At 39.7% G+C, this 127,675-nt stretch overlaps 1 protein-coding gene and 1 long non-coding RNA gene across 2 annotated transcripts; both read right to left on the bottom strand.

Annotated features, from left to right (window-relative positions):
* Positions 1-11,993: 11,993 nt before the first annotated feature.
* LOC135232614 (uncharacterized) lies at positions 11,994-65,638 on the bottom strand. The gene is made up of 2 exons (XR_010323183.1): positions 61,986-65,638; positions 11,994-21,826 (listed from the first exon to the last, which is right to left on the bottom strand). It is a non-coding gene; the product is annotated as an uncharacterized LOC135232614 (long non-coding RNA).
* A 28,899-nt stretch (positions 65,639-94,537) lies between these two features.
* LOC104845421 (cytochrome c oxidase assembly protein COX16 homolog, mitochondrial) lies at positions 94,538-125,189 on the bottom strand. Its single transcript, XM_010588708.3, has 4 exons — positions 124,959-125,189; positions 111,520-111,591; positions 98,760-98,822; positions 94,538-94,888 (listed from the first exon to the last, which is right to left on the bottom strand). The coding sequence occupies exons 1-4, from the start codon at positions 125,025-125,027 to the stop codon at positions 94,772-94,774; spliced, it is 321 nt and encodes a 106-aa protein (XP_010587010.1). The 5' UTR covers positions 125,028-125,189; the 3' UTR covers positions 94,538-94,771.
* Positions 125,190-127,675: the final 2,486 nt, after the last annotated feature.

Below are 127,675 nucleotides of genomic sequence, written 5' to 3' on the forward strand. Positions count from 1 at the left end.
GTATGAGTGGTGAAAAAGCCATCCTTGTCTAGTTCCTGTTCTCAAGGGGAATGCTTTCAGACTCTCTCCATTGAGGATGATGTTGGCTGTTGGCTTTGTATGAATGCCCTTTATCAGGCCAAGGAATTTCCCTTCTATTCCTATTTTGTTGAGTTTTTATCAGGAATGGGTGTTGAACTTTGTCAAATGCCTTTTGTGCATTGAGATAAGGTCATGTGGTTCTTATTTTTTCTTTATGTGATTGATTACATTGTTTTCTAATGTTGAACCCTCCCTGCATACCTGGTATGAATTCCATTTGGTTATATGAATTGTTTTTTTGATATGTTGTTGAATTCTATTGGCTAGAATTTTGTTGAGGATTTTTGTGTCTGTGTTCATGACGGATATTGGACTATAATTTTCTTTTTTTGTGGTGTCTTTACCTGGTTTTGGTATCAGGGTTATGATGGCTTCATACAATGTGTTTGGGAGTATTCCATCCTTTTCTATGCTCTGAAATACTTTTAGTAGTACTGGGGTTAACACTTCTCTGAAAGTTTGATAGAGTTCTCCAGTGAAGCCGTCAGGGCCAGGGCTTTTTTTTTTTTTTTAATTGGCAGGTTTTTAATTACTTCTTCAATGTCTTCTTTTGTTATAGGTTTATTCAGTTTTTTTGTTTGTTTTTACCTCTGCTTGTGTTAGGTTAGGCAGGCAGTATGTTTCTAGAAATTTGTCTATTTCCTCTAGATTTCCAAATTTGTTGGAGTACAATTTTTCATAATATTGTTATGATTCTTTTCATTTCAGTTGGGTCTGTTGTGATATCGTCCATTTCATTTCTTATTTGGGTTATTCGTTTCCTCTCCTGGTTTTCTTTTGTCAGTTTGGCCAATGGTTTATTAATGTCAATCTTTTCGAAGAACCAACTTTTGGTTTTGTTGACTCTTTGTTTTTTCTATTCTCTATTTCATTTATTTCTGCTCTAAATTTTATTATTTCCTTTCCCCTGGTGCCTGAGTGCTTCTTTTGCTGCTCTCTTTTTATTTGTTAAAGTTGTAGGGTTAATGCCTTGATTTTGGCCCTTTTTTCCTTTCAGATGTGTGCATTTATTGCTATAAACTGACCTCTAAGCACTGCTTTTGCTGTGTCCCAAAGGTTCTGGTAAGATGTGTTTTCACTCTTATCTGATTCTATGAGTTTCTTTATTCCATTCTTGATTTCTTCTGTAACCCAGTGGTTTTTGAGAAAGGTGTTGATCAGTTTCCATGTGTTTGATTTTTTTTCCCTTGCTTTTTCTGTTATTGATTTCTACTTTTACGGCTTTACAGTCAGAAAAGATGCTTTGAAATATTTCAGTGTTTTGCATTTTGTTAAGGCTTGTTTTGTGGCCTAATATGTGGTCTATTCTGTAGAATGTTCCATGTGCTTTGGAAAAGAAAGCATACTTGGCTGCTGTTGGGTGGAGTGTTCTGTATATGTCTCTGAAGTCAACTTGGTTGATTGTGGCCTTTAGATCTTCTGTGTCTTTATTTAGCTTCTTTCTAGATGTTCTGTCCTTCACCAAAAGTGGTGTGTTGAAGTCTCCTACTATTATTGTGGAACTATTTCTCTTTTCAATGCTGTTTATGTATTTCGGAGGCCCGTCATTGGGTGCATTTATATTTATTATGGTTATGTCCTCCTGGTGTAGTGTCCTTCCTTATCCTTTGTAGTGGATTTTACTTTGAAGTCTATTTTGCCAGAAATTAATATTGCCATTCCTGTTTTTTGGTTGTTGTTTGCTTGATTTTTTTTTTTTCCATCATTTGAGTTTTACTTTGTCTGTGTCTTTGAATCAAAGGTGTGCTCTTATAGGCAGCGTAGAGACAGATTGTGGGGTTTTTAAAAAATCTATTCTGCCACTCTGTCTCTTTTTGGTGCATTTAGTCCATTTACATTCAGTGTAATTATTGATAAGTATGAGTTTAGTGCTGTCTTTTTGATTAGTTTTTTTTTTTTTTTTTTTTTGGTGTTGGCAGTTTCTTTGTTCCACTTAATTTTCTTTGCTGAGTTGTTTTTCTTTATGTATTTTCTTTTCATATTTTTCATTGTTGTTGATTTTGTATTTGCTAAGTCTTTATGTTTTTCATCTTTTTTATTTTGATATGTAGATTTATTAGTTTCCTTTATGGTTACCTTAAAATTTACCTCTATTTTTTAAGTTTAAACCAACCTTTTATTTCTTGATATCGCCTTAACTTCCTCTCCATATGAAAGTTCTGTGACTACACTATTTGGTCCATTTTTTGGTTTTAATGTTGTCATCTTTTACACATTGATGTCTATGTTTCCCTATTCTCAGTGTTTTAGGTTTGACTTATTTTTGTGACTTCCCTATCTGGATTGATATCTGGTTGTTCTGTCCTATGTTCTTTTCTTGGGTTTTTATCTGATGTTATCGATTCTCTAGCAGAGGACTCTCTTTAGTATTTCTTCTAATTTTTGTTTGATTTTTACAAATTCTCTTAACTTCTGTTTATCTGGAAGTGCCCTAATTTTTCTTTCATATTTGAGGGACAGTTTTGCTGAATATATAATTCTTGATTGGCAATTTTTTTCCTTCAAAGCTTTATGTATGTCATCCCATTGCCTTCTTGACTACATAGTTTCTGTTGAGTAGTCAGAGTTTAGTCTTATTGACTCTCCTTTCTACATGACTTTTCATTTCTCCCTAACCAAAAAAACCAAACCCAAACCGTTTCTCCCTAGCTGCTCTTAAAATTCTCTCTTTATCTCTGGTTTTGGCATATTTGATTATAATATGTCTCGGTGACTTTCTTTTGGGATCTACCCTGTGTGGGGTTTGATGAGCTTCTTGGATAGATATCTTTTCATCTTTCACAGTATCAGGGAAGTTTTCTGCCAGCAAATCTTCAACAATTCTCTATTTTCTGTTATCCCCCCTGTTCCAGTACTCCAATTACTCATAGGTTATTTCTCTTGATAGAGTCCCACATAATTCTTAGGGTTTTTTCATTTTTTAAAATTCTTTTCTCTGATTTCTCCTCAGATAAATTGGTGTCAAGTACCTTATCTTCAATCTCACTAATTCTGACTTCCATTGCCTCATTTCTGCTCCTATGACTTTCTATTGAGTTGTCTAATTCTGAAATTTTATTGTTAATCTTTTGGATTTCTATTTAATGCCTATCTACGGATTCTAGCAGCCTATTAAATTTATCACTTTGTTCTTGTATAGCTTTCCTAAATTCCTCTATTGCTTTGTCTGTATATTCCTTGGCTTGGTCTGAGTTTTGCCTGATCTCCTTCCTGATCTTTTGAAGAGCACTGTAAATTAATGTTTTGAATTCTACCTCTGGTAATCCCAAAGCATCTTCCTCCAGGAGGTTTCCTGGATTTTTGCTTTGGTTGCTTGCTGGAGCCATCATGGTCTGTCTCTTTATTTGATTTGATACTGACTATCATCTCTGAGTCATCAATAGGTTATTATATTTATTTATTGTATGTTTGCTTACTGTGTCCTAGCTTCTTGTTTTGTTTTGATATGCCCAAATAGGCTGGGTGTGTGAGCTACTTTGATTATTGCCATTTTTGAAGCTCTCACGTCCTGTCACCAGGTAGTTAGAGCTGCTACTAGTATGTTACTTTTCAGCTCAGCTGACCAGGTTGTTGGTCACTGAGTGTGTGGTGCAGGGTCTCACCTATAGTCCTAGACAACCAGGGCTATGTAGAGGTGACTGAAACAGGCACAGGTATCTGGCTGCAGTAGGAGGTTATGTGCTGAGCAAGACAGGGGGCTGACGGCTGCCCCTGAGTCCCTACATAGAGGTGTGTCCCTGTCCCCTATAGTGTGCAGGTCGGTGGGTTTTGCAGCTGGACTTTGGGCACCAAGTGCTGTTGGCTGTAAGGACTGGGAGGCATCACTTATTCTCAGACCCATGTCTCAGGTGGCTAGGTGGGATGGGTGAAGTTAACAGTCATGAATCTGCCACTCCCCTTTAGCTGTTGCAGTTGAAAATAGGCTTCAGCTATATACCCTGTCGTACCACGTTAATGAGGGTGTATGCTCTTGAATGGGCCCACACAGGTCTAGGCATGGGTGAAAGGCATTTGACGTCTGTGGACCCCTTATGCCTGTCCCTAGGCAAAGGGCAGCGACTGCCATAAGTTCTGGCTAAGAGGACATGGTGATTTTTTAAAGCCATGAGACTGGTTTGGGCGTGGCCAATCCCAAACTCTCAGTTTAGGGGAGCTGGAGGTTTCTTTTGTTGTTCATTTGTTTATTTGTCCCCCCCCCCCCAACACACACAAAGCCAGGAGACTGGCTTGGGCACGATGGGTCCCACTTCCAGCCTAGGGGGCACGGCAACTGCTGAACACTGCCAGATTGACAATGGAGCAGATTGGGCAAGTAAGGGGAAGAGAGGCACTGTTACAGAAGTCCCAAAGGGGAAAGGGTCATTCTGATCCCACACAGCAGGTTAGATGCTTACACTTAATTTTCGTAGATCCAGCACCACCTCCCCCTGGCTCTGGAGGCTTGTGCAGACTCCCCACCGCTTGGTTTCTCCCAACATGGCAAAACGCGTCCCAAGCACTACCATTTGCCTCAGCCCACATGCGCAGAATGATCCAGCCTGTGGTGCTGGCTAGGTCAGATCTGGCACTTCTTCACTGCTTCTGAACTGTCTTTCCCTCCCCCTGCTGCTCAGCCCAACCCCTCAACTTTGTCTTTGATGTTCAGGGCTCCTACATTGTTATATATAATCGATTCACTTGTTTTATCAGGTCTTTGTTGTAAGAGGGACTGCAGGAAGCTTCTGACTATTCCGTCATCTCGTCCCGCCTCCTCAATGAGTTTTAGTATATTTAGAGTTGTATAACCATCACCACAAACTAATTTTAGAACATTTTCATCACCCTGAAAAGAAACCTCATGTTTATTCAGAGTCCACTCCCATACCTATCCCCAGAACTAAAAACCGAAAACCCATTGCTGTTGAGTTGATTCCAACTCATAGCAACCCTAAAGGACAGAGTAGAACTGCCCCATAGGGTTTCCAGTGAGCGCTTGGTGGATTCGAACTGCTGACATTTTGCTTAGCAGCTGTAGCTCTTAACCCCAGACCTAGACAACCATTAATTTACTTTCTGTCTCTGTATATTTACGTTGTTTTTTTTGTTTTTCTTTTTTTACGTTAATATAAATGGGTTCATATGTGTCCTTTTGTGACTGGCTTCTTGGTTTTGAGGTTCATCCATGTTGCAGCATGTATCATTACTTCACTTCTTTTTACTGCCTAATAATATTCCATTGTATGTATATACCACATTTTGTTTATCCACTTACCAACTGATAGACATTTAGGTTGCTTCTACTTTTGGCTATTGTGAATAATGCTACTATGAACATTTGTGTTCAAGTGTTTGTGTGGTCATGTTTTAATTTTTCTAGTGATCTTGGGGAAATTGGATTTAGACACCTCAAGGAAAGGAAGCCTCCAGTCCAATGTGAAGCTGGGTTCAGGCTTAGCCCTTCCTGCTAGGGTAAAGGAAAGGCAGTGTTCTCAGTCCCCACTAGTTCATAATTAGACAAACAAGGAGCACTCCCAGGATCACCTTCAGCCAGTATCGGGCATCTACAAGAAGTCTACACTTAACTTCATAGTTAATGGCAAAAACCTCTTTTACAATCAGGAGCAAGACATTTCTGTACAACATTGTATTAAAGGTTCTAGCCAGTACAGTAAAAGGCAAGAAGAACAATGAAAAGTTACAAGTAGTAGAAAAGAATCAGAACTCATTATTCAGATACAGAGAAAACTAAAATATAACTTATAGATAAATTATTAGAATCTATTAGAGTGTTGCAAGGTTACTATATTTGGAATCAAAACCTAGATATAAAATCTGTTTCATTTCTATACACTGTCAACATGCAAAAAATTTTTTTCCTTTTTTAATTATTGTACTTTAGATGAAGGTTTACAGAACAAATTAGCTTCTCATTAAACAATTAGTACACGTATTGTTTTGTGACATTGGTTACCAACCCCACAACATGTCAAAACTCTCCCTTCTTGATCTTGGGTTCCCACTCAACTGGCTTTCCTGTTCCCTCCTGCCTTCTAGTCCTTGTCCCTGGGCTGGTGTACCCCTTTTGTCTCATTTTGTTTTACAGATCTGTCTAATCTTTGGCTGAAGTGTGAACCTCAGGAATGGCTTCATTACTGAGCTAAAAGGGTTGCCGAAGGCCACACTCAAGGTTTCTCCAGTCTCTGTCAGGCCAGTAAGTCTGGTCTTTTTTTGTGTGTTAGAATTTTGTTCTACATTTTTCTCCAGCTCTGTCCAGGACCCTCCAACAACGTATGACAAATTTTAAATATAAAACTTAGTTTAGAAAAAAGTGTTGCATTTACAAGTGCATGTAAAAATAAGGTTAACCAGGAATAAATCTATTAAAACATGTGCAAACCCTTCCTTGAAAACTATAATACTTTACTGAAGGGCATTGAAGAAGACTTCTATGAATGGGGAGTTATACCATATTTATACATAACCAGTTGCTGTCAAGTCAATTCTGACTCATGGCAACCGCATGTGTGTCACAGTAGAACTGTGCTACATAGAGCTTTCAGTGGCTGATTTTATTTTGGAAGTAGATCGCCAAGCCTTTCTTCTGAGGCATGTCAGGGTGGACTTCAATCACCAACTTTTCGGTTAGTAGCCAAGTGTGTTAGCTCTTTGCACCACCCAGGAACTCCTATGATTATATCAAGGTGTACTCGATACTGCAAAGAAGTCAATTATCCTTAAATTGATCTACAGATTCCATTCAATCCCAATCAAAAGGCTAACAAGTTTTTTTGCATGTGTGGGTGGTTCAAGAAGTTATTTCTAAAATTTCCAAAATTTCTGTGGAAGAACAAAGGGCCAAGAATAACTAGGATGCTCCTGAAGAAAAAGAGTAAAGTGGAGTTTTGCTCTATTAGCTATCAGGGATTATAGCTGTATTATGTTCATAAGCCAGCATGATACTGGTACAGAGACAGATAAAAACAGACTGATAAATAGATCCAAATAGAGAACTCAGAAGTAGATCATGTGTGTATGCAAACTTGATGTATGATAGAGGTGCCACTGAAGATCAGTGGATCATGCACCTTTCAAGAAACGGTGCTAATTGTTTATCCAAATGCTTAGATATGAAACTGGAATATAAATTTTTACAGCCTCTTTGGAAACGAATTTGTCATCATCAGAGTTAAAACCGCGCATATGGTATATGATCCAGCAATTCCACTCCTCAGCACATATACTGGAGAAACCCTTGTGTATTTTCACCAGAGCTCATGTACAAGAATGTTTGTAGCAATATTATATGTAAGATCAAAAGACAGAAGACATTCATATACAATATGTTCATACAACATATAATAGTGAAGAAATAAATGAATGCAGCTACATGAATCAATATGAATAAAAGTTTCAAACATAAAGTTAATAAAAAGTCCCCAAATAGCAAATACTATATGATTTCATTTATACTGAGTTTATAAATATGCAAAACAACATATTATCTAGGACTACTTAAAACTGTGGTTAAATTATTTTAAAAAAAATAAGGGGCATGATAAACAAGAAATTAAAAATCCAAGGTAGTAATATCCCTGATAAGTTGAGGCAGGGAATTGTTTTAAGAGAGTAGAGCATAAAAGTAAGGAGAAGCACTTCAAATGTATCAGTAATGTTTTATTTCCTAGGCTAGGTGATGTGGTTGTTGTTAGGTGCCATCAAGTCAGTTCCGATTTATAGAGACCCTATGTACAACAGAATGAAACACTGCCCATTCCTGCATCATCCTCACAATCATTATACTTGAGCCCATTGTTGCAGTCACTCTGTCAATCCATCTCATTGAGGGTCTTCCTCTTTCTCACTGACTCCCTACCAAGTATGATGCCCTTCTCCAGGGACTGATCCCTCCTGACAACATGTCCAAAGTATGTGAGATGAAGTCTCTTCATCCTTGCTTCTAAGGAGCAGTCTAGTTGTACTTCTTCCAAAACAGATTTGTTTCTTTTGGCTGTCCATGGTATATTCAATATTCTCCACCAATGCCATAATTCAAAGACAGCAATTCTTCTTCAGTCTTCATTATTTATTGTCCAGCTTTCACATGCATATGAGGTGACTGAAAACACCATGGCTTGGGTCAGGCACACCTTAGTCTTCAAGGTGACATATTTGCTAGGTAATAGGTCTTTTTTTTTTTTAGGTCTAGAGTTGTTGTTGTTGTTTTTGCTTATTTTATAGTTTAAACATATTTATAAATATTCCTTTGCATGCATTAAATATTTAATAAAATTATTGTAGTAACAGGATGGACTTCCACCCCCAATTTGGTATAGAAGTCCAGACTGATGACACCGTACTCACACACATACACACACACGCACCAGGAAGGTATGAAATATTTATTACTCACATAATCAGGTTTTCTAGGGAGAGCAGGGCAGCTCCCATGCAGGCCAGAAAATGGCTTGAGAGAGCAAGGAAAGAAGATCGGCTTGGGGTTTTTATGGTGGTTAGAATGGGATAAACATTCCTGCATGTGGTTTGAACTTCCTGCGGGCATCAAAGAAGAATACACCCAGACTTTCTTATCAGCTTGCCTGTATGTGGGGCAGAAAGGCAAGAGGAAGAGGTGAGGTTTAAAAGGTGTCACAGTCAAACATCAAAAAGATAGAATCAGGCTCTTTATTACGAATGTATTTTAAACAAATGTATAGGAAACAAAGGGGACATCTGCCATTTTGGAAACAGAATGCCTGCAGAGAAAAAAAGTGTCACCTCTCCCTTTCAAAAACTTCTTCCATTTTTTCTTTTCCCAGGAATACCACACTAAAGGAACAACTCTAGTTATTCTAGTCATCAAATTGCTAAATTCGGTGGGAAATTGAAATTATTTACTACTTCACAGAAGAAAAAGAATGTCAGGGGGATTATTATAATAACGTAAAGTTAGATATTAAGACCTGTGGAGTGAAAAGAATGAGAATTACTTGTGATGTTTAAGAGTTCCTGAGTTCATGGGTGGAAGAGACATTATTCGGGACACTTTGGTATTTGCTTCACCACCCCCATAGTGAAGGAATTCTGCAACTTTGTGCCCACTAACTGCAAATGAATGCCAGGCTCAAAGGCTTCTCCCAGGAGAAGGTATCTGATTCCTGTTGAAAAGATACAGACAATGAATTACAAGTACACATCAATTTTTGAGCCACCTACTGAGTATTGTGGGGGATATAAAGATGAAAAACATTCAACACCTGCTCTTTAGGGATTCCCAGTCTCTTGTACTACTTTTGCAGCTTGAGGTGTGAAAATATGGGTTTACAAAAGCACTGCAGCCAGACTGATGGCTCAAATGACAAAATAATACATCAGATTGCTTTCAACATATTTCACTGTTAAAGAATTCCTGAGAATCATTAGGAACTGTGTCTACTGCATGATATATGATTATAGAAGGGAATATCTGTGCTTAAGAGAATTCTTAATAGATAGATTATGTGGGTGTTTATGAAACCCCAAGGGCATAAGTCAGTGGAACTAAAGGTGAAGAAAGAGATATCTAAATTACTCTATATTCAGGAAGATTAGAATGTGGGATGATTGGAGAGAAGGCGAAAACAGTGAAGTTCAAATTGGAAATCTCTTAGGGACTTTTAGGAACAGAATAACATGCTCTGAAGTTCTAAGTTGTTGTCACAACTGAAATGCTAATTCCTCCATCTTCCCAATTTTTTGTCTTCTACATACACACACACACAACGCCTTTTGTGAATGGGGCTATTTTGGGTGGAAAGAAGAAAACAGGCTGAACTCATCACCTGGTCTGATGCACAATAATCAGGACAGCATAATAATAATAATGTAAAAACACTTATCATGTGACAGGTAGTGCTCTAAGCTCTTTACACACACTAACGTATTTAAGTGCTTTACAGTCATTCATTGTTAGGTGCTGTTGTTCCTGTTAGGTGCTGTTGAGTCGGTTCCAACCCTATATACCACAGAATGAAACACTGCCTGGGCCTGTGCCATGCTCATAATCGTTATGCTTGAGCCCATTGTTGCAACCACTGTGTCAATCCACCTCTTTGAGGGTCTTCCTCTTTTTGGCTGACCTCGTACTTTACCAAGCTTTATGTCCTTCTCCAGGGAGTGATCCCCCCGACACATCCAAAGTATGTAAGACACAGTCTTGCCATACTCGGTTCTAAGGAGCATTCTGGCTGTACTCCTTCCAAGACAGGTTTGTTCGTTCTTTTGGCAGTCCATATAGTCAATATTCTTCACCAACACCACAATTCAAAGACGTCAATTCTTCAGTCTTCCTTATTCATTGTCCAGCTTTCCCATGCATATGAAGAGATTGAAAATACCATGGCTCCAGTCAGGCGAACCTTAGTCTTCAAGGTGACATCTTTGCTTTTCAACACTTTAAAGAGGTCCTTTCCAGCAGATTTGCCCAATGCAATGCATTGATTTGTTGATTGCTGGTTCCATGGGTGTTGATTGTGGATCAAAGTAAAATGACACCCTTGACAACTTCAACCTTTTCTCCATTTACATGATGTTGTTTATTCGTCCAGTTGTGAGGATTTTTTGCTTTTCTCTTTGTTGAGGTGTAATCCATACTGAAGGCTGTGGTCTTTGATCTTCATTAGTAAGTGCTTCAAGTTCACTTCCAGCAAGCAAGGTTGTGTCTTCTGCATAACACAGGTTGTTAATGAGTCTTCCTCCAATCCTGAGGCCCCGTTTTTCTTCATATAGTCCAGCTTCTCAGATTATTTGCTCAGCATACAGATTAACTAGGTATGGTGAAAGGATATAACCCTGACACACACCTTTCCCGACTTTAAACAACACAGTGTCTTCTTCTTCTGTCTGAACAACTGCCTCTTGATCTATGTACAGGTTCTTCATGAGCACAATTAAGTGTTTTGGAATTCTCATTCTTCTCAACATTATCTGTAATTTGTTATGATCCACCAGTTGAATGCCTTTGCATAGTCAATAAAACACAGGTAAAAATCTTTCTGGTATTCTCTGCTTTCAGTCAGGGTCCATCTGACATCAGCAGTGATAACCCTCGTTCCACATCCTCTTCTGAATCCGGCCTGAATTTCTGGCAGTTCCCTGTCCATGTACTGCTGCAATCGTTTTTGAATAATCTTCAGTAAAATTTTGCTTGTGTGTAATATTAATGATATTGTTTGATAATTTCTGCTTTCCATTGGATCACCTTTCTTGGGATTAGGCATAAATACGGATCTCTTCCAGTCAGTTGGCCAGGTAGATGCCTTCCAAATTTCTTGGCGTAGACAAGATGAGCACTTCCAGCGCTGCATCTGTTTGTTCAAGTATCTCAACTGATATTCCGTCAATTCCAAAGCCTTGTTTTTCACCAATGCCTTCAGTGCAACTTGGACTTCTTTCTTCAGTGCCATCAGTTCCTGATCATATGCTACTTCTTGAAAGGGTTGAACATAGACCAGTTCTTTTTGGTATAGTGACTCTGTGTATTCCCTCCATCTTCTTTTGATGCTTCCTGCATCATTTAATATTTTCCACTTAGAATCCTTCAGTATTGCAACTTGAGGATTGTATTTTTCTTCAGTTCTTTCAGAGTGAGAAATGCCAAGCGTGTTCTTCCTTTTTGGTTTTCTATCTCCAGCTCTTTCCACATGTCATGATAATACTTTACTCTGTTTTCTTGAGCCGCCCTTTGAAATCTGCTGTTCAGTTCCTTTACTGCATCATTTCTTCCTTTTGCTTTACCTGCTCTATGTTCAAGAGCAAGTTTCAAAGCCTCTTTTGCCATCTATTTTGGTCTTTTCTTTCTTTCCTGTCTTTTTAAAAATCTCTTGCTTTCTTCATGTATGATGTCCTTGGTGTCATTACACAACTTGTCTGATCTTCGGTCATTAGTGTTCAGTGCGTCAAATCTATTCTTTTTTTTTTTTTTTTATTGTGCTTTAAGTGAAAGTTTACAAATCAGGTCAGTGTCTCACACAAAAACTTGTATACACCTTGCCACATACCCCCAAATGCTCTCCCCCTAATGAGACAGCCCACTCCCTCCCTCCACTCTCTCTTTTCATGTCCATTTTGCCAGCTTCTAACCCCCTCTACCCTCTCATATGCCCTCCAGGGAGGAGATGCCAACATAGTCTCAAATGTCCACCTGATCCAAGAAGCTCACTCCTCACCAGCATCCCTCTCCAACCCACTGTCCAGTCCAATCCCTGTCTGAAGAGTTGGCCTTGGGAATGTTTCCTGTCCTGGGCCAACAGAAGGTCTAGGAGCTATGACCACTCGGGTCCTTCTAGTCTTAGGCCATTAAGTCTGGTCTTTTTACGAGAATTTGGGATCTGCATCCCACTGCTCTCCTGCTCCCTCAGGGGTTCTCTGTTGTGTTCCCTGTCAGGGCAGTCATTGGTTGTAGCCGGGCACCATCTAGCTCTTCTGGTCTCAGGATGATGTAATCTCTGGTTCACTTGGCCCTTTCTGTCTCTTGGGCTCATAATCGCCTTGTGTCCTTGGTGTTCTTCATTCTCCTTTGCTCCAGGTGGGTTGAGACCAATTATGAATCTTAGATGGCTGCTTGCTAGCGTTTAAGACCCCGGATGCTTCACTCCAAGGTGGGATGCAGGATGTTTTCTTAATAGATTTTATTACGCCAATTGACTTAGATGTCCCCTGAAACCACGGTCCCCAGACCCCTGTCCCTGCTACACTGGCCTTCAAAGCATTCAGTTTATTCCAGAAACGTCTGCTTTTAGTTTAGTCCAGTTGAGCTAACCTCCCCTGTATTGTGTGTTGTCTTTCCCTTCACCTGAAGTAGTTCTTATCTACTATCTAATTAGTGAATACTCCTCTCCCAACCTCCCTCCCCCCCCATAACCATCAAAGAATATTTTCTTCTCTGTTTAAACTATTTCTTGAGTTCTTATAATTGTGGTCTTATACAATATTTGTCCTTTTGCAACTAATTTCACTCAGCATAATGCCTTCCAGATTCCTCCATGTTATGAAATAATTCCCAGATTCATCAGAGTTCTTCACCAATGTGTAGTATTCCATTGTGTGAATATACCATTATTTATCCATTCATCCAGTGATGGGCACCTTGGTTGCTTCCATCTTTTTGCTATTGTAAACAGTGCTACAATGAACATGGGTGTGCATATATCTGTTCATGTAAAGGCTCTTATTTCTCTAGGATATATTCCAAGGAATGGGATTGCTGGATCATGTGGTAGTTCTGTTTCTAGCTTTTTAAGGAAGTGCCAAATCGATTTCCAAAGTGCTTGTACATTTTACATTCCCACCAGCAGTGTATAAGTGTTCCAATCTCTCCACAGCCACTGCAACATTTATTGTTTTATGTTTTTTTGGATTAATGCCAGCCTTGTTGGAGTGAGATGAAATCTTATTGTAGTTCTGATTTGCATTTCTCTAATGGCTAATGATCGTGAATATTTCCTCATGTATTCCTTAGCTACCTGAATGTCTTCTTTAGTGAAGTGTCTGTTCATACCTCTTGCCCATTTTTTAATTCGGTTATTTGTCTTTTTGCAGTTGAGTTTTTGCAGTATCATGTAGATTTTAGAGATCAGGTTCTGATTGGAAATGTCATAGCTAAAAACTTTTTCCCAGTCTGTACGTAAACTTGTGACTCTTTTGGTGAAGTCTTTGGATGAGCATAGGTGTTTGATTTTTAGGAGCTCCCAGTTATCTGGTTTGTCTTCTGCATCGTTAGTAATGTTTTGTATACTGTTTATGCCGTGTGTTAGGGCTCCTAACATTGTCTCTATTTTTTCTTCCATGATCTTTATCGTTTTAGATTTTATATTTAGCTCTTTGATCCATTATGAGCTCGTTTTTGTGCATGGAGTAAGGTATGGGTATTGTTTCATTTTTTGCAGATGGATTTCCAGTTATGCCAGCACCATTTATTAAAAAGACTGTCTTTTCCCCATTTAACTGTTTTGGGGCCTTTGTCAAATATCAAATGCTCATATGTGGATGGATTTATGTCTGGATTCTCAATTCTGTTCCATTGGTCTATGTAACTGTTGTTGTACCAGTATCAGGCTGTTTTGACTACTGTGGCAGTATAATACGTTCTAAAATCGGGTAAAGTAAGGCCTTCCACTTTGCTCTCCTTTTTCACTAATACTTTACTTATCCGGGGCCTCTTTCCCTTCCATATGAAGTTGGTCATTTATTTCTCCATCTCATTAAAGAATGTCCTTGGGACTTGGATCGGAATTGCATTAAATGTATAGATCGCTTTTGGTAGAAGAGACATTTTTATAATGTTAAGTCTTCCCATCCATGAGCAAGGAATGTTTTTCCACTTATGTAGGTCTCTTTTGCTTTCTTGCAGAAGTGTATTGCAGTTTTCTTTGTATAAGTCTTTTACATTTCTGCTAAGATTTATTCCTAAGTATTTTATCTTCTTGGGGGCTACTGTAAATGGCATTCATTTGGAAATTTCCTCTTCGATGTTCTTTTTGTTGGTGTAGAGGAATCCAACTGATTTGTGTATGTTTATCTTGTATCCCGATACTCTGCTAAACTCTTCTATTAGTTTCAGTATTTTTCTGGAGGATTCCTTAGGGTTTTCTGTGTAAAAGATCATGTCATCTGCAAATAGAGATACTTTTACTTCTTCTTTGCCAATCTGGATGCCCTTTTATTTCTTTATCTAGCCTAATTGCTCTGGCTAGGACCTCCAGCAGAATGTTGAATAAGAGTGGTGATAAAGGGCATACTTGACTGGTTCCCGATCTCAGTGGGAATGCTTTCAGGTTCTCTCCATTTAGGATGATGTTGGCTGTTGGCTTTACATAAATGCCCTTTATTATGTTGAGGAATTTTCCTTCTATTCCTATTTTGCTGAGAGTTTATATCATGAACACGTGTTGAACTTTGTCAAATGCCTTTTCTGCATCAATCGGTAAGATCACGTGATTCTTATCTTTTGTTTTATTTATGTGGTGGATTACATTAATTGTTTTTCTAATGTTGAACCATCCCTGCATACCTGGTTTGAATCCCACTTGGTCATGGCGAATTATTTTTTTGATACGTTGTTGAATTCTATTGGCTAGAATTTTGTTGAGGATTTTTGCATCTACGTTCATGAGGGGTCTATAATTTTCTTTATTTGTGGTGTCTTTACCTGGTTTTGGTATCAGGGATATGGTGGCTTCATAGAATGAGTTTGGCAGTATTCTGTCCTTTTCTATGCTCTGAAATACTTTTAGTAGTAGTGATGTTAACCCTTCTCTGAAAGTTTGGTAGAACTCTGCAGTGAAGCCGCATGAACCAGGGCTCTTTTTTTGTTGGGAGTTTTTTAACTACCTTTTCAATCTCTTCTTTTGTTGTGGGTCTATTTAGTTGTTCTGCCTCTGTTTGTGTTAGTTTAGGTAGGTAGTGTGTTTCTAGGAATTCATCCATTTCTTCTAGGTTTTCAAATTTGTTTGAGTACAATTTTTCATAGTAATCTGATATGATTCTGTTAATTTCAGTTGGGTCTGTTGTAATACCGTCCATCTAATTTCTTATTCGGGCTATTTGCTTCCTCTCCTGTTTTTCTTTTGTCAGTTTGGCCAGTGGTTTATCAATGTTGTTGATTTTTTCAAAGAGCCAGCTTTTGGTCTTGTTGATTCTTTCAATTGTTTTTCTGTTTTCTATTTCATTGAGTTCAGCTCTAATTTTTATTATTTGTTTTCTTCTGGTGCCTGTGGGTTTCTTTTGTTGCTCTCTTTCTATTTGTTCAAGTTGTAGGGACACTTCTTTGATTTTGGCCCTTTCTTCTTATTGGATGTATGCATTTATGGATGTAATCCAATCTTTTTTGAGCACAGGGTATTGTTCAGTTTCCAAGTGTTTGATTTCTTTTCCCTGCTTTTCCTGTTATTGATTTCCACTTTTATGGCCTTGCGGTCAGAGAAGATGCTTTGTAATATTTCAATGTTTTGGTTTCTGCTAAGGCTTGCTTTATGACCTAATATGTGGTCTATTCTAGAGAATGTTCCATGTGCACTAGAAAAGAAAGTATACTTGGTTGCTGTTGGGTGGAGTGTTCTGTATATGTCTACAAGGTCAAGTTGGTAGATTGTGGCATTTAGATCTTCCGTGTCTTTATTGAGCTTCTTTCTGGATGTCCAGTCCTTCACCGAAAGTGGTGTGTTGAAAAGTCTCCTACTATTATTGCGGAGCTGTCTATCTCACTTTTCAATGCTGATAGAGTTTGTTTTATGTATCTTGCAGCCCTGTCATTGGGTGCATAAATATCTAATATGGTTATATCTTCTTGGTGTATTGTCCCTTTAATCATTATATGGTGTCCTTCCTTATCGTTTCTGATGGATTTAACTTTAAAGTCTATTTTGTCAGAAATTAATATTGCCACTCCTGCTCTTTTTTGATTGTTGTTTGCTTGATCTATTTTTTTCCATCCTTTAGGTTTTAGTTTGTTTGTGTCTCTAAGTCCAAGGTGTATCTCTTGGTGGCAGCATATAGACTGATCTTGGCTTTTAATCCATTCTGCCACTCTCTGTCTCTTTATTGGTGCATTTAGTCCATTTACATTCAGGGTAATTATGGATAGGTATGAATTTAGTGCTATCATTTGGATGTCCTTTTTTGTGTGTTGTTGACAGTTTCTTTTTCCCACTTAATTTTATGTGCTGAGTAGATTTTCTTTATACATTGTCCTTTCCTCATATTTGTTGTTGTTGATTTTGTTTCTGCTGAGTCTCTATTTTTTTCTTGTATTTTATTTTGATGGGTAGGATAGTTCGTCTCCTTTCGGTAATCTTATTATTTACCACTATTTTTCTAAATTTAAAACTAACTTTTATTTCTTTGTATCGCCGTATTTTCCTCTCCATATGGAAGGTGTATGATTACATTTCTTAGTCCCTCTTTATTATTTTAATGTTGTCTTCTTTTATATAATAACATCACTGTTACCCTGTTTTGAGCTTTTTTATTATATATATATAATCTTGCTTTGTTTTTTTGGACTTCCCTGTCTGGGTTGACTTCTGGTTCCCTGCCCAATGTTCTAGTCTTGTGTTGATACCTGATATTATTGATTTTCTAACCAAAGAACTTCCTTTAGTATTTCTTGTAGTTTTGGTTTGGTTTTTACGAATTCCCTAAACTTCTGCTTATCTGGAAATGTCTTAATTTCACCTTCATATTTAAGAGACAGTTTTGCTGGATATATGATTCTTAGCAGGCATTTTTTTTCCTTCAATTCTTTAAATATGTTATCCCATTGCCTTCTTGCCTACATGGTTTCTGCCGAGTAGTCCGAGCTTATTCTCATTGGCTCTCCTTTTTAGTTGACGTTGCATTTATCCCTCTCTGCTCTTATAATTCTCTCTTTATCTTTGGTTTTGGCAAGTTAGATTGTAATACGTCTTGGTGCCTTTCTTTTAACATCTACCTTATGTGCAGTTCGACGAGCGTCTTGGATAGATATCTTCTCATCTTTCACCATATCAGGAAAATTTTCTGCCAATACATCTTCAACAATTTTCTCTGTATTTTCTGTTATCCCTCCCTGTTCTGATACTCCAATCACTCGTAGGTTATTTCTCTTGATAGAGTCCCACATGATTCTTTAGGTTTCTTCATTTTTTTCAATTCTTTTATCTGGTTTTTCTTCATATATATTAGTGCCAAGTGATTTATCTTCGAGTCCAGAAATTCTAGCTTCTTCTTACTCAATTCTGCTCCTCTGACTTCCTATTGATTTGTCTAATTCTGTAATTTTATTGTTAATCTTCTGAACTTCTGATTGCTGTCTGTCTATGGATTTTTCCAGCTTATTAAACTTTTCATTATGTTCCTGAATAATCTTTCTAATCTCTTCAATTTCTTTATCTGTGTATTCCTTGGCTTGTTTTGTATATTGCCTCATTTCCTTCCTGATGTCTTGAAGGGTTCTGTGTATTAAACTTTTGTATTCTGCTCTGTTAATCCCAGGAATGCACTTTCATCTAGAAGATCCCTGGATTCTCTGTTTCGAGAGCCTGTTGAGGTGATTATGGTCTGTTTCTTTACGTGACTTGATATTGACTGGTGTCTCCAAGCCATCTATAAGTTATTGTATTAGTTTATGCTTGCCTACTGTGTTGTAGCTTCTTGCTTTGGTTTTGTTTTGGTATACTCCTATGGGTTGCTTGAATGAGCTAGCTTGATTATTTTCCCCTTTGGAGCTCTGATGTCCTATCCCCAGCTTGCTAGAGGTTTTATCAGGTATATCAGTCTAGGAGCCCATTCACTTTTCTTGTATGAATTCAGCTCAGGTTTCCAGGTAGCTGATTATCAAGTGTGTGGTACAGGCTCTGTCCTACAGTCTTAGAGGGGCAGGGGTGATTGGTATATATACCAGTATCTGATTGCTGCAGAGGGACACGCTCTGAACAAGGCAGGGGCCTGAGAACCGACCCACAAGTGTCTCTGTGGAAAGCACGTCCCTGTTCCCTAGAGCATGCAGATGGGTGGGCTCTGCAGATGGATCATGGGCACCCAAAGTTTTTGATTGTAAGGACTGGGAGGTACCAGTTATCTTTGGACCCCTGTCATGGGTGGCTGGGTGGCCTGAGTGGAGCTACCAGTCCTTAGGTCCCTGATGTGGTTAGGTGGGGACCTTGTTTAATAGGCAAAGCAATGTCAAACGTCAAACACCCACCTCTCCACCACACAGCTGAAATGGTTGGAGTTTGCCAACAAGAGCCTATTCTCCCGAAATAGGCCCACACAGGTCCATGCAGAAGGGAAAGGTGCTCAAAGTCCAAGGACAGTTTATGCCTGGACAGGAGCTGCTTCTGTCCTGAGCTCCCCCAGTTAGTGGAGCTAGCAAATTATCTTTTCCCCCAAAAGCAAATTTTTTCCTTCCCCAAGGCAGGGAGGATGGCTCTAGGTACTCAACAGTGCCTATGTCAGGCCCAGGAAATTCAGCTGCTGAAGCCAGTTCGCAAGTGGGGGGACACGTTAAAATATACGCAAGTACTTAGCTTTTCCTAGAGCACTGTTCTCCTCGGGTTCCAGAGGTGTGAGTAGGCTGTGTGGCTGGCTGCTTCTCCCTGAGGAAACTGCAGCTGAACGCTAGTACCAGCCCACCGCCACCACTGCTCCAGGAATTTTGCCTGAGAGTTCCCTGCGATTCAGGTCCGGTAACTCCTCTCCACTTCTGAATGGTCTCTTCCTCCCCTTCCCCTCAGTTCTTTTTCTAAGCTTGCCTTTGAAGCTCAGGCTCCCAGCTTGTCAGGAATATACTCATTTCACTTGTTTTTTTGGGTCTGTGTTGTAAAGAGGGCTCGCCAGAAGCGTCTGTCTATTCCGCCATCTTGGCTCCGCCTCCTCTGAAATCTATTCTTGAGGTGCTCTCTAAATTCAGGTGGAAGATACTCAAGATCATACTTTGGCTTTCATGGACTTGCTCTAATTTTCTTCAGTTTCAACTTGAACTCACATGTGAGCAATTGGCAGTCTGTTGCACAGTCAGCCCCTCGCCTTGTTCTAACTGATGATATTGAGCTTTTCTGTTGTCTCTTTCCACAGATGTAGTTGGTTTCATTCCTGTGTACTCCATCTGGTTCGGTTCATGTGTACAGTCACGGTTTATGTTGGTGAATAAAGGTATTTGCAATGAAGAAATTGTTGGTCTTGCAAAATTCTATCATGAGATCTCTGGTATCATTTCTATCACCAAGGCCATATTTTCCAACTACCAATACTTCTTTTTTTCCATCTTTCACATTCCAATCACCAGTAATTATCAATGCATCCTGATTGCATGTTCAATCAATTTCAGACAGTAGAAGTTATTAAAAATCTTCAATTTCTTCATCTTTGGCCTTAGTGGCTGGTGTGTAAATTTGAATAGTAGTCATATCAACTGGTCTTCCTTGTAGGCTTATGGATATTACCCTACCATTGACAGCATTGCACTTCAGGATAGATCTTGAAATGTTCTTTTTTGACAATGAATGCAACACCATTTCTCTTCAATTTGTCATTCTTGACATAGTAGACCATATGATTGTCCATTCAAAATGGCCTATACCAGTCCATTTCAGCTCACTAATGCCTAGGATATTGATCTTTATGCATTCTATATCATTTTTGACAATTTTCAATTTTCCTGGATTCATACTTTCTACATTCCATGTTCCAATTATTAATGGATGTTTGCAGCTGTTTTTTCTCATTTTGAGTAGTGCCACATCAGCAAATGAAGGTCCCAAAAGCTTGACTCCATCCACATCATTAAGGTCGACTCTACTTTGAGGAGGCAGCTCTTCCCCAGTCATCTTTTGAGTGCCTTCCAACCTGGGGGCTCATCTTCTGGCAAGATATTAGACAATGTTCCACTGCTATTCATAAGGTTTTCAGTGGCTAATAATTTTCAGAAGTTGACTGCTGGGTCCTTCTTCCTAGTCTGTCTTAGACTGGAAGCTCAGATGAAACCTGTCTACCATGGGCGACCCTGCTGGTATCTGAATACCAGTGGAATAGCTTCCAGCATCACAGCAACATGCAAGTGCCCATAGCATGACAAAGTGACAGACATATATACACACGTACATACCTCCCATATCATCTTCACCAGATGAGAAAAATGAGACACATAGGGATTAAGTAACTGGCCAAAGGTAGTGGACAAAAATGTCAAGTTAGAGGAGACTTCCTTGACAAAGCGACCTTTCACTAACATTGAATGGATGATGATACTCAACACAGGCCTAACTACATTCTCAGCTTCAGGTGTAGCTCAGGGGCCTATGGGAGATAACTTTATTGGGGTTTATGCTTGGGATTGGGATATATCCATACATACTCAATTGTGCAGGAGACAAGTATAGAGAAAGTAGGTCCCTGTAAGTGATGAAGAAACTAGGCATTCTGTGTTGGAGTCTGCAGTGATTCCTGAGTGGCAGTGGCAGTGGCAGTGGCAGCTACAGTGGGTCATATGCCATGTGAGTCTGCCCTTGAACTTACCATCACCCAGCAACCTCCAACACTTTAATAAGCATCTATTGCCCAGGGGAAGTATGGGCTCTGGGAAACATTAAAGTGCTGTGCCACCAGGGCCTAAGCAACCTTCTTTCCAAAAGAACTCATTACAAAAGAGTTTCCTTATAAACAAAGAGTTGATTCAGTGCTGAATAGCTCCAGGTGGCAGCAATGGGGAAAGCAGGTACCCAAATCCTAGCCAGCATCAGAGGCTGACAGCAAGCCAGCACCACAACAAAGGCAGTCCAGGTAGAATGTCGGAAGAGTTAGCTGACCCAGGACTGTAGATGTGCAGAGGAGACAGTGACAGCTGACAGACTCAAGATGACCATAGAACAGAACTGCAGAGCAGAAGCCCCAGAAGCCCAGCAATCCAATCTGATGTCCTCCAGAGCAGAGGGCAGGTTCTGATACTGTGTAACTTGGCCCTGCCCCTTTGGGAAAGCCTAAGAGATAACAAAAAAAAACCAAACCCACTGCTTCAAGTGGATTCCGACTCATACAGTGGGGAAAGCCTAAATTCCTGCCATTTACCAGGTGGGGGTTGTTGAAGGTCAAGGAACAAACTGCTCGGATTATCTTATTGAAGATCCCAGTGTCCTTAGGCACACTTATGTTCTGAACACATGAATATATAAATTTACGCGTCTGCATTTAACATAATTTACTTCCACATAAGCATATGCTTTAACCTCTTTCTCCTTCAGTGACTCATTTTTCTTTTCTGTAAAACAAAGAGATTATACCGATTACTTTCAGCTCTATGGTTTTGACTCAAAGCAAGTGATTCTTAAATCCCCCACCCCCACCTACTTCACTGTAAGGGAAACAGAGTCCTTTCAAATACATGATTCACTGTAAAAAGAAGTTGAGAAGTTAGGCAGACTCAGAAGCCAGAGGGGAATGAATCCCTTAGGAAGTCTCTTATCTCTGCCTGGTACACTGATGTTCCCAGAGCAGCGCTAAAAGAGACCAAATCAAATTAATGGCGATACATAAAACAGCCTTAGAGCTGAAGGAGTTGCTTCTGGGTTTTGCTGTGAATAATGATACCCCATGGAATATTAATTTCACATTTACTGAATGATTACAAGCTGTTCCATTACATCTCAAAGTTAGAAGGAGGAAACTTTTTGACATTTGAGAACTGCCACTTCAGAATGTACACTCTCCTAAGAAGAAAGCTGATATGGAAGAGAAAACCTTTCAGCAAAGATCAGTACAGTATTTTTCTCTCATGGCCTTCATTTCTGTTTGTTAATTTCCAACCTGGTGGCCTCCACTCAGGTGCATACCGTTTGTCATGGATTGAACTGTGTTCCCCAAAAATATCTGTCAACTTGGCTAGGTCACAATTCCCAGTATTGTATGGTATTCTACCATTTTTCAATTTGATGTGATTTCCCTATGTGTTGTAAATGCTATCACTATGATGTAATGAGATGGATTAGTGTTTTTTTTTTATATTGATGAGATCTACAGGATTAGATAGCATCTTAAGCCAATCTTTTTTGAGATATAAAAGAGAGAAGCCAGCAGAGAGATATGGGGACCCTATGCTCTCAAGCAAGCAGCACATTCCTTTGAACCAGAGGTTACTGTGCTGAGATGCTCCCAGACCAAGGGAAGACTGATGACAAGGACCTTCCTCTAAAGCCGACAGAAAGCTTTCCCCTGGAGCCGGCTCCCTGATTTCAGACTTGTAGTGTACTACACTGTGAGAGAATAAACTTCTCTTTGTTAAAGCTATCCACTTGTGGTATTTCTGTTACAGCAGCACTAGATGACTAAGACACGCTTATTCCCTTATTCCTAGGCTACTGTTCTATCTGCTCATAGCTCTCTCAATTTCATCCTGTCCTTCAAGTTATTCGTGCCACATTCCTCTTTTCAGTGAATTTTCTGATTCTGAAATCTTCAAGGGTTCCCATTGCTGACATGAATAATTATAACTATGCTATAAAAAAAAAAATTTTTTTTTTATAACTCTAGCCAACTTAGTTTTCTCCCTCCCACTTCAACTCCATTTCCCTATATTTCTATTTTTCCTATTTTTTACTTTCCATTTTCTCTTCAGTATACTCCAATTAGGCTTTATCCCTACCCACTCCTCTGAAATGATTCTCGTAAAGGTCCCCGATAACCTCCATGATGCTAAACTTAATGATCAGTTCTCTATTCTCTTCTCATATAGAGGAGTGTTTATCATAGCAGGTCACTCGCCTTCTTGAAAAACTTTCTCCCTTAACTTGCATGTATGACGTGATTCCATGATTAAAAACCTGTTTGTGTGTTTTGTTTTATTTTTCTTTTTGATTTTATCCTTTTTAGGATTTCTGTTCCTGGATCTCTTTTGTATCATATACTCATTTGTCTTATATCTCCTTCAAATTGTCACCTTCTTAAGAATAGATATTGTATTGAATTTTTGCCTTATTTCTCAACGCAATCAGCTCTTTACTAATAAAAAAACCCAAAACCAACCCCAGTGCTGTCGAGTCGATAATAGACCCATGCAAATACCTAGGTCCCAGTAAAGTTTTTACCAACGTAACATTGTTTTGGACTCTGTAGCTTGGCCCATGCTGTTTCTTTTCCTGGGTATCTGCTCAACTGTCCTTCTAAAAAACAAAAACAATACACTACTCTTTTCAAAGACTGAATCCCAGGAAAACTAACCATATGCCATGTCTTTATGGATCTCAAAGTCCCACAGCCCTTCATTTCACTCATTGACTTATATATTTGCTTCTACCTGCAAAATTGCAAGTTAAAGGCTTGGAATGTGTCTGATTCTTTGTGGTTCTGACACCTGCCCCAATGCCCAGCACTTAGTAGCCATCCAATTAATGCATGGAAAATACAAAAGTGAAGGGTTGAATGAATCAGGCCAGGAGGAGCAATAAGAGAAGCTGACACTGGTTGCTGAAGGAGTCAACCATGGAATGGAAGAGGAATCAACCATGCAATGGAAGAGTTGGCCAGTGGGCATTCCCTGCTAACCACCCCACAGAGCCCCTCTCAGGAGTCAGGCTCTGGCTTGGCTACAGTGAACACAAACAAGCTTACTCTAGTGTTTTACTTTGAATCTCTGGCTGTTGCTAGTACCTCTGGGGTCGGAAATGTGCTCCTCTGAGGCCTCACACACATCACATCTCTTCACTTACCATGGGAATGTTTCTTTTTTTGTTTTCTCCTGTTTTTTTTTAATTGTCCTTTAAGTGAAACTTTACAGAACAAATGTTTTTCATTCAACAATTTGTACACAAATTGTTTTGTGACATTGGTTGCAATCCCTGCGATGTGTCCACACTGTCCCTCTACCATGGGCTCCCTGTTTCCATTTGTCCCATTTTCCTGTCCCTTCCTGACTTCTGTCTTTGTTTTGGGGCAGGAATTTCCCATTTGGTCTCATTTACATGATAGAACTAAAAAGCACTTTCCTCAAGTGTGTTACTGTTTGTTTTACAGACCTGTGTAATCTTTGGCTGAAGGGTGAACTTTGGGAATGACTTCAGTTCTAAGTTACACGAGTGTCCAGAGGCCATAGACCTGGGGTTCCTCCAGTCTCTGTCAGACCAGTAAGTCTGTTTTGTGTGTGTGTGTGTGTGTGCGCGCGTGTGAATTTGAATTTTGTTCTACAATTTTTTCCCACTCTGTCCAGAACCCTCTTTTGTGATCTTTGTCAGGGAGGTAGGTGGTGGTAGCCAGGCACCATCTAGTTGTTCTGGGTTTAGACTGGTGGAGGCTGTGGTACTTATGGTCCATTAGTCCTTTGGACTAGCATTTCCCTTGTGTCTTTGGTTTTCTTCATTCTCCTTTGCTCTGGATAAGATAGGATCAGTAGATGTATCTTAAATGGCTGCTTGCAAGATTTTAAGAACCCAGATGCTACTCACTAAAGTCGGATGTAGAACATTTTCTTTATGACAATTATGTCAATTGACCTAGACATCTCCCAAGCCATGGTCCCAGCCATCAGCCCAGCAACTCAGTCCCTCAGGGTGTTTGGATGTATCTATGAAGCTTTTATGACCTTGCCTTGGTCCATTGTGTTGACTTACCCTGTAATGTGTATTGTCTTTCTCTACACCAAAGTTACCACTTATCTACTATCTAGTTAGTGATTTCTCCTCCTTATCCCTCCCCTTCCTCGTAATCATCAACGATTGTTTCTTTCTGTGTGTAAACCTTTTCTTTAGTTTTTATAATAGTGGTCTCATGCAGTATTTGTCCTTTTGTGATTGACTTATTTCACTCAGCATAATGCCCTACAGATTCATCCCCATGTTGTGGGTGCTTCACAGATTCATTATTGTTCGTTATCATTTCATAGTACTACTTCTGTGTATGTACCATAATTTGTTTATCCATTCACCTGTTGGTGGGCACCTAGGTTGTTTCCACTTTTTTGCTATTTTTAATAATGCCGCAGTGAATCTGGGTGTGTATAGATCTATTTGTGTGACAGCTTTTATTTCTCTAGGATATATTCCTAGGAGTAGGATTGCTGGATCATATGGTATTTCCATTTCTAGCTTTTTAATGAAGCGCCATATCATTTTCCATTGTGGTTGTATCATTTTACATCCCCACCAGCAGTGCATAAGAGCTCCAATCTCCCCATATTTGTTTTCTTTTTTTTTTTTTGATTAGCGCCAGTATTGTCGGGGCGAGATGGTATCTCATTGTAGTTTTGGTTTGAATTTCTCTAATGGCTGCCAGCCAAAATGTCAGCAGATTGAATCCACCAGCAGCTCCCTGGAAACCCTATGGAGGCAGTTCTACTCTGTCCTATAGAGTCTCTATGAGCCAGAATTGACTTGATGGCAACAGGCAACCAGCAACAGCTAATGATCGTTAAGCATTTCCTCATGTGTCTGTTAGGTGCCTGAATGTCTTCTACAGTCAAGTGTCTGTTCATATTCTTTGCCCATTTTTTAAAAATTTTACTGTTGTGGTGTTACAGTATCGTACGGATTTTAGAGATCAGAACCTTGACATATAAAATATAGAGAGAAGTGCACAAATCAAAACTATAAAGCTTAATGAACAATCACAAAGAAAACGCTCATGCAACCAACACTCAGAGCAAAGGTTGGCAAATTTTTCTGTAAAGGGTCAGACAGTAAATGTTTTAAGCTTTGCACCCATATTGACTCTATCATAACCTCTTCACCTCTATCATAGCAAAAACAGTGATAGATAATAGTAAACAAAAGGGTGTGAATACATTTCAATTAAACTATATTGACAAAAACAGGGGGCAGGTCTGATCTGGCTTATGAGCTACATCAGTTCCCCCATGCCGCTATTCTGACACTAATGTTACGTAATTGCTACTTTATAATTTTACCATTTAAGCATGCATCCCCAAACACAGCAGTATAGTTTCCTATTTTTGATATTTATATAAATGGAACCATATGTATTCTTTGAATTTGGCTTCTTTCACTCAATATTACATTTGTGAGATTCATCTATGTTGTTGCATTATCTTCAGTTTGTTGATTTTCATCGTTGCATTTCATTGTATGAATTTATATTTTTCATTTTACTGCTAACAAACATTTTGGTTATTTTTAGTTTTTTTCACTACCATGAATTATGCTATTATGTTGCTATGAACAAACTTACAGTAGATGTGCATAGGTACAGGTTTCTCTTTCCAACCTGATTGTACCAATTTATACTCCCACTGACAGTATGTGAGAATTATAGTTGCTCCACATCCTTGTAAATTCCTGGGTTTTTTTTAGCCATTCTGCTGTATGTGTAGTGTCATCTCATTGTGGTTTTAATTTGCATTTCCTTTTCTAATGAATAAGTTTGAGTACGTTTTCACATGTGTATTGGCCATTTAGATATCCTCTTTTGTGAAAGTCTTCTATTAAGTTCATTTTTTTATTCTGGACACAAGCCCTTTACTGGGTTTATGTGTGACAAAAATTTTCTCCCAGTTTAAAGCTTCTTTTTTTTTTTTAACGGTATTTTTTGATGAACAAGAGCCTTGATGGTGCGGTGATTAAGAGCTACAGTTGCTAACCAAAAGGTCGGCAGTTCAAATCCACCAGCCGCTTCTTGGAAACCCTATGGGGCAATGGTACTCTGTCCCATAGGGTCGCTATGAGTTGGAATCAACTCATTGGCAATGGGCTTGTTCTGGGTTTTGGTTTTTGATGAACAGAAGTTCTTAATTTTAATATCATACAATTTAACAATACTTTCCTTTATAGTTAATAATTTTTATGTCCTGCATAAGAATTATTTTCCTGCTCTGAATTCAAAAACCTTTTCTCTTATGTCATTGTCTAAATAAATTTTATCTTTTACATGTCAATGTACAACCAATGGATTATAGATTCTTTTATGTGGAGTCGGATAGGAGTCAAGATTTTTATTTTGCTATATGACCGTTCATTTGTACCAGCTCCATATAGTAAATAGATTTTCCTTTACCTAGTACTCCATAACATCTCTTTTTAAAATCAGGTATCTGTGTGTATGAATCTCTTTTCTGGAATCTCTATTATTTTCAATTCTGAATATATGTCTATCCTTGCATGTATACCTTAATTACTGACTTGGAAAATCTTGGTCCTTTGAATTTCCAACGTAAATTTTAGAATCATCTTCTCACATTTTACAAAACACTTGTTGGGATTTTGTTACATTTATAGATCATTCTGTAGCAAAATGCTATCTTTATAATTTTGAATTCTCCAATTCTCGAATATGGCACATCATCATTTTTATTATACGTTATTTTTCTGTGAGGAGTTTTTAAATACATTTTATTCAAAATATATTTGATACTTTATGCTATTATGAATGGTATCTTTTCTAAAATTAACTTTCAATTTTCTTATACTGGTATATAAAAATACAATAGATTTTTGTCTATTGGCCTTGTATCTAGCAAGCTTGCTAAATATTCATCTGTGGAGCCTTTTATATTTTTCACATATACAATCATATTCAAATAATGAGCTTTTTAAAAAATAATTTTTATTGTGCTTTAAGTGAAAGTTTACAAATCAAGTCAGTCAATCACACAAAAACTTATATACACCTTGTTACATACTCTCAATTACTCTCCCCCTAATGAGACTCTCCCTCCACTCTCTCTTTTCATGTCCATTTCGCCAACTTCTAACCCTCTCTACACTCTCATCTCCCCTCCAGGGAGGAGATGCCAAGATAGTCTCAAGTGTCCACCTGATCCAAGAAGCTCACTCCTCACCAGCATCCCTCTCCAACCCATTGTCCAGACCAATCCATGTCTGAAGAGTTGGCTTCAGGAATGGTTCCTGTCCTGGGCCAACAGAAGGTCTGGGGGCCATGACCACCCGGGTCCTTCTAGTCTCAGTCAGACCATTAAGTCTGGTCTTTTCATGAGAATTTGGGGTCTGCGTCCCACTGCTCTCCTGCTCCATCAGGGGTTCTCTGTTGTGTTCCCTGTCAGGGCAGTCATCGGTTGTAGCCGGGCACCATCTAGTTCTTCTGGTCTCAGGATGATGTCATCTCTGGTTTATGCAGCCCTTTCTGTCTCTTGGGCTCATAATTACCTTGTGTCCCTGATGTTCTTCATTCTCCTTTGATCCACGTGGGTTGAGACCAATTGATGAATCTTAGATGGCCACTTGCCAGTGTTTAAGATCCCAGGCGCCACTCTCCAAAGTAGAATACAGAATGTTTTCTTAATAGATTTTATTATGCCAATTGACTTAGATGTCCCCTGAAACCACGGTCCCCAAATCCCTGCCCCTGCTATGCTTTGTTTCGAGCATTCAGTTTATTCAGGAAACTTCTTTCCTTTTGGTTTTGTCCAGTTTAACTGACCTCACCAGTATTGTGCATTGTCTTTCCCGTCACCTAAAGTAGTACTTATCTGCTATCTAATTAGTGAATTCCCCTCTTCCACCCTCCCTCCCTCCACCCTCTCATAACCATCAAAGAATATTTTCCTCTCTGTTTAAACTAATAAAGAGCTTTTTAACATTTTCATTCCAATCTTTTACCAATTCTTTTCTTTGTCTTGCCTTACTAGATTGGCTACAACTGCCAGGACATTGTTGAACAGAAATGATGAGAGTGGGAATCCTGTGGGAATCTTTGGGTCACACCTGATCTCAAAGGGAATTATTCTGACACTGCACCATGAAGGCTGATGTTTGTTGTTGTTTTTAATATATTAGTTTCCTGGGGGTGCCATAACAACATACCACAATGTGGGTGGCTTTGAAGAACAGAAATGTATTGTCTCATAGTTTTGGAGGCTGGGAGTTTGAGATCAGGGTGTTGTCTGTGTTGATTCCTTCTGAGGCTTTAAGGGGGCGTTCCATGTCTCTCTCCTAGCTTCTGGTGGTTCTTGGCATTCCTTGGCTTGAAGCTGCTGGGTTGCATGGTGTCCTTCCTCTGTCTCTTTGTCTCTGTCTTGTCACTTCTTTTATAAGGATACGAGTCAGAGAATTAGGACCTACCCGATTCTAATACGACCTCATGTTAATCCAACAAAGGTCTTATTTCCAAACATGGTAATACAGGAACAAGGGTTAGAAGTTCAAACTATCTTTTTTTTTTTTTTTGGAGGCGGATACAATTAAATACATAATAATAACAATAGTCTATATCAGAATAAGAAATTTCTACTTTTAGTACATTACACCACCTTATCCCCATAAGCCTGTTGGATTATTGTACTGTGGGGCCTTGCATGTTGCTGTGATGCTGAAAGCTATGTCACTGATATTCAAATACCAGCAGGGTCATCCATGGTGGACTGGCTTCAGCTGAGTTTCCAGACCAAGAAAGACTAGGAAGAAGGACCTGGCAATGTACTTCTGAAAAGAATCAGCCAGTGAAAACTTATGATTAGCAGCAGAACATTGTCTGCTTTAGTGTTGGAGGATGAGCCCCTCAGGTTGGAAGGCACTCAAAAGATGACTGGGGAAAAGCTGCCTCCTCAAATTAGAGTCATCCTTAACGACATGAATGGAGTCAAGCTTTTGGGACCTTCATTTGCTGATGTGGCCCAAATGAAAATAAAAAGAAACAGTTGCAAACATCCATGAATAACCTGAACGTGGAATATACGAAATATGAATCTAGGAAAATTGGAAAACATCAAAAATGAAATGAAATGCATAAATATCGACATGTTAGGCATTAGTGAGCTTAAATGGACTCGTACTGGCCATTTTGAATGAGACAATCGTATAGTCTACTATGCTGGAAATGACAAATTGAAGAGGAATGGTGTTGCATTCATCATCGAAAAGAACATTTCAAGATCTATCTTGAAGTATAATGCTGTCAGTGGTAGGATAATATCCATATGCCTACAAGGAAGACCAGTTAACACGACTCATTCAAATGTGCACACGAACCACTAAGGTAAAAATGAAGACACTGAAGATTTTAACCAACTTCTGCAGTCTGAAATTGATCACACATGCAATCAGGATGCATTGATAATTGCTGGTGATTGGAATGCCAAAATTGGAAACAAAGAAGAAAGATCAGTAGTTGGAAAATATGACCTTGGTGATAGAAACAATGCCAGACACCACATGATATAATTTTGCAAGACCAATGGCTTATGCATTGCAAATATCTTTTTCAACAACATAAACAGCGACTATACACGTGGACCTCACTAGATGGAATACACAGGAATCAAATCAACTACATTTGTGGAAACAAATGATGAAAAAGCCAATATCATCAGTCAGAACAAGGCCAGGGGCCAACTGTGGAACAGACCATCAGTTACTCATATGCAAGTTCAAGCTGAAACTGAAGAAAATTAGAACAAGTTTGGGAGAGCAAAAGTACGACCTTGAGTATATCCCACCCAAATTTAGAACAGATTTGATGCGTTGAACACTAATGACCAAAGATCAGACGAGCTGTGGAATGACATCAAGGACATCGTACATGAAGAAAGCAAGAGGTCATTAGAAAGACAGTAAAGAAAGAAAAGACCTAAATGGATGTCAGAAGAGACTCTGAAACTTGCTCTTGAAAGTCCAGTAGCTAAAGCAAATGGAAGAAATGATGAATTAAAAGAGCTGAATAGAAGATTTCAAAGGGCAGGTCCAGAAGACAAAGTATTATAATGACATGTTCAAAGACCTGGAGTCAGAAAAACCAAAAGGGAAGAACATGCTTGACATTTCTCAAGCTGAAAGAAGTGAAGAAAAAATTCAATCCTCGAGTTGCGATACTAAAGGATTCTATGGGAGGAATATTAAACGGCATAGGAAGCATCCAAAAAAGATGGAAGGAATACACAGTCACTATGCCAAAAAGAACTGGTCAGTGTTCAACTATTTCAGGAGGCAGCATATCATCAGGAAGCAATGATACTGAAGGAAGAGATCCAAGCTGCATGAAGGCACTGGTGAAAAACAAGGCTTCAGGAATTGATGGAATACCGATGGAGAGATTTCAACAAATGGCTGCAGCACTGGAAGGGTTCACCTAACTATGTCAAGAAATTTGGAAGACAGCTACCTGGCCAACCAACTGGAAGAGATCCATATTTGTCCCTATTCCAAAGAAAGGCAATCCAATAGAATGCGGAAATTATTGAACAATATCATTAATATCACGTGCAAGTAAGGTTTTGCTGAAGATCATCCAAAAGCAGCTGCAGCTGTACATCAACAGAGAACTGTCAGAAATTCAAGCCACAGAATTCAGAATAGGACGTAGAACAAGGGGTACATTGCTGATGTCAGATGGATCTTGGCTGAAAGCAGAGAATACCAGAAAGATGTTTACCTGTGTTTTATTGACCACGCAAAGGCATTCAGCTGTGTGGATCATAACCAATTATGGATAATATTGGGTAGAATAGGAATTCCAGACACTTTATTGTGCTCATGAGGAGCGTAAACATAGATCAAGAAGCAGTCGTTCAAACAGAACAAGGAAATAGTTTGTGGCTTAAAGTCAGGAAAGGTGTGTGTCAGTGTTGTATCCTTTCACCATACTTATACAACCTGTATGCTGAGCAAATAATATGAGAAGCTGGATTATATGAAAAAGAATGGGGCATCAAGATTGGAGGACGACTCATTAACAACCTGTGATATGCAGATGACACAACCTTGCTTCCTAAAAATGAAGAGGACTTGAAGAACTTACAGATGAAGATCAAAGACTACAGTCTTCAGTATGGATTATACCTCGACGTAAAGAACAATAAACATCCTCACGACTGGACCAACATGCAACATCATGATAAATGGAGAGCAGGTTGAAGTTGTCAAGGATTTCATTTTACTTGGATCCACAATCAATGTCTATGGAACTGCCAGTCAAGAAATCAAACAATGCAATGCATTGAGCAAATCTGCTGCAAAAGACCTCTTTAAAGTGTTAAAAAGCAAAGATGTCACCTTGAAGACTAATGTGCACCTGACCCAAGCCATGGTGTTTTCAATAGCTTCACCTGCATGCGAAAGCTGGACAATGAATAAGGAAGACCAAAGAATAGATGCCTGTGAATTATGATGTTGGAGAAGAATATCGAATATACCATAGACTCCTGAAAGAATGAACAATTTTGTTTTGGAAGAAGTACAGCCAGAATGCTCATTAGAAGCAAGGATGGCAAGACTTTGTCTTACATACTTTGGACATCTTATTAGGAGGGACCAGTCTCTAGAGGAGGCCATCATGCTTGGTAAAGTACAGGGTTGGTGAAAAAGAGGGAGACCCTCAATGACATGGATTGACACGGTGGCTGCAACAATAGGCTCAAGCATAATGATTGTGAGGATGGCGCAGGACTGGGCAGTGTTCCGTTCTATTGTACATAGGGTGGTAACTGACTCAATGTCACCTAACAACAGCAACAACAAGACCATCTAAAATTTTATTCCTGGCTACTTTTATGATTATTCCTCCATCTTTGGTTTTTAGCAACTTTTCTATAATGTTCATTTGTGGTTATTAAAATTATCGTTATTATCATGCATGTAGTTTGTAACACTTCTGGAGTTTGTAGCTTGATATCTTTCATGAGATTTGGCAAATTCTCAACCTTTTTTTTAAATGTTGTTTCTGTCACATTCATTCTGTACTTGCTTTCCAGAACTCCAATCATACATATGTATGTAGATCTTCTCACAGTATTCTATGTATTTTACCCTCTTGTTACTATTTTTCATCCTTTTGTGTTCCCATGTTTTATTCTGGGTATTTTCTTTGGACCTTTCCAGTCAGTCATTCTCTGTTCACACCTGCTTACTTTCCTATTAATCGTGTATGTTGAGTTTTGAACATAGATTATATTTTTCATATCAGAATCTCTTATTTGGTTCTTTTTCAGATTTTCTATGTCTTTTACAAGTTCCAGTTCTTTGCCAAAATTAATAATCTTGTCTTTCATTGCCTTAAACCTATTAGGCATAGTTATTCTAAATCTCTGCCTGACAACTCCAATTGCTAGAGACCCTGTGGATCTAGTATTTGTAGTTTCTGCTGATTCGTATTTATGTTGTCTCTTCTTGTGCGTGTTTTTTGTTAGTTTGTGTTTTAATTTTGGTTGGACACTGTATTCTCAAAATTATTTTGGGAAATTATGTGTGGCCTAAGATGATATTTTCATTCTCCAGGGAGAATTTCACTTTTTCTTTCTGCCAGTGCCTGAAGGCAACAGCAATCCAGAATCCTCTTGCTACAGATTCAGGAATTGAGATCATGGGATTTCTAAAAAACAGCTTTTTTGAGATATAATTTATACATAATAAAGTTCACCCATTTATCGAGTAAAATTCAAATGTTTAGTATATTTACAGAGTTGTGTAACACTTACCACAATCTAATTTTAGAACATTTTCATCATTCCAAAAGGAAACTCTATACCCATTAGTTGTCATTCTCCATTCTCCCACCTCACCCCCAGCCCTAGACAACCACTGATCTATTTACTGTCTCTTTATAGATTTGCCTTTTTTTGGATGTTTCATATAAATACAATCATACAATATGTGGTCTTTTATGACTAGATTCTTTCACTTAGCGTAATGTTTTCGGAGTTCATCCATGTTGTAGCATACTTCAGTACTTCACTCCTTTTTAATCTCCCAATATAATATTCCACTGTATGGATATTACAGTCACTATTACAGTCACTTCTCATTCCCCTACTCCCAGTCCTAGACAACCACTAATCTACTTTCTGTCTGTATAGATTTGCCTTTGCTGGACATTTAATATAAATGAAATCATACAATATGTGTTCTTTTGTGTGTTTTGTTTTGAGTTTCATTCTTGTAGCATGTATCAGTGCTCCGTTCCTTTTAATTGCTGGATGTTATTCCATTGTGTGGCTATATCACGTTTTGTTCATCCATTCACTAGGTGGACATTTTGGTTGTTTCCACTTTTTGCTTATTGTAATAATGCTGTTATGAACATTCACATACACGTCTTTGTGTGGGATAGGACATTTTTCAAAGTGCTTGCCTACTCCTTTCTTTAAAAATGTGTATTTAAATTTCCTTTCAGATGTATATTCTACCTTTTAGACTTTGATTTTCTCTTATTTTCAAATATATATGTGAGCCTCTTTTTAAATTTTTTTTGTTGATTTTATTATTTTTACTCCCTGTTTTCCAATTACATCTTTGAATCATTTCTCAAACATTGTCTAAGTTTTTTTGTTTTGCTTTTTTTTTTTACTTAGGGGTACAAGGATTTCTCTTTCTTGTGGAACCCAAAGCAATTTTAGGCTAGGGTGGGGAATCTTGGGTGGTACTTGTGTGTAAAAGGGTAACCATAAAACTGAGTTAACAACTGAGATGAAGTAATCACCTCACTTCTGGTTAATGGAAATTTCCTCATACCTAATTGTACATGCAGACTGTTTGCTAAATAGCAAAAGCCATATTAAAAAAAATCCTTAGGGACAAATGGCAAAATCAGATCATCCCAGGACTCTACAGAGTATCTCCTTAGTTTTGGAGTTGGTGCACTTGTGAGCAAGATGGTTAAAAATCAGATTATAGTTCATGGGGAGTCCCTTTGTCTTAGTTATCTAGTGCTGCTATAACAGAAATACCACAAGTGGATGGCTTTTACAAACAGACAGAAATTTAGTCTCTCACTCTTTAGGAGGCTAGAAGCCTGAATTCAGGGTGCCAGCTCTAGTAGAAGGCTTTCTCTTTCAGCTCTGGCGGAAGGTCCTGGTGTCCTTTCAACATCTGTGGGCCAGCTTTCCTTGGAAATCTTCATGTGTCTTGGCATCAATCTTCCCCTGGGTCTAGGAGGTACTCAGCACAGGGACCCTGGGTCCAAAGAACACGCTGCTCTCCTGGCTCTTCTTTCTTGATGGTAGCCTAGCCCCTCTCTCTCTGTTCAATTCTCTCTTTTATCTCTTGTAAAATAAAAGGTGATGCAGGCTACACCCCAGGGAGATTCCCCTTACATCAGATCAGGGTTGTACGTCACCCTAATCCTCTTCTAACTGATTGGCTGATCACATTAGATCACATCATGGGGGAATGATGATATCATTACACAAATGCCAAACCACTGAGAATCATGGCCCAGCCAAGCTGACACTTATGGGGGGGGGGCACAATTCAACCCACAACATCCCTGATTGAGTAGAAAATGTTCTTAACATAAAAACCATATCTGTGTATGTGGGTAAGAAATATAATCACTTCTACCAACAAGTATCTAGTTACACTTATAAGACATTGACAAAGAGATTGGTAGGACACAGCAACTAGTGAGAAATATTTTTATTTTTTTTTTTTGAAAAGCAATGGGATTTGAATGGCCCAGAGGATGATGACACAGAAGGAATATGGAGATTTCAGAGAAGAAAATATGTAGGATAGATCAGGATCCTCTCAAGCAAGGAATGCCAGGGCAAAGAAAGAAGGAGTCACAGTGGACACTGTCTTCCTGGATCATTTTATTCACTTGTTCGTCTACTTAATCCTTAGAAATATAACGCTTCACCTTACAATGACTCTGTGAATCAAGAGATCCAGTTTCTAGTTCTGAAAGATTTCTACTTGAATTTTTGAAATATTGAAAATAGACTGAATTTCCTTATCAACTCCTTCGTGGAACCAGCCTTCTCCTAAACTTACCACAGCTTTGTTTCAGCCCCCCATTTCCATTTATTTTCCTGTTTGTTCTCTTATTTAGCAGCAGCACTACCTTTGCCTTGCCTAGGAGCAGATCTACCATCAGTGCCCAGGATCTAGTGTTGATGGTATTTGTAATGTAAGCTTCAGTGTCCGGGCCTATCAGCAGCAGTGGCCACATCTGCACTGGACCATCTCTGGAACTAGATTTGCTCCTGGCTACACAGTCACCTTGGATAGCTTTCTGGCCCCAAAAGAGTTTCTGTGAGCAGCTTAACCACACAGAATCAGTTCCATAGTTGAAAACAAGATCCTACACTGATATGAACATTTGTAAAGCAACTATTATGTAACAGGATCTGGTGCTACAAAATAGAACAGGACACAGTCCTTTCCCTCAAGAAGTTCACAATGGATGTGAGGAAACTGACAACTAGAGAAATAACACAGGGCTTTCACTATCAATAGAGATACACAAGATAATTCAGATCAGACTTCCAGCCAACATGGCACCATAGACAGAAGCACCACACCGTCTCTCCACAGAAAAGACCTGAAAAACTAAGTAAAACAGAGACAAACATCATTCCTGGAACCCAAAGTGTTAAATGAAGAGATAATGAACTCAGCCAAACACCAAACGGAATAAGAAACTGACAGAGAAAGACAGTGAGGAGAGAGATGTGCAGAGGTCCCCTATCAGCTAATGCAGCATGGATTCGCCATCTTGGACTACTGTTGGAGATCGGCAGACAGGGAGCACAGGAAAGCAGCTTCACGGAGCTCCCAGCAGGAGACAGAGCACCAAGTAACCAGCAGTTCATGCTTTCTCACCCCCATCCTCTCCCTGCTGCTCTACCTCCACACTTCCTGGCTGGCTGCAGTGGCTCAGCCAGCTGATAAGTGCAGCATCTGTGCTGCTTGGATTCACCCTGCCCATGTCAGAGACTGGCAGACAGAGAGTACGGGAAAGCAGCTTCACAAAGTTCCCACCAGGAGACAGAGCATCCGGTAACCAGCGATTTATGCTTTCCTGACCCCTACCCTTCCCCCCCTCCACCTTTGGCCTCCTCTGCTTCCATCAGCCGCAGTCTCTTGGCCAGAAGGCAACTGCTTCGGCCCTGGGCTGCTTGGATTCTGTTGCTGGTGTTGCTTTTTTTCCACTTCTTTTGCTTTCTTCCACGCCTCCCACCACCCCGCTGCCTTTCCTTTCTCTCGAACACCTGGCTCTGTGTGCCATCTTTGCTTCTTCTTGAAAGATTGGAACCACTCTCTCGGCCCATGACACGGTGCTGGTGGGATCCCTGGGACTTTTTTTTTCTATGTTTTGCTTTGTTCTGTTTTGGTTTGTTTGTTTTCTTTTTCTGTTCATGGCTTGGGAGCCCCTTCTAGCTGGGCTCCACTGCATAGCTTAGGACCCAGTTCCCTAGTCGGCACAGCTCTTGGGGGCATTCCTTTTTTCTTACTTATTTTTTTTCTTTTCTCTCTTGTTTCCTTCCTGTCTTTCTCCATTTCTCAGTTCCCATCTCTATACTTACCTTCTTTTCCTGTCTCCTGATTACCTGGAGCTGGGTGACATCTATACACCCTCTAGCCAGGCTATACTGGTGAAGCCTGGGAACCTCTTCCCCAATCTTTGCAGCCACACCAGTGGGACTCCTGGGGGCTTTTATCTTTTTTTTTTTTTTCCCAAATTTTTATCTAGTTTTTTTTCCTTTCTTTTTCCTTTTTTTTTCTTTTTCTCCATTTCTCAGTTTCTTATCTCTCCACTTCGATGGCAAGCTCCCTTAGCACTCTTTTTTTGTTTGTTTGTTTTTGGGCTCCTGTTTCTCTCTCCTCTTTTCCATACCCATATTAGCTCCACACATCACAACCTACCCCCTCGTTCCTGCCTACTTGCACTGTACACTGAACATCACACCCCAAGCAGCACAGGCATGGCCTACCAGAACCTGTCCAGCACTGATTCCCAGCCTGCCCTGTTGACCCTAGTATGTGCCACAAACAACCCATTCCAGCCCCTCCCCTTCAGCGGGACCTGCCCTGCTGCACCATAGCTGAGTGCTGGCACTGCCCATTGGACAAGGAGGTGAAAAAATCATGACCACAAATGAGCAAACAATAAAGATTGCACAGCCCACCTGCTCAGACATAACCAAATTTTTAAAAAGCAGGACAAAACAAACAGATCTACAATCAATAAACAAAGAAAATAACTACTGAATGTCCTGCAGATAGCAGGCAATATCAAAACATAAAAAAAAAGGACAGGATGGTTTCAGTAGGCACCCAAAATAAAACACCAGATGACTTTCCAGTAAAAGAAAAGGCACTAGAGCTACCTGATAGGAAGTTCAAATCTCTGATATTGAGAGCTATCCAAGAGTTGAAGCAAAAAGCAGAGAAAAATGAGGAAAAAATAGACAAATTTTTGGAAAAGGCAAACAAATTCATGGGAAATCCCAGCAGTGGGCTGACATCATGGGAAATACAAACCAAAAAATGGAATAATTCAGGAAAATAATACAGGAATAAAATGCCAAAATAAATTCACAACTAGAAATCATACAAAAACAACAGTTAGAAATCCAAAAGATAAACAATAAGATTTCAGAAATGGACAGTGTCATACAAGGGCTGAGGAGCAGGTTTGAAATGATGAAAGACAGGATTGGAGAAATGGAAGACAAACACTTGGATACAACTCTGAGGAAAAATCAGAAAAAAGAACAAAGGAAAATGAAGAAAGCTTGAGGATTATGTGGGATATAATCAAAAGCTAAAATTTTTGAGTGATCAGAGTTTCAGAACAGGGAGAGAAAACAGAAAATACAGAGAGCATCATTGAAGAATTGCTGACAGCAAACTCCCTTAATATCATGACAGATGAAAACCTGACCATCCAAAAAGCTCAACAAATCACATATAGAATAGACTTCAAAAGAAAATCATGAACGCATACCATAATCACACTCGCTAAAACCAAAGACAAAGAAAAAAATCCTGAAAGCAGCTCAAGAAAAACAAAAAGTCATACACAGAGGAGAAACAATAAGACTAAGCTCTGATTATCTGGCAGAAACCATGCAGGCAAAAAGGCAATGGGATGACATATATAAAACCTTGGAAGAAAAAAATTGCCAACCAAAATAATATATCCTGCAAAACTCTCATTCAAATATGATGGTGAAATAAGGACATTTCCAGATACACAGAAATTAAGGGACTATGTAAAAACCAAACCAAACTTACAAGAATTATTAAAGTGAGTCCTTCAGTCTGAGAACAAACATCAGACCACAGCTTGAATCTAGGATGCAAGATTGTCCCAGCCAGGTACCAACCTAGGAAGTGAACTCTCAAGGACTATCCAAAACCAAAAGAATTGCAACAGGGAACCAGAGAGCTTAATCTGTAAATGACAACAATGTCAGAACAATATAAGAGGAAATAAACAGCGTAGGTATAGAACTTTCTAATGGAAAGGAAGACAAGGTGATATCAAGTAACAACAGACTGGTTCAAACCTAGGAAGATAAGGGTAAATTTCAAGGTAACCACAAAGCAAGTTAACAAACCTGCTCATCAAAATAAAGAAGAAAAACATAAAGTATCAGTAAAAGAAAAAAATCTACAAAAACAAAAGAAATGAAATGAAAAAGAAATCCACAAACAAAAGGAATTCAGGACAGGACAGTAAGAGGAACAAAGAAAATGTTAGCTCCCAAAAAAAAAAAAAAAAAAACCTACAAAATGACAGCAATAAACTCTCACTTATCAATAATTACGCTGAATGTAAATGGCCTAAATGCACCCATAAAAAGACAGAGAGTGACAAAATGGATTAAAAAAAAAAAAAACAGGATCCATCAATATGCTGTCTACAAGAGACACACCTTAGAAACAAAGACATAAATCCATTAAAAATCAAAGGATGGAAAAAATATATATCAACCAAATAACTACCAAAAAAGAGCAGGAGTGGTGATACTAATCTCAGATAAAACAGACCTTAAAACAAAATCCACCAAAGAAGACAAAGAAGGGCAGTATATAACAATTAAAGGGACAAACCATCATGAAGACTTAACCATAATAAGCATCTATGCACCCAATGACAGGGGTCTAAAATACATAAAACAAACCCTAACACCACTGAAAAGAGAAATTGACAGTTCCACAATAACAGCAGGAGACTTCAACACACCACTCTCGAAGGATAGAATATCTAGAAAGAAACTCAACACAGACACAGAAGAGCTAAAGGGCACAAGTAACCAACCTGACCTCATAGACATATATAGAACACTCCACCCAACAGTTGCAAAGTACACATTCTTTTCCAACACACAGGGAACGTTCTCCAGAATAGATCACATCTTAGTTCACAGAGCTACCCTCAACAAAATACAAAACACTGAGATAACACTAAGTATCGCTTCTGACCACAATGCCATCAAAGTAGAAATTAAAAACAGGAAGAGCAAGGAAGAAAAATCAATTACATGGAAACTGAATAACGCCCTGCTTAAAAACCACTGAGCAATAGGAGAAATCAGAGATGGAATCAAAAAATTCCTAGAATCAAATGAGAATGAAAACACATCATACCAAAATCTTTGGGACACAGCAAATGCAGTCCTCCGAGGTCAATTTATAGCAATAGAGGCACACGTCAAAAAAGAAGGGACAAAATAAAAACATTAGCTACACAATTTGAACAAATAGAAACAGAACAGCAAAAGAAGCCCACAGCCACCAGAAGAAAGGAAATAATAAAGATCAGAGCAGAAACAAATGAAATAGAGAATAGAAAAACAATAGAATCAACAAAACCAGAAGTTGGTTCCCTGAAAGGATCAACAAAATCAACAAACCACTGGCCAAACTGACAAAAGAAAAACAGGAGAGGATGCAAATAACCCAAATAAGAAATGAAATGGGGACATTACAACAGACCCAACTGAAATAAAAAGGATCATAACACAGTATTATGAAAAACTATACCCGAACAAATTTGAAAATCTAGAGGAAATGGACAAATTTCTAGAAACACACTACCTACCCAAACTAACACCAAATGATGTTGAAAATCTGAACAAACCTATAACAAGAGAAGAGATTGAAAGGGTACTAAAAAAAAAAAAACTCCCAAAAAAAAAAGCCCTGGGCTAGATGGCTTCAATGGAGAATTCTATCAAACATTCAGAGAAGAGCTTACACCAGTACTACTCAAACTATTTGAGAACACAGAAAAGGAAGTGATACTTCTGAATTCATTCTGTGAAGCTGACATAATCCTGATACCAAAACCAGGTAAAGACACCACAAAAAAAGAAAATCTCTCATGAATATAGATGCAAAAATTCTCAACAAAATTCTAGCCAATAGAAATATACCACAGCCAAGTAGGATTCATACCAGGTACACAAGAATGGTCCAACATTAAAAAATAATCAACGTAATCCCCACATAAATAAAAGGAAAAAAAAAAAGAATCGCATGATCATCTCAATCCACAGAGAAAAGGTATTCAACAAAGTCCAACACCAATTCCTGATAAAAACTCTCAATAAAATAGGTAGAGAAGGGAAATTTCTCAGCATAATAAAGTGCATCTATGCAAAAGCAACGGCCAACATTATTCTTAATGGAGACAGGCTGAAAACATTCCCCTTGACAATAGGAACAAGACAAGGATGCCCCTTATCACCACTCCTACTTAACATTGTGCTGGAAGTCCTAGCTAGAGCAGTAAGGCAAAAAAAAAAAAAAAAAGGCATCTAAATTGGTAGTGAAGAAGTTAAACTGTCCGTATTTGCAGATGATATGATACTATACATAGGAGACCCAAAAGACTCCACAAGAAATCTACTGGAACTAATAGAAAGATTCAGCAAAGTAGCAGGATACAAGATAAGCGTAAAAAATCAGTTGGATTCCTATACACCAATAAAGACAATGATGAAAAGAAAATCAGGAAAACAATACCATTTATCATACTCCCTAAAAAAATAACATACTTAGGAATAAATCTAACCAGGGATGTAAAAGACCTATACAAAGAAAACTGCAAAACATCTCTGCAAGAAACCAAAAGAGATCTACATAAATGGAAAAACATACCATGCTCATGGATAGGTAGACTCAACATTGTGAAAATGACAATCTACCCAAAGTGATTTACAAATATAATGCAATCCTGATCTAAATACCAGCAACAGTCTTTAAAGAGATGGAAAAACTTATCATCAACTTTTTATGGAAAGGGAAGTAAAGCACTATTGAAGAAGAAGAATAAAGTAGGAGGACTCACACTACCTGACTTCAGAACCTACTGTACAGCTGTGGTAGTCAAAACAGCCTGGTACTGTTACAACAACAGATACATTGACCAATGGAACAGAATTGAGAACCCATATGTAAATCTATCCACTTACGGTCACCTGATCTTCAGCAAGGGCCCAAAGTCCATCGAATGGGAAAAAGACAATCTTTTTAACAAATGGTGCTGGCAAAACTGGATGTCATCTGCCAAAAAATGAAACAGCACCCATACCTCACACCATACACAAAAACTAATTCAAAATGGATCAAAGACCTAAATATAAAGCCAAAAACTATGAAGTTCATAGAAGAAAAAACAGGGTCAATGCTAGAGGTTCTAATATGCAGCATTAACAGGATACAAACCACACCCAACAATACACAAACTCCAGAAGATAAGCTAGATAACTGGGATCTTCTAAAAATTAAACACTTATGCTCATCAAAAGACTTCACCAAAAGAGCAAAAAGAGAACCTACAGACTGGGAAAATTTTTTGGTTATTACAAATCATACAAAGGTCTAATCTAACCTTTTAGTTAAATATGGGCAAAGGAAATGAACAGACACTTCACCAAAGAAGACATTCAAGGGGTCAACAGACACGTGAGGAAATGCTCTCAATCACTAGCCATTAAACCAAAAAAAAAAATCCAAACCCAGTGCCGTCGAGCCATTAGAGAAATGCAAATCAAAACCACAATGAGATACCATCTGTCCCTGGCATTACTGGCACGAATCAAAAAAAAAAAAAAAAAACAAATATTGGAGAGGCTTCAGGGAGATTAGAACTCTTATACATTGCTGGTGGGAATGCAAAATAATACAACCATTTTGGAAAACGATATGGCACTTTCTTAGAAAGCTAGAAATAGAAATACCATATGATCCAGCAATCCGACTCCTAGGAATACATTCTAGAAGAGTCATAGCATTTATAGACATATGCACACTCAAGCTCCCTGCAGCATTGTTCACAATAGCAAAAAGATAGAAACAACCTAGACGTCCATCAACAGATGAATGGATAAACAAATTGTGGCACATACACACGATGAAGTATCACACAACGATAAAGAATCTTAGAAGCATCTCATAACATGGATGAATCTGGAGGGCATTATGCTGACTGAAATAAGTCAATCACAAAAGGACAAATATTGTATGAGACCACTACTGTAAAAACTCAAGAAAAAGTTTACACACAAAAAGAAACAATCTTTGATGGTTATGAGGGAGGGAAGGGTGGGGATGGAAAAACACTAAATAAACAATAGATAAGTGGTAACTTTGGTGAAGGGTAAGACAGTACACAATACTGGGGAAGCTAGCACAACTTGCACAAGGCAAGGTCATGGAAGCTCCATAGACACATCCAAACTCCCTGAGGGACCAAACTGCTGGGCTGAGGGCTGTGGGGACCATGGTCTTCGGGAACATTTACCTCAATTGGCATAAAGAAAATGTTCTACACTCTACTTTGGTGAGTAGCATCTGGGGTCTTAAAAGCCTGTGAGCAGCCATTCAGGATACTCCACTGGTCTCACCCTTTCAGGCGCAAGGAAGGATGAAAAAAATTAAAGATACAAGGGAAAGATTAGTCCAAATGACTAATGGATCACATCTACCACAGCCTCCACCAGACTGAGTCCAGTACAAACTAGCTGGTACCCAGCTACCACCACTGACTGCTCTGACAGGGATCACAATAGAGGGTCCCAGACAAAGCTGGATAAAAATGTAGAACAAAATTCTAACTCACAAAAAAAGACCAGACTTATTGGCCTGACAGAGACTGCAGAAACCCTGAGAGTATGGCCCCCGGACACCCCCTTTAGCTCAGTAATGAAGTCACTCCTGAGGTTCATCCTTCAGCCAAAGATTAGCCAGACTCATAAAACAAAACGAGGCTAAAGGGGCACACCAGCGCAGGAGCAAGGACTGGAAGACAGGAGGGGACAGGAAAGCTGGTAATAGGGAACTCAAGGTTGAGAAGGGAGAGTGTTGACATGTCGTGGGGTTGTTAACCACTGTCATAAAACAATGTGTGTACTAACTGTTTAATGAGAAACTGGTTTGTTCTGTAAACCTTCATCTAAACTACAATATAAAAAAAAAAGAAAATTCAGATAAAACATCCCCCTGAAAACAACTAGAAAAGCTAGGTAAATTTTATATTTAAAAATGTACTTGAAAGCATAAAAGATGTAACAAGATAGAGGGTAATTATCAGGTTGAGAATAGAGAGAAGAAATTAATCCAGAGTTGAGTGTGGAATTTGGTGGTTTTTTTTTCCCCCTGAGTGTGTTTCCAATTTTGGAAGAGGTAGCTGAGATACTGGGAGACTGAACAGCAATTTTTTTTCTTTCTGCAACCCGGGGTCCTGGCTGGTAGCAGTGGGCTGAAGGGATCAATATCTATGGAGTAACTGTAATTTATTTGGGCAAATTCTATTCTCTAACAGAGAGAAGAGACAGTGAGCATGCTCTTGAAATTGAGGGTACCTTAAAAAAAAAAAAAAAAGCCCTCTGCTCTGGAGTTAATCCCCACTCATAGCAACCCTATAGGACAGAGTAGAACTGTCCCATAGGGTTTCCAAGGCTGTAATCTTTAAGGAAGCAGAACACCACACCTTTCTCTCACCTAGCCACTGGCCGACCTTTCAGTTAGCAAGCCAGGGCTTTAACCACACACACACACACAAAACCAAACCCACTGCCCCTCGAGTCAACTCCGACTCATAGCTACCCTATAGGACAGGGTAGAACTGCCCCATATGGTTTCCAAGGAGCAGCTGGTAGATTTGAACTGCTTACCTGCCGGTTAGTGGCTTGCAGCCGAACGCTTAACCACTACACCACCAGGGATCCTTAACTACAAAGAGCTGCAGAAATATAAACCATAACATAGCCACTACCTCAGGAGCCCCTGCCACTTGGCAGACATTCTGCTAAACACTTCATATATCCTTACGACAACTGTGTAAGAACTAGGTCTATTTCACAAACTAGAAAACTGATGCAGGTAGATGCCCAAAATTTTATAGTTATTAAGTAACTACGCTTAATTTCAGTGATCCCGAGAAGCGTCATGCCGTAATAAGTAGAAAGCAGGGTTTGTAATCACCCAGGCTTGGGTTAAAATCTGCCTCTGATATCGATTAATTGTGAGTCTTCCTGCTAGTCTCTCACCATTCAGATGAAAAAAAGGGAGGGGGGTAACCGTTGCCTTCTAATAGATTCCGACTCATAGCAACCCTCTAGGACAGAGTAGAACTGCCCCATAGGGCTTCCGAGGAGCAGCTGGTGGATTACAACTGCCCACGTTTTGGTTAATAGCCAAGCCCTTAACCACTGCGCCACTAGGGTTCACTCCCCATCTATCCGCCGCCCCTTAGGTGCCAAAGTCTCTCCCTGGCTTCAAAGATTCAAGATTCCACTCAGTCTAGACCCCGCCGAGTGGAAGGCCCCACCCCTTCTGGATGCCGCCTCCATATATCCTCAAGCCTCCCTGCTCTCACCTCTTCAACTCCTCTCATCATTACCAGGAAGACAAAGCGAAGGGTCTCTTTATTTTTTTTTTTTTTTTTGCGGAAGGGACGCCTCACCGCTGGCGCAAACTTGACTGAACGCTCCGTTCTGTCTGGCTCCCCGCTGAGCGGGAAGAGGGACTTGAATCTGTTTCGCGGTCACGTAAAACTGAAACGGAAACCGGTACCTCCAGGTTCTGGGTCTTGACCAATGTTTTCTTAATACACTCCCGGCACAGAGCCTCTCGATAAAATCAGCTAAGAAAAAAAATTAGTTTAGAGTTGGTACTCTAGCCTCTATGGCCACTTGTAGGATGGGGAATTTATTATCTTAATACAGATTTTAAAAAATAAATAAATTGCTAGGAAAGATAGTGGTGGGCTGCTAATGGAAGGGCTGGCGGCTGGAACCCACCAGCTTCTCTGCAGAAGAAAGAGGTGGCAGTTTGCTTTGTAAAGATTACAGCCTTGGAAAGTATGGGGCAATTCTACTCTGCCCTATAGGGTTGCCATGATTCAGAAATGACTCCATGGCAACTGGTTTAGAAAAGTTTTGGTTAAATGGTAATCAGCTTACTGTCTTGCTATCACTGAACTTGTACAGCTAATACTTATACTGAGAACTAGGCTCTAATCTTCAATTATTTTTGATAGTTTCTTTTCCACTCACTCAACAACCATCCAACACACTTCTTTTTCATGTCATTGAAGATTTCATGTCATGGGAAGATGCAGATGAAAAGATAACAATCCTTGTCTTAAGTTAACAATCTAATGGGCACACTAATGAATGTCTAAAGCACATTGGTAGCTTAGGAAACAGAGCCCCCACATTTGCTAGGGTGATTCAGAGACTGTCTCACTTACCAAGTACTACTTGAGGTGACAGGGTAAGTAACCACCACATGTCTGTCAACATGTCCTACTGTGGTGGCTAGTTTGTTGCTGTGATAGAGAACCTTTGCCACTGGTATTTCAAATACCAGCAGGGTCACCCTGGGTGGACAGGCTGCAGCTCAGCTTCCAGACTAAGACAGGCTAGGAAAAAGGACCTGGCGGTCTACTTCTAAAAATGAATGAAAATCTTATGAGTAACAGCACAGAACATTGTCTGATACAGTGCTGGAAGATGAGCTCCTCAGGTTGGAAGGCACTCAAAATAAGACTGGGAAAGAGCTGCCTCCTCAAAATACAGTTGACCTTAATGACATGGTTGGAGTCAAGCTTTTGGGGCCTTCCTTTGCTGATGTGGCACAACTGAAAATGAGAAGAAACAGCTGCAAACATCCACGAATAATCAGAACATGGAATGTATGAAGTATGAATCCAGGAAAATTGGAAATGGTCAAAAATGGGAACACATAACATCAATGTGCTAGGCAGTAGTGAGCTGAAATGGACTAGTATTAGCCATTTTGAATCAGATCATCATATGGTCTACTATGCTGGGAATGACAAATTAAAAAGGAATGGCGTCGCGTTCATTCTCAAAATGCACATTTCAAACTCTATTTTGAAGTACAACACTGTCAATGATAGGATAATATCCACACGCCTACAAGGAAGACCAGTTAATTCGACTGTTATTCAAATTTACACACCAACCACTAAGACCAAAGATGAAAAATAGAAGATTTTTACCAACTTCTGCAGTCTGAAATTGATCAAACATGAAATCAGAATGCATTGACAATTACTGGTGATTAGAATGTGAGAGTTGGAAACAAAAAAAAAGTATTTGGTAGTTGGAAAATACGGCCTTGGTGATAGAAAGGACACCAGAGACGGCATGATAGAATTTTACAAGACCAACTACTTGTACATTGTAAATGCCTTTTTTCAACAACATAAACAGTGACTATTTTTTTTTTTTTTTTTATTCACATGGACCTTACCAGACAGAATACACAGGAATAAAACAGACTACATCTGTGGAGACAATATCTTCAGTCAGAACAAGGCCAGGGGCCAACTGTGAAACAGACCATCAATTGCTCATACGCAAGTTGAAGATGACTGAAGAAAATTAGAACAAGTCCACAAAATCCAATGTATGACCTTGAGTACTCTTGTTGTTAGGTGCCGTCGAGTCAGTTCCGACTCATACTGAGCCCATGTACAACAGAACGAAACACTGCCCGTTCCTGCACCAGTCTCGTAATCATTGTTATGCTTGAACCCATTGTTTTAGCCACTGTGTCAATCCATCTCGTTGAGGGTCTTCCTCTTTTTGATGACCTTCCACTTTACCAAGCTAGATATACTTCTCCAGGGATTGATCCCTCTTGATAACATGCCCAAAGTATGAGACATAGTATCACCGTCCTTGCTTCTAAGGAGCATTCTGGTTGCTTTTCTTCCAAGACAGATTTGTTCGTTCTTTTGGCACGCCATGGTATATTCAGTATTCTTCGCCAACACCACAATTCAAAGGCATCGATTCTTCTTGGGTCTTCCTTTTTCACTGTCCAGCTTTCCCATGCTTATGAGACCACTGGAAACGCCATGGCTTGGGTCAGGCACACCTTAGTCTTCAAAGTGACATCTTTGCTTTTCAATCTATTTTTTTGCAGCAGGTTTCCAGTGCAGTGTGTTTTGATTTCTTGACTGCTGCTTCCACGGGCATTGATTGTAGATCCAAGTAAAATGAAATCCTTGACAACTTCAATCTTTTCTCCATTTATCATGATATTGCTTACTGGTCCGGTTGTAAGGATTTTTGTTTTCTTTGTGTTGAGGTGTAATCCATACTAAAGGCTTTGATCTTCATCAGTAAGTGCTTCAAGTCCTCTTCACTTTCTGCAGGCAAGGTTGTGTCATCTGCGTATCTCAGGTCTTCTTCCAAATCTGATGTCCCATTCTTATATTCCAGCTTCTCAGATTATTTGCTCAGCATGCAGATTGAATACGTACGGTGAAAAGATACAACCCTGACACACACTGTTCCTGACTTTAAACCATGCAGTATCCTCTTGTTATATTCAAAAGACTGCCTCTTCATCTATGTGCACCTTCCTTAAGAGCACAATTAAGTGTTCTGGAATTCCCATTCCTCCCAGTATTATCCGTAATTGGTTATGATGCACACAGTCAAATGCTTTTACATAGTCAATAAAACACAGGTAAACATCTTTCTGGTATTCTCTGCTTTCAGCCAGGATCTATGTGACATCAGCTATGATATCCCTTGTTCCACATCCTCTTCTGCACCCGGCTTTCATTTCTGGCAGTTCCCTGTCCATGTACTGCTGCAACCACTTTTGAATGATCTTCACCAAAATTTTACTTGCATGAGCTATTGATAGTATGGCTCGACCATTTCCACATTTGTTTGGATCATCTTTCTTGGGATTGGGCATAAATATGGATCTCTTCCAGTGAGTTGGCCAGGTAGCTCTCTTCCAAATTTCTTGGCATAGTCAAGTATGCACTTCCAGTGCTGCATCCGTTTATTGAAACTTCTCAGTTGGTGTTCCTTCAATTTCTGGAGCCTTGTTTTTCGCCAGTGCCTTCAGCGTAGCTTGCACCTCTTCCTTCGGCACCATCAGTCCCTGATGATATGCTGCCTTCTGAAATGGTTGAATGGCTACCAATTCTTTTCGGTAATAGTGACTCTGTGTATTTCTTCCATCTTCTTTTGATACTTCCTGTGTTGTTTAATAATTTCCCTGTAGAATCCTTCAATACTGCAACTCGAAGGTTGAATTTTCTCTTCAGTTCTTTCAGCTTGAGAAGCGCCAAGGGTATTCTTTCCTTTTGGCTTTCTACCTCCAGATCTTTGCACATGTCATTACAATACTTTACTTTGTCTTCTCGAGCTGCCCTTTGAAATCTTCTGTTCAGTTCTTTTACTTCATCATTTCTTCCTTTTGCCTTAGGTGTTTGACTTTCAAGAGCAAGTCTCAGAGTCTCTTTAGACATCCATTTTGGTCTTTTCTTTCTTTCCTGTCTTTTTAATGACACCTTGCTTCTTCATGTATGATGTCCTTGATGTCATCCCACAACTCATCTGGTCTTTCCTTATTAGTGTTCAGTGCATCAAATCTATTCTTGAGATGGTTTCTAAATTCAGGCGAGACTCAAGGTTGTACTTTGGTTCTTGTGGACTTGTTCTAGTTTTCTTCAGTTTCGACTTGAACTTGCATATGAGCAATTGATGGTCTGTTCCACGGTCAGCTTCTGGCCTTGTTTTGACTGAAGATATTGAATTTTTCCATTGTCTCTTTCCACACATGTAGTCAATTTGATTCCTGTGTAGTCCATCCAGCAAGGTCCATGTGTATAGTCACCATGGGTTGTTGAAAAAAAGGTACTTGCAATGAATAAGTCATTGGTCTTGCAAAATTCTATCATGTGATCTCCAGTATCATTTCTATAACCAAGACCATATTTTCCAACTACCAACCCTTCTTTGTTTCTACCTTTTGCATTCCAATCACCAATAATTATCAATGCATCATGATTTCACATTTGATCAATTTCAGACTGCAGAAGTTGGTAGAAACATTCAATTTCTTCATCTTAGGCCTTAGTGGTTGGTGCGTAAATTTGAATGATAGGCTGGTCTTCCTTGTAGGCTTATGGATATTATCCTATCACTAACAGTATTGTACTTCAGAATTAGTCTTGAAAAGTCCTTTTTGATGACAAATGCAACGCCATTCTTCTTCAATTTGTCATTCCCAGCATAGTAGACCATATGAGTGTCTGATTCAAAATGCTCAATACCATTCATTTTAGCTCGCTAATGCCTAGAATACCTGTTTATGCCTCCCATTTCATTTTTGATGAGTTCCAATTTTCCTAGATTCATATTTCATACATTCCACATTCTGATTATTAATGAATGTTTGCAGCTGTTTCTTGTCATTTTGAGCTGTGCCACCTCGGCAAATGAAGGTCCAGAAGGCTTAACTCCATCCATGTCATTAAGGCCGACACTACTTTAGGGAGGCAGCTCTTCACCAGTCATATTTTGAATGCCTTCCAACCTGAGGGACTCATCTTCCAGCACTATATCAGACAGTGTTCTACTGCTGTTCATAAGGTTTTCATTGCTAATCCTTTTCAGAAGTAGACCACCAGGTCTTTCTTCCTAGTCATAGGACTATCCCACCTGAATTTAGAAACCATCTCAAGAATAGATTTGATGCATTGAAGGCTCATGACTGAAGACCAAATGAGTTGTGGGATAACATCAAGGACATTATACATTAAGAAAGTAAGAGGTCATTTAAAAGACAAGAAAGAAAGAAAAGACCAAGATGGATGTCAGAAGAGACTCTCAAACTTGCTCTTGAATGTACAGTAGCTAAAGTGGACATAAGAAATGATGAAGTAAATGAGCTGAACAGAAAATTTCAATGGATGGCTCCAGAAGACAAAGTAAAATATTATAAAGACATGTGCAAAGATCTAGAGACAGAAAACCAAAAGGCAAGAACACACATGGCATTTCTCAAGCTGAAAGAACTGAAGAAAAAATTCAAGACTTGAATTGCAATAGTGAAGAATTCTTTGGGGGAAAATATTAAATGACACAGGAAGCATCAAAAGAAGATGGAAGGAATACACAGAGTAACTGTACCAAAAAGAAATGGTCAACATTCAACCATTTCAGGAGGTAGTATATGACCAAGAACTGATGGTACTGAAGGAAGAGGTGCAAGCTGCACTGAAGATATTGGTGAAAAACAAGGCTCCAGGAATTGATGGAATACCAGTTGAGGCATTTCAACAAATGAACACAGGGCTGGAAATGCTTAGTTGTCTATGACAAAAAATTTGGAATGCAGTTGCCTAGCCTACCGACTGGAAGAGATCCATATTTCTTCCCACTCCAAGGAAAGGTGATCTAACAGAATGTAGAAATTATTGAATAATGTCATTAATATCACATGCAAGTAAAATTTTGCTGAAGATCAAAAGCAGTTGCAGCAGTACATCAAGAGAGAACTGACAGAAATTCTAGCTGGATTCGGAACAGGATATGGAAGAAGAATATCATGGCTGATGTGAGATGGATCATGGTTGAAAGCAGTGAATAGCAGAAAGATATTTACCTATGTTTTATTGACTATGCAAAAGCATTCGACTATGTGGGTCATAACAAATTATGGATAACATTGTAAATAATGGGAATTCCAGAACACTTAATTGTACTCACAAGGAATCTGTACATAGACCAAGAGGCAGTTGCTCGGAACAAACAAGGGAATACTGAGTGGTTTAAAGTCAGGAAAAATGTGTATCAGGCTCATATCCTTTCACCATAATTATTCCGTCAGTATGCTAAGGAAATAATCCAAGAAGCTGGACTATAGGAAAAGGAACGAAGCATCAGGATTGGAGAAAGACTCATCAACAACCTGTGATATACAGACGACACAACCTAGCTTGCTGAAAGTGAAGAGGACTTGAAGCACTTACTGATAAAGATCAAAGACCACAGCCTTCAGTATGGATTACACCTCAACATAAAGAAAACAAAAACCCTGAGACTTCTTCAGAGGCGGAGGCAAGCTGGCGGAATAGACAGATGCTTCCAGCAAGCCCTCTTTACAACAAAGACCGGAAAAAACAAGTGAAATGAGTGTATTTGTGACAAGCTGGGAGCCCTGAGCATCAAAGGCAAGCTTAGACAACGAACTGAGAGGCAGGGGGAGGAAGAGACCATTCAGAAGTGGAGAGGAGTTACCGGACCTGAATCTTGGGGAGCCCTCAGGCACCATTCCCGGAGCGGCGGTGGTGGCGGCTGATGCTAGGCCCCAGTTTCCTCAGGGAGAAGCAGCCAGCCACACAGCCTACTTACAGCTCCAGAACCTGAGAAGAACGGTGCTCTCAGCAATAGCTAAGTACTCACGTATATTTTAATGCATCCCCCCACTCCCAAGCGGCTTCAGCGGCTAAATCCCTGGGACTGAGATAGGCCCTGTTGAGCACCCAGAGCCATCCCCCCGGCCTTGGGGAAGGAATAAATTGGCAACTAGGGGGAAAAGATAATTTGCTAGCTCCAATAACTGGGGAAGCTCAGGACAGAAGCGGCTGCTGTCCAGGCGTAAACCGTCCTTGGACTTTGAGCACCTTTCCCTTCTGCATGGACCTGTGTGGGCCTATTTTGGGAGAATAGGCCCTTGTTGGCAAACTCCAACCTTTTCAGCTGTGCAGCGGAGAGGTGGGTGTTTGATGTTTGGCATTGCTTTGTCTATTAAACAAGGTCCTCACCTACCCACATCAGGGACCTAAGGACTGGTAGCTCCACCCAGGTCACCCAGCCACCCGTGATAGGGGTCCAAAGATAACTGGTACCTCCCAGTCCTTACAATCAAAACTTTGGGTGCCCATGGTCCATCTGCAGAACCCACCACCTGCACGCTCTAGGGAACAGGGATGTGCTTTCCTCAGAGACACTCAGGGATCGGTTCTCAGCCCTCTGCCTTGTTCAGAGTGTGACCCCCTGCTGCAATCAGATACTGGTATATATGCTAATCACTCCTGTATGGTAGAGCCTGTACCACACACTTGATGATCAGCTACCTGGAAACCCGAGCTGAATTTATATACGAAAAGTGAATAGACTCCTAGACTGATATACCTGATAACACTTCTAGCCATCTGGGGACAGGACATCAGAGCTCCAAAGGTGAAGATAATCAAGCTAGCTCACTCAAGCAACCCATAGGGGTATACCAAAACAAAACAAAGCAAGCAGCTACCACACAGTGAGCAAGCATAAACTAATACAATAACTTATAGATGGCTCAGAGACAACAGTCAATATCAAGTCACATAAAGAAACAGACCATGATCACCTCAACAGGCTCGCAAAGCAAAGAATCCAGGGATCTTCTAGATGAAAGTGCATTCCTGAATTACCAAAGGCCCAATACAAAACTTTAATATACAGAATCCTTCAAGACATCAGGAAGGAAATGAGGCAATACACAAAACGAGCCAAAGAACACACAAATAAAGCAATTGAAGAAATTAGATTATTCGGGAACATAATGAAAAGTTTAATAAGCTGGAAAAATCCATAGACAGACAGCAATCAGAAGTTCAGAAGATTAACAATAAAATTACGGAATTAGACAACTCAATAGAAAGTCAGAGGAGCAGAATTGAGCAAGTAGAAGCTAGAATTTCTGAACTTGAAGATAAATCACTTGGCACTAATATATTTGAAGAAAAATCGGATAAAAGAATTGAAAAAAATAAAGAAACCTTAAGAATCATGTGGGACTCTCTCAAGAGAAATAACCTACAAGTGATTGGAGTATCAGAACAGGGAGGGATTAATGAAAATACAGAGAAAATTGTTGAAGATTTATTGGCAGAAAATTTCCCTGATATGGTGAAAGATGAGAAGATATCTATCCAAGATGCTCATCGAACTGCACATAAGGTAGATCTGAAAAGAAGGTCACCAAGACATATTATAATCGAACTTGCCAAAACCAAAGATAAAGAGAGAATTATAAGAGCAGAGAAGGATAAATGAAACGTCAACTAAAAAGGAGAGCCAATGACAATAAGCTTGGACTACTCGGCAGAAACCACGCAGGCAAGAAGGCAACGGGATGACAAATTTAAAAAATTGAAGGAAAAAAAAAAATGCCTGCTAAGAATCATATATCCAGCAAAACTGTCTCTTAAATATGAAGGTGAAATTAAGACATTTCCAGATAAACAAAAGTTTAGAGAATTCATAAAAACCAAACCAAAACTACAAGAAATACTATAGGGAGTTCTTTGGTTAGCAAATCAATAATATCAGGTATCAACCCAAGACTAGAACACTGGGCAGAGCAACCAGAAGTCAACTCAGACAGGGAAATCCAAAAAAAAAAACAAAGCAAGATTATATATAAAAAAAAAAAGTTTCAAAATAAGGCAACAACCCAGTTACCCAGTGCTGTTGAGTCAATTCTAATAGGGTAACAGTGATGTGATTATATAAAAGAAGACAACATTAAAATAATAAGAGGGACTAAGAAATGTAATCATACACCTTCCATATGGAGAGGAAGCTACAGCAATACAAAGAAATAAAAGTTAGGTTTAAATTTAGAAAAATAGGGGTAAATAATAAGGTAACCACACAGGAGACAAACTAACTACTCATCAAAATAAAATACAAGAAAAAAATAGAGACTCAGCAGAAACAAAATCAACAACAACAAATATGAGGAAAGGACAATATAGAAAGAAAATCTACTCAGCACATAAAATTAAGTGGGAAAAAGAAACTGTCAACAACACACAAAAAAAGACATCCAAATGATAGCCATAAATTCATATCTATCCATAATTACCCTGAATGTAAATGGATTAAATGCACCAATAAAGAGACAGAGAGTGGCAGAATGGATTAAAAAACAAGATCCGTCTATATGCTGCCACCAAGAGACACACCTTAGACTTAGAGATACAAACAAACTAAAACTCAAAGGATGGAAAAAAATAGATCAAGCAAACAACAATCAAAAAAGAGCAGGAGTGGCAACATTAATTTCTGACAAAATAGACTTTAAAGTTAAATCCGTCAGAAACGATAAGAAAGGACACCATATAATGATTAAAGGGACAATACACCAAGAAGATATAACCATGTTAAATATTTATGCACCCAATGACAGGGCTGCAAGATACATAAAACAAACTCTATCAGCATTGAAAAGTGAGATAGACAGCTCCGCAATAATAGTAGGAGACTTTTCAACACACCACTTTCGGTGAAGGACTGGACATCCAGAAAGAAGCTCAATAAAGACACGGAAGATCTAAATGCCACAATCAACCAACGTGACCTCGTACACATATACAGAACACTCCGCCCAACAGCAACCAACTATACTTTCTTTTCTAGTGCACATGGAACATTCTCTAGAATAGACCACATATTAGGTCATAAAGCAAGCCTTAGCAGAATCCAAAACATTGAAATATTACAAAGCATCTTCTCTGATCATAAGGCCATAAAAGTGGAAATCAGTAACAGGAAAAGCAGGGAAAAGAAATCAAACACTTGGGAACTGAACAATACCCTGCTCAAAAATGACTGGGTTATAGAAGACATTAAGGAGGGGATAAAGAAATTCAGAGAATCAATGAGAATAAAAATACTTCCTATCAGAACCTTCGGGACACAGCAAAAGTGGTGCTCAGAGGCCAACTGATATCAGTAAATGCACACATCCAAGAAGAAGAAAGGGCCAAAATCAAATTATCCCTACAACTTGAACAAATAGAAAGGAGGAAAAAAAGAAACCCACAGGCACCAGAAGAAAACAAATAATAAAAAATAGAGCTGAACTCAATGAAATAGAAAACAGAAAAACAATTGAAAAGAATCAACAAGACCAAAAGCTGGCTCTTTGAAAAAAATCAACAAAATTGATAAACCACTGGCCAAACTGACAAAAAAAAACCAGGAGAGGAAGCAAATAACCAAAATAAGAAATGAGATGGGTGATATTACAACAGACCCAGCTGAAATTATAGGGATCATATCAGATTACTATGAAAAACTGTACTCAAATTTGAAAACCTAGAAGAAATGGATGAATTCCTAGAAACAAACTACCTACCTAAACTAACACAAACAGAGGCAGAACAACTAAATAGACCCATAACAAAAGAAGAGATTGAAAAGGTAGTTAAAAAAACTCCCAACAAAAAAAAAGCCCTGGTCCCGATGGCTTCATTGCAGAGTTCTACCAAACTTTCAGAGAAGAGTTAACATCACTACTACTAAAGGTATTTCAGAGCGTAGAAAAGGACAGAATACTGCCAAACTCATTCTATGAAGCCACCATATCCCTGATACCAAAACCAGGTAAAGACACCACAAATGAAGAAAATTATAGACCTATACCCCTCATGAACATAGATGCAAAAATCCTCAACAAAATTCTAGCCAATAGAATTCAGCAACATATCAAAAAAATAATTCGCCATGACCAAGTGGGGTTCTTACCAGGTATGCAGGGATGGTTCAACATTAGAAAAACAATTAATGTAATCCACCACATAAATAAAACAAAAGATAAGAATCACGTGATCTTACCGATTGATACAGAAAAGGCATTTGACAAAGTTCAACACGTGTTCATGATATAAACTCTCAGCAAAATAGGAATAGAAGGAAAATTCCTCAACATAATGAAGGGCATTTATACAAAGCTAATAGCCAACATCACCCTAAATGGAGAGAGCCTGAAAGCATTCCCACTGAGATCGGGAACCAGACAAGTATGCCCTTTATCACCACTCTTATTCAACATTCTGCTGGAGGTCCTAGCCAGAGCAATTAGGCTAGATAAAGAAATAAAGGGCATCCAGATTGGCAAGGAAGAAGTAAAAGTATCTCTATTTGCAGATGACATGATCTTATACACAGAAAACCCTAAGGAATCCTCCAGAAAACTACTGAAACTAATAGAAGAGTTCAGCTGAGTATCAGGATACAAGATAAACATACACAAATCAGTTGGATTCCTCTACACCAACAAAAATAACATCAAAGAGGAAATCACCAAATCAATGCCCTTTATAGTAGCCCCCAAGAAGATAAAATACTTAGGAATGTATCTTACCAGAGATGTAAAAGACTTATACAAAGAAAACTACACTACATGTCTGCAAGAAACCAAAAGAGACTTACATAAGTGGAAGAACATACCTTGCTCGTGGATAGGAAGACTTAACACTATAAAAATGTCTATCTACCAAAAGCGATCTATACATTTAATGCAATTCTGATCCAGATCCCAAAGACATTCTTTAATGACATGGAGAAACAAATCACCAATTTCACATGGAAGGGAAAGAGGCCCCAGATAAATAAGGCATTACTGAAAAAGAAGAACAAAGTGGGAGGCCTTACTTTACCTGATTTTAGAACCTATTATACCGTCACAGTAGTCAAAACAGCCTGGTACTGGTACAACAACAGATACATGGACCAATGGAACAGAGTTGAGAATCCAGACATAAATCCATCCACATATGAGCAGTTGATATTTGACAAAGGCCCCAAAACAGTTAAATGGGGGAAAAGACAGTCTTTTTAACAAATGGTGCTGGCATAACTGGATATCCATCTTCAAAAAAATGAAACAAGACCCATACCTCACTCCATGCAGAAAAACTAACTGAAAATGGATCAAAGACCTAAATATAAAATCTAAAACAATAAAGATCATGGAAGAAAAAATAGGGACAACGTTAGGAGCCCTAGTACATGGCATAAACAGTATACAAAACATTTTTAAGAATGTAGAAGAAAAACTAGATAACTGAGAGCTCCTAAAAATCAAACACCTATGGCCATCCAAAGACTTCACCAAAAGAGTAAAAAGAATACCTACAAAAAAAAAGTGTTTAGTTATGACATTTCCAATCAGAACCTGATCTCTAAAATCTACATGATACTGCAAAAACTCAACTACAAAAAGACAAATAACCCAATTTAAAAATTGGCAAAATATATGAATAGACACTTCATTAAAGAAGACATTCAGATAGCTAACAGATACATGAGGAAATATTCACGATCATTAGCCATTAGAGAAATGCAAATCAAAACTACAATAAGATTTCATCTCACTCCACCATTAATGGCATTAATCCAAAAAAACACAAAATAATAAATGTTGGAGAGGCTGTGGAGAGTTTGGAACACTTCTACACTGCTGGTGGGAATGTAAAATGGTACAACCTCTTTGGAAATCGATTTGGTGCTTCCTTACAAAGCTAGAAATAGAACTACCATACGATGCAGCAATCCCACTCCTTGGAATATATCCTAGAGAAATAAGAACCTTACAGGAACAGATATATGCACACCTACGTTAATTGCAGCACTGTTTACAATAGCAAAAAGATGAAAGCAACTAAGGTGCCCATCAACAGATGAATGGATAAATCAATTATGGTATATTTACACAATGGAATAAAGAACAGTGAGGAACCTGTGAAACATTTCATAACATGGAGGAACCTGGAAGGCATTATGCTGAATGAAATTAGTCAGATGCGAGAGGACAAATATTGTATAAGACCACGGTTATAAGATCTTGAGAAATAGTTTAAACTGAGAAGAACACATTTTTTCGTGGTTACGAGATGGGGGAGGGAGGGAGGGTGGGAGAGGGGCATTCACTAATTAGATAGTAGATAAGAACTACTTTAGGTGAAGGGAAAGACAGCACACAATACAGGGGAGGTCAGCACAACCGGACTAAACCAAAAGCAAAGAAGTTTCCTGAATAAACTGAATGCTTCAAAGGCCAGCGTAGCAGGGGCAGGGGTCTGGGGACCATGGTTTCAGGGGACATCTAAGTCAATTGGCATAACAAAATCCATTAAGAAAACATTATGCATTCCACTTTGAAGAGTGGCGTTTGGGGTCTTAAACGCAAGCAAGCAGCCATCTAAGATGGATCAATTGGTCTCAACCCACCTGGATCAAAGGAGAATGAAGAACATCAAGGACACAAGGCGATTACAAGCCCAAGAGACAGAAAGGACCACGTGAACCAGAGACTACATCATCCTGAGACCAGAAGAACTAGATGGTGCCCGGCTACAACCGATGACTGCCCTGACAGGGAACACAACAGAGAACCCCTGAGGGAGCAGGAGAGCAGTGAGATGCACACCCCAAAATCTCATAAGACCAGACTTAATGGTCTGACTGAGACTAGAAAGACCCCAGTGGTCATGGCCCCCAGGCCTTCTGTTGGCCCAGGACAGGAACCATTCTCAAAGCCAACTCTTCAGACACGGATTGGACTGGACAATGGGTTGGAGAGGGATGCTGGTGAGGAGTGAGCTTCTTGGATCAGGTGGACACTTGAGACTACGTTGGCATCTCCTCCCTGGAGGGGAGATGACAGGGTGGAGGGGGTTAGAAGCTGGTGAAATGGACATGAAAAAACAGAGTGGAGGGAGAGAGCGGGCTGTCTCATTAGGGGGAGAGTAATTAGGAGTGTGTAGCAGGGTGAGTATGGGTTTTTGTGTGAGAGACTGACTTGATTTGTAAACTTTCGCTTAAAGCACAATAAAAACTATTAAAAAAAAAAGAAAACAAAAAATCCTCACAAGTGGACCAATAAGCAACACCATGATAAATGGAGAGAATGCCGAAGTTGCCAAAGATTTCATTGTACTTGGATCTACAATCAACACCCATGAAAACAGCAGTTAAGAAATCAAACAACGCATTGCGTTGGGTAAATCTGCTGCAAAAGATTTCTTTAAAGTGCTGAAAAGCAAAGATATCACTTTGAGGACTAAGGTGTGCCTGACCAAAGGCATGGTATTTTCAATTGCCTCATAGGCATGTGAAAGCTGGACAAAGAATAAAGAAGACTAAAGAAGAATTGATGCTTTTAAAATATAGTGTTGGAGAAGTATATTGAATATACCATGAACTGCTGGAAGAACAAACAAATCTGTCTTGGAAGATGTACAGCTAGAATGCTCATTAGAAGCAAGGATGATAAGACCTCGTCTCACATACTTTGGACATGTGATCCAGAGGGATCAGTCCCTGGAGAAGGACATCATGCTTGGTAAAGCAGAGGGTCAGCTAAAAAGAGGAAGATCCTTAACTAGATGGATTGACACAGTGGCTGCAACAATGGGCTCAAGCATAACAATGATTGTCAGGATGGAGCGGATGGGGCAATGTTCCGTTCTGTTGAACAAAGGGTTGCTATGATTCAGAACCATCTAACAACAATAAAATAACATAAGTTGTTGTTGTTACATCTTCCATGCCATCCCTGAAATCTTTCCATCCATCTCTGCCTATTACCACTGAAAATTCCTGGTTTAATCCCTTATCTTTCCACCTGACTAGTAGAGGAACCCTCCTATTTGGTCTCCACGGAGAAAACGCCTGTCTTTAGGCTGTCCCAATAACACCCATGTCTACAGGGCTACAGGGTCAAATACGAAAAATGTAAACTTCATTGTGATTCTCAAGTTACCTAAGAGACATAATGATGAAGTAATTCTCCTGCCTTAGCTTACTGTTCACTGCAACTTTCTTACCAAGGAACCTTAAGGCCCTTTGCAATATGACTTTGACTTGCCTTTTCTGCTCCTGTCCCCTATTCATTCCCTACTTCATCCATGAGGACTCACCATTCCCTGAGTATTCCATGAACCTCTATGTCTTACTCATCTAGTGCTGCTATAACAGAAATACAGTAAGTAGATGGGTTTAACAAAGCGAAATCTATTCTCTCACAGCCTAGGACAATAGAAGTCCAAATTCAGAGTACCAGCTCCAGGGGAAGGCTTTCTTTCTCTGTCTGCTCTGGGGGAAGGTCCTTATCTTTGTTCTTCCCCAGTTGAGGAGCTTCTCAGCACAGGGATCCCAGGTCAAAAGGATGTACTATTCTCCTGGCTCTTGTTTCTTGGTGGTATGAGGTCCCCCCTGTCTCTCTGCTGGCTTCTCTCTTTTATATCTCAAAAGAGATTCACTCAAAATACAGCCTAATCTTGTAGATTGAGTCCTGGCTCATTAACATAACTTCATTAACATAGCTGCCTCTAATCCCACCTCATTAACATCATAGAGCTAGGATTTACAACACAAAAATAAATAAAAAATTAAAAAACCCATTGCCCTCACGTCGATTCCAGTTCATAGCAGCCCTATAGGACACAGTAGAACTGTCCCATAGAGTTTCCAAGGAGCGCCTGGTGGATTCAAACTGCTGACCTTTTGGCTATCGGCCATAGTTCTTAACCGCTACACCACCACGGTTTCCAAATAGGAAAGTCATATCAGATGACAAAATGGTGGACAATCACATAATACTGGGAATCATGGCCCAACCAAATTGATACACATTTTTGGAGGACGCAATCCCATCCATAGCAGTACACACCTTCAAAGTGCAGCTGGAGGGTCTTTATGTTCTTGAAGTCTCCACTACTCCCCAGGCAGTGTTATTTACTTTTTCCTCAGAGCTCCGACAGCCTTTGATGCGTATATATCACAAAGCATTTATCATACTCTAGAGAATAAGCAAGATAAAACAAGAGCGTGTGTTAGTGTTCAAATCCCCAGCATCTAGAAAAGTCCCTAGCATGTGAAAAGTGCTTGGTAAATATTCATAGAATGAATGATGATTTACATGATTTTAACAAAAGTCTTCTAAACCAGTTCCTTAATCAAGCTGACGTTGTGAAGAACGCTTTCAGACATACTTTTCTTGTTTGAAGGCAATTTCTTACTTATCTAACAAAAAAAGCGGCTAGAGAGTCAAAAAAGGTGAACAGACTTCTGGCTCTGTGTTGCCCACTGGAACAGCCCCCACTATACCAAGTGGGGCCTGTTTAGCTTCTTTGGAGTTGCACCAAGCATAGACACTAAGGCACAAAAATGGACAGTTACTGCAAAGATGTTTATTTCATATTGAGAAATGTTCCTGGAATTTCATCAGGGCAGGGTTGTTCAAAGCAGATGTCACCAAAGCTGACTCTCTGACTTACCTTCACTTCCTTTGCTGCCCTGTGCCACATCCCTATAACTCATCTGCGCAATTCTTTATCTGGATGTGAAATGTAAGAGCATCTGAAAGAGGCATTTGGCTTGAGTCAGATGTATGCTTCAACCCAGCAGCCAGAGAGGTACTTCTGTAATGTAGGTCGAAATCATGTCATTCTGCTCAGAACCCTCCAGCAGCTCACCATTCCCCTCACAGTAAAGCCAAAGGCCTTACAGTGGCCAACAAGGCCTATATGATCTGCCCCTATCTTTCCAATTCACTTCTTCATCTCTCCTGTTACTCTTCCCTGACTCACTTGGCTTCAATCCCACTTGCCCCCATACGTTCCTCCAATCACATTCCCACCTTAGAGCCTTTGTGCTGTCTGTTCCCTCTGACTGGAACTCACTTACACCCCAGATATACACATCGTTGATTCCCTTACTTCAGATATTTGCTAAAATGTCACCTTCTCAATGAGGCCTACCCTTAAGTTTCTATTTAAAATCATAACCTGCGGTTTTCTCCCGCAATAGACTCTAAATTTCTATCACCTTTGTTTACTTTATCTGCCATAACACTTACACTTTCTAACATACTATAGAATTTACTGATTTGCTTGTTCATTATTTAATGCCCATATCCCTGGGTGGTGCAAAAGGTTAAGCACCTGACTACTAACTGAAAAGATGGCAGTTTAAATCCACCCAGAGGCACCTTGGAAGGCCTAGGATCTACTTCCAAAAGATCACAGCCAACGAAAACCCTATGGAGTGCAGTTCTACTGTGACACACATGAGTAGCCATGAGTTATAATCAACTTGGCTGCAACTGTTTTTTATTTTTAATCCAGCTGCTACAATATATGTTCCATAAGGGCAGGGATATTTTTCTGTTTTAACAATGCTGTATTCCAAATGGGAAACCATTGCCTGGTATGTGGTACCCATTGCTGTGGAGTCAATTCTGACTCACAGCAACCCTATAGAAAGAGTAAAAGTGCCTCATAGGGATTTCAAGGCTGTAATCTTTATGGAAGCAGACTGCTACATCTTTCTCTGCAGAGTAGCTGGTGGGTTTGAACTCCCAACCTTTCAGTTAACACCCAAGTACTTAACCACCACGCCACCAGGGCTTCTTTGGTATGTTGCAGTCACCCAATAGCTGAATTAGCTAATCCTTGCCATCTCTTCTCTGCTGGAATTTGTCCATGATGGGTCACCCTGATTCTCCTGACTGATGACTTCCCAGCATTTTATTGGATCCAGAAGGGGTGAAGTTCTTGCTACTGATAAAGCACTTTGTGCCTTTCCTTAGGCTCATTAGGTGATGAAACAAAGAAACAAAAACTGATGAGCAGTTGCTTCCCTTTATTCCCACAGTGGGGGCTGTATTTGAGTCACTCTCACCATGAACAGTCTTAGTATAAATATTTCCATTCGTGGTAATCTCTCTTCAGAGAACTCATTTGCCCACGGTGACCATTGTGTCCATCAGGAACCTGATCCTTGGTGCCCAGGCGTATTTTCATGAAATGTAGCACATCGTAAAACCGATTTGAGCAAGGAGGCTACAGCCTGAATTTAAATTTTACATCTGTCAGTTGATGATCATAACTCCCTCAAAATAAAAATAAAAACCCATTGCCATGAACCCATTCCCCACACAAATTTCAGTGCAGATGATGGTGAATTAGTGTCTGACCTTTTACGTCATCTGGTTTTTATTTTACAGAGATAGCAATTCAGCTCAGGTTAGCTCTCATTTCCTTTTTTTAAGTTGTGCTTTAGATAAAGGTTTACAGAACAAACTAGCTTTTCATTAAACAGCTAGTACACATACTATTTTACGACATTGGTTAACAACCCCACAACATGCCAACACTCTCCCTTCTCGACCTTGGGTTCTGTATTACCAGCTTTCCTGTCCCCTCCTGCCTTCCAGTCCTTGCCCCTGGGCTGGTGTTCCCATTTAGTCTCATTTTAGTTTATGTGTCTACCTTTGGATGAAGGGTGTCCGGACACCATACTCCCTGGGTTTCTGCAGTCTCTGTCAGGCCAGTAAGTCTGGCCTTTTTTGTGAGTTAGAATTTTGTTCTACATTTTTCTCCAGTTCTGTCCAGGAACCCCTATTGCAATCCCTGTCAGAGCAGTCAGTGGTGGTAGCCAGGCACCATCTCGTTGTACTGGGCTCAGTCTGGTGGTGGCTGTGGTAGCTGTGGTCCGTTAGTCCTTTGGACTCATCTTTCCCTTGTATCTTTGGTTTTCTTCATTCTCCCTTGCTCCTGAAGGGGTAAGGCCCATAGAGTATCTTAGATGGCCACTTCCAGACTTTTAAGATCCCAGACGCTACTCACCAATGTAGAAAGTAGAACTTTTCCTTTATAAACTATGTTACACCAATTGGGCTAGATGCTCCCTGAGATCCTGGTCCCCACAGCCCTCAGCCCAGCAATTTGGTCGGTCCCTCAGGGAGTTTGGATGTGTCTATGGAGCTTCCTTGACCTTGCCTTGTACAAGTTATGCAGGCTTCTCCAGTATTGTGTATTGTCTTACCCTTCACCAAAGTTACCATTTGTCTATTTAGTGTTTTTCCATCACCACCCATTCCATTCAGCTCCACCCCTTAGCCCTCATTTGTACAGAAACACATTCTAGTCATCAAGGAAGCCTCCAGCCATGGTGGTGGTTGAGATCCGTGTTCCAGGGAGGGACCATGCCTGCTCCCAGAGATAAATGCAGGCAGCAGAATCTGAGATAGGGAAGGAAAAGGGACTGAGCCCCTAGGCAAGGAGCCCTGCAACACCAGCAACTTGCAACTTACTTACAAAAATTTTTTGGTTGGCTAATGACACAAAACCGGCATTCTGGAAAGAACAAACAATGTACTCCCTTGTAAGATGCTTTTCAGAAGGACCTACTGGATCTGGTTCCTGGAGCATGCACAGACATCTGAAAGGTGACTGACAGTTGACCTCCGCCTGATGCAAGTACCCGCAACAGGAATCAAACCAACGCAGGGGAGGGTGGGGGGGACTGCGCACGCATGAGGCTCCCTCATAAGTCCTGCCACCCAGTCCCAGAAGCCTTTGCTATGGGTTCCATCTTGGATTCCAGATGTGCGCACAACCTAATTTAGCATGCACTGCCATTCTGAAAAGTACCTGCCCCTTGAAAGAAATCTACTAAATATTCATTACTCTATTATCCTCTCCAAACCCATATAAGCCCCAGAAAAACTTTTGTTGTGGGGGAACAGAGGCTAGTGTTGCCTGGTCCCTCTCTATCCCGGCTCATGAACCTTCACTTTCTTTCTGCCACACATAAACCATTGTTTGTGTGGAACCTCTGAGCCTCTCCTGGTCATTCTTGGTCAGTAGAAGGCAAGAACCTAGGCAGGGCTTAGACTCAAGCTGGGTAGCCTTAGCCTGCAACAAATCCACTGAGAGAGCCTTTGAGACTTGCTCTTCTTTCACTGCCTTGTCAAGTATCAGGAGCCTAGTCCCCCAAAGAGAAGAGTGTTGTATGCTGACACTCTTCTTCCACCACCACCACCCCCCCATCTCATTACCTACCTGATGCAGCCACCCTGGAGCTTTAGGGAACAGGGTGGTGGGTGGTCTGGGATCGTAGTATGAAATGTAATTAAAAAAACCAACTCCTTTGTTTTTGGAACATCCTTCATAACACATGAGAGAAGAAGTAATGGTTTCAGGAATCTGATTCACTAGATATGGACCAGGATGTTACTGGGGGTCTCAGGTCTCACTCGGCGTGGCCACAGGGACATGAAATTGGTGAAGCCCATACAGACACAAACTGGGTGAAAGCAGAAGAAGCTTTATTTGGTTGGCCAACCAAAGGAGCACACTGGGACTTATGCCGCTAAGATGGCTCCCTGAACAATGACTGAAACAGCATTTTTTAGGGGAAGGGTAAATGGCAGGAAGGAGTAAGGCCATTGACTGGTCTGGCCCAAAAAAGACCTTCCCAGGGTGGCTCCATCGTCTGCTCTCGCCCATTCAAAAGGGGCGTCTCTCAAATCAAATCTTAGGCTAGGACTCTTTGCTTCTGAAAGTTTTCCCCCAACCTAGGGCTGCTAAAATTTGGTTCCATCCAATGGAGAAAAGTTCTGGGGTCACCTAGAGGATGGGGTTGATGGCTCTGCACAAGTTAGGTGGGCCAGATTTGGTCTTAAATGGTTCTGTAGTCTGCAGACCCCAGCCGCTTGTTTTTCTTATCTTGAGCAGGAAGCTGGCCAATTGCCTAAAAAACATCTGGAGAAACCAGTTAGAAGGGAATGTGGCTCATGCTACTCTACTTACAAGTTAGGGGTTGGTAATGGTGCCCGGGGCTGTTGGCCTCAAGGACACTAAATGAAATAAATGGTCAGTTAGGTGCTAAATTTTCAAATAGGCCACAAGTTACTTAAAGATTGTTTCACCAGGGTCAAGCATTTCAGAACTAAATCCTCCATCTCTCCTCCAAGATCTTCGTCAAAAGCAGAGAAGGGAGAAATGGGGCTTAGGTTTGGGAGTGGAGCCAGATGAAATGAGGCTAAGTGGGGATTGTTGGGCTTCTTTCTACCCACTACATAGTCCAGGAAGACCCTGCCCCTAAAAAAGCACAGTGTCACAGACAAGATGACATTCCTATGAAAGCCATTCCCTCCTTGAAGTGTACGCGTGGTGCTATGGAGTGAATTATGTTTCATCAAACTATGTGTTGTAAATCCTAACCTCTCTGCATGTGGTTATAATCTCATTTGGGAATAGGTTGTCATTGTTATGTTAATGAGGTATGATTAGTGTAGAACGCATCCTGAGTCAATCACTTTTGAGATATAAAAGATATTAAATACGCAAGTGAAAGAAGCAGAGCTGGGGGAAGAGAGATGTGAAGCCACATGAAGATTGCCCAGGAACAGAAGCTCAAAGATACAAGTCCTTCCCTCAGAGCCGACAGAGAATTACAGAATGTGAAATTGAGACAGAACCTTAGAGGTCATCTTTCTTAGACTAAGGCCCTAACTTTATAAAAGGGGAAGATGAGGCCAAAGAGGGGAGGTGACTTACCCAAGGCCACAGAGATGTTTGATGGAAGATTCTGGACTAGAATCTAGTTATCCTGATTACCAGGCAAGACAATCCTTTGGTTCACCTTCATTTTAAAGGGTTGGGTGGGAGCCAGCTGATTTTCTTCCAAAGGTGGTAAAGTCTGTATGCCTCTTATTTGTGAATGCGCTTAAGAATGTAAGCCCCTGAGAGAAGGTTTAATGTCTTCAGCATTTCTGACAGTACCAGGCCAGTACATGCTAGAAAATAATTTATTGAATGGATGGATGTTGTGTGTGAACAGAGAAAGGTAGAGTGGCCTCATGCACAAATACCTATGAATCAACAAAGCCAACAATTCAGGAACACAGAGGTATCAGGAAATGCAAGTTTGTCCAGTAGGTACGAAGCTCAGCTGAGGGAAGGGAGTTTCTGCATATAAGTGATGTCTGTGAGCGTCAGGTGGGCTCAGAGTCCAGTCTGTGATCCCATGCTTGGACTTTACCTCCTGGGCTCTACTTCCTTCTCCGAAACATGAAGTAACTAGAGTAAGTCTCTAGAGACTGACTGCCTAATCGGTATCAGACTAGAGACCATGTGTCTTACTTATCTAGTTACTACTATAACAGAAATACCACAAGTGGATGGCTTTAACAGAAATTTATTCTCTCACAGTTTAGGAGGCTAGAAGTCTGAATTCAGAGTTCCAGCTCCAGGAGAAAGTTTTATCTCTGTGTCATGTGGAGGAGTCCTGGTTTCTTGTGGTCAACATATCCGGGCAAGGAAAAAGGAGCTGAGAAGGGAAGGAGAAAGCGGAGCAAGAAGCATGAAGACAGGAAGAAATGTTGAAGGGAGAAAAGTAGAGCACAGCCAAGACACAGGTGGTCCTCAAGGCACCAGATGGGGAAGGACTTTCTCTGTGTGGCTTCTCAGGTCTCCTCTTTGTGGAGTCCAAGATTGATGTGGCTCTGCTGAACCACAGGCATCAGCCTCTCCTTGGCGGGGTTGGGGGGACAGCAACGAGGCACGAAGAGGATTCAGCTTCCAAGTAGCCAATGTGATTCCCTCAGCCTGGAATTTTCTGGCTGTTTTTTTTACAGTATCTGCAGGGAGAATGCAGAGAGAAACACGAGAGGGGACTAAGGATGATGGGAACCCCTGTGGAAGGTGCCGTCTTACCCAAGAGCTGGACAACACGAAGAGTTCGCGCCACAAACTCAGTATTGCGTGGCGTTAGAGTGCCATCTGGTGGTCTTAGGCAGCAACTCCACAAGGCCTCACCAAAAACAAAAACAAACTCCGTTGTCATTCAGTGGATTGCCACTCATAGTGACCATATAGGCCAGAGCAGAACGACTCTATAGGGTTTCCTACGCTATAATCATTAGGCAAGCAGATTGGCACATATTTCTCCCATGGAGTGGCTGGTGGGTTTGAACTGCTAACCGTTTTTTGGTTAGCAGCCAAGCTCTTAACCACTGCGCCACCAGGGCTCCCCTGGCTTCCAAAAAAAGCCAAACTTATTGCCACTGAGTAAATTTCGACTCACAGCAACCCTATAGGACAGAGTAGAACTGCTCCATAGCGCTTCCAAGGAGGGCTGCTGGATTCAAACTGCTGACATTTTGGTCAGCAGTCATAGCTCTTAACCACTGTGCCACCAGGGCTCCAAGGTCTCCCTGTCCCAGAAAATTTCTCTTAGGATTTACCAGAGACCAGATTCCTGCCTCTCAGCCTTCAAATTCTGGTCTCCACTCTTACAATCTAAAGGAACACACACACGTGTTAACCAACTGAAAGCTGCATTACAGAAGCCTTTTGTCGACTCTCCTAGCAGGTTAAACACTATTTAAGACAGAAAGCAAACCAGGGAATTTTTTTTTTTTTTAATAAATTATTTGAAGCAATGACTGCCGGACAGGATGTATATCATTTGAATAGCCATTTCTTGATTGCCTGCCTTTTTTGTGCCTGTCGCTGCTGAGTTTTTTACGCACCTCACCTTTTTTCACCTTGGTTAACTTACACAACCAACCACAAAACTCCAATTTACAGATGGATTAACTGAGACTCAAAGGGGTTATATAATTTGTGTAAGATTACAATTTGAAAAAGACAGAGCAAAGATTCCAATTCAGGTCTATCAGTTTTTCTGTTATTACACTAAAGTTTGTTGTTTGCAGAATAGAGACATACAAGACATTCACCTCAATCTTTCCACAACGGATTGTTGTTGTTAGGTGCCATTGAGATGATTCTGACTCATAGCGACCCTATGTACAACAGAACGCAACACTGCCTAGTCCTGTGCCATTCTCAAAATTGTTATGGTTGACCCTGTTGTTGCAGCCACTGTGTCAGTCCATTTGGTTGAGGGTCTTCCTCTTTTTCTCTGACCCTCTACTTTACCAATCATGATGTCCTTCTCCAGGAACTGGTCCCTCCTGATAAGATGTCCAAACTATGTGAGACGAAGTCTTGTCATCCTTGTTTCTAAGGAGCATCCTGGCTGTACTTCTTCCAAGACAGATTTATTCCTTCTTCTGGCAGTCCATGGAACGTTCAATATTCTTTGTCAACACCATAATTCGAAGGCATCAGTTTCTTCTCGGTCTTCTTTATTCATTGTCCAGCTATTGATTGAACATGAGGCAACTGAAAATACCATGGCTTGGGTCACATGCACCTTTGTCCACAAAGTGACATTTTTGTGTTTTAACACTTAAAGAGATCTTTTGTAGCAGATTGCTCAATGCGACATGTCATTTGATTTCTTGACTGCTGCTTCCATGGACATTGATTGTGGATCCAAGTAAAATCAAATCCTTGACAACTTCAATATTTTCTCCATTTATTATGAAATTGCTTATTGGTCCAGTTGTGAGGGTTTTTGTCATCGTTATGTTCCAGTGTAATTCATACTAAAGGTTGTAGTCTTTGATTTTCATCAGTAAGTGCTTCAAGTCCTCTTCACTTTCAGCAAGCAGTGTTGTGTCATCTGCATATTGCAGGTTGTCAAAGAGTCTTCCTCCAATCCTGATGCCCTCCCTGTTCTTCTTATAGTCCACCTTCTCAAATTATTTGGTCAGGATACAGATAGAATAAGTATGGTGACATAGAATCCTTCAGTATTGCAATTCAAGGCTTGAATTTTTTCTTCAGTTCTTTCAGCTTGAGAAATGTTGAGCGTGTTCTTCCTTTTTGGTTTTCTATCTCCAGGTCTTTGCACATTTTATTATAATACTTTACTTTGTCTTCTCGAGTCGCCCTTTGAAATCTTCTGTTCAGTTCTTTTACTTCATCATTTCTTCCATTCGCTTTAGCTACTCTACGTTCAAGAGCAAGTTGCAATCTCTTTTGACATCCATTTTGATTTTTTATTTCTTTCCTGGCTTTTTAATGACCCCTTGTTTTCTTCTTGTATGATGTCCTTGATGTTATTGCACAGCTCGTCTGGTCTTCAGTCATTAATGTTCAATGTATCAAATCTATTCTTGAGATGGTTTCTAAATTCAGGTGGGATATACTACTTCCTATGACTAGGAAGAAGGACCCAGTGGTCTGCTTCTGAAAAGAATTAGCAGTGAAAACCTTTTGAATAGCAGCAGAACGTTGTGTCATACACTGCCGGAAGGTGAGCCCCTCAGATTGGAAGACATTCAGAATACAACTGGGGAAGAGCTGCCTCCTCAAAGTAGTGTCAACCTTGGTGACAACAATGGAGTCAAGCTTTCGGGACCTACATTTGCTGATGTGGCATGACTGAAAATGAGAAGAAACAGCTGCAAACATCCATTAATAATCAAAACATGGAATGTATGAAGTATAAATCTAGGAAAATTGGAAATCATCGAAAATGAAATGGAATGCATAAACATCCATATCTTAGGCATTAGTGAGATAAAATGGACGATATTGGGCATTTTGAATCAGACAATGATATGGTCTACTATGCTGGGAATGAAACCTTGAAGAGGAATGGCATTGCATTCATCGTCAAAATGAACTTTTCAAGACTTATCCTGAAGTACAATGCTGTCAGTGATAGGATAATATCCATAAGCCTACAAAGAAGACCAGTTAATACAGCTATCATTCAAATTTATGCGCCAACTGCTAAGGCCTAAGAGGAAGAAATAGATTTTTACCAACTTCTTCAGTCTGAAATTAATCACACATGCAATCATGATACATTGATAATTACTGGTGATTGGAATATGGAAGTTAGAAACAAAGCAGAAGCATCGAAAGTTGGAAAACATAGGTTGGTGATAGAAATGATGCTGGAGATTGCATGATAGAGTTTTGCAAACCAATGACATATTCATTGCAAATACTTTTTATCAACAACACAAATGGCGACTGTACATGTAGACCTAGCTAGGTGGAATACACAGGAATCAAATCAACTACATCTGTGGAAAGAGGCGATGGAAAAGCTTGATATCTTCAGTCAGAACAAGGCCAGGGGCCGACAGTGGAACAGACCATCAATTGCTCATATGCAAGTTCAAGTCAAAACTGAAGAAAACTAGAACAAGTCCACAAGAGCCAAAGTATGACTTTGAGTATCTCCCACCTGAATTTAGAGACCATGTCAAGAATAGACTTGATGCACTGAACACTAATAAGGAAAGACCAGATGAGTTGTGGAATGACACCAAGGACATCATACATGAAGAAGCAAGATGTCATTAAAAAGACAGGAAAGACCAAAATGCATGTTAGAAGAGACTTTGAAACTTGCTCTTGAATGTTGAATAGCTAAGGCAAAATGAAGAAATGATGAAGTAAAATAGCTGTACAGAAAATTTCAAAGGGTGGCTCGAGAAGACAAAGTAAAGCATTATAATAAAATGTGCAAAGAGCTGGAGATAGAAAACCGAAAAGGAAGAACACGCTCACCATTTCTCAAGCTGAAAGAACTGAAGAGAAAATTCAAGCCTCAAGTTGCAATATTGAAGGATTCTATGGGGAAAATATTAAATGACATAGGAAGTATCAAAAGTAGATGGAAGGAATACAGAGTCACTATACCAAAAAGAATTGGTCAACGTTCCATCATTTCAGGACATAGCATATGATCAGGAACTGATGGTACTGAAGGAAGAGGTCCAAGCTGCCTGAAGGCATTAGTGAAAAATCAGGCTCCAGGAATTGATGGAATACCATTTGAGATGTTTCAACAAAAGGATGCAGCGCCGGAAGTGCTCACGCATTGTCATGGATTGAATTTTGTCCCCCCAAAATATGTGTTTACTTGGTTAGGCCACGATTTCCAGTATTGTGTAGTTGTCCTCCATTTTGTGATTGTAATTTTATGTTAAAGAAGATTAGGGTGGGATTGTAACACCCTTACCCAGGTCACATCCCTGATCCAATGTAAAAGGAGTTTCCCTGGGGCATGGCCTGCACCACCTTTTATCTCTCAAAAGATAAAAAGGAAAGGGAAGTGAGTAGAGAGGGGGGACCTCACACCACAAGAAAGAAGTGCTGGGAGCAGACTGTATCCTTTGCACCCAGGGTTCCTGCACAGAGAAGCTCCTAGTCTGGGGGAACATTGATGAGAAGGCTGGCAGAGACAGAAAGACTTCCCCTGGCACTGATGCCCTGAATTTGGCCTTTTAGCCTACTTTACTGTGAAGAAATAAACTTCTTTTCGTTAAAACCATCCACTTGTAGTATTTCTGTTATAGCAGCACTAGATAACCAAGACACTCATCTATGCCAAGAAGTTTGGAAGACAGTGGCCTACGCACCAGAAGAGATCCATATTTATGCCTATTTCTGAGAAAGGTGACCCAACCAAATGCAGAAATTATCTAACAATATTATTAATATCACATGCAAGTAAAACTTTGCTGAAGATCACTCAAAAGTGGTTGCAGAAGTACATCAACAGGGAACTGCCAGAAATTCAAGCCTGATGCAGAAGAGGATGTGGAACAAGGGATAACATAGCTGATGACAGGTAGATCCTGGCTGAAAGTAGAGAACACCAGAAAGATATTAACCTGTGTTTTATTGACCATGCAAAGGCATTTGACTGTATGGGTCATAACAAATTATGGATAACATTGGAGGAATGGGAAATCCAGAGCACTTAATTATCCTCATGAGGAACCTATACATAGATCAAGAGGTAGTCCTTTGAACAGAACAAGGAGCTACTGCATGGCTTAAAGCCAGGAAAGGTGTGTGTCAGGGTTGTATCCTTTCACCATACCTATTCAATCTGTATGCTGAGCAGATAAGTCAAAAAGCTGGACTATATGAAGAAGAGCGGGGCATCAGGATTAGAGGAAGATTGATTAACAGCCTGTGTTATGTAGATGGCATAACCTTGCTTGCTGAAAATGAAGAGGACTTGAAGCTCTTGCTTATGAAGATCAAAGACCATGGCCTTCAGTATGGATTACATCTCAACTTGGACAAAAAAAAAAAATCCTCACAAATGGACCAATAAGCAACCTTAGCATAAACAGAGAAAAGATTGAAGTTGTCAAGGATTTCATTTGACTTGGATCTACAATTAATGCCCATGGAAGCAACAGTCAAGAAATCAAAACACACTGCACTGAGAAATCTGCTGCCAAAAAAAAAATCTCTTTAAAGATTGAAAAGCAAAGATGTCACCTTGAAGACTAAGGTGTGCCTGACCCAAACCATGGTGTTTTCAATTATACCATGGACTGTCAAAAGAATGAACAAATCTGCCTTGGAAGAAATACAACTAGAATGCTCCTCAGAAGCAAGGATGGCGAGACTATGTCTCATACTTTGGACATATTATCAGGAGGGATCAATCCCTGGAGGAGGACATCATACTTGGTAAAGTAGAGGGTCATCAAAAAGAGGAAGACCCTCAATAAGATGGATTGACACAGTGACTATAACAATGGGCTCAAGAATAACAATGGTTGTGAGAATGGTGCAGGAACAGGCAGTGTTTTGTTCTGGTGTACCTGGGGTCGCTCTGAGTTGGAACTGACTCGATGGCACCAAACAGCAAGAGTAGTCAAGGTCATACTTTGGCTTTCGTGGGCTAGTTCTAATTTTCTTCAATCAACTTCAACTTGCATATGAGCAATTGATGGTCTGTTCCACAGCCGGCTCCTGGCCTAGTTCTGACAGAAGATACTGAGATTTTTCCATTGTCTCTTTCCACAGTTGTAGTGGATTTGATTCCTGTGTATTCCACCTGGCGAGGTCCACATGTGTAGTCGCTGTTTATGTTATTGAAAAAAGGTATTTGTAATGAAGAAGTCGTTGATCTTGTAAAATTCTATTATGCTATCTCCAGCGTCATTTCTATCACCAAGGCCATATTTTCCAACTACCAATACTTCTTTGTTTCCAGCTCTCACATTCAAATCACCAATAATTATCAATGCATCTTTATTGCATGTTTGATCAGTTTCAGACTGCAGAAGTTGCTAAAAATCTTCAATTTCTTCATCTTTGGCCTTAGTTGTTGGTTTATAAATTTTAGTGACAGTCATATTAACTGGTCTTCCTTGTAGGTGTGTCGATATTATTCTATCACTGACAGCATCGTACTTCAGGATAGATTTTGAAATGTTCTTTTTGACAATGAAAGCAACACCATTCCTTTTTAATTTGTCATTCCTGGCATAGTAGACCATATGATTGATTCAAAATGGCCAATACTAGTCCATTGTGGCTCACCAAGGCCTAGCACATCCATGTTTATGTGTTTCATTTCATTTTTGACAATTTCCAATTTTACTAGATTCATACTTCATACACTCCATGTTTCAATTATTAATGGATGTTTGCAGCTCTTTCTTCCCATTTTCAGTAGTGCCACATCAGCAAATGAAGATCCCCAAAATTTGACTACACATCCACGTCATTAAGGTCGACTCTAAGGAAGCAGCTCTTCCCCAAACATATTTTGAATTTTGAGTGCTTTCCAACCTGAGGAGCTCATCTTTCAGCAGTATATCAGACAGTGTTCTGCTGCTATTCATCATGTTTTCACTAATTTCTAGAAGCAGACCGCCAGGTCTTTCTTCCTAGTCTGTCTTAATCTGGAAGCTCAGCTGAAACCTGTCCACCATGGGTGAACCTGCTGGTATTTGAAATAACGGTGGCATAGCTTCTGGTATCACAGCAACAGGCAAGCCACTGCAGTGCGACAAAATGACAGACTTGTGGAGCACACAGGATAACTGCTAATAATTGAATAGACTGCTGAGGAATGTTGTGAAAATACTATTTCAGATGTGATGCTATGACAGGATATTTTTAAATTTTATTTTGTTGTTGAGAGTATACACAACAAAACATATCAATTCAACCATTTCTACATGTACAATTCAGTGACATTGATTACATTATTTGTTGTCAACTGTTTTTACTCTTTTCTGAGTTGTTCCTACTGCATTAACATAAACTCACTGCCCTTAAGGTTCCTGTGTAATCTTCCAAGTTGCTGTTTTACTTTGATCCCCTATAGATAGTTCTTAAAAGAGCATAATGCTCAAGGCAGGCATTTTTTACTAGTTAAGCTAAACTATTGTTTGGTTTAAAGAAGACTCCAGGGGATGTTTTTAAGTTTTAAAGATTATCTCAGGGCAATTGTTTCAGGGGCTCATCCATCCCCTATGGCACCAGGAAGTCTAGAGTCCATGAGAATCTTAAATTATATTCTGCATTTCCCCCCTTTTGATCAGGATTATTCATTAGAAACTTTGATCTTTGATAAGCATTTTTGTTTTCACTTCTCCTACTTTGTAATAATAATTGCTAACCACTGTCGAGTGTTTTTTCTATGCCTGTTACTTTTCTAAGGGCTTTACATAATTAGCTCAAAACAACTTTATCAAGTTGCTACTATTACTATTATTCCCACTTTTCACATGAGGGAACTGAGGCACCAAGTAGCTAAGCAATTTTCTCAAGATAACACATCTCATAATTTATAGAACGTACCTTTCTATAACAGTACCTTTCCTGTAACAGTAATGAACTTGTTTGCAGAGGGTCTGGGGATGGATATGCCAGTTTGCAGGATCTGGGGAAAAGTTAAGTTACTCTGCATATGAAATTTATGAGATGATGATGATTATTGGAGGGGAAAGGCGGGGGTGAGTTGGGAGTATATTGGTTAAGAGGAAGAGAATATCCAGAAACAGCAAAGACAGGATCAACCAAGGCTGGGCCCTGAGTAGGGAAATCACCAGGTGAGAAAAGGATAGGGTGCCTGTGAGTGGGGCAGCCCATGATGGACTTTGTGGAGAAGAGGAATTCGATCATGGGGATTTCTGTTTGAATTACTCTTTGTGTGGTGTGCCGTGTAAACTCTCTCCTCTCTGCCCCATGAAATCTTCAGTAAAATTTACATTGGTGTCATGGATTGGATTGTGTTCCCCAAAAGTATCTGTCAACTTGGCTATGCCATGATTCCCAGTATTGTGTGATTGTCCACAATTTTGTCATCTGATGGGATTATCCTATGTGTTGCAAATCCTACCTCTATGATGATAATGAGGCAGGATTAGCAGCAGTTGTGTTAATGAGGCAATTATGTCAATCTACAAGATTAGGTTGTGTCTTAAGCCAATCTCTTATGAGATATAAAAGAGAGACGTGAGCAGAGAGACATGGGGACCTCATACCACCAAGAAACAAAAGCCAGGAGAATAGCAAGTCCTTTAGACCTGGGGTAGCTGTGCTGAGAAGCTCCTCCACCAGAGAAGAGTGATGACCAGGACCTTCCCCCAGAGCTGACAGAGAAAGCCTTCCCCTGGAGCTGACACCCTGAATTTGGACCTCTAGCATACTAGACCGTGAGAGAATAAATTTCTCTTTGTTAAAGCCACTCACTTGTGGTATTTCTGTTATAGCAGCACTAGATGACTAAGACAATTGGTAATAATACTTTGTGTTTAGGGTCAGGGGCTCGAAGATGATGATAGAGTGTGACCAATCAACTGCATGTAAATTTAAATGCTCCCATGGGATTTTAAAGGCCAAAGACATCAATGTCTTAAATCAATGTATTCATTCTTTGGCAGGAGATCAGAAAAACCTGCTTTAAAGCCCTCCCACATCTGGTCAGCTCCGAAAGGATTGTCTCTGGTGTTGTGGTGGAGGGAGAGGAGAGGAGAAAGAAGGGGGAAGAGCCCTTAAAAGCAGCATTTCATGCCCTTGAGGCTTACAGTCTCACCAGATACTAATGCCACCCTGTAAGTGTCTAGTACCTCTCCTCCGCTATACATTTGTAGAAAATGAAGTCCAGAAGGAGGAAACATCCTGGCTAAATCCAGGTAAACTCCCAAGTTCCCAACTATTCTGCCCTTCAGACCTCGTTGTACCAAATGATATGCCTTACTCAGCCTTAGTCTTTATGCTCCATGAAACACCCAATCCTCCACTTGATACCCCTTGTGGAACTAACCAATAGGGCTGGAGCATGACTTCTCCTGCCTCCATCTCTCTGCTATAGGATGATGGGACAATCCAACTGCAAAGAAGAAAACTCCAAATGGACTTTTCCACAGTGCTGAGTTCTGACCTGCACTCTGCCTATTAACAGGTGATGTCTTAAGCTTAAGTCAAGACCTTCTCTGATCTCTTTTCCTCATTTGTAGAGTGGAAGCCAGTATACCAGTCCCACCTATCTTACAGTGTGCATGGAAAATAAAAACAATCCAATTAATTAACAAATGCTAGAGTACCACCTTCAAAGCAGTGGCATCACTAGGGTTGGTGTCACCCGGTGTGATAACTCATGGTGTCCCTCCTCCCCCCCCACCCTCATAGTGCATTAGAAGGTTCAAAAAGTAAATTAGCAGAGTTTTAGCTTTGTAGGTATGTTGATACATGTAAGCCGGGCTTGCAAAAAAATGTTTTTGTTGTTATAACCAACTACAGGGATATTTTTATAAAAAATAATTTCTGCTTAAACACTGCACAAAATTTTATAGTCATTTTTGTGTCACCCCCTCTGACGGTGTCACCTGGTGCAGTCCGCATCCCCTAGTGACGCCACTGCTTCAAAGTAGCTTTTATTTTCTTTAGATGATTTTACTCAGCAGCTATTTTCCAGGAAGTGTTCTAAGAAGACCTTAGTCAAGTCCCAGCACATGGGTTTCCATATCAGTTTGACAGTGGCTGCGAACCCCACTCAAGCCCCAAATCTCAATTACTCTCTGGCATGCCGGAACTAAATTATTGACGCTCGAATTTCTGAATGGAGAATTAGTATGTGGCGGTGGGTCAATTGCTTTTCTCTGGCTGAGGTCTAGCAAGCGGACTGAGCACCCGGCAGCCAAGAAAAGACAGTGGGTCAATCCAGTTTTCGGGAAAGAGCCGGAATCTCTGAGATATGCGAGGCTGTTCTCTGCCTGCTTGGTCGGGTGGGGCGTCCAGATGAAACATAGAGTCCCGTCATGTTTGCATCCGCGGTAATGCATCACTTGTGTGGGAACCTATGGAGTCCCCAGGTTGGTACCGGAGACCTGAGGGACAAGTATGGGAGCGGGATTCCAGAAGGGATGAGGCCTCCCACTTGAGCCCTACTTAGCAACTGCTGGAACCCTACAGTGCGTAGAAAGGAGGAGACACTCTGGAAAGGAAAGGGCTGACGACTGAGAGTTTGTAGGCAGTCCTTCTTATCTCCTCCCTCCCGAGATAGGATTTCGGTCCCCTTTTTTTTTTTTTTTTTTTCATGGTAGTTACCAGGTGCTTGCTTGCTTGCTTTTGAGGAGCCATTCTTTAACATGGTCATGTTGTTATACCCTTTACAAGATGAATAAACTGAAACTTAGAAAGTAATATTAGAATAGGATTGACCCAAATTCAGTGACTACAAAATCTACATACTTCCATTACAGTATGACGCATCTCAGGATCACTGAGACTCTCAATGAGATGGATTGGTACGGTGGCTGCAACAATGGGCTCAAGCATAACAATTCTGAGATGGCACAGGATGGGGCAGTGTACATGGGGTCGCTATGAGTCAGAACCAACAAGAGGGTACCTAACAACAACACGTAACACCTTTCGGTCATCCTCGTGTTTTGGCTTGCTAGTTTGTGAGATGGACTTATATCTTATTTCACATAGTTTTAAGGATATATAAAGTGCTTAGAGCTGTATCTTCCAAATGGTATGGGCTTCCAAAGTGGTAGTTTTGTTCTCATTTATATTTATACAGCACTTTGTACAGACCTTTAGGATATATTACTGTTAACATAATCTTAGAAAATTGTTCTATATGTGTTTGTGTCCCCTTTCACATTGAGCACTCTGAGTATAAGGGCCTTGTCCCATTCTTCAAGGGGATGCAGGTTGATGTGGGTATAATAATGAAAGGATTAGGCCTTGCAATTAGTCAGACCCTCTCCATGCTGTTGCAATCCAGACAATTCCCTTTACTTACTGTGTTACCTTGGGCTCATTGTTTACTTTTGCAGGCCTCAGTTTTGTCCATAAATAGCTTAATGTGTATAAAGCTTTTGGAACACATTAGACTTTACAATTTATGTTGAGTCCAGTTATACTAATGAGGGCAAGACCAACGGATGAAAGTTTCTTCATTTTAAACACAAATAGTCTGTTAACTTTGGGAAGGGTTATAAGCCTTATCTCTGGTGTTCCGTCAAATGTGTTAATTACCCTAGTACCATAATTGGTATTAAGCAGGCAGAAAACACGGGATTTTGTGCTCTGAAACCCAGCAAGACTACTGGAACTCCAATATGTCCTAATCACATGTAGCAGTCATATATAAATACCAGCATATTATAATATATATGCCATAATATCTCCAAATATACGGTCACTATGAGTCAAAATCAACTTGACGGCAAGGGGTATCTTCAAATGTAATTATCTTTGAATAAAAGAGTCATCTTTTTGCAATAACATAGCAAAGAGTACGAGGTATATGTTAATAATCTTTCTCTGATAAACCCCTTAAAACATGAATTTTGCTGCTTCGACTTCCTCACTACCCATTCACTCCTCAAAATTTTTCTTGCTAATATTCTCACTGACCCACTATTTGCTAAAACCCATACTTTCCCTACTTTATCCACCCTGACTGTTCTGCCATGTGTACCACTAATACTTACTCCCTTCTCTTTGAAAACTCGGCTTTACATAAAGCCACTGTTCTTCTTTTGTTTTTGCTATCTTGCAGCTCTTTCTCATTCTAATTCATGGCTTTCTTTGATCTTCCATTAACCTGTACTTTTTAGCACTCCATTCTAGGCGTTTCTAATTCTGAACTTAATTTCTTTCCAAACCTTGTACTTTACCTCCCTCAGCCACCACTTACCAGACTTCGCCAAGATCCTATTTAATCTCTTAACTATCTCTCTATTCTTTCACCTGTTCATTTATTCCATTGCTTTGGTTTAGTCCTCAACTATTTGTCACATTTTTACTCAAATGTTCACATTTCCCACTCAATGAGTAGATGCAATTCGAAGTCTCGGGGCTAGAATTATCTTGAGGTTTCTTCATTTACATGGATAGGTCCTAGCTGGAGTGACTGACTGTTGTGGCACCTACTTATGCCCCTCTCCCCATGTGACTTTAGCTTCTTATAGCATGGTGCTGGGTTCCCTGCAGGAACATCCTGGGAGGGAATATCTAGAGACTGAGTGCCAAGGGAATCAGATGGTAACCTCATCCTTCCCCACCTCCTAATCTAGACCTGAGCTGTGACAGTGCACTGGTTAACCAGAAAATTGGAGCTTTGAACCCATCCAGCAGCTCTGATAAAGACTTGGTGACCTGCTTTCATTAAGATTACAGCCAATAAAAACCTATGCGGCAGTTCTGCCCTCTCAATGAAGTTGTTATGAGTCAGAATTGACTTGACAGTACCCAACAACAATCTAGGCCTGGTGGTCTAGACTGGTTACAAGTGAGTCACTAAAGACAGCTTAGTCCAGATTCAGTGGGCAGGGAATTAAGACTCCACTTTTCATGGTGGAGTAACAAGGTCACCCTGCACAAAAAAATGTGGGTTGGGAGATACCTTTGGAAAATACAATCTGCCAGTTCTATATAATGTATATGTATTTATATTTGTGTGTATTTGGGTGTGTGCACACAGAGCGTTATTTTTCTTTCCAAAGAACAACTATATTAGTAAATTTTTACCCCTATTCTTTTGGAGGAATCAAGGTTTTGCCCTTATCAGTGCCACTTCCTTCTCTCCTCTCTATGATTTTTATAGTAGCCCACGTTCCTACTATATATAAAAATATATCCAGACAGAGTAACCAGGCATTTGCCACTTTAAATATGGAATGACAGGTCTACCCAGTTCTTTACCCTAATAGGTAAACCTTTGTTAAAAGCAAAGTGGTCTGGCTTCTCAGTCTAAGCAAGAGAAAACAAGGTATCTATCTTGTTTCTCTCTGATTTGAATGATACATTTACTCTCATCCATGAAGAAAGTAAGAGGTCATTGAAAAGACAGGAAAGAAAGAAAAGACCAAGATGGATGTCAGAGGAGACTCTGAAACTTGCTCTCGAACATCGAGCAGCTAAAGCAAAAGGAAGAATTGATGAAGTAAAAGAACTTAACAGAATATTTCAAAGGGTGGCTCGAGAAGACAAAGTATTATAATGACATGTGCAAAGAGCTGGAGATGGAAAACCAAAAGGAAAGAAGACGCTCAGCATTTCTCAAGCTGAAAGAACTGAAGAAAAAATTCAAGCCTCGAGTTGCAATAGTGAAGGATTCCGTGGGGAAAATATTAAACGATGCAGGAAGCATCAAAAGAAGATGGAAGGCATACACAGAGTCATTATACCAAAAGGAATTAGTCAGTGTTCAACCATTTCAAGAGGTGGCATGTGATCAGGAACCAATGGTACTGAAGGAGGAAGTTCAAGCTGCTCTGAAGGCATTAGTGAAAAACAAGGCTCCAGGAATTGATGGAATACCAATTGAGATGTTTCAACAAACGGATGCAGCACTAGAGGTACTCACTCGTCTATGCCAAGAAATATGGAAGACAGCTTCCTGGCCAACTGACTGGAAGAGATCCATATTTATGCCTATTCCCAAGAAAGGTGATCCAACCTAATGTGGAAATTATAGAACAATATCATTAATATCACACACAAGCAAAATTTCGCTGAAGATCATTCAAAACCTGTGGCAGCAGTATATCGACAGGGAACTGCCAGAAATTCAGGCCGGCTTCAGAAGAGGACGTGGAACCAGGGATATCATTGCTGATGTCAGATGGATCCTGCCTGAAATCAGAGAATACCAGGACGATGTTTACCTGTGTTTTATTGACTATGCAAAGGCATTCAACTGTGTGGATCATAACAAATTATGGATAACAATGTGAAGAATGGGAATTCCAGAACATTTAATTGTGCTTATGAGGAACCTTTACATAGATCAAGAGGCAGTTGTTCAGACAGAACAAGGGGATACTGATTGGTTTAAAGTCATGAAAGGTGTGCGTCAGGGTTGTATTCTTTCGCCATACCTATTCAATCTGTATGCTGAGCAAATAATACGAGAAGATGGACTATATGAAGAAGAATAGGGCATCAGGACTGGAGGAAGACTCATTAACAACCTGCATTATGCAGATGACACAACCTTGCTTGCTGAAAGTGAAGAGGAATTGAAGCACTTACTAATGAAGATCAAAGACCACAGCTTTCAGTATGGATTACACCTCAACATAAAGAAAACAAAAATCCTCACAACTGGACCAATGAGCAACATCATGATAAAGGGAAAAAAAATTGAAGTTGTCAAGGATTTCATTTTACTTGGATCCACAATCAACACCCATGTAAGCAGTCAAGAAATCAAAAGATGCATTGCATTGGGTAAATCTGCTGCAAAGGATCTATTTAAAGTGGTGACGAGCAAAGATGTCACCCTGAAGACTAAGGTGCACCTGACCCAAGCCATGGTATTTTCAATTGCATGATATGCATGTGAAAGCTGGACAATGAATAAGGAAGCCTGAAGAAGAATTGATGCCTTTGAATTGTGGTGTTGGTGAAGAATATTGAATATACCGTGGACTGCCAAAAGAACGAACAAATCTGTCTTGGAAGAAGTACAACCAGAATGTTCCTTAGAAGCAAGGATGGCGAGACTGCTTCTTACACACTTTGGACATGTTGTCAGGAGGGATTAGTCCCTGGAGAAGGACATCATGCTTGGCAGAGTACAGGGTCAGTGGAAAAGAGGAAGACCCTCAATGAGGTGGACTGACACAGTGGCTGCAACAATGAGCTCAAGCATAACAACAACTGTAAGGATAGCTCAGGACGGGGCAGTGTTTCATTCTGTTGTGCATAGGGTCGCTATGAGTCGGAACCGACTCAATGGCACCTAACAACAACAACATGTACTCTCAATATATCAGGGTTTTCCTAGAGCCCATTAGTAGATTGCCAATCGTTTTTATAGTGCCCTGTTTCCTGAATTCCATCTCATAACAGTATTTCACCATTCCCATGTTGCTGTTACCATCACATGCTTGAAATTATGCTAAGTGGCCCAGGGCAAATTTGAATGTAACCCAGAGACTTTAGAAATGTCAGGAACTGGAAAGAATTGCTGCGGTGGTCTCCGGACGTGGGCTCTAGAACCCGAGAGAAGCTGCCTCCTCTTCTGATTAGCCTCAATTTTCTCTAAGATGGTTAGGCTAAGGGAAAGTTTTAACAGAGGAGTGAAATCCCTAATTCTGTCCACCTCCAAGGAAACCCTTTTTCCCACTGGCAATTACAACTCTAGCCATACATGTGTACCTCAATGTCTCCTTGGCACACAGTTATAGGATATGTTTTCAATGTAAATTAACTCTTTTTTAACTTAAATGGACTATATGACTCTGAGGCCTGGCTTAGTTTTATTTTTTTTTGTATTACACATAAAAATAAACAACTATTAAATTAAAAATTCCCAGTGGCACCTGCACATTTCAGAAACCCTGGGTTTACTGAGCTTGATGATCAGGTGGACTTGCCCACCTCTGCATTAGGTCAGGGCCTCATCTGCAGAGACCCACAGTCACTAGCTGTGCTTGGGGGAGACTTGTAGGGTTAAATTAAACATTCACCTACACAGCCTTACCAACAAGCAGTGCTAAGAATTCTAGATGTTCACTTACAAATACGAACAGGCAAAGAGGAACTTTGTATTTGAGAGATTCAACAGCCCAAAAGAGAAGTAAACTGAGCAAAATAAATGGCCCAATAAACAGGCTTACCACAGGAAATGGGAGAATTTTAAAACAAACAAGCCAATTAGTATTTTCAATGAGATTTGAGGATATTCTAGCTATAAAACAGAAGTTCTACTAAGAGCAGAGAAAAAGATTATTTTTTGTTAAAAAAAAAAAAGGTAAACGTAATGAATTGTAGTAGAGTTTATGTCCTAGACTAATTAGAGAAATTCTATCATAATTATGGCAAAAATAAAGATGGAAATCGTGAGAAAATATATGAGGCGAGGAAAAGACCTAATGTGTGTTTAATAGCTAAAGTTCCAGGGGAGACAAGTGTACCAAATGGATGAGAATAATCAAATTATGTCAACAAATATCCCTAAGATGAAAATTTGGGACTTCATATTAAAAGTGGTTACTGAGTGCCAGCATGACTATTTTTATCGGTGTGTGTTTGTATATATAAACATCCAAGTTAAAAATCTGAATTCCCAAGTTAAAAGAGAAAAGCCTATAAACATCTCAGCCTTAGAAATGGGGTAGGAGAAGAGAAGAATTTCTAGTCTGCTAAGAGAATTGGACTTGTCATCTGCAACATTAAATACTAGATGCAATAGAGGAACAAGAATTTTTCAGGGGAATAAACTAAAATCTTGTAATTCTTTTCTACTCAAATTATTGTTTCCATATATATTAATTAGGACTCTTGGTTGCAAGGTACCAAACCCCAACTCTATCATGCACAAACAGTAAAAAGGGTTTACTGGCCAATTTTTCATTATTGACTAAATTTTATTGAGCTCCTACTCTGTGCTAGGAACTATTCATGAGGCAGGTGTTATACTGAAATAGTAATGGGGGAAAAAAAACAATGAAGCAGAATAGAGAGACTTTAAAAAGTGTCTGTGGGATGTGTACATGTAAATAAATTATGATGGTGATAAAAGTAGGATTTCTAGTATGTAGAAAAAAATTATTTAATAAGCAGTGTTGAACAATTTACTCTCCAGACTGGGGCGGGGGGGGGGAGGGGAGTTAGATTCCTACTCCATTTACAAATTCTAAATGGGTTAAAGATCTCATCATTGAAACATATAAAATTCTAGGAGGAAATTTTTATTATTTTGGAGATGGGAAGTCTTATCTGAGCATGATATAAAATCAAGATGATAAGGAAGAAATGGTAGTAAGCTCTGACGATCATCGTGATAACAATAGACTTTCGTTTTTAAAAAACACCTTAATATAGTTGAAAGAAAAATGATAATGTTATAAAACCACACATACACACACACACACACACACACAAAGTGCATGTAGTTAAAGAGTATTACACCAATGTCAATTTTCTGGTTTCAATAGTTGTCATGGATTAAATTATGTCCCCCTAAAAATGTGTGTATCAATTTGGCTGGGCCATGATTTCCAGTATCGTGTGGTTTTCGTCCATTTTGTGATTGTAATTTTATGTTAAAGAGGATTAGGGTGGGACTGTAACACCCTTAACCAGGTCACATCCTTCATCTAATGTAGTTTCCCTGGGGTGTGGCCTGCACCACCTTTTCTCTCTCAAGAGATAAAAAGGAAAGGGAAGCAAGCAGAGAGGGGGGACCTCATACCACCAAGAAAGCAGTGTCGGGAGCAGAGTGCATCCTTTGGACCCGGGGTTCCTGCATGGAGAAGCTCCTAGTCCAGGAGAAGACTGATGAAAAGGACCTTCTTCCAGAGCCAACAGAGACAGAATGCCTTCCCCTGGAGCCGGCACCCTGAATTTGGACTTTTAGCCTACTTTACTGTGAAGAAATAAACTTCTCTTTGTTAAAGCCATCGACTTGTGGTATTTCTGTTACAGCAGCACTAGGTAACTAAGACAATAGTGTACTACAGTTACATACCGTCTCACCATTGGGGGAAGCTGGGTGAACGGTACATAGGACTCCATGTACTATTTTTGCATCTGTTGAGCCTGAAATTAGTTCAAAATTCAACTGAAAAAAAAAAAAACAAACTCTTCCAGACTTTTATCTTCTGTATATCTAAATAAACATGCTTATATTTCTGCTTTGTTTTTAAGGTCTAGGTATAATCTGTTCACTTACTGATATGGAATATGAGAATCTAGCTCACTTTGCACATTACTCCCTACCTCCCCACACCCATTTTCTATATCTGCATCCTCCCGATATGTAGTAATTTCGTTAGTTAATTCATTTTTTTTTTTCATAGTGCCAGTAAAATGAGTTTGTAAGTACTATTACCATAAAGACCCTATATTCTGCTATTTTCTTTTTCTGCACAACTTTTTGTTCTCTTTGGGAATATTGTTTTCATGTTTTCTTCTTTATGTGCTTATTACAAGCATATCCTCAAGCTACTAGTTGTATAAAACTTATTTTGCCATATTCAGACATATTGGAAACTCTGGTGGTATAGTGGTTAAGAGTTTGGCTGCTAACCAAAGTCAAAAGTTCAAATCCACCAGGCGCTCCTTGGAAACCCTATGGGGTGGTTCTACTCTGTCCTATAGGGTTGCTGGTTCCCCCTCCCCCCCACCCCCAGACATACTAAGCATTCTGTCAATTATATCTTCTTGAAGAAGTGTCTCCCTTGGCCTTCTGATGATAGCTCCAGTTTCTGGAGTTGTTGTCTTGGGATTTCCTTTCACCATCACCATTCCTGATATTCCCATCCTCTTCATCTTGTTTTGTTCCTTTGCTACATGGATCTTGTGTCTTCGTCTTTCTTGAGTTTACTTCCTCATTTTGGCAGAACCTATCCTCAAGTAAGTTCTTGAGAAAGGGTGCATGAGAGGTATTCTGTGCTGAGCTTTGAAGCAGCTCAAACCAGTTTGGTCATGGCCACCGATGCAAAACTAGAACAGACCCAAATTTTTTGAAATTTGAGTGAATTGGAATGGGAAAAATTATAGCTCAAAGCCCTGGAATGGGAATCTCGAAGAGACACAGTGAGCCCCTTCAGGAGCCTGATATAGGAGATTGGGTTTTTGGCAGGACTGTGGAGAACAACACACATTCAAAGTAGCATGGTCAGCTGCCATCTTTGAATGGGGCACTGCTGTTTCCAGCTGCTCTCAAAATTGGATGGGCAAGAGATATGGTTGCAATGCACACGCTTCCTTTGTTTTCTAAGAGGGAGATTAAGTTTCTAGCAGGGCCTGTAATTTCTCACGTTTTGGGTCTATTCTGGTGTCTCTTCGACAGCTGTTATGGATTGAATTGTGTCCCTCCAAAATGTGTATCAATTTGGCTATGCCATGATTCCCTGTATTGTCTGATTGTCCACCATTCGGTCATCTGATGTTATTTTCCTATGTGTTGTAAATCCTGTCACTGGCATTAATGAGACAGCAGTTACAAGCAGCAGTTATACTGATGAGATCTATAAGATTAGACTGGGTCTTAAGCCAATCTCTTTTGAGATACAAGAGAAGCGAGCAGAGAGACATGGGGACCTCATGGCACAAAGAAAGCAGCACCAGGAACAAAGTGCATCCTTTGTACCTGGGGTTCCTGAGAGGTGAAGCTGCTTGACCATGGGAGGACTGATGACAAGAATCTTCCTCCAGAGCCACCAGAGAGAAAGCCTTCCCCTGGAGCTGATGCCCTTAATTTGGACTTGTAGCCTACTAGACCGTGAAAGAATAAATTTCCTTTTGTTGAAGCGATCCATTTGTAGTATTTCTGATACAGCAACACTAGATAACCAATCAAGACAGGGGCCATGACTGAATAAGGCAGAACCAGTTCGAAGCCCTGATTTTTTGTGACCCCAAGTTCGGATATACTTAACATTTAGATGACAGAAGGCTATGAATAGAATTCTAGTATATAAATCTTTTTGCTTTAAAGCTTAAGGGATTTTTTCATTTTCTAGCCTTTATGTTGCTATAGAGAAGTTTATCTTCCAGGGGCTTGGTCTTTTGCATGGAAACATTTTTCTGTTCTAAAAGCTCTTATAATTTTCTTTTTACCACCAGTGTTCTGAAGTTCTTCATGTCTTTGTGTAGGTCTATTTTCATTCGTTGTCCTGGATCCTTTCAAGTTAGAAAAATCATATCCCTCAATTCTTGTATTTCACTAACTTCCTTACACTTTCTCTCCTATATTCCCATCGTTTTTTGTCTTTTTCATCTAAATTTTATCTTCTAATACTTTAATTCCCCTCCATTTTTTTAGTTCCCAAAACTTTTTTTTTTAATGGCATCAAGTTTTTCTTCCAAGGATACAGTATTTTCTTATGCCTCCAAGGATGCGGATATGTATGTATGTAAGTATATCACACATATGTGTGTAGATAATCTCATTTTCTTACCCTCGTTTAGTCTCCATTTTTTCCAAAATGTTTTTGTTTTTGGGATATATATATTTGTATGTATATTTTGGCTCTCGTTTTTCATATTACAAGCTTTTGTCAAGAATCTGGTAATTGTTGGCTACCCATTCATATTTAAAAGTGGGACACTAAAAAGGTGATTGGAAACTAAAGTGTTCATAGGTCAGGTTTATCCACAGGAAGCTTCACTGTGAGGCTGAGCAGGATGGGCTGTCAGAAACTGCCCGTGTAACTATCTTTAAGTATTTTCTCTTAAGTATGCCAGATCTCCCATAGATGACTTATCTAATGTCCTGCCAGTAAATCTTTGCCAGTAATCTGGCAGCCCACTGAAGAAATAAAACTGAGGAATCATAACATTCAGTGAGTAAAACTTCACCAAATAACTACTTTTCAGTTCAGCACATCTACTGTTTACCAGAAAGATGTTTACCTGTGTTTTATTGACTACGCAAAGGCATTCGACTGTGTGGATCATAACAAATTGTGGATAAAATTGCAAAGAATGGGAATTTCAGAACACTTCAGTGTGCTCATGGGGAACCTGTACATAGACCAAGAGGCAGTCGTTTGAACAGAACAAGAGGATACTGCATGGTTTAAAATCCGAAAAGGCCTATGTCAGGGCTGTATCATTTCACCATACTTAATTGTTCTGTATGCTGAGCAAATAATCTGAGAACCTGGACTATATGAAGAAGAATATGGCATCAGAATTGGAGGAAGACTCGTTAACAACCTGTGTTATGCAGATGACACAAACTGGCTTGCTGAAAGCTAAGAGGTCTTGAAGCACGAAGAGGTCTTGAAGCGCGAAGATCGAAGACTACAGCCTCAGTATGGATTACATCTCAACATAAAGAAAATAAAAATCCTCACAACTGGACCAATAAGCAACATCACAATGAACAGAGAAAATAGTGAATTTGTCAAGGATTTCATTTTACTTAAGCCCACAATCAACACCCATGGAAACAGTCAAGAACTGATGTGTATTGCACTGGGCAAATCTGCTGCAAAAGACCTCTTTCAAAGATGTCACTTTGAGGACTAAGGTGCGCCTGACCCAAGCCTCGATATTTTCAATTGCCAATAATATATGCGAAAGCTGGACAATGGAAAAGGAAGCTTGAAGAATTGATGCATCTGAATTATGGCGCTGATGAATAATACTGAATATACCATGGACTGCCAGAAGAACAAACAAATCTAAGTTGGAAGAAATACATACAGTCAAAATACTCCTTAGAAATAAGGATGATGAGACTTCCTCTTGTGTACTTTGGAAATGTTATCAGGAGGGACCAGTCTCTGAGAAGGACATCATGCTTGGTAAAATAGAGGGTCAGCGAAAAAGAAGAAGACCCTTGATGAGATGGACTGACACAGTGGCTGCAACAATGGGCTCAAGCATAGCAACAATTCTGAGGAGGGTGCAGGTCCAGGCAGTGTTTCCTTCTTTTGTAGTGTTGCTGTGAGTCAGAACTGACTCAACAGCACCTAACAACAACTGTTCACAAGTTTATCTCCAAGCTCTCTGTCAAGTGTAGTTGGTGTCACCCACCCCAAAACCTGTTTTTAACTTCCTCAGACATTAAATCCTCTTTCTTCTCTAGGATGTGAAGGGCAGTGAGTCCCTTGCCACTTCAAGTAGGAAAGGGCATGCATTGATCTGATTCTTAAATATATTTGTAACAAATTCTGTTATGCGCCCCACCTGTGCCCCACTTCCAGTGGCACCAAGATAGGGTTAATCTTTACTTTCCCCACAGCCAACCAAGAACTCAGCATATCTGAGTACAAGTCAATTACAAGTCATCCATCTGTTTTCCAGCTTCCAATCTCTTCCATTTCTCTCCTAGTATTGACTTATTTTAGCGATTAATGCATGTTTTCTAACTGCTATTTTTTAACTGGATGTCTATATTTTACTTTTTTGATTGGAAAAAAGCTTCTAAAAGATAATACTGGAGAGCAGAAAATATTTCTTCCTTAAAAAGGCAGTCTATAGGAAGGTCTAACTTTTACCAGAACATTGTGTTGTTGTTAGGTGCCCTCAAGTTGATTCCAACTCACAGCGACCCTATGTACCATAGAACAAAACACTGCCCGCTCCTGCGCCATGCTCACAATCGTTGTTATGCTTGAGCCCACTGTTGCAGCCACTGTGTCAATCCATCTTGTTGAGTGTCTTCCTTTCTTTTGTTAAACCTCTGCTTCACCAAGCATGATGTCCTTCTCCAGGGACTGATCTCTCCTGACAACACGTCCAAGGTATGTAAGACACAGTCTCGCCATCCTTGCTTCTGAGGAGCATTCTGTTTGTACTTCTTCCAGGACTGATTTGTTTGTATTTTTGGCAGTCCATGGTATATTCGATATTCTTCACCAATACCACAATTCAAAGGCATCAATTCTTCTTCAGGCTTCCTTATTCATGGTCCAGCTTTCGCACGCATATGATGCAACTGAAAATACCGCACCTTTGTCTTCAGGGTGACATCTTTGCTTTTCAACACCTTAAAAAGGTCTTTTGCAGCTGATTTGCCCAAGGCAATGCATCTTTTGATTTCTTGGCTGCTGCTTTCATGGGTGTTGATTGCGGATCCAAGTAAAATGAAATCCTTGACAACTTAGATTTTTTTCCCCATTCACCATGATGTTGCTTATTGGTCCAGTTGTGAGGATTTTTGTTTTCTTTATGTTGAGGTGCAATCCATACTGAAGGCTATGGTCTTTGACCTTCATCAGTAAGTGCTTCAAGTCCTCTTCACTTTCAGGAAGCAAGGTTGTGTTATCTGTGTAACGCAGGCTGTTAACGAGTCTTCCTCCAATCCTGGTGCCCTGTTCTTCTTCATACAGTCCAGCTTCTTGATTATCTGCTCAGCATACAGACTGAATAGGTATGGTGAAAGAATACAACCCTGACGCACATCTTTCCTGACTTTAAACCACAGAGTATCTCCTTGTCCTGTCCAAACAACTGCATCTTGATCTAAATACAGGTTCCTCATGAGCACAACTAAATGTTCTGGAATTCCCATTCTTTGCAATGTTATCTGTAATTTGTTATGATCCACACAAGTGAGTATCTTTGCATAGTTGATAAAACACATGTAAACATCTTTCTGGTATTCTCTGCTTTCAGCCAGGATCCATCTGACATCAGTGATGATATCCCTGGTTCCATGTCCTCTTCTGAATCTGGCCTGAATTTCTGGCAGTTCCCTGTCGATATACTGCTGCAGCCATTTTTGAATGATCTTCAGCAAAATTTTACTTGCATGTGATATCAATGATATTGTTTAATAATTTCCACATTCAGTTGGATCACCTTTCTTGGGAATAGGCATAAATACGGATGTCTTCCAGTCAGTTGGACAGGTAGCTGTCTTCCAAATTTCTTCCCATAGATGAGTGAGCACTTCCAGTGGTGCATCCATTTGTTGAAACAACTCAATTGGTATTCCATCAATTCCTGGAGCCTTGTTTGTTGCCCATGCCTTCAGTGCAGCTTGGACTTCTTCCTTCAGTTCCATCGGTTCCTCATCATATGCTACCTCTTGAAATGGTTGAACAAAATAGAGATCACCAAAGCAAAGAACCTAACACAGTCACAATGCAGCACTTGTTCTGAAACTCTAGTGGTTAAGTGCTATGGCTGCTAACCAAGAGGTCAGCAGTTTGAATCTCCCAGGCGGTCCTTGGAAGCTCTATGGGGCAGTTCTACCCTGTCCTATAGGGTCGCTATGAGTCAGAATCAACTCGACAGCAGTGGGCAGTGGGTTTCTGAAACTCTACAGTATAAGTGTGAAAAATCAGAATATCAGAAGTCAAATATTATAGGTTTCTAACACTGTCTCCTCCAATTTTATGAGTTCTACTTTTTTTTTTAATCCACTAAATCAGCTTCTCTAATAAACACTTAAATTTTGTAGTAGACCTCAAAAAATGAATGCTTGTGTCAGAGGCAATGTTTACTACATTGAATATACACCGTAAAATAATGTGTTCTTAGTCTGTGAGTATGCAGGAGGGAGTGGGGAGAATTCAACAAGGGTTAGGAGGAAAAAAACTCAATGTTTCAAAGATATAATTTATACCTAAAATGGGACAAAAATATACAGTACAAGGAGTATGCAACCTTTTAGAAACAGGATGCCTAAATCCTAACAATCATGGTTACCACTTAGGGCTGTGCTATGTGCTTTATATAGCTATCTCCTTTTAATCCTCCCCTAAAATTGAGGAAACAAATAGGAAATTAAAGATTATTGTTTGTAAAGATCATACATTTAGCAGCAGGGTGGTAGCATGGGAGTGGGTTTGGGGAGGAGGCTCACACTGATGTCTGGTTACAATAGATTTTTAAGAATAAAACCCTCTCTGATTCTGTTTTGGTGGATTTAAAGAATAGGAACAGGCTAGGGATACAACTCCCTTTGCTCAAAACATTCTACTGTTTAACATTCAATTGGTTTAAGAAGCTCTTTTTTAAATTCAAATGCTCTTTGAGATAACTGTATCTTATGAATCATCTCTAGCACAAATTATGGCCATCGGATAATCAGCTTGCTTTTGGTTTTCCTAAACAGACTGAAAATAGAGATTCTGATTGGAGTGAGAGGTGTAGAAGATTTATAATCTCTTGGTAGTTATAGGGGCAGTATTTCAGTTGAGAGGCTTTAGGCATCTAGAACTCAGACTGAAAAACTGGGTGGGGGAAAACAAGGCTGCCCAAGATAGGCAGAAAGGAGAAAAAGAGTTAAAACAAAACAAAAAACTAACTTCTCTCAACTCCATCCTTTTGCCTAGGGATTAGATCATAGCAAACCCAAGGTTTAAAAAAAAACTTACAGGGTCAAATTATGCTAAGGCATAAAAAAGGCATAAAGCATACCTTAAATCACTGTTCCCCAAATTTGTGCATTACCCAAACAAATCTGCTACAGCTGCATATAATCATGTGTCACTCCATGATTTTTATTTTACCCAGGAACAATAATTTCCTTAACACATTTTTTTTCAAGTCAACTTCCTCTAAGCTGATGTCAGTTAAATTAATGATACCAATACAAACATCATGTGATACTTTGAGGACTGATCACCACACCATATTAAGTAATGTCAATAAAACCAAGACTCTTCTCAGACTGTGATCACCACTGATTTTCCTACAAAGGTTTGACATAAAATCACTGCTTGATTTTACTGAGAGTTTGGACGCTGATCCACTGTTTTCATTAGGAATCAGGTTGAAATATCCAAGATGTCCCCCTAGTGGCTGGTAAGTAAGGAATATGAGTGGCAGTTGGGGAGTAGAATAAATGACTCTTGAGTGATAGTATCTACATTTTTATTGAGAGGTGTACAACATATGTTGCCAATGCTGTTACCTTCATTTGCAAATGGATAGTTGGGAAGTATACAGATTTTTATCAAGATTGCTTTGCCATTGAATTACTCATATACAGAGTTCTGCAGTTCTGGAATTTTCTTAGCACTATATATGAGCATATAGTGGGAAGCCCAATTGATAACATATTTAATTAAAAAAAACAGAATCAGCATACTCAGGCTGTCTTAGTCTTAACGATTTCTGGATTTCGTCCTTGGAGGAGGTCAGGATCTTCCCAAGGCCTGGGTCCTCGAACATTCTTCCAGTCATCAAAAGCAGAATCCTTTATTTTCTACAGAACCACAAAAATTAAGGCATTCATATTAGTGTAGGGGCTCTGTGGCTTTGATCAGGACATTACTAAATAAATGAATAAACAGGTGAATGGAAAGAATCTAATGAGCTGTCAATTATAATTTTAGCAATTAAATTTACTGCTGAACAAGCATAATAATTAAAGAGATGTCATATTTCTTAGTATTTGGAAGTTTTTGTGCTTGCTATTGATGTTAGTGCCTATCTAACATCAATATCTAAGTAAGTATAAAACTACTAAAACAGAAAAAGAGTGAATATGCTTTGATTTTGAGCACAAAGGAAGAAGCCGGGAAAACAAAGTCCAAATCTGAAGGCTGATCTGGCATAATGACTAAAAGGGACCACACAGATGGTGTAGTAAATGAGAGGATGAGAGGAAAAGAAAAAAAGTGGAGGCTCTAAAGTCTGCAACAAGGAAGAAAAGAGACCAAGATGATGTGTCCTGGCTTCAAAAAATGAGGCTGGGCTTAAGGAGGATAAAAAAAAAAAAAAAAGGCAGTTCTCACAACTGCCATGAGCAACAGCATTTCAGGCAGTCAGACATAGTTTCAATTACAGTTTGGATCATCCTATCTTCATTTTTGTCTGAAGTCTCTCTCAAGCACAGAAATGAAGGTAGGGTAAAAGGGAACTACATAAATGTTTCTTTACCCTTCTACTGGCCACGACTCTGACAATAATTTTTACATACGCTGCTTTGATTATTATGGAATAATTGAGTGAGTAAGATAGAAAAGAAGGCTGAGAGAACACAATAGCTTATATTCATTCAGAAACAGGAAAAATGGTATAAATTTACCATGACACATGGATACTAGGCATTACTCTTTTACTAACTGTATAACCTTGGGCAAGTGATTTATCTAGAATCTAGGCCTTAATTCCCTCGTAAGTAATAATGAAAAAGCTGGACCAAATTCTCTATGTGATTTCTTCAGTTTTCAAATTTTATGATTTCTAAAAGAATTAAAAGGAAAATCTACTGCCAAATCCTCCACAGTATCACTACTGAGAAAGTGCTTATATATCTACAAGTAGTAAGTTACAATTTTTGACCATATAACGGGGAAGCAGTGAATGAAGTCATTCTATAAATTTTACTTGCAGTTTTATCAAGGGTATTAAATATATATGGATGAACAAAATTTCAGTAATTTACAGTACCAGAGAGTCAAGTATTTTTTAAGCATAGTTATGCAATGATCTAAAATTATAAAATATTTTTAAAAAGGATAAAACCTATATAACAATGTTCACTGTGGCACTTTTCACAATAGCCAAAAGATGGAAACAACCTAATTGTCTATCAATTAATGCACAGATAAACAAAATGTGGTACACACATACAAAGGAATTTTATTCAGCCATAAAGAAAAATGAAGTCATGATGCATGCCACAATATGGATGAAACGTGCTGCGTGAAATAAGTCATCACAAAAGGATAAATACCATAGGACCTCACATATGCAAATATATAGAAACCAAACCTTATTAGTGGTTACCAAAGGTGAGGGGGGGAAAGGGAGAGCTTTTGCTTGGGAGGCACTGAGTATATGTTAATTAGTGGTAGAATAATTAGGAAAAAGACAGGGAAAAGGGTTGTACAACATGAAGAGTGTCATCAGTGTCACTGAATTGTGCATGTAGAAACTGCTGAACTAGTGAATGTTTTGTTGTGTATATCTGCACGACAATTAAAAAAAAAACAAAAATAGGCACCACCCAGATAAGGCAGATATATGTGCTCACGAGAATTTAAGGTAATTCTTAGATGGGGTGCAAGGCTGGCAGGACAACTTCACGTAAAAATGGCCCAGTCCTTGTGAAAGAAAGAGTTCCATTTCACAAAACATGCAGAGTAGCTGAAGACTAGGCTGTACATGCCTCGACAAGACCACCAAGGTTTACCATTTAGCTGCCAGCTAACATGGAGTGCGAAACAGATATTAGAGTCAAGAAGTGCTGAAAGAAATGTTAACACATTGTGAAAAATATAACTAATGTCACTGAACATTTGGTGTAGAAATTGTCAAACGGGAACCTAATTTGCTGTGTAAACTTTCACCAAAACCACAATATTAAAAAAAAAAAAAAAAGTAAACACATGTTCAAGGTAATCAGCCAATAACTGAAGAACTACCTGCAAAAACAAGAATCAACACTCTTCAGAAGTTTCTTTAATGTATTATGTTCACCTTTTAATCAAAAATGACAAGGAGAGGTCTGGCCTTTGTCACAGGTTCGATTCCAACACACAGAGACCTTGTAAGACAGAATAGAACTGCCCCATAGGGTTTCCAAGAAGCGGCTGATGGATTAGAACAGCCGACATTTTGGTTAGCAGCTCTTAACCACTGGACCACCAGGGCTAACTCTAAAATCCTGGAACTTCCTACATGATTGGAGTATCTTTGTTATTTAAAATGGATCCCTTGCACCACACCTATTATGCTAATGAGGTAACTCATGTTGAGCCCCTAGATAGTTTATGCTAATGAGTTATCCCAGGATAAAACCCAAAACCAAACCATCAGAAAAACTAACCACGTGATTAGAGATTTGGAGCTTTGGGCCATGCAGTATGAGCCCTACCTCCAGGGAGTGGAAGGCAGCTAATGTTTAATCACATGGCAAATGATACACTCAACCACACCTACTTAATGAAGCTTCACATTAAAAGCGCTGGACATCAAGGCACTGGTGAGCTTCCCTGATTGAAGATATTCTCTGTACATCAATGTGCCAGGAAAGTAACATGTCTTTGGGGCCACTTTGAGTTTGGGACCCTCCCAGACCCTGCCTTATGCATCTCTCCCTTTGGCTGGTTCTGATTTGTATCCTTTTGCTATAATAAAACTGTAATCGTAAGTACAGCAATTTCAATGAGCTCTGTGACTTGTTCTAGTGAATTATCAAACCTGAGGGGGTAGTGAGAACCCCTGAATTTAGAGCCAGCTGGTCAGAAATGAGGGTGGCCCTGGGAACTCCTGAATTTGCGGCTGCTATCTGAAGTGAGGGCAGACTTGTGGAGGACTGTGCCCTTCACCTATGGAGTTGGTCTAACTCCTGGTAGTTGGTGTCTGAAGTCATTTGCAATGATCCACAGTCAAGAAAAAACTTAAAAATAAACTTCCCTCAAAATGACCAAACCATCACAGATGGAGAATGTCCTCCCTCACTACACCCCATAATACAATGTACCATTAAACTCTTTCATTTTTGTTAATTAAATGGACAGAAAATGGCACCGCATAATTGTAACAAACATTACTATTACAATGAGTTAAGCTGAGCATCTCTTCACATGTTTAAGAATCATATGTATTTCCTTTACTCTCGACATGCTTTGCCCATGTTCCTACCGTGTTGAACTTTTTCATATTGATTTGTACATGCTCTTTACATTAAAATCAATTAATTCATCATGATAAGATAAAGAATATTCTTATGATTTCTCATTAACTTGTGGCTTCATATACAGGATTTTTTTCTAGGCTGAACTTCTGAATTTTTATGTATGGACTTACCAATCTTTACTTTTATGGCTTCTGGGTTTTGTATCATATTTAAATATGTTTTCCTGACATGAGACCACACACACAAAAAAAATTCTCCATTTTGTCCCCTAGTACTTCTAGCATTTTTTTGTTTTTAAATTATGACTCATCTAAAATTAACTAAAATTGAAGTATGGATCCATCTTTATTTCCTTTTCAAGTGACTACCTGGTTGTCCCCATATGGTATAGTCAAGATAACTTTTTTTCTGGCAGTTTATCTGAGGCAGATAGATTCCAGTCACTGACTAAAAGCTTGTTACAAAAAACAGTACAGACGTACTGTACCTCATACTCTGACTCCAGTGATACTTCATTCATTTTCAGTTTTTTTTCCAGTTCAGGATCAATCTGTAGAAAAGAAAGAGGCGCCAAGTAAGTTATTTGAATTTGTTAGATTCAATTTTCAATTTTAAAAGTTATAGGAGAAACGTCTGGAATAGCATGGCAGATTATAAATACACGGTAAAATTTTCATCTACTCTAATTGCATAATGACAACTAATGTACTACGACCATCACTACTATAACCAACAACAGCTAACATATGCTAAGCACTTGTTCTCTGCCAGAAATTTCGTCATATTATTTCATTTAATCCTCACAACCATCCAAGATAGGTATTATTATTATTATCCCTATTATCACAAGGAAGGAAAATCAGACACAGGGAGTGTGAATAACTTGTCAAAGAGGCAAAGCGTGCTTTGGACGTTGTTGGTTCTCTGCCTCTAGGGCTCATGCTATTAATTACCACCACCCTAAATTATGTTACATAGAAATGATATAAGAAATATACTAATAAATATAATGCTGCTCTTGAAAACAAAGAACATCTTCCACAGACCAGAGACAAAGAAATAGCTATAAGAGAATTAGACAGGATTTTATGGTGGTAAATGGTTGAGACCATGTTATCGTGTATCACAAAGTTTTTAGGAAAGAAGAATGTGACTGTTGAAATTAAAAAACACAAACAACAGAAATACTAAATTAAATGGAATGAATGAACAGTGACTGGACACTGCTTAAGGGCAATACAGTAAACTAGGGAAGTACAACCTAAGGATTCCACTAGAATATGCACAAAGAGGTAAGGATGAGATGAATAAAAGAAAATGCGTATTATGAATGCTAAATCCAAAAGTTCCATTATATGTCTATTAAGAGTTCCAGAATTAGAAAATGAAGAGACAAGAGAAAGGGAAATGATTAAAGAATTCCTTATTATATAGAAAAGACATGAGTCCTTAGCCTGAAAGAACACACTCTTAGCCAGGCATAGTAAAACCTCAGAATATTAAGGATAAAAGGAAATCTCAAAGGCTAAAAGAATGAAAAAACAGATTACTTACAAAGGAATGAACATTAGGAAAAAAGACTGTTCATTAGAAACTTCAAATGCTCAAAGAAAATGAAATTATATTTTCAATGATAATACTGAGAGAGGATCACTTGGAACCTCGATTCATTTTCACTGTTTTCTCTGTGTTTTTCCTTTTCTTCTTTCTTGGCTTCTACTTGATTGAATTTTCTCAACCACTGTTTCAAGTGGTAGAAATATATACAAACATACCAATAATCCCAATAAGTGTTCAACTCATCTGTTTTCTCACTGAAACTTTTAAACATCCAGCTATATAATGCTACTTACAGGTAATGTACTTAAAAAAGAATAAAAGCACAACATCGAAGGCAAAGGGTTAAAAAAACACAACTCAAAAAATAAAAAAACTAGGTTTCAGGGGAAATCAAGAGATAGCAATATTTACAATGGACAAAATAAAATTCAAGGCAAACAGCATCAACAAATAACATTTTATATTGATAAATGGAACAATTCTTCAAGATTAGATTTGTTATAAAATGTTAAGTGACTACATTGCTCTGAAATTTGTGCAGCAAAAAACGGATAAAAATACAGGAAGCAATTAATAAATAGACAATACATAGTGGAAGAGTTTCACATACTTCTTTCAAAAACTAATAGAGCAGCAGACCATAAATAAATATGAATATTGCAGATACGAATAAAATAATTAACAAGTTTTTCTAATAGGTATATATAAAATCTTGCCAGCGTTTTCCTCCCAAATATACACAAGACAGGATTGACACAATGGCTGCAAAAATGGGCTCAAACATAGCAAGGACTGTGAGGATGGTACAGGACCGGGCAACACTTCATTCTGTTATACGTAAGGTTACTATGATCCAGTGCCAACTCAATGGCACCTAACAATATAAAAGATATTTATGAAAGTTAACCCTCTTCTAGGGCATAAAGGAAAACTAGGCAAATTCACATGTAAAAATATTGTCATATATACCATATTCACTAACTATGATCAATAAAACCTAAAATCATTAACCAATATATCTGGAAGCTAAAAAAGTTTTTAAAATAAGTTAGCACATTAAAGAGGCAATCAAAATGAAATGACAAAGTGTTAAGAAGTCAAGGACCACACTGTAAAACTGTCTTTTTCATTCTTAGAGTTCTTAGTTAATCTTCTTCAGTTTTCTTGGTAGACAACATTTCATCTGTACATAATAACAATTTCATCTCTTTCTTTCCAAAATTTATGCTACAGTAAAACCTGTGAAAACCAGAACCTGTGTAAGGAGGAAAACAGAGAAGGAAAACTCAAATATTTTCTACTAATAAAGAGTGACAGAAAAGTGGTAAGACTGCACACTGTCAAAGGCAGAAAATTTGTGAGACCTGGAAAAACAAGGAAGTCTCATCGAGTTCTGGCTCTTACAGGTTTCACTTATTTCTTTTTGATGTTTGAATGTATAGGCTATGACCTCCAGGATAGTATTAAAAAGTAACAGATATTCTTTTCTGGTTCCTAGCTTTAATGGGAATGCTTCAAGTGCTTCTCTATTATGAATGATATTTGCACGGTCAACTGATTTTCAGCAAGGGTGCTAAGTCCATTCACCGAGGAAGGGCAAATTCTCTTCAATAAATTGTGCTAGGGAAATTGGATTTCCACATGCAAAAGTATAAATCAGGTTCCATGATTTACACCATGCACAAAAACCAGTCAAAATGGATCAAGGGCCTAAATGTGTGTTAAAGCAAAAATCCTATTAAGCCAATAATAGAAATTGACTGAAGTTTACTTAATATACAATTTGCAAATCAGCGTTAACATTTCAAATACAGTCAAAAATGTTCTGAAGACGAGAGTATAAGGGGGATAGCTTGCACTCGGGTACTGGAGAAAGAGAAAGAGGAAATGGTCCCTACAGGGGTCCCTGACTTGGCAGTTAAATGTTAACAGGGGGAGGTAGGAGAAAAGGGTGTAAAGCCCTAAGCAAACAACTGTATTGGGGCACTCAGACTCTCTCTCTTTCTCTGGGAGTAGCCCGCTTGATACTCCCTGGTCAAGTGTACTTTTGCTACTAACCCTCTGCTAGCTAATAAACCTCTGCTTGCCTGGCACTACTTGTCTCAGTATTTGAATTCCTTCCTACACCAAAGACAAGAACCAAGGGCATTTTCTCTGGTAACAAGAGAACCTCAAAAGAATTTTACACTCAATCTTATTGGCATGGCTATGGAAAAAAGTAAACATTGATATCTTAGGCATTAGTGAGCTGAAACAGATAATCATATGGTCTACTATGACAGAAATGACAAATTGAAAAGGAATAAGCAACAGATTCATCAGCAAGACGAACATTTCAAGGTCCATTCTGAAATACAACACTGTCAATGATAAGATAATTCCATATGCCTACAAGGAAGACCAATTAATACAACTATTATTCAAATTTACACACCAACCACTAAGGCCAAACAAGAATTGAAGACTTTTACCAACTTCTGCAGTCTGAAATTGATCAAAATGCCAACAAGATGATTGATAATTACTGGTGATTGGAATGCAAAAGTGGCAAATTAAGAAGGATCTGTAGTTGCAAAATATGGTCTTGGTGATAGAAAGGACACTGGAGATCGCATGATAGAATTTTGCAAGACCAATGACTTATTCACTGCAATTACCTTTCTTCTACAACATAAACGGCAACTATATACGTGGACCTCACCGGATGTAATACACAGGAATCATAATTGACTACATCTGTGGAAAGAAACGATGGAAAAGCTCAATATCATCAGTCAGAACAAGGACGGGGTCGACTGCGGAACAGACCATCAACTGCTCATATTCAAGTTCAAGTTGAAGCCGAAGAAAATTAGAGGAAGTTCATGAGAGCCAAAATACGACCTTGAGTATATCCCACCTGAATTTAGACACGATCTCAAGAATAGATTTGATGCATTGTACACTAATAACCGAAGACCAGACAAGTTGTGGAATGACATCGAGGACATCATACATGAAGAATGCAAAAGGTCATTAAAAAGATAGGAAAGAGAAGAGGGAACAAGATGACAGAATAGTCAGATGCTCCCAGTCATCCCTCTTACAACAAAGACCCGAAAAAACAAGTGAATCGATCATATATGAAAATCGAAGAACCCTATTCATCAAAGACAAAGCAGAAGAATTAGACTGAGTGTCAGGTGGAAGGAGAGAAAATTCAAAAGCAGCAGAGAAGTACAGATCATGAGATTGCCAGCACCCTGCTACCTGAATGTGTGCAGCGTACACCAGCTGAGTCAAGCACCAACATTCAAAGATGAGCTTCACATCAGGCACAGCCACACAGCAGTGAATCTTCACACACCTCCAGAAGCAAGTAGGAGCAGACCTGTGAAAGTTAAGTGCAATCTTCTAACCTACTGTGGGGGGGGCAAACTAACTCCTCCTCTTCCAGAGTTTCAAAGCAGAGAAACACTTACTTCCCCTCACCCACCCCCATCCACTCCAACACCAGTCTCCAGGTATTCAACAACTGCCGTGCCCTGTTAACTAGGAACTCAATGCTCTCCGTGCCCACATCAGTCCCTCAGTACTAAAAAACACCATGCCCCCTAAGGTGGGAACTCAGGGCAGGTCAGGAGGCCCTGCTCCTTTGCCCAGTCACTAGTATAAGGGGTTCACAGACTTGCAGTGCCCTTTACCCCTGCCCAGACCTGTGTGGGCCAATTCAATACTGCATGCCCTAATTAGCATAAAACAGCACGGCATATACCTGAAGCTCATTTCCAGATAATCAGAAGTTAAGGGGATTTGTAAAAACCAAAGCAAAATTACAAGAAATATTAAAGGGAGTCCTCTGGTTAGAGAACCAACAATATCAGATAACAATCCAAGACTAGGACACACAGATCCATCAGATATCAACCCACACAGGGCATTCACAAAAACAAATCAAAGCTAAAAGACTGAAAATAGGAAGCCAGAGATGTCAATATGTAAGCAATGACAATGACAAAACATAAAACAGGGAATAAATAATGCAGTCATAGAACTTACATATGGAGAGGAAGTTAAGGTGATATCAAGAAATAGGAGACCGGTTTAAACTTAGAAAAATAAAGGTAAATTTCAAGGTAACCACAAAGGAAGCTAACAAACCCACCCATCAAAATAAAAAATAAGGAAAACATGAAGACTCAGCAAACACAAAATCAACAATAATGAAAAAGATGAAAAGAAAATACATAAAGAACTCAGCACAGAAAATTAAGTGGAACAAAGAAACTGTCAACACCACAAAAAAAACCACATCAAAATGACAGCAGTAAACTCGTATCTATCAATAATTACACTGAATGTAAATGGCCTAAATGCACCAGTAAAGAGACAGAGAGTGGCAGAATGGATTAAAAAACACAATTCATCTATATGCTATCTACAAGAGACACACGTCAGACACAAAGACAAAACAAACTAAAACTCAAAGGATGGAAAAATATATATCCAGCAAACAACAACCAAAAAAGAACAGGAGTGGCAATGCTAATCTCTGACAAAATAGGCTTTAAGGCAAAATCCACCACAAAGGACAAGGAAGGAGTCACTATATAATGATTAAAGGGTCAATACACGAGAAGGACAAAACCATAATATATACACACCCAATGACAGAGCCCCAAAATACATGAAACAAACTAACAGCATTGAAAAGAGAAATACACAGCTCCACGATAATAGTACAAGACTTAAACACACAATTTTTGGTGAAGGACAGAACATCTAGAAAGAAGCTCAATAAAGATATAGAAGATCTAAATGTCACAATCAATCAACTTGACCTCATATACATATACAAAACACTCTACCCAATAGTGGCAAAGCATACATTCTTTTCCAACACATATGGAACACTGTCCAGAATAGACCACATCTTAGGCCACAAAGCAAGCCTTAACAGAATCCAAAACATCGAAATAATACAAAGTATCTTTTCTGACCATAAAGCTGTAACAGTAGAAATCAGTAACATAAAAAGCAAGGGAAAAAAATCAAATACATGGCAACTGAATAACACCTTGCTTAAAAACTACTGGGTTATAGAAGAAATCAAGGCTGGAATAAAGAAATTCATAGAATCAAATGGAAAGGAAAACACATCTTACCCAAACCTTTGGGACACAGCAAAACCAGTGCTTAGGGGGCAATATAGAGCAATAAATGCACACATCCAAAAAGAAGAATGGGCCAAAATCAAAACATTAACCCAAGAACTCAAACAAATAGAAAAATAGCACAAAAGAAGCCCTCAGGCACCAGAAGAAAGGAAATAATAAAGATTAGATCAGAAATAAACCAAATAGAGAATAAATAACTGAAAGAGTCAACAAGATCAAAAGTTGGTTCTTCGAAAAAATCAACAAAATTGACAGACCATTGGCCAAAATGACAAAAGAAAAATAGGAGAGGAAGTACATAACCTGAGTAAGAAATGAGATGGATGATTTCACAACAGACCCAACTGAAATAAAAAGGATCATAACAGAATACTATGAAAAATTGTACTCCAACAAATTTGAAAGTCTAGAGGAAATGCATAAATGTCTAGAAACATTCTACCTACCTAAACTAACACAAACTGAGGTAGAAAAACTAAATAAACTCATAATAAAAGCAGAGATTAGAAAGGTAAGGAAAAAAAAAAAAAAAAAGCTATGGCCTGGATGGCTTCACAGGGCAGTTCTACCAAACTTTCAAAGAATAGTTCAGACCATTACTACTAAAGGCATTTCAGAGCATAGAAAAGAAAGGAATACTTCCAAACTCATTTTATGAAGCCAGCATAACTCTGATACCAATGCCAGGCAAAGACACTCCACAAAAAAGAAAATTATACACCAATATCCCTCATGAACATAGATGCTAAAATCTTCAAAAAAAAAAAAAAACTTCTAGCCAACAGAACTGAACAGTATATCAAAACAATAATACTTCGTGACCAAGTGGGATCCATACCAGGTATGAAGGGATGGCTCAACATTAGAAAATCAATCTGCATAATCCATCACATAAATAAAAGATGACAACCACATGATCTTATCAATCAATGCAAAAAAGGCATATGACAAAGCTCAAAACCCATTCCTGATAAAAACTCTCAGCAAAATAGGAATAGAAAGGAAATTCCGTGATATAATAAAGGGCCTTTATACAAAGCCAAGAGCCAACATCATTCTAAACGGAGGAAGACTGAAAGCATTCCCCATGCAAATGGGGTAACTGGGAGCTCCTAAAAGGCAAACACTTAACGCTCATCAAAAGACTTCACCTAAAGAATAAAGAGAGAACCTACAGACTGGGAAAAAAATTTTGGCTGTGACATATCCAATAAGGGTTTAATCTCTAAAATCTATAGGAAAACCCAACACCTCTACAACAAAAAGACAATCCAACCAAAAAATGACCAAAGGATATGAACAGACACTTCACCAAAGTGGCTAACAGATATATGGAGAAATGCTCACAATCATTACCATTAAAGAAATGCAAATCAAAACTACAGTGAGATACTATCTCACCCCAATAAGGGTGGTACTAATCCAAAAAACACAAAATAACAAATGTTGGAGAGATTGTGAGGAAACTGGAGCTCTTATGCACTGCTGGTGGGAATGTAAAATGGTACAATCACTTTGGCAAGTGATACGGCGCTTCCTTCAAAAGCTAGAATAGAAATACCATATGATCCAGCGATTCTACTCCTAGGAATACACCTGAGAGAAATAACAGCCATCACATGAATAGAATATGTACACCCATGTTCACTGCAGCACTATTAACAATACCAAAAAGATGGAACAACCTAAATGCCCATCAACAGATGAATGGATAAACAAATTATGCTACATACACACAATGGAATACTATGCAATGATAAAGAACGATGAGCAATCTGTGAAACATCTCACAATATGGATGAATCTCGAAGGCACTATGGTGAGTGAAATAATGAGGTCACAAAAGGACAAATATTGCATGAAACCACTAGTAGAAGAACTCAAGAAAAGGTTTAAACACACAAAAAAGCATTCTTTGATGGTTACAAGGGTGGGAGGGAGGAGAAGGGAGAAATTACTAACTAGATAGGAAAAAAAAAAAAAAATTTACAAAGGTTAAATTCAGTGAGGGAAGGACAATACACAATACAGGGGAAGTCAGCACAATAGGACCAAAACAAAAGCATAGAAGTTTCCTAGACACGTCCAAGCACTTTGAGGGCCAGAGTAACTGGAGCTGGGCCCTAGGGACCATAGTTTCAGGGACATCTAGGTCAATCGGCATAACATAGTTTATAAGGAATATATTCTACATTCTACTTTGATGAGTAGCTTCTGGGGTCTTAAAAGCCTGTGAGCAGCCATCTAAGATACTCCACCGGTCTCACCCCTTCGGGAACAAGGGGGAATGAAGAAAACTAAAGATACAAGGAAAGATCACTCCAAAGGACTAATGGTCCACATCTACCACAGCCTCCACCAGACTGAGTCCAGTACAAACTAGATGGTCCCCAGCTACCACCACTGACTGCTCTAACAGGTATCACAGTAGAGGGTCCTAGACAGAGCTGGAGAAAAATGTACAACAAAATTCTAACTCACAAAAAAAGACCAGACTTATTGGCCTGACAGAGACTGCAGAAACCCAGAGAGTATGGCCCCCGGATACCCCCTTTTGCTCAGTAATGAAGTCACTCCTGGTTTACCCTGAGGTTTACCCTTTAGGCAAAGATTAGCTAGGCCCATAAAACAAAACAAGACTAAAGTGGCACACCAGCCCAAGGGCAAGGACTAGAAAGCAGGAGGGGACAGGAAAGTTAGTAATAGGGTAATCAAGGTCAAGAAGGTAGAGTGTTGACATGTCGTTGGATTGTTAACCAATGTCATAAAACAATATGTATACTGTTTAATGAGAAACTAGTTTGTTCTGTAAACCTTCATGTAAAGTACAATTAAAAAAAAAAAAAAAGAAAATATTCCACATCCTACTTTGTTGAGTAGCACCTGGGGTCTTAAAAGCTTGCAAGAGGATATCTAAGATACATCTATTGGTCGCATTCCACTCAGAGCAAAGGGTAATGAAGAAAACCAAAGACAGAAGGAAAATACTAGCCCAAAAGACCAAATGAACCAAAGACTCCAGCCTGAGATCAGAAGAATGAGATGGTGCCCAGCAACCACCAATGGCTGCCCTGACAAGGAACACAACAGAGAATCCCAGACAAGGCAGGAGAAAAATTAGAACAGAATTCAAACTCATGTAAAAAGACCAGACTTGATGGTCTGACAGAGACTGGAGGAACCCCCAAAACTATAGCCCTGGGCATTCTGTTAACTCATGACTGAAACCATTCCCGAAGCCCACTCTTCAAAGATTAGACAAGACTGTAAGTCAAAAAATAATACACATGAGGAATGTGCTTCTTAGTTCAATCAGACATACAAGGCCAAATGGGCAGCTCCTTTCCAAAAGCAGGATGAGAAGGCAGGAAGGGACAAGAACTGGTCAAGTGGACACAGGGAACTGGGGATGGAAAGGGGAAGTGTGCTGTCGCATTGTGGGGACTGTAACCGATGTCACAAAACAATTGTGTATAAATTTTTAAATGAGAAATTACCTTGAGCTTTAAACTTTCACCTAAAATACACACACACAAAAAAACCACATGAAAGAAAAGACCACAAAGGATGTCAGAAAAGACTCTGCAACTTGCTCTTGAACAGAGAGAAGCTAAAGCAAAAGGAAGAAATGATCAAGGGAAAGTGCTGAATAGAAGATTTCAAAGGGTGGCTCGAGAAGACAAAGTAAAGTATTATAATGAAATATGCAAAGACCTGGAGTTAGAAAACCAGAAGTGAAGAATACTCTTGGCATTTCTCAGGCTGAAAGAACTGAAGAAAAATTTCAAGCCTCAAGTTTTAATTCTGAAGGTTCTACGGGCAAAATATTGAACAACGCAGGAAGCATCAAAAGAAGATGGAAAGAATCCAGAGTCACTGTACTAAAAAGAACTGGTCACCGTTCAACCATTTCAGGAGGTAGCATATGACCAAGAACCGATTGTATTGAAGGAAGATGTCCAAGCTGCACTGAAGACAATAGCGAAAAACAAGGCTCCAGGAATTGACGAAATACCAATTGAGACGCAGGGCTGGTGGTGCTCACTCGTCTATGCAAAGATATTTGGAAGATGGCTACCTAGCCAACTAACTGGAAGAGATCTGTATTTGTACCCATTCCAAAGAAAGGTGAAACTAATCCTGTATTTTTCAGTGATTAGCACCACCATCTATCCCTTTCTCAAAGCTAAAAGCCTTGAGTCCGCCTACATTTACCCATATTGTTATATTGCATACATGACATTAGTCATCAAATACTATCAATTTGCTGCTAAAATTTTTTCTGGAGTCCATCATTTCTCTTTGTCTTCACTGTAAATATCTTATTTCAAGTGCTGTTATTATTCACCTACACTACTGCCATAGCTTCCTAATGGGTCTCTTGACCTCCAATCTAAACAATATCTTCCCTCCTATCTTGCTCCGCACTGCCCTTCCATCCTATACACCACTTTACCAGAGAGATATTTCTAAAATGAATATCTGACCATATACACAATGCTCCCTCTACCTTATAGGAATTAAATCACTTCCATTATTTAGCTAACTCCTACTCAATCTTAAAGCCTTAATTCAAGGGCTGATACCGCTAGCAAACCTCCCTAATTCCCTTTTCCAAGTCTAAACTGTTTGCCTCTCCTTGCAGTTTCAGTGATGTTTTATGGTATAATTCTATACAGCATTTTATTGGGCATAGGTATGTTTGGGTACATTTTTAAATTAGATGTCTCTGGCCTCGATTATGCTATAAGCTTTATAAGGACCAGTTTCTTGAATCTTTATCTGTAGGGCCTAATACATTGATTAACACATGAAAAATTCTCAACTATTTTTCAAATATGCATGTCTTCCCATTTCCAAAAGTCAGATTACTATAACTTTCATCTTAAAACAGAAAGAGAAAAAATTGCTTGATAAATTGGGGTGATAACAGAAACCTTTAAACACAGTTGAAAATTGCTCCATTCCCTTGAACTATACACTCTTCTTAAATGTAATATTTACTCACATACCTACTGTCTTTAAGGCTAGCTTAAGGTGGTGTTTCTCTCAGACCATAAAATTAACTACGAATATTGAATAGGCCTTTAATACTCTTTACTTTCCCACCAACATTACTGAGGTCTGCTAATGAAATACATATCTGACTTGGAAAAAACACAAATGTCACAAACAAAAACTACATGCTTCAGTGAATGACCCAAAGAGTTTTTATGTATCACTTTGTGTAAATTTGAAAGCAACTGTGTAATAACAGAGGGTGAGAACCCTAACTCTATCACTAAATAGCCATGTGACCTTAGGAAAGTTACTTAATCTCTCTGAACCTCATTTTCCTCAAGAGAATAATGTATATAAACAAACTAATACAGTCCTACCACAAAACAGACATTATGAGAATAGGTTGTTGTTACCTGCTGTAGAGTTGGCTCTAACTCATGGCAACCTTCTATATAACAAAATGAAATACCACCTGGTCCTGTACAACCTTCATGAATACTGGTATATTTGAGTTCACTGTTGAGGCTATCCTGAAGAACCTTCCAATCCAGGGGCCTCATCTTCCATGACTATCTCAGACAATATTCTGTTGTGATCCACAGGGTTTTCATAGGCTAATTTTCAGAAGTAGGTCACTAGACCTTTCTTCCTAGTCTGTCTTAGTCTTGAAGCTAGCTCTGCTGAAACTTGTCTATCATAGGTGACTCTGCTGGTATTTGAAATGCCAGTGGCACAGCTTCCAGCATCATAGGAGCATACAAGCCACCACAGTACAACAAGCTGACAGATGGGTGGCGGTTCCTTAGTCCCTTCTAAATTCTAAAATGACCTCATGTGAAAGCTGGACAATAAAAAAAGAAGATCGAAAAAGAATTGATGCATTTGAATTATGGTGTTGGCAAAGAATATTGAATATACCATGGACTGCCAGAAGAACAAATAAAATCTGTCTTGGAAGAAGTACACTCAGAATGCTCCTTAGAAGCGAGGATGGCAAGACGTTGTCTCATATACTTTGGACACATTATCAGGAGGGACCAGTCCATGGAGAAGGATGTTATGCCTGGTAAAGTAGAGGGTCAGCGAAAAAGAGGAAGACCCTCAATGTGATGGATTTACACAGTGCCTGCAACAACGGGTTCAAGCATAGCAACGATTGTGAGGGTAGCACAGGAGCAGGCAGCATTTTGTTCTGTTGTACATAGGACAGCTACAAGTCGAAACCGACTCAATGGCACCAAACGACAAATCCTAAAAACTTCACCAAAGTATATTTTGTGGAAGAAATCTAACAACATTACAAATTTCCCAGTGACTAAGGAGTCTAAGATTACTAATTCTTTACACTCCATGATTCACTTCCATGTCATCTTTAGCATTATTTTAAAGAATAAGAAACAGCCCAGATAGTATATATTAGCCTTGAAAAGTAACACAAAGCTCAGACTACTTGGAATACTGAGTATACACTTCCTCTAAACCAGGACACACATATATAAACATATGTCAAACTCTAATTTTAGTTCTTACGTTAATCTTCACAGCATCATATCGGATTTGTGAAAACTCACGAAGACCAAAAGAACCTCCAACAATCAGCATCTGAAACAAAAAAAGGGAACAATCAAATAAAAGAATGGCAAAATTTAGAGATTACTTCTCTAAACACCCACAGAGACAGATTCCACAAAGTCTTATAGATCATTTTCTCCTGGCGAGTTACCATTCATCTTTTCAGAGTAGATGGAAAAGTGTATGTATGTACAGTCTGTTTCCCAGTATATACTGTCTCCAAGAAACATCTGTACCCTAAATCCCATTTCCTCTTACCTTCTAAAGGACGCTGCTTCATTAATTCTCTCCTCTTTCCTGTGTCATCAAGTTCTTGCTCATCACTGCATGACTCATCATAAAAAGTACCATTATTTCTCCAATTTAACAAACCAAAAAACAAACTTCTCTAGTCCCTACTTCCCCACCAGCTACTATTTTTTTTTGTACTATTTTGCAGTAAAAAATTTCTCAAATGAGTTGTCTATACTCACTGTTCCCCCTACTCTTTATTAAGCCCATTCCAACCATCAGTGGCACCCAAGTTACTAAAACCAATGGTTGATTCTCTGTTGTCATCTAATTTGATGAGTAAAATTTGACACTGTTGATTCTCTTCCCTTACACCTGGCTTTTCTTCTACCTGAGAAAGTCATTTCTTCTTAGTCTCCTTTATTGGCTCCTCCAGGAAGCCTCTGTCCTCTAGTGTTGAAGTGCCCCAGGGAAAAATGTCAGTCTTCCTCTTTATCTACATTTACTTCTTTTATGGCCTCAATCCAACCTATGCCTTTAAAAACATTAATATGCTGATTACTCACAAATTAATATTTCCAGCTTTATTGTTGTTGTTAGGTGCCGTCGAGTCGGTTCCAACTCATAGCGACCCTATGCACAACAGAACGAAACACTGCCCGGTCCTGAGCCATCCTTACAATTGTTGTTATGCTTGAGCTCATAGTTGCAGCCACTGTGTCAATCCACCTTGTTGAGGGTCTTCCTCTTTTTTGCTGACCCTGTACTCTGCCAAGCATGATGTCCTTCTCCAGGGACTGATCCCTCCTGACAACATGTCCAAAGTATGTAAGACGCAGTCTCGCCATCCTTGCCTCTAAGGAGCATTCTGGCCGCACTTCTTCCGAGACAGATTTGTTCGTTCTTTTGGCAGTCCATGGTATATTCAATATTCTTCGCCAACACCACAATTCAAAGGCGTCAATTCTTCTTCAGTCTTCCTTGTTCCACCTTAGGCCCCATCTAAAATGCAACAGGTCCATCCCTGAACTCTTGATATCCCTTCCTCAAACCTGCCTGTCCTGTAGCCTTTCCCATTTCAGTTGATGGCAATTTCATGTTTCCAGTTGCTTACAAACAAAGCTTGTAGTCATCTTTTACTCTTCTCTTTCGCATACCCCACATCAAATCCATTCAACAGCAAATTCTTTTGCTTCTATTTTCTCAACTCTCCACTGCTACCACTCTGGTGCCAGACCCCATAATTCATCATCAGGTTTACTGCAATAGACTGTTATTTGGATTCCAGGGGATTTTTTAAAAGTGTAAATAAGATCATATCCTTCCTCTGCTCAAAACCCTACAATGGCTCCCACTGCATTCAGTGGAAAACTTATACAAAGTCCTTAATAACAGCATGCAAATCCTACTTAGTAATTCTAAATATTAATTTTCTCTATGAAATAAAAATCTTAACAGAACTATTTAAAAAAAAAAAAGCTACACAGACCAAACCCATCAACTTGTCTTTGACTAATGGAGAAAACTATGGTTTATGCCACCTCAGAGTGGGACAGAGTATCCTTTTTTATAACCTACTTAAACAAAACATTCTTTATGGCATCACTGATATGAGGCATAGACTACTATATAGTAGGTGGCCTTTCTATGTTATTTACAACCTTCACACTAGGAAGCTTAAAGGGAAATACTAAAAATATAAATAAATCTAAAAATTAATCTCAAAATGATAGAAAAATAATAGTAAATTAAACCAAATGGAAACAGAAGAATATAATGATCAAGAGAAAATTAAAAATTTTTTTAAATGTACAATTCAGAGAATATCAACAAAACCAAAAACTGATTCTTAAAGAGAGAATATATTACCAATAAAAGAAATACAAAGGGGACATCATAACCCATTCTAAAGAAATGGGGGAAAAAAGTAAGATATTATTAAGAAAAATATTCCTAGTAAAAATTAACCTGCCAAAACTGACACAAGAAGAAAAAAAAATCTGAATGGTCTTATATAATAAATTGAATCTGTAATTAAAAACAAAAGTCCAACAAAGAAAATGTCAAGCTCATATGGCTTCACTGGTGAATTCTTCTAAACAACTAGGATGAAAGACCCTGGTCTTTCACAAATTTTTTAAAAGACTAGGAAAAGAAGGAACACTTTCTAATTTAGCTTATCAGGCCATCATAAAGTTGACCACAAACCTAACAAGGGCATTACAAGAAAGGAAAATCAAAATGCCAACAAGCGGCCATCTAAAATACATTAATTGGTCTCAGCCCACCGGGAGCAAAGGCAAAGGAAGAACACCAAGGTCACACGACAACTAAGAACCCAAGAGACAGAAAGGGCCACATGAACCAGAGACCTACATTATCCTGAGACCAGAAGAACTAGTTGGTGCCCGGCCACAATCGATGTCTGTCCTGTCAGGGAGCACAACAGACAACTCCTGAGGGAGCAGGAGACCAATGGGATACAGACCCCAAATTCTCATTAAAAGACCACACCTAATGGTATGATTGCGACTAGAGGAATCCCAGAGACAATGCTCCCCAGAACTTCTGATGGCACAGGACAGGAACCATCCCCGAAGACAAATCATCAGGCATGAAAAGGACTGGTCAGTGGGGGGGTAGAGACATGCTGATGAAGAGTGAGCTAATTAAATCAGGTGGACACGGGAGAGTGTGTTGGCAACTCTTGACTGGAGGGGGGATGGGAAGATAGAGAGAGAGGGAAGATGGCAAAATTGGCATGAAACGAGAGCCTGTAAGGGCTGACTCAATAGGGGGAGAGCAAGTGGGAGAAGGGAGTAAGATGTATGTAAACCTACATGTGACAGACTGATTGGAATGGTAAATGTTCACTTGAAGCTTAATAAAAATTAAAAAAAAAAGAAAGGAAAATCATAGGCCAGTTTTTCTTAAGAATACAGATGTAAAAATCCTTAAAAAAGAAAAAGAAAGAAAGAAAGTACAACAAATACAAACCTTACCAATGAATTATGAAAGCTTTTGTGCTGGAAATCATGAATAAGAATATCCGCTACCACCACTTCTATTCAGCACAAAATTGTAAGTCTTATACAGTATAAGATAAGAAAAAGAAAAAAAAAGGTGTATCAACTGGAAAGGAAAAAGCTCAGGAAGAGAACTTCCGGTTCCAGTCAAGATAAAGTGGCCTTGTTCCATGCTAATTCTCCTTCTCACAACTAAAATCCCTGGACATAATATAACAAACAAAAATAGGAGGACTGTGAAAGATGGAAAGAAGGTGGACTGGCTAGGAACCTCAAGACTTGAGAAAACATAGCAGCAATTTTCCTGGCTTTCCTTTTTGCCTCCCATATATCCCAGAATGGGTGCTGGAGAAGCCTGCAATCTGGGACTGGCAACAGATACAAACAAACAAAAAGCTCCTAGCAAAGCCTACTCCCTATATCCAAAGAACCAGAAGCAGGGCAGCCTAGCAGAACAGGAAACCTTTCTGACAATACACACCCTATTCCAGCCAAACACTAAAGGAAAAACCACCCCTCACCCCATGGTATCAGCAGGGCTGAGTGGAGAGCTGAACTTCCAGCCCTACATGGCGCAACAAGCTGGAATGAGTTAGTGCACCACTTTTGCAGGGGCAGCGTCAGCAGGGTCCAGGGGGAGGCACATTCCCACTCCATCCAAGAACAAAGAGGCAAAATAAGGCAATGCAAGATAGTGTTAGTCGGCACTCCACTGCTAGGGTAGTATCAGTGGGTCTCAGCAGGGACTGAACTTCCACCTCTACCTGCCAGCAATGAGCTAGAATGAGGTGGTGTGAGTTGACATTCCTCTTTCGCAGAAGTGATGTCACCATTATTTAACAAAACTGCCCTTTAGTTGATGAAAATTACTCCCAGTAACTCCTCATCATAAGGATTCTAGAATTTCTTTGAAAACTGGGATGTTTTAAACTTGCTGGAATAGTTTGGGTTGAAAAGTATCTTTGTGTTTGTGAAACACAAAAAGCTGCAGGGTTGTGATCTTCTTAAATCTTTATAATCTCCCTTACGGTAGGTGCTGTCGTTATTAGGTACCATTGAGTCGGTTCTGACTCAGAGTGACTCTGTGTACAACAGAATGAAACACTGCCCCGTCCTGCACCATGCTCACAATATGCATGAGCCCACAGTTGTAGCCACTGCATCAATCTATCTCACTAAGGGTCTTTCTCTTTTTCCCTGACCCGCTACTTTACCAAGCATGAGGTCCTCCTACAGGGACAGATTCCTCCTGATAACATGTCCAAAGTATGTGAGACATACTCTTGCCATCCTTGCTTCTAAGGAGCATTCTGGTTGTACTTCTTTCAAGACAGACTTGTTCGCTCTTTTTTGTAGTCCACGGTATATTCAATATTCTTCGCCAACACCACAATGCAAAGGTGTCAATTCTTCTTCTTCAGTCTTCGTTACTCATTGTCCAGCTTTCACATTCATAAGAGGCAACTGAAAACATCATGGCTTGGGTCAAGTGCGCCTTAGTCTTCAAGGTGACATCTTTGCTTTTTAACAGTTTAAAGAAGTCTTTTGCAGTAGATTTGCCCAATGCAATGAGTCTTTGGTTTCTTCACTGCTGCTTCCATGGCTGTTGATTGTGGATCCAAGTAAAATGAAATCCTCGACAACTTCAATCTTTTCTCTGTTTATCATGACGTTGTTTATTGGTCCAGATGTGAGAATTTTTGTTTTTATGTTGAGGTACAATCCATACTGAAGGCTGTAGTCTTTGATCTTCACCAGTAAGTGCTTCAAGTTCTCTTCACTTTCAGCAAGCAAGGTTGTGTCATCTGCATAATGCAGGATGTTAATGAGTCTTCCTCCAATCCTGTTCTTCTTCATATAGTCCAGCTTCTGGGATTATTTGCTCAGCATACAGACTGAATTAGTGTGGTGAAAGGATACAACCCCGACATACACCTTTCCTGACTTTTAACCACACAGTATCCCCTTGTTCTGTTCATACGACTGCCTCTTGATCTATGTACATGTTCCTGATTAGCACAATTAAGTATAAACATAAAGAAGACAGTGTAATGGCCTATAAAGCACTCATAATCTAGAAGATTTAATTTAATATAATAATCTTGAAGAAATTAGGTAATTAAACAGACTTTTAAAAAACAGTGCAAAACACCTATGCTCATCTAAAGACTTCACCAAAAGAGTAAAAAGACCACCTACAGACTGGGAAAGAATATTCAGCTATGACATCTCAGACCAGCGCCTGATCTCTAAAATCTACATGACTCTGTCAAAACTCAACCACAAAAAGACAAACAACCCAATCAAGAAGTGGGCAAAAGATATGAACACACATTTCACTAAGGAAGATATTCAGGCAGCCAACAGATACATGAGAAAATGCTCTCGATCATTAGCCATTAGAGAAATGCAAATTAAAACTACGATGAGATTCCATCTGACACCAACTAGACTGGCATTAATTCAAAAAACACAAAATAATAAATGTTGGAGAGGCTGCGGAGAGACTGGAACTCTCATACACTGCTGGTGGGATTGTAAAATGGTACAACCACTTTGGAAATCCATCTGGCGTTATCTTAAACAGTTAGAAATAGAACTACCATACAACCCAGAAATCCCACTCCTCGGAATATACCCTAAAGATACAAGAGCCTTCACACAAACAGATATATGCACACCCATGTTTATTGCAGCTCTGTTTACAATAGCAAAAAGCTGGAAGCAACCAAGATGTCCATCAACGGACGAATGGGTAAATAAATTGTGGTATATTCACACAATGGAATACTACGCATCGATAAAGAACAGTGACGAATCTCTGAAACATTTCATAACATAGAGGAATCTGGAAGGCATTATGCTGAGCGAAATGAGTCAGTTGCAAAAGGACAAATATTGTATAAGACCACTATTATAAGATCTTGAGAAATAGAAAAAACGGAAAAGAACACATACTTTTGTGGTTACAAAGGGGGGAGGGAGGGAGGGAGGGAGGGAGAGGGCTTTTTATTGATCAATCTGTAGATGGGAACTGCTTTGGGTGAAGGGAAAGACAACACTCAAAACAAGGAAGGTCAGCCTAATTGGACTGGATTAAAAGTAAAGAGGTTTCCGAGATAAAATGAAAGCTTCAAAGGTCAGCGAAGCAGGGGCTGGGGCCTGGGGAACTTGGTTTGAGGGGACTTCTAAGTCAATGGGCAAAACAATTCTATTATGAAAACACTCTGCATCCCACTTTGAATTGTGGCACCTGGGGTCCTAAATGCCAACAAGCAGCCATCTAAAATACATTAATTGGTCTCAACCCACCGGGAGCAAAGGCAAAGGAAGAACACCAAGGTCACACGACAACTAAGAACCCAAGAGACAGAAAGGGCCACATGAACCAGAGACCTACATTATCCTGAGACCAGAAGAACTAGTTGGTGCCCGGCCACAATCGATGTCTGCCCTGTCAGGGAACACAACAGACAACTCCTGAGGGAGCAGGAGACCAATGGGATACAGACCCCAAATTCTCATTAAAAGACCACACCTAATGGTATGATTGCGACTAGAGGAATCCCAGAGACAATGCTCCCCAGAACTTCTGATGGCACAGGACAGGAACCATCCCCGAAGACAAATCATCAGGCATGAAAAGGACTGGTCAGTGGCGGGGAGAGAGATACTGATGAAGAGTGAGCTAATTAAATCAGGTGGACACGGGAGAGTGTGTTGGCAACTCTTGACTGGAGGGGGGATGGGAAGATAGAGAGAGAGGGAAGATGGCAAAATTGGCATGAAACGAGAGCCTGTAAGGGCTGATTCAATAGGGGGAGAGCAAGTGGGAGAAGGGAGTAAGATGTATGTAAACCTACATGTGACAGACTGATTGGAATGGTAAATGTTCACTTGAAGCTTAATAAAAATTTAAAAAAAAAAAAAAAAACAGTGCACTGTATGACATGATTCACAGGAGCAGAGCCATGGGAGGATCTAAGCCTGACACCTAACCCAGAGAACAGGCTGTAAAACAGACTTCTCAGAAGACCTGAACTTAAATTCAGATTATGAAGATGAAGAACAGTTAGCACAGCAAAGCATTAAGGGGAAAAACAGACCAAATAGACGGTGCACCATATAGAAATGCAACAATATGTGCAAAAAGAAGCAAGTAGGGATCAAGTGAGCACCCTACCAGCACTGGACAGCCTGGAGAATAGGACAGGGGAAGTGCTATCCACCCTCCAGGCCCAGTGTCTGCCATTCCCCAGCAGGCTGCGCTGAGAAGCCTAGGGAAGTGCATTCCACCCCTATCAGTGATGGCGCAAACCAGACCAGATTAGCACTATAAGGGCTCTGGAACCTAAATTATCACTGGGAAGAAAGCCAAAAAAGTAGGCTACAACCTACATGCTAAATCTAAACGTGGTAACTGCCTGCTAAAGTAGAGGCTTCAAATAGGATACAGAGTTTCCTAACATAATATCCAGTGTCCAAAATACAGCCAAAATTCACTTGTCATAACAACAATCAGGAAAATAACAGAATTAGAATTTTAAAAAGACTATCAATAGATGTTTACATGGAGGTAAATCAGATGTTCGAATTATCTGAAATTTAAAGATTTTAAAGCAGCCATCATAAAAAATGCCTCGAAAAGCAACTGCAATGAGCAATGTTCTTGAAATAAATGAAAAATTAGAAAATCTCACCAAAGAAATAGAAGATATAAAAGAGAACCAACATTTTTACAAAAATGACCAAAAAAAAGGCTGAGGATGCTTATGTACAACCAAACACCTCATGGGATTTGGTTCCTTGGTTTGGGGATTTAGGGTAATGGTGTCATGGGACATTCCACTTAACCGGCCTAATAATGTCCTTGGAGCTTCTGTTCTATCTCCCAGTTCATTGTGCAGTACCTGGGATCTTAAAAGCTTGCCAGTGGTGAACCCAAGGCACAACAACTGCATGCAAAAGAGGAAGAAGGAGAGTCAGGAATAAGAACAGGGAACAGAATGTGTGACTAATCACCTCCGTAAACAACTGCCTCCTTTGCCGTGAGACCAGAAGAATTGGATGGTGCCTGGCTACCATTATTGAACATTTTGATCAAATATTCTATAGAAGAGTTCTGATCAAAAGGGAAAAATGCAGAGAATTTCAAATTTTCATGGACTCCAGACTTTCTGGAGCCAAGAGGGCTGGATGAACACTTGAAACTATTCCCCTGAGATAATCATTGAACCTTAAACCAAAAATATCCCCTAAAGTCTTCTTAAAACCTAACAATAGTTTAGCTTAACTAGTAAAGAATGTCTGCCTTGAGCACTATGTTCTTTTAAGATTTATTTATATGGGATCAAACTGATAACAGCAACTTTAAAGGTCAGATAGAAGGCTTGGGGCCAGTGAGTTTATATTAATAGGGGAGGAACGACTCAGAGGAGGGTGAGATGGTTGCACAACTCAATGTAATCAATGTCACTGAATTATACATGTAGAAACTGTTGAATTGGTATATGTTTTCCTGTGTATATTCTCAAAAACCACAAAAAAATAAAGTATAAAAAAGAAGAATCAGAGTTATGTCTGTCAGACAGCATGTAAGGATCTCCAAAAATCATCTCGTCCATAAAAGCTAAGAAAACACTGGTAAAAAATTGTTAAAATCAACTTTTCAGACTCTGGAAATTAAACAAAGGTTTGCAGCAATCTGGGAAGCATTTACTCTAAAACAAAAACAAAACCCCAAAACCTGAATCTCAGTAAGAACACTGAGCTGTGTGGCATTTTAACTTGTCCTATTTCCACCATGCCCCTCCGGTCTGTGATAGTATTGAAAAGTCAACAGCCTACAATCATGGTGAAAAGCTTGGCAACCACTGAATGGGCAGAATGGGACTGAAGCTCCTTAAAACTCTGTCCCCAGGGAATTGTCAATATTTGACCTGTTCCCTGGTGGATCCCACTAGCAATGCTGCCTTCAGTTGACCTGACTTGGTACTCATCCAGTGTGAACAGACTTTCCCCTGGAGGCATTCATTGAAAAAAAAATCAGAGGCAATTGTTTAGTATCCTGGCTGCTTCAGGTGGTGGACAGCAATTTGGACAAACAATAAACCAAAACCAGTTGCCCTCCAGTCGATTCCAACTCAGGGCAACGCCATGTGTGTCAGAGTAGAACTGTGCTCCATAAGGTTATCAATGGCTGATAGTGGGAAAGTAGATCACCAGGCCTTTCTTCCACAGTGCCTCTAGCTGGACTGGAACCTCTAAACTTTCAGTTAACAGCCCAGCATGTTAACCAGCACAAAAAATAGGCTAACCAAAGAGCTTATAAAGAAAATATGGAGAGGAGTGGGAGCCAAGATGGCGGACTAGGCAGACGTTACCTCGGATCCCTCTTACAACAAAGACACGGAAAAACAAGTGAATCGATCACATACATAACAATCTACGAACCCTGAACAACAAACACGGATTTAGAGACGGTGAACGAACTAATACGGGGAAGCAGCGATAGTTTCCAGAGCCTGGAGCCAGCGTACCAGTCAGGTACGGCACAAGCACAGAGACCTGCTCCACCCCCCGGAACTAACCCCGGGAGGGGGACCAGCCGGTTCCACGGGCGGCGTGGGATGCAGCCGGTAGGAGAAGTCCCCGGGAGGCAGTGACTGATCTTGGAGCAGAAAGAGCAGCATCCGAGCCGGGGAACCGTCCCGCAGGGATTTGGACTGCTCGCAGCGGATTTTCTGGAAAAACTAGTTTCCCAGTGATGGCTCGGAGACAACAATCCATATCAAACCACTTAAAGAAGCAGACCGTGACAGCTTCTCTAACCCCCCAAACAAAAGATTCAAAATCTTTCCCAAATGAAGATACAATTTTGGGATTATCAGATACAGAATATAAAAAACTAATTTACAGAATGCTTAATGATATCACAAATGAAATTAGGATATCTGCAGAAAAAGCCAAGGAACACACTGATAAAACTGTTGAAGAACTCAAAAAGATTATTCAAGAACATACTGGAAAAATTAATAAGTTGCAAGAATCCATAGAGAGACAACATGTAGAAATCCAAAAGATTAACAATAAAATAACAGAATTAGACAACACACTAGGAAGTCAGAGGAGCAGACTCGAGCAATTAGAATGCAGACTGGGACATCTGGAGGACCAGGGAATCAACACCAACATAGCTGAAAAAAAATCAGATAAAAGAATTAAAAAAAATGAAGAAACCCTAAGAATTATGTGGGACTCTATCAAGAAGGATAACCTGCGGGTGATTGGAGTCCCAGAACAGGGAGGGGGGACAGAAAACACAGAGAAAATAGTTGAAGAACTTCTGACAGAAAACTTCCCTGACATCATGAAAGACGAAAGGATATCTATCCAAGATGCTCATCGAACCCCATTTAAGATTGATACAAAAAGAAAAACACCAAGACATATTATCATCAAACTCACCAAAACTAAAGATAAACAGAAAATTTTAAAAGCAGCCAGGGAGAAAAGAAAGGTTTCCTTCAAGGGAGAATCAATAAGAATATGTTCTGACTACTCAGCAGAAACCATGCAGGCAAGAAGGGAATGGGACGACATATACAGAACACTGAAGGAGAAAAACTGCCAACCAAGGATCATATATCCAGCAAAACTCTCTCTGAAATATGAAGGCGAAATTAAGATATTTACAGACAAACACAAGTTTAGAGAATTTGCAAAAACCAAACCAAAGCTACAAGAAATACTAAAGGATATTGTTTGGTCACAGAACCAATAATATCAGATATCAGCACAACACAAGGTCACAAAACAGAACGTCCTGATATCAACTCAAATAGGGAAATCACAAAAACAAACAAATTAAGATTAATTAAAAAAAAAAATACACATAACAGGGAATTATGGAAGTCAATAGGTAAAAGATCACAATAATCAAAAAGAGGGACTAAATACAGGAGGCATTGAACTGCCATATGGAGAGTGATACAAGGCGATATAGAACAATACAAGTTAGGTTTTTACTTAGAAAGAAAATATGGAGAATAAGATGTCCACAGAGGATTCTGAAAAGCTTGGACATATTCCTGGGAGCCTAGACGGCGATGGCTATGCACAGAACTGTGTGCATGCCCAGAGCAGTATGCGTGTTCAGGGAAGACCTGAGAGGGCTATAAACTCTCACCTACAGCTAACCTTGAGGCTGTGCACAAGCTAGAAGTGAAAGCCAAGACAGAGTTGTAAACTGCCCGGTTGTGTTCAGTATGCTCAAACAAGCACACAGAGCTTCGGGCAAAGGCTGGGAGACTTACTGGCTCCAGCTGTTTAAGGAAATATCTGTCCAATAAAAAGGCAAATGCCCCAGTTACAAAACGGGCAAAGGATTTGAACAGATATTTCCTCCAACGAAGATATATACATGGCCAATAAACGTATGATAAGTACTTGGCTACTAAGGTTGGCAAAAACCTGGCAATCTGCTTGCCTAAAGATTATAGCCAAGAAAAATTCATGGATCAGCTCTAATCTGTCACATGGGGTCAATATAAAGTAGAACCCACCCGACAGCACCTAAGAAGATGCTCAATATCATTAGTCATTAGAAAAAAAAAAAAAAAAACACAGCTGTGGAGTCGATTGTGACTCATAGCAACCCTACAGGACTGAGCAGAACTGCCTCATAGGGTTTCCAAGGCTGTGAATCTTTACCAGAAGCAGGCTACCACATCTTTCTCCCTGGAGCAGCTGATGAGTTCCAACCACCAACCTTTTGGTTAGCAGTCAAGCGCTGTACCACTGTGCCACCAAGGCTCCTTTAGTCATTAGGGAAATGGGATTCAAAGTCACAGTGATGTATCATTTCAGAGCCAATAACCAAAAAGCAAACCCGTTGCCGTCAAGTTGATTCCAAATCGTAGCGACGCTACAGGACACAGTAGAACTGTCCTAATAGGGTTTCCAAGTAGCGGCTGGTACATTCCACCTGCGGACATTTGGTTAGCAGCCCAACCCTTAACCACTGCAACACCAGGGCTTCTCACCGCCAATAAAAAATAAAAATAAAAGATTGCCTCGAGTCGATTCCGACTCATGGCGACCCAATAGGACAGAGTAGAACTGCCCCACAGAGTTTCCAAGGAGGACATGTGGATTCAAACTAGAGACTTTTTGGTTAGCATACATAGCTCTTAACCACTATGCCAGCAGGGTTTCCTCACAGCCAAAAGGAGAGGCTTAACAAAAAAGATGGGCAACAACTGTTGGCGAGGATGAGGAGAAATTGGAAGGAACCCTTTTGCATTGCTAGTGGGAATGTAAAATAGTGCAGCTGCTTTGGAAAACAGTCTGACACTTTCTCAAAAAGCTAAATATAGAATTACTACATGACCCAGCGATTCAATCCTAGGGAGGTAGGCAGACATTTATGCATTTCTTTATTATTTAACTCAACACAACAACCCTGGAAGAAATACGCCAGTTCACAAGTAGGAAGCTGAAACAGGGAGATGCCCGAAGTTGTACAGATACAGTAAGTAATTAAACGTGGTCCCAATGATCTAGCGAAAAGTCATGCTGCAGTGAAAAAAAAAAAAAATGCAAGCTTTGTAATCATCCAGGATTAGGTTAAAATCTGGCTCTGACATCGTTCTACGGGCTTCAATTTACTCAAGAATGAAACCGAGTTGGGAACAACAAACACGTTCCAATGGGGGAAAACGTCACACTCTTAAGCAGGCAAGACCCTGGTAACAACCATGGGAAGGGAAACCAAAACCAAACCCGTTGCTGTCGCGTCGATTCCGAATCTTAGGAACCCTATAAGGACAGAGTAGAACTGCCCCTAGGATTTCCAGGGAGCAGCTGGTGCATTCGAACTGCCAATCTTTTGGTTAACAGCCGAGCTCTTAACCACAGCACCACCAGGGTGGGAAAGGGAAACGCAAAATCCTATTCCGGGAGGGGTAAAGACTAGGACTGACTAAACAGTCCCAACCCATCGCCAACCCTTTCCTTGCCCAGGTCCCGGTCATCTGCCCCACGTATGACACACGGAGTTCCCGCAATGGCTACCCGGCACGCAGAGAGCGGCACCCCTTCCGGTATCCCGCCCCAAACTTCCCCCTCGCCTCCACTCACCAACATGGGGACTCCGTAGCGAAGGGTCTTGTTCCTGCGCAAAGCGTGCATCGCGGCGGGACCAAACATTACCGACTCCCGGTCCCGCCTGGCTCCCCGCCAAGCAGGCCTGGCGCTGCCTAGCGAATCTGTGTTTCAAGCTTACTCCCAAACAGAGGCCGCTCTGAGTTCACCAGCTTTCCTCGGCCGCCGGGAGCGCGGTGCTCCCCTTATGGGCCTCCGCCAGGCTAAAGCAATCGATCCACCGCTACGTAGTAGCTCTCCGTCCGGAAAGTCAAGCGCCAGCAATTTGGTTCCCGCACGCCAGCGTGCAGCTGGGTTTGAGGAACTTAAATCTGGTTCGCGGTCCTGTAAAACTGGCAGTAGGTACCTCGCATGTTCTGGGGACAGTATTCTTAGAACAATCCTGGCACATATCCGCTCGATAAGACCTGCTAAGAAAAAAAGTTACTTCCGAGCTGATACTATCTAGCCTCTGGAAATTTGTAGGCTAGGGCAGTTTATCAGCTTAATAAAAATGTTTAAAAATAAATAAATCGCTAGAAGTTTAGGATAAATGGTAATCAGTGTAGGGTCTTGCTATCGTTGAACCTGTAATACTAATACTTATACTGAGAACTAGCCTGTAATCTTCAATCATTTGATAGCTATTTTCCACTCAACAACCAACACTTTTTTTTGCATGTCATTGAAAGCTCCAGAAACACACGGATGAGTAGATACTATCCCTGCCTTCAAGAACTGACAATCTAATGGCAATTGTAGTTTAAGAGACAGATCCCCAATATTTGCTAGGGCGAATCAGAGAAGCTCTAATTTACCCAGTACCATTAGAAGTGACATAGTAGAGTAAGTAAGTCTTCCTACTCTAGTCCTTGAAATCTTTCCATCCGTCCCTGCCTTTCTATTGCCGCTGAAACGTTCCTGGTTTAATCCGTTATCATCTTTCCACCTAATAGAGGAGCCTTCCTATTTTGTCTCCACAGGAGAAACTCTTGTGTTTAACCGCACCCCCCCCCCAAAAAAAACCAAACCCAGTGCCCTCGGGTCGACTCCGACACATAGCGACCCTACAGGACAGAGTAGAACTGCCCCATGGAGTTTCCAAGAAGCGCCTGGTGCATTTGAACTGCCGACCCTCTGGTTAGCAGCCGTAGCACTTAACCACTACGCCACCAGGGTTTCCTCCTGCCTTTTGGCTGCTCCAATAACACCCATGTCTACAGGACTACAGAGTCAAATACGAAAAAGAATTATTGGTTCTCAAGTTTGTTTTCGACAGTGGTACAAGTTACCTAAGAGACGTAAATGATGGGAGTCTCCTGCTTTTGCTTACTGTTCACTCCGATTATCTTAGCAAGGAATTTAAGGCCCTTTGCAATATGACTTTGACGTGCCTTTCTTTTTTGCCACTTTGCGCCATTCACTCCATCCAAGAGGAAACACCGTCCCTTGAATATTCCATGAACTGCCACATCTTCAAAATGCAGCTCCAAGGAACACCAGATTCCTGAAACCTCCCCTACTCCGCAGACGGTATAAATTACTCCCTCCTCGGAACAACAGTAGCCTTTGACTCATATACAGAGCACTATCACACTGTATTATCACTTTTAGAGTATAAAATCGTTATTGCTGTAACTAGAGTATAAGCAAGATAAAAAACGAGAATAGGAAGAATACTTCAGGGTTTGAATTTGAACCTCAGGGTCTTGTTCTTGGTTCTAGGACAGAAGAAATGAGTCATTCAGTAAAAAAAAAAAAAAAAAAAAAATTACCAGAATCAAGCCAAGGGAGATTTTGGGGTGATTTGAATATACATTAAAGTAAAACCATCTGCCTACCTCTTCTTCCCTCACCCCTACTTCACCGAAAAACTAAGAGAAATTTTTGGAAACCTGGGGACTGAACATGACGGGTGGGAGGATTTAGCCTAACAGGTTGAGCTAAACTACACAATCAAGAGCTTCTGGTTGGAGGTTGGGCAATAATTATTATCTAAACCAAAGGCTATTGATCTGTTCTAGTAGTGTCTCCCTGTGGGGCAATTTTACTCTGTCACATGGGGCTGCTGTGAGTCAGAATCAACTCAATGTCACCCAACAAGAACAACAATAGTGTCTTCAGCCACATCAAATGACCTTGGGTAACTTGTAGCCCTTGGACCTATTAGCTTCAGTGATCTGTTTTAAGTGTTTTATTCTGTCTCCTCTAATACCAACTGCTCACTTCGGAAGTCTTCGTCCAAACCACCATCCAATTTTACTTGGACTAATGCATTAGCTTCCCATTCAGATTTATGCCTTTTTTGAAAAGGGTAACAGGTTATTGACTATAGCATTACCTATAGTATTGTGGTTGGAGTCGGGGTAGAAAATAATGCAGATTTGTGGGAAAGCCTTTGGAGCAGCTGAACATGCAGTATTTGCGAGTTGAGGAATGGGCTCATAAACAGGATTAGTATGGTTTATGAATAGGATCTTGAATGTTGTGATCCCTTTTTACTTTCTTTTAGCTTGTTTTTTGTTGTTTGAGTGTGTTTCATTCATGCCTGTGCAGAGATGTAACCATATGGTGCCAGAGGATTTATTGTGAAATAGGCAAAATTTGTATATGCCACTGCTTCTCATCTCCCTTTAAATATTTCAAAAGTCATGCAACATCTATGTTAATTAAGTATATTACTTCCCCACTTTTCCTATACAAAACAAAAACTC

The sequence above is a fragment of the Loxodonta africana genome, chromosome 10 (assembly GCF_030014295.1).
Source record: "Loxodonta africana isolate mLoxAfr1 chromosome 10, mLoxAfr1.hap2, whole genome shotgun sequence".
Classification (NCBI taxonomy): domain Eukaryota; kingdom Metazoa; phylum Chordata; class Mammalia; order Proboscidea; family Elephantidae; genus Loxodonta; species Loxodonta africana.

Bases quoted from the DNA above. Each gene is read 5' to 3' on its own strand.
- LOC104845421 (XM_010588708.3), bottom strand. From the start codon at position 125,027: ATGTTTGGTCCCGCCGCGATGCACGCTTTGCGCAGGAACAAGACCCTT. The intron at 98,823-111,519 runs GTAAGAACTAAA...TCTTTTCTACAG, and splicing joins ATGATGCTGTGAAGATTAAC to ATTGATCCTGAACTGGAAAA. The intron at 94,889-98,759 runs GTACAGTACGTC...GTGGTTCTGTAG, and splicing joins CACTGGAGTCAGAGTATGAG to AAAATAAAGGATTCTGCTTT.